Source organism: Anomaloglossus baeobatrachus, chromosome 9 (assembly GCF_048569485.1).
Source record: "Anomaloglossus baeobatrachus isolate aAnoBae1 chromosome 9, aAnoBae1.hap1, whole genome shotgun sequence".
NCBI classification, from domain to species: domain Eukaryota; kingdom Metazoa; phylum Chordata; class Amphibia; order Anura; family Aromobatidae; genus Anomaloglossus; species Anomaloglossus baeobatrachus.
In genome coordinates, this window is record NC_134361.1 from 203,893,128 (window position 1) to 204,016,067 (window position 122,940).

General features: G+C 43.4%; 2 protein-coding genes across 3 annotated transcripts; both read right to left on the minus strand.

Moving 5' to 3' along the window:
* Window positions 1-12,371: 12,371 nt before the first annotated feature.
* On the minus strand, window positions 12,372-24,914 carry DPM2 (dolichyl-phosphate mannosyltransferase subunit 2, regulatory). 2 transcript variants are annotated; one of them, XM_075322888.1, is made up of 4 exons: window positions 24,741-24,914; window positions 24,562-24,651; window positions 13,746-13,848; window positions 12,372-13,452 (listed from the first exon to the last, which is right to left on the minus strand). In XM_075322888.1, the coding sequence occupies exons 1-4, from the start codon at window positions 24,741-24,743 to the stop codon at window positions 13,394-13,396; spliced, it is 255 nt and encodes an 84-aa protein (XP_075179003.1). In that variant the 5' UTR covers window positions 24,744-24,914; the 3' UTR covers window positions 12,372-13,393. The 2 variants fall into 2 exon arrangements, with proteins under 2 accessions (XP_075179003.1, XP_075179002.1); XM_075322887.1 differs by lacking the exon at window positions 24,741-24,914 and having other exon boundaries at window positions 24,562-24,726.
* A 37,280-nt stretch (window positions 24,915-62,194) lies between these two features.
* Window positions 62,195-116,588, minus strand: EEIG1 (estrogen-induced osteoclastogenesis regulator 1). The gene is made up of 11 exons (XM_075324294.1): window positions 115,907-116,588; window positions 82,058-82,178; window positions 79,768-79,797; window positions 75,297-75,413; window positions 73,979-74,025; window positions 71,731-71,873; window positions 69,895-69,999; window positions 67,827-68,016; window positions 64,947-65,068; window positions 64,437-64,506; window positions 62,195-62,973 (listed from the first exon to the last, which is right to left on the minus strand). The coding sequence occupies exons 1-11, from the start codon at window positions 116,050-116,052 to the stop codon at window positions 62,928-62,930; spliced, it is 1,137 nt and encodes a 378-aa protein (XP_075180409.1). The 5' UTR covers window positions 116,053-116,588; the 3' UTR covers window positions 62,195-62,927.
* Between the last annotated feature and the right edge of the window lie 6,352 nt (window positions 116,589-122,940).

Genomic DNA, 122,940 nt, shown 5'->3' on the forward strand with positions numbered 1-122,940 from the left:
TCCCACGGACCACGCAGTGGTGTGGTCCGTGAAACACGTGCCAGAAAAAAACGTGCTTTTAAAATAAAAATCATTTTTACTCACCCGGCTCCAGCGATGTCCTCTGCAGCCCGTGCAGCTTGTTGCTTCTGAGCCGGCTCATTACTGTCGCGCATATTCATGATGCACGACACAGCCGACCCGGAAGCAGCTGCTGTGGCGGTCAGCGCCGGCCAGATGCTGCACCGCGGGAGCGATCAGCACCATGGAGAGCGGGAACGCGCACAGGTGAGTTAATCTCTAAGTGCAATCACGGGCCACGGAGAACGGAGCCCGGATTGCACTTAGACAACCCACGTGTGCCGTGATTCACGGCACATGGAGGGACAAGTGCGTGTTTTACACGCCAGTGAAAAACGTCAGTGTTTTTCACTGACGTGTGAAACGGGCCTAAGGCTGCCCTCATTTGTGGATGTTGCCGAATTCATCATGGAGTTAATCCCTGAAATGTATAGGGTGAAATCTATGAATATTCTGCAACAAAATCTGCGGCAAAATCCCCAATTTTTGTAGCGAACTTGTGATGATTTTTGCTTAGAAAACCCTTAACAGATTTGATTCCAATATGGCAGAAATACAGAGGTGTTTTTTTTTCAACGTTTCGAATCTTTGATAATATCTGCGGCATAAATTGACAGGTTGCAAGTTTCAAGTCTGTAGCCAAATTATGAAAGGGATTTTCTCTGCTTGAGATATTGGGAAATCTTATCCACAATGGTGCTCCGCTAAAGCCACGTGCACACGCTGAGGTATTTGGTGAGGTTTTTACCTCAGTATTTGTAAGCGAAAACCAGGAGTGGAAAATCAGAGGGAAAGTATAAGGCCATGTGCACTTGTTGAGTATTTGGTGGAGTTTTTACCTCAGTTTTTATAAGATAAAGCACGAATAGGTAAAAAAATACAGAAATAGTGCCCGTGTTTTTATAAGGCCACATGCTCACATTTAGTAGTTGGGGAGTTTTTTACCTCAGGATTTGTAAACCACAACCACGAGTGGGCAAAAAATGCAGAAGTGGTGAAGGTGTTTATACAAGGTCACGTGCACACGCTAAATATTTGGTGAGGTTTTTACCTCAGTATTGGTAGCCAAAACCACGAGTGGAAAATCAGAGGAAAAGTATAAGGCCACATGCACACGTGGTGAGGTTTTTTTTACCTCAGTATTTGTAAGCCAAAGCCAGGAATGGGAAAAAAATACAGAAGTGGTGCAAGTGTTTATATAAGGCCTCGTGCACACGTGGTGAGGTTTGTAACTCAGTATTTGTAGGCCAAAACCAGGAGTGGGCAAAAAATGAAGAAATAGTGCCTGTGTTTCTATTATACTTTTCCTCTGATTGCGCCACTTCTGGTTTTGGCTACAAATACTGAGGTAAAAAACTCATCAAATACTCAACGTGTGCACGTGACCGTATATAAACCCGTTCACCACTTCATGAGGTTCATGAGGCTCAGAGCGAGTCCTATTTATCATCCATTTTTGTGCATCAGACCGAGCGGAAACGGATGAAACGCGGACGACAAACTTTGTACATCAGTTGTTGTCCAAGTTTCATCCGTTTTTCAATGATCCATTACGGTCAATGGACAAATAAAAGTAAGAAAAAAATGAATGGGGGAAACAATGGCGGTAAAACGGATGACATCTAAGAAAATAAATGGTCTGTTTCTGACGAATGCATTTCCCACAGTTCCCGCAGGGCATAAATGCTAAACATTTTACGCAGCTGGAAAAAAAACCCAAAACACTGAAAATTTGCAGGGGTGAATACAAGTGCAGATTTCATAGCAGAAATGGCGCGGTCCCTCCGCACATTTCACCTTTCTGCATTGAAAAGATTTCATATACACAAACATCTGTAGAATAGATGGACATTGGTGGATTTTAAATCCGTATCATTTATGCTACGTGGGACCTTAAATGGTTATTTCCCTCTACAAGATTCTAGGTCCCAGTATGTAGAAGGTGTAATAACAATAATATTAGCAAATACCTCCAATTAAAAATGTAGTATACTTCTCCTCATTAGCTATGTCTCTTACCTAATGTGCAGGGCATTGCAGGACCTTAGGTATCCATGGATATGGACCACTAGCAACTTACTAACATGCATGGTCGTAACCGTGGAATCCAAAGGTCCTGCAATGCTCTGGACATGATAAAGCGACATAGCAAAAACCTCCAATTAGAAATGTAGTATAGTTCTCCTGATTAGGTATGTCACTTACCTAATGTGCAGGGCATTGCAGCTTAGGTATTTATAGGTATGACCACGAGCAACTATCTCTCACTATGAGTGGATGTAACCAAGGATACCTAAGCTGCAATGCCCTGCACATGAGGTAAGAGACAGGGTTATTTCCATCTCCAAAATCTTATTCTAATACTGTATGACATATGTAGTAGGTGTAATAATAATAGCAAATACCTTAAATTAGAAATGTAGTATAGCTTTCCTGATTAGCCATCTCTTACCTCATGTGCAGGGCATTGCAGCTAGAGATCCATGGCTACGTCCACTCATATAGTGACAGTTAGTTATTAGTGGTTGTAACTATGGGTACCTAAGCTACAATGCCCTGCACATGAGGTAAGTGACATAGCTAAGCTGAAAAACTATACTACATTGCTAATTTGAAGTATTTGCTATTATTATTATTATTATTATTATGACACCTACTACATACTTGGGCAATACCCCATTAATCTTTAAGGTTATGAGCTAAAACCCTTTACTGTGAGGGCACATTGGGATCTTACCTTCCTCGAGAGGCTGAGACGCAGCTCTAATGCAATAACAAAAAACGGATTTAGAGTCCATTGAAAACCGCCACATACAAAAATAAGAAAGATCGACCCTTAAGATCTTTACTTACAGACACTCGGCTTCCAGTCTGGGATCTGGTCTTGTTAATTTTCTCCATTGGTATTGCTGGGGGTGACAGCGATCATTCTGGAAGCTCAGGGACTCTATAGGCGGAAGATATAGAAATTCATTTGGTGGATAAGGAGCCAAAATTAAAAAATAAAGATGGAAGGAAAAGAATAGAAATGGATTAAAATCTCCGAATATTCTTTGTCGGTGGTGACGTCACAGATGAACCATCAGAACTCGGCTGACAGTGAAGCAGACTCGGAGGGCGAGGTGGTAAAAAGTGACAGAAGATGGACAGAAGGTCAAATGTCAAAATCTGGAGCACAAGTAATAGGCACCTTGCAGAAGACCTTCATGAAGCCGGTCTGAGGAGGCGAGGGTGGGGCTGCAGGTAAAGGGAGACCCAGGTGAAAACAGCATGGAGTTTCCTTCCCAGTTGCCAAGTGACGGTTTCGCTTTGTTGTGGTTCCCCTGTGTCCGACAAGCCATGACGGCTCCTCAGCCTTTATACAAGTCACCGGTAGTATCTCATACAGAATGGTGCATCATACACCCCACTCAACTATCAACAGGATTCATTATTCCCATAATTTCCAATGAGTGTGGCTCAGTGGTAAAGAGTACTACTACTATACATTGTGTTGGCTCAGTAGTTAAGAAGGCTACTACTTATGCATTACTTTCAATCCAAGATTCAACTATCAACAGGATTCATTACTCCCATCATTTCCAATGAGTGTGGCTCAGTGGTTAAAAGTGCTACTACTATGCATTAGATATAAAATATAAATCCAGCGCAATCACATGGAATATTAAAAAGTTGTCTTCTTTTTTGATAGTTTTTCATAAAATCCAAAAGGTACATGCAGCATGTACCTTTTGGATTTTATGAAAAACTATCAATAAAGAAGACAACTTTTTAATATTCCATGTGATTGCGCTGGATTTATATTTTATATCTATTTGGAGACTTCTGACCATCCGTGCACTGATCATCCACCACAGGACGATTATGGGACTGCAGCAGGCTTGGTGAGCTGATATTACCTATTTTTGACTACTATGCATTGCTTTCAATCCAAGATTAAAATATCAACAGGATTCATTACTTTCATAATTTCCAATGCACGTGGCTCAGTGGTTAAGAGCACAACTATGCTTTGCCTTCAGTCCAAGATTCAACTATCAACAGGATTCATTACTCCCATCATTTCCAATGTGTGGCTCAGTGGTTAAAAGTGCTACTATTATGCATTGTGTTGGCTCAGTAGTTGTGTGCTACTACTGTGCATTGCCTTCAGTCCAAGATTCAGATATCAACAGGATTCATTACTCTCATAATTTCTAATGAGAGTGGCTCAGTAGTTAAGAGCGCTACTACTATGCATTGCTTTCAATCCAAGATTCAACTATCAATAGGATTAATTACTCCCATCATTTCCAATGAGTGTGGCTCAGTGGTTAAAAGTGCTACTATTATGCATTGCTTTCAATCCAAGATTCAACTATCAACATAATTCATTACTCCCATCATTTCCAATAAGTGTGGCTCAGTAGTAAAGAGTGCAACTACTATACATTACTTTCAATCCAAGATTAAACTATCTACAGGATTCATTACTCCCATCATAAGTGTGGCTCAGTAGTTAAGAGTGCTACTACTATGCATTGCTTTCAATCCAAGATTGAACTATCAACAGGATTCATTACTCCCATTTCCAATGAGTGTGGCTCAGTGGTTAAGAGCACTGCTACGATGCATTGCTTTCAATCCAAGATGATACCTGCATGTATTTTGCATGATCTCTAAAGTTTCAGAACGATTTTATTTTTTTACCCAAGTGTGGGCGTCTTAATTGTAGTCCACGAGAAACTTCTAGAGGGTTTGATGCGCCAACATGTGACCAACAAAACGCCGATTGCTGCAAATCCTCTGCCCTAGTGTTATGTAGACAATCCCTTTTAAAGGGGGTGTTCCATTTCAGAAGTTTTTTTTCCTTATAAGCTCCATTAGTAATAACAAAAAAAAAAACAAACCATGCTTTATTCACCCTATCCAAGTCCAGCTCTTGAGTCTCCGCTGCTGCTCCCAGTGCCCGTTATGGTCTGCAGCGCTGATGTCACACTATCAACACTGCAGCCAATCAATGAGATCAGAAGGGTCATGTTGTCAGCGTCGTGATGTCAGCTCTGCAGACAATAACAGACATCAGGGAGCAGAGGTGGACCTGGGGAGGGTGAGTAAAGCACAGTGTTTTTTTCTTACCCCTAAAAGAATTTATCTACCCTCTCCAGGTCCAGCTCTCGAGTCTGCGCTGCTGCTCCCGGTGCCTGTTATGGTCTGCAGCTCTGACGTCACATCATCCGCAATCAATGAGATCAGAGGGTCGTGATGTCAGCGCTGGAGACAATAATAGACATCAGGGAGCAGAGGTGGACCTGGGGAGGGTGAGTAAGGCAAGGTGTTTTTTTCTTACTCTAGAGGTCCAGCTCTAGAGTCTGCGCTGCTGCTCGAAATTGTCTGCAGCGCTGAAGTCACATCATCAACACTGCAGCCAATCAATGAGGTCAGAGGGTCGTGATGTCAGTGCTGCAGGCAAAAACAGACATCGGGGAACAGAGGTGGACCTGGGGAGGGTGAGTAAAGCACAGTGTTTTTTCTTACTCTAGAGGTCCAGCTCTAGAGTCTGCACTGCTGCTCCCGATGCTCGAAATTGTCTGCAGCGCTGAAGTCACACCATCAACACTGCAGCCAATCAATGAGGTCAGAGGGTCGTGATGTCAGTGCTGCAGGCAAAAACAGACATCGGGGAACAGAGGTGGACCTGGGGAGGTTGAGTAAAGCTCAGTGTTTTTTTCTTACTCTAGAGGTCCAGCTCTTGAGTCTCCGCTGCTGCTCCCAGTGCCCGTTATGGTCTGCAGCGCTGATGTCACACTATCAACACTGCAGCCAATCAATGAGATCAGAAGGGTCATGTTGTCAGCGTCGTGATGTCAGCTCTGCAGACAATAACAGACATCAGGGAGCAGAGGTGGACCTGGGGAGGGTGAGTAAAGCACAGTGTTTTTTTCTTACCCCTAAAAGAATTTATCTACCCTCTCCAGGTCCAGCTCTCGAGTCTGCGCTGCTGCTCCCGGTGCCTGTTATGGTCTGCAGCTCTGACGTCACATCATCCGCAATCAATGAGATCAGAGGGTCGTGATGTCAGCGCTGGAGACAATAATAGACATCAGGGAGCAGAGGTGGACCTGGGGAGGGTGAGTAAGGCAAGGTGTTTTTTTCTTACTCTAGAGGTCCAGCTCTAGAGTCTGCGCTGCTGCTCGAAATTGTCTGCAGCGCTGAAGTCACATCATCAACACTGCAGCCAATCAATGAGGTCAGAGGGTCGTGATGTCAGTGCTGCAGGCAAAAACAGACATCGGGGAACAGAGGTGGACCTGGGGAGGGTGAGTAAAGCACAGTGTTTTTTCTTACTCTAGAGGTCCAGCTCTAGAGTCTGCGCTGCTGCTCCCGATGCTCGAAATTGTCTGCAGCGCTGAAGTCACACCATCAACACTGCAGCCAATCAATGAGGTCAGAGGGTCGTGATGTCAGTGCTGCAGGCAAAAACAGACATCGGGGAACAGAGGTGGACCTGGGGAGGGTGAGTAATGCACAGTGTTTTTTCTTACTCTAGAGGTCCAGCTCTAGAGTCTGCGCTGCTGCTCCCGATGCTCGAAATTGTCTGCAGCGCTGAAGTCACATCATCAACACTGCAGCCAATCAATGAGGTCAGAGGGTCGTGATGTCAGTGCTGCAGGCAAAAACAGACATCGGGGAACAGAGGTGGACCTGGGGAGGGGAAGTAAAGCCCAGTGGTTTATTTTACTAGTGAAAGCTTACAACTTTTCTGAAAGGGTACAACCCTTCCCTTTAATTGTTCCAAATATTAAAATTAGGGGTTTAATATGTGGCAATGGTCTAACAAGTATCATGTATGTAATTTGTAACACTTTATGCTTCCCCCAGAGACGGCTCATTGACGCTGGAGACCCCCGGGAGAGTCAGAATATGTTGGCACCCTATAAATAAATGCATAATGGGTAGTGTGCACGGCGCTGCGTAAATCAAGACTCCTATCTGCTGACAGTAAGACGCAGGCAGGTCCAGTAATGGTTCTTAAGTCACGGCTGCCTCCTCTGGGACCCAATAATCCTGTCTCTATTTACAGCAATCAGCGTGCAAATAGGTGCAGTGATTGTGCCCTGTAACAAGGGAGGCGCTCGGGGAGCAGGCGCTCAGATAATGGCGGTTATGAAGCACTGTACGCCACAGGGTTAACCCATTGTTCACTGCAGTATGATGCAACAGATGTCAGACCGAGCATCACTATAGACAACACCGGTCCACCACGTCATTGGAGCTCTCAAACCTGAGAACGGGAGCGTGACGAGTTATCAAAGGACCAAACATGAAATGGGCGTCTTACTGCATCAGGACCACTCTTAGCAGCAGGGGAGATCAGAGGAACAAGGGAGCAGCAGGAGAGAAGAAACAAGGGAACAGCAGAGGAAATCAGGAGAGAAGAAACAAGGGAACAGCAGAGGTGATAAGGAGAGAAGAAACAAGGGAGCAGCTGAGATCAGGGGACAAGAAACAAGGGAGCAGCGGAGATCAGGGGAGAAGAAACAAGGGAGCAACAGAGGAAATCAGGAGAGAAGAAACAAGGGAGCAGCAGAGGAGATCCGAACAGAAAGAAGGGAGCAGCAGAGAAGAACAGGGGAGCAGAAATAAGGCAGCAGAGGAGATCAGGAGAACAGAAACAAGCGAGAAGCAGAGAAGAAACAAGGGAGCAGAAACAAGCGAGCAGCAGAGAAGAAACAAAGGAGCAGCAGAGGAAATCAGGGGAGCAGAAACAACAGAGCAGCAGAGATCAGAACAGAAACAAGGGAGCAGCAGAGGAGATCAGGAGAACAGAAACAAGCGAGCAGCAGAGAAGAAACAAGGGAGCAGCAAAGGAGCTCAAGGGAGAAGAAACAAGGGAGCAGCAGAGGAGATCAGGGGAGAAGAAACAAGGGAGCAGAGGAGATCAGGAGAACAGAAACAAGCAAGCAGCAGAGAAGAAACAAAGGATCAGAAACAAGCGAGCAGCAGAGAAGAAACAAGGGAGCAGAAGAGATCAGGGGAGAAGAAACAAGAGCAGCAGAGGAGATCAGGGGAGCAGAAACAACGGAGCAGCAGAGATCAGAACAGAAACAAGAGAGCAGCAACTAGGGAGCAGCAGAAGAGATCAGGAGAACAGAAACAAGGGAGCAGGAGAGGAAATCAGAGGAGCCGAAACAACGGAGCAGCAGAGATCAGAACAGAAACAAGGGAGCAGCAACAAGGGAGCAGCAGAAGAGATCAGGAGAACAGAAACAAGGGAGCAGCAGAGGAGATCAGGTGAACAGAAACAAGGGAGCAGCAGGGGAGATCAGGTGAACAGAAACAAGGGAGCAGCAGGGGAGATCAGGGGAGAAGAAACAAGGAAGCAGAGGAGATCAGGAGAGCAGAAACAAGCGAGCAGCAGAGAACAAACAAGGGAGAAGAAGAGTAGATCAGGGGAGTAAAAACAAGGGAACAGCAGAGGAGCTCAGAAACAAGAACGATTCCCATTACTGAAGTACAGGAACTAGTAAAGGGAAAAATATATGGTGCTACTAGATTTTGGTCTAATATTTTACTTATGTGATTGGAGTTCACACAATACAAGGAAAACTGTCAATCACGAATGAGACCGCCCACTGGACTACTAAGCACAGGGATTTAAATTAATAATACACAAATTGCAATAAACCTTTTCCCATAAATCTATCTGTTCTGATTACCTGTAACAATAGGGATCAGAATAGTAAAAGTGTAATTCAGATACCAGATATGTGCTACGATGTATCATTTTGATTTTTGTGCACCTCACTAGCTTCAGTTTTATCCCCATCATTAAACACTATCAAAGGATAGAGTATACCTTGTCAATCAGTTGGGGGATCAATTACAGGGACCCCCTGATCCCAGGGCTCTAAAATGTCTACTAATCCTTTCCTTGTATAGGGGACTGCCGGAGTAAGAGTTTGGCACCCAGCAGTCCCCATCAAGAATGAAGGAGAGCGGTGCAAGTGCGGCCGAAGAATTTCTGAGATAGTTTTTTGGGAACTTTGGGCCCCCTGATCCATTAGTTATTACTTTTAGGGTTACACACACACACACACACACACACACACACACACACACACACACACACACGACAAGTGCAATTCTATTAAAAAAAAAGGGACCCATTTTATTTAATGAGGCAGTACAGTTCTGCGTTATTTTCTTAGGCTAGTTTCACACTTGCGTTGGACGGGATCCGTAGCATTGCGTTGTGTGACGCATGTAACGGATGCGTTGCATATAGTGGCACAACGCATGCTACAGATCGTACAAAATAACGCAATCCGTTGTAGTTTTTTTCCCTTGACTTTACACATCTGAGCATGCGCAGTTGTGTAAAGACAGCTGCGTTAACGGAATCCGTCAAATGACGCATTCTAACGGAATCCGCCACCATAGGCGTCCATTATAAAAACAACGGATTCCTGCAGGTTGCGTTTTTTTGACACTCCGCCAAGCGCAGAAAAACGTTACATGCTGCGTTCCATCCGCCCGACGCAGCGTCAAAATAACGACGCTGCGTCGTCCAGCGGATGCAACGCAGACACTTGCGTTACAGTGCGTCGTCCATACAAGTCTATGGAGAATACGCTGAACGCAAGTGTGAAACTAGCCTTAGCTGTATTCGGCATGAAAAAAAAAAACACAGAATGCTGAGATTTGACTCCGAAATCTGTACAATGCAAGAGAAAAAAATTAAAAAAAAATCAGATGACAAATGGACCATCGGATGTTTATGGATACATTACAGTTCTGTAAAATGGGACACTGTAAATGTTCCTGTAAAAGATTAATAGCTGCGGAGTAAAAAAAAAATCATCCACTGTTTTGGATGCGAATGGGACTGATTTTTTTTTAGATGTTCGAGTGACCCCAGGCTCCAATGAGAACCCTTTAAATGAATAGGGCCACTTCCAATTTCATCCAAATGGTAAGTAAAAATGTCATATTCCTCATCCTTTTTATGTACTCAGATATTAAAGGGGGTGTCCACTACTTTTACACTGATGGCCTATCCTTAGGATAGATCATCAATGTCTGTTAGGCCGGGGTTCGACATCCGGCACCACCACCGATCACCCGTTCTTGATACCGCCAGCAGACAGCCGGAAATGCTCAGTTCCAAAGCTGCTCCGTCTTCTGATACTGCACATCTACCTCCTATTGATTTGAATGGGAGGCGAATGTGCAGTACGCGGCCGCTATCAGGAGACAGAGCAGCTCCAGAACTGAGCAGCAGCTGCCTGCTGCCGCCGGCGGCACAGAGATCAGCTGGTCAGGGGTTCGGGGTGTCGGACCCCCGCCTATCAGACATTGATGACCTATCCTAAGAATAGGCCATCAATGTAAAATTAGTAGACAACCCCTTTAAAACTCTCTGCTACTTCATTATTAAACAGTTGAAAGGAGCTAGGCTGTAATACTGGACTAAAAAGCAGACAAGGAAAAGGACAGAAAGATTTAGTCACCTGATTAGTGGATCCCATGAATAGCCATTGGATACGATAGCCCCTTTAAATAGAGACACTTTACCTGCACTGATACACTGTCACAAACTATCTGCACAGAAGTTACACACACACACACACACACACACACTACAGACCACAATTTTGGACACACCTTCTCATTCAAAGAGTTTTCTTTATTTTTATGACTCTGAAAATTGTAGATTCACATTGAAGGAATCAAAACTATGAATTAGCACATGTAGAATGAAATACTTAACAAAAAAGTGTGAAACTGATAATCTGTCTTCTATTCTAGGTTCTTCAAAGTAGCCACCTTTTGCTTTGATGACTGCTTTGCACACTCTTGGCATTCTCTTGATGAGCTTCAGGAGGTAGTCACCGGAAATGGTTTTCCAACAGTCTTGAAGGAGTTCCCAGAGATGCTTAGCACTTGTTGGCCCTTTTGCCTTCACTCTGCGGTCCAGCTCACCCCAAACCATCTCGATTGGGTTCAGGTCTGGTGACTGTGGAGGCCAGGTCATCTGGCGTAGCACCCCATCACTCTCCTTCTTAGTCAAATAGCCCTTACACAGCCTGGAGGTGTGTTTGGGGTCATTGTCCTGTTGTAAAATAAATGATGGTCCAACTAAACGCAAACCGGATGGAATAGCACGCCGCTGCAAGATGCTGTGGTAGCCATGCTGGTTCAGTATGCCTTCAATTTTGAATAAATCCCCATCAGTGTCACCAGCAAAGCCCCCCCACACCATCACACCTCCTCCTCCATGCTTCATGGTGGGAACCAGGCATGTAGAGTCCATCCGTTCACCTTTTCTGAGTTGCACAAAAACACGGTGGTTGGATCCAAAGATCTCAAATTTAGACTCATCAGACCAAAGCACAGATTTCCACTGGTCTAATGTCCATTCGTTGTGTTCTTTAGCCCAAACAAGTCTCTTCTGATTGTTGCCTGTCCTTAGCAGTGGTTTCCTAGCAGCTATTTTACCATGAAGGCTGCTGCACAAAGTCTCCTCTTAACAGTTGTTCTAGAGATGTGTCTGCTGCTAGAACTCTGTGTGGCATTGACCTGGTCTCTAATCTGAGCTGCTGTTAACCTGCGATTTCTGAGGCTGGTGACTCGGATAAACTTATCCTCCGCAGCAGAGGTGACTCTTGGTCTTCCTTTCCTTGGGCGGTCTTCATGTGAACCAGTTTCTTTGTAGCGTTTGTTTTTGCCACTGCACTTGGGGACACTTTCAAAGTTTTCCCAATTTTTCGGACTGACTGACCTTCATTTCTTAAAGTAATGATGGCCACTCATTTTTCTTTACTTAGCTGCTTTTTTCTTGCCATAATACAAATTCTAACAGTCTATTCAGTAGGACTATCAGCTGTGTATCCACCAGACTTCTGCTCAACACAACTGATGGTCCCAACCCCATTTATAAGGCAAGAAAATCCACTTATTAAACCTGACAGGGCACACCTGTGAAGTGAAAACCATTTCCGGTGACTACTTCTTGAAGCTCATCAAGAGAATGCCAAGAGTGTGCAAAGCAGTAATCAAAGCAAAAGGTGGCTACTTTGCAGAACCTAGAATATAACACATATTTTCAGTTGTTTCACACTTTTTTGTTAAGTATTTCATTCCACATGTGATAATTCATAGTTTTGATGCCTTCAATGTGAATCTACAATTTTCAGAGTCCTGAAAATAAAGAAAACTCTTTGAATGAGAAGGTGTGTCCAAACTGTTGGTCTGTACTGTATATATTGCACACAGACACCGTATTATATATACATAATATCACAAAGAAAATTAACAAGGAGCTGTAATACAGTATAAAAAGTTTTTATTAACAAACGCATTAAGTTACATTTCCCTTCTAGCTCTTTTGGTGGTCTGCACATGGGATGGGGGGGCTACAACAACTTATATCATAGGTGGATGTTATTTATCTTAGGTTCCTCCAGTAATATCAGGTTATCACCTATCCACAGGACAACTGTTAGATCAGGGGGGCTCCCGCCAGTCCTTATTGAAATGGGGCAGCCGTCATGTATTAAGGGCCAGAAAAAATGAATAAATCCGAGCTCGGCCATGTCCGTCACTCTCATGAATTGCCATAGAGAGTCAAGTGTCCGCAGTTTCAATGCAACGCTGGTCACACATGTGCGCACTGACGCTACTTTTGTCATCTATGCGACTGACGGAGACAGATGAGTGCAGCTCTCCATTATCCCATAGAAGGCGCTCAGTTCTAATAGTGGCTCCCACACCATTATTCTGGTGATTAACGAGGGTCTCTATGGTCAGACCATCACTGATATACAGTTATATGGAAAGGTAATACCTTATTATACCCAGAATACCCCTTTAATGCATCAGTGACAATTATGTGATTAATATATTCGGCTCAGTGCTGCAGACGTTGTCCTTTTTCATGTTGTAAATGCATTTTAAACCAATATTCCTATAAACTTAAAATATATTCATGTCCAGTAACCGTATACAGACATATATCGGGGGCCACCACCATCACACATTCATGTTTTGGGGTTACAGATGAGAATTGCACCAGGGTCTTTAATTATAGAAAACCTATATATGTAATCCTGTGATCACTCAGTGCAGCCACCAGGTGGCAGTGTTTAACCACCGCATTGTACGCAGGAGGAGTATTACTAAGTGCAGAAGTCCGGGATATAGCTGTATACAATCCCTGTATATGCCGTCACATCAGCACAGAGAGGTGCGAGCCCTTATGATGGATGACATCCGTTGCTCTTGGGAATGTTGGTGAGAGTTTCATTCAATCAGTCACATATTAAAGGGTCCAGTAGCTCGGAGAGGATCTTCACTGTGACTTCTTTTTCGGACTCCGACTTTTCCACATCACGTACGTCACAAAGACACCTGATGGAAGGGAAACAGGATCACTGGTTGTATATAGAGCAATATTCCTATACACTAGTATATGGTAAAAGGAAAAGCATGATTGGGATTTAAAGGGTTAATCCCAAAATGGTACATTACGCCCCCTTATCCAAGAGCACAACTGCTGGAGAAAGAAGAGTCAAGCGCGCTGTTATTTCCAGCAGTCCCATGGCAAACTATGTATCAGATGGGGATACCCCTTTAATGGCAGCAGTGGTTAGGCAATTCTGGGAGTTGTAGTTGTAGCTGCTCCGATGCGGCACATGACTTACCCATGAGGAGAAGCAGGATGAGCCCGGCCAACAGGGGCAGCAGCACCGCGTACTCACGAGGGAGGAAGAAGGAATGGATCACATGATCGCTGCCTATAAATGGCTGCAAAGAAAGAAAAAGAGGCAGAATTACTATCAACATCACCCTAAAGGTGTCAATATACAGGATATGCTGGGCATTTTAGTTCTGCAACAGCTGGAGGTTGGAGAACACAGATACAATGTGTATGGGGGTGTTGGGATTGGACATGTTGGATGTAGACATGCCCGATCATTTGTTCCCAGAGGCATCAGCTTACTTCCCTCTCCCCATTGACGTATATAGCAGAGCATAGCTTTGTGGTCATATGTTGGTGAAATCTCATCCACACGCCCAGGACCGTACATATTCCAGGACATACGGCACTGCCCGTCCTTAGAATCAGGGCAGCGATTATTTCTCAAAAACTAAAAACGCAGCAGGTTGGCAGCAAAAGCAAAATGATGCCGCCATCATCATTACCAATAAGCGTCCATGCTGTCCTCTGCTCACAACGGGCCCCTTGTTCTGTCAGCAGGTAGAACCGTTCATAACAGGGATGAGCAGAACCTGTACATGTAGGATGCCGCTCCCTATCCATACTGAGACATTATTTGTGGGGGGTTGGGTTTTCTCCCCTTCTTCCAAAAGCCAGAATTATTTTTTCCCCCCCTCAACCCCATTCATTTCACCATGTACTGAAAAAATGGGCAGAAATCACAAGACGGGCAGAAATCACAAGACGGGCAAAATATTGAAAGAAGGAAAAAAAAAAAAAATATATATAATTTTGTTTAGTTTTTTTTTATTATTTTTTTTTCACTATTGATTTTGCACTAAGAGTGACCCAGAAACATGATATTCCAGGTCAGTGCCAGAACAACGATGAACTTGTATAAGTTTTTCAAATACATTTTAGTGGTTAAACGTGAAGGAAAAAAAAGAGACCTCTCCAGTAAATAAAAAATTATTTTTTTTACTATTTAATGAATTTATAAAACATTTATATATATATATATATATATATATATATATATATAATATGGAAGTATAAAAAAAAATTCTTTATATACAAAAGAATTGTTTTATATATATGTATATATAAATAAATATATATATCTATATATATACATATATATTATATAGAAGTATAAAAAATAAAGTATACAAAATAAATTCTTTATATACAAAAGAATTGTTTTATATATATTATATAGAAGTATAAAAAATAAAGTATAAAAAATAAATTCTTTATATACAAAAGAATTGTTATATTTGTATTTAGCCATAAAATAAATAAATAATTAAAAAAAAAAAAACGACGTGAGGTCCCCCCATCTTTTGTAGCCAGCTAGGGTAAAGCAGACGGCTGCAGCCTGCAAACCACAGCTGGCAGCTACACCTTGGCTGGTAATCCAAAACAGAGGGCACCCCACACTGTTATTTTACATTAAATAAATAATTTAAAACAAAAAACGTGGGGTCCCCCCCCAAATTGCATCACCAGCCGAGGTAAAGCAGACAGCTGTGGTCTGGTATTCTCAGACTAGGGAGGTCCACTGTTATTGGACACTCCCCAGCCTAAAAATAGCAGGCCGCAGCCGCCCCAGAAGTGGCGCATCCATTAGACGTGCCAATCCTGGCGCTTCGCCCCAACTCATCCCGTTGCCCTGGTGCGTTGGCAAATGAGGTAATATATGGGGTTGATGCCAGATGTGTAATGTCACCTGGCATCAAGCCCTGGGGTTAGTGATGTCACGCGTCTATCAGATACCTGACATCACCAACCCAGTCAGTAAGAAATAAAAAATAGACAACAAAAAAAGTTTTATTTGAAAAAACACTCCCCAAAACATTCCCTCTCTCACCAATTTATTGAAAAGAACACGTCCGGCGTAATCCAATAAGGGGGGGGGGTCCCACGGCGATCCATATCATAGACGCTGTCCCAGTCAATGAAGAACAGAATGTTCCCCATTGGCTGGAAGAGCAATGCAGTGACCTGAGCTAACATCAATAGGTCAGCCCAGCTCACTGCATAGCGCTGCTGTCAGGAGGTTAGATGAGATCATTACATGCTGTGATTATCTCCTGTACTGCTGACGTCAGCGCTGTCACTGACTTCTATGCCTGCCGCGTTGTCAGAAGTATTGCGAGAGCCTGTGACGTCACCGCCAGTGACAGTCTCGGGCCGCTCGCGAGACGGGCATAGACAGCAGTGACCGCGGTAACGTCAGGAGGCAGGAGATCGTCACAGCAAGTAATGATCTCACCTCCTGACAGCAGCGATCGTCATCCCCGCTGCTGCCAGCACTGCAGGGTGTCAGTGTCTGCCTGCGCTACCGCGTGACAAGCTGCTGACACTGCGGGCAGACACTGACACCCTGCAGTGCAGGCAGCGGCGGGGCTGGAGTGGGACACAGACTGCACGGGCACCTGGAGGTCGCACGGAAGTGCTTCTGTGCGGCGTCCAGGGAGTGTGACGTGTGTTTACTCTGCTCCGCTTCCTCTTCCTGGCATAATGACATCGCTTCCTGCAAAACCGCAGGCAGCAATGAGCATTACCGCAGGTAAATCGCGGCTATACCGGGAGTATACCGCACATCATTTGCTACCTGCGGTATACCCCCGGAATTTCGCGATTACATTACAGTGAATGGAGTGAAATACCGGGGGTATTCTGCAGGTACCTGCGGAAAATAATGGACATGCTCATTTTCTCAAGAAAGTTTCTGAAGAAATTCTTCTCAAGAAAATTTCTCAAGAAAAATCCGCAGCGTGCGCACAGATATTTTTTTTTTCACATAGGATTTGCTGGGAAATGTCTGCACAAAGATTGCAGACATTTCTCAAGAAATTTCCGCGGCAAATCCGCGGGTAAATCCGCGGGCAAAACGCACTAGTGCGCACAGGGCCTTAGGCTGCTTTCACACATCCGGTTTTAGCAGTGCGGCTAAATCCGACACTAAGGCCCTGTGCGCGCACTGCGGTTTTACCCGCGGATTTACCCGCGGTTTTGCTGCGGAAATTTCTTGAGAAATGTTTGTAATCTTCCTGCAGACATTTCCCAGCAAAACCTATGGGGAAAAAAAATATCTGTGCGCACACTGCGTTTTTTTCTCAAGAAAATTCTTTGAGCAGAATTTCTTGAGAAAATTTCTTGAGAAAATGTGCATGTCACTTCTTTTCCGCAGGTAGCTGCGGAATACCCCCGATATTTCACTCCATTCACTGTAATGTAATCGCGAAATACGGGTATACCACAGGCAGCAAATGATGTGCGGTATACCCCCGGTATAGCCGCGATTTACCTGCGGTAATGCTCATCGCTGCCTGCGGTTTCGCAGGTAGTGATGTCATTATGCCAGGAAGAGGAAGCGGAGCAGAGTAAACACAGACGTCACACTCCCTGGACACCGCACAGAAGCACTTCCGTGTGACCTCCAGGTGCCCGTGCAGTCTGTGTCCCGCTCCGGCCCCGCAGGTGCCAGCACAGCAGTATCAGTGTCTGCCCGCAGTATCAGCAGCTTGTCACCCTGCAGTGCAGGCAGACACTGACACACAGCAGTGCGTGCAGCCGCGGGGATGACGGGCGCTGCTGTCAGGAGGTGAGATGAGATCATTACCTGCTGTGACGATCTCCTGCCTTCTGACGTCACCGCTGTCACTGCCGTCTATGCCCGTCTCGCGGGTGCCCCGAGACTGTCACTAGCGGTGACGTCACAGGCTCTCGCGATACTGCTGAGAACGCGGCGGGCATAGAAGGCAGTGACCTCGCTGATGGCAGGAGATGATCACAGCAGGTAATGATCTCATCTAACCTCCTGATGGCATCGCTCTGCATCCCCTGCAGTGACCTGGGCTGACCTATTGATGTTAGCTCAGGTCACTGCATTGCTCTCCCAGCCAATGGGGAACATTCTGTTCTTCATTGACTGGGACAGTGACTATGGTATGGATCGGCATGTGACCCCCTTATTGGATTACGCCGGACCAGGATTTGATTGCTCTTTTCAATAAATTGGTGAAAGAGGGAATGTTTTTTTTCAAATAAATTTTTTTTGTTGTCTATTTTTATTTCTTACTGACTGGGTTGGTGATGTCGGGTATCTGATAAGACGCGTTACATCACTAACCCCAGGGCCTGATGCCAGGTGACATTACACATCTGGCATCAACCCCATATATTAACTCATTTGCCACCGCACCAGGGCAACGGGATGAATTGGGGCGAAGCGCCAAAATTGGCACGTCTAATGGATGCGCCACTTCTGGGGCGGCCAATAACAGTGGACCTCCCTAGTCTGAGAATATCAGACCACAGCTGTCCGCTTTACCTTGGCTGGTGATCCAATTTGGGGGGGACCCCACGTTTTTTATTTTAAATTATTTATTTAACCTCATAACGACGGCCGTACGACTTAAAGCGGCGGCAAAACAGGGTACTTATTCTGTTCCGCCGCTTTAAAGCGGCGGCCCGAAAAAACCCTGTAGCGCCCCCCAGCGACCGAAAATCTCGGGGGTTTCAGCTACCGGGGGTAGCTGAGACCCCCCAGATTATGAATCGGGGTGTTTTTTTTGGACCCCGATCATGTGATCGGCGGTATACACTGTATACCGACGAACACATGAAAAAAAAAGAAATGGCCGGTAAAACTGATTTCTTTTTCATCTGACATGATCAAACATGTCAGATGATAAAGAAATCTAAACCCCTAGTGCCCCCAAAGCCCCCGGTACCGGAGAGTCCCCCCACCCCCACCCCTACCCCCACCGGACATCCAAAATGGCGCCGAAGCGCACAGAAAACTGCAGCCGCCGTCGGCTCTGCAGTCATTTCCCTCCGATCTGAAATGATCAAACATTTCAGATCGGAGGGAAATGTCCTCCCCCTGACCCCTCCTCCGGTACACCGGAGATCTCTGGTCCCCGGAGCCCCCTCCGGTCTCCAGAGCCGCCTCCCCCCTCCCCCCTCCGTAGCGTGGAAGATGGCGGCGCCGCGCGGCCGCATTCATTCTGCTCTTTCTGCCGCATGTGACACGTCACATGCGACAGAAAGGTGTCCCCAGGTCCCGCTAGGTCACCCCCCGTCACCCCCCCCCCCCAGCCCCCGGTCATACGTTACCTGTCTGCTGGTGCTCCGGGCCCGCGATCGCCGCCTCCTTCTTCTTCTTCTTCTTCAATGCTGGCGGCGCATGCGCAGACAGCGGCTGTCAGCTGGATCCCTGCAAGCAGGGACCCTGACGTCGCTGCTGCACAGGCTCCACTGTGGACCGGGGGAGGGTGAGTGCGGTAATCTGCAGTCACACTCCTCACATGGAGAGACTGCTGTTCCAGAAAATGGGGGGTACGTTCTGTGAGCGTGCCCCTCATATTCTGGAATGAGGTTACTGCAGGTCACTCTGCCCTAGGTTGGACCGGGGCAGTGTGAGTGCAGTATTCTCAGATTACTGCACCCACACTGCTCATGGAGAGCTTGCTCTTCCAGAAAATGGGGGATACGTTCCCTGAACGTGCCCCCCATATTCTAGAAGGTCCAGAGTCGCCGAGGGACCTCCAAAATGGATTACAGCGACCGGAATTTCTTTATTTTCAATAAATTGGTAAAAGAGGAATGTTTCGGGGAGTTTTTTTTTCAAATAAATTTTTTTTTTGTCTTTTTTTTTCTATTACTTGACTGGGTTAGTAATGTCGGGTATCTGTTCAGATGCCGTGACATCACTAACCCCAGGGCTTGATGCCAGGTGACATTACAGCTGGTATCAACCCCATATATTACCCCGTCTGCCACCGCACCAGGGCGCGGGATGAGCTGGGGCGAAGCGCCAGGATTGGCGCATCTAATGGATGCGCCACTTCTGGGGCGGCTGCGGCCTGCTATTTTTAGGCTGGGAAGAGTCCAATAACCATGGCTCTTCCCACCCTGAGAATACCAGACCCCAGCTGTCCGCTTCACCTTGGCTGGTGATCAAATTTGGGGGGACCCCACGTTTTTTTTTTTTTTAAAAAAACGCCTGGGGAGGCCTCCAAATTGATCACCAGCCAAGGTGAAGCTGTCAGCTGTGGTTTGCAGGCTACAGCTGTCTGCTTTACCCTAGCTGGCTATCAAAAATAGGGGGGACCCCACGTCGTTTATTTTAATTATTAATTTTTTGGGGGGCTAAATACAAGGCTAGGCACCCTTTACTGCAACATGAAAGGCACTAAAGGGCGCCAGCTTAGAATATGCAGGGGGTGGGACGTTATATATGTTTGACATCTATCCATTCATCCATTGTAGCATTTTAGGCTGTGCGCCCACAATCGGGATTTGCAGCGTTTTGGGCGCAGAGTGTTTTCCCTGCGTCCATAGCGCTGCATTGTGCAGTAGAAGCACAGTGGAAGGATTTTTAGAAATCCCGTACCCAATGTGCTTCTTTTCTCCGCAGCAAACACTGACCTGTGGCGCAGCTTCCTGAGCCTCAGCATGTCAATTTATGCTGCGGAGACAAGAGTGTTCTCTGCAGGTAGCATAGAGCTCCACAGCGGCCTGAACCCAAATCCTGGGCATGGGCAGCTGCGTTCTCCCGTGGACAACACTCACATCTCTGCAGGAGGCTGACACTGTGTACTAGATGCCGTGTCGCTGGATCATGGCCACAGAGCCTAACAGTGAGACATTTGTTGCTACAGCAACATTTTTGTGAAGTACCTGTGGATTCAAAATGCTTACTATACTCCTGAATAAAATCCAGTTTCCAAAATGGGGTCACTTGTGGGGGGTTTCTGCTGTATAGGTACCCAAGGGGCCCTGCAAATGTGACATGGTGCCCGCAATTTATTTTAACTTTTCCAGAATTCAAATGGTGCTCCCTCCATTCCAAGCCCTCCCATTTATCCAAACAGAGGTTTTTGGCCCCATGTGGGGTATCCCTGTGCTCATAAGACATTGGATAACAACCTGTGGGGTCCACGGTTTGTTGTTGTCTCTTGAAAAAGTGAGAAATTTGATGCTAAAGCAACATTTTTGTGAAAAAAATGAAAATTTTCAATATGGCAACCTAAGCTTATCAAATTCTGTGAAGTACTCGTGGATTCAAACTGCTCAATATACACCTAGATAAAAGCCTTGAGGTGTCTTGTTTCCAGAATGGAGTCACTTGTGGGGGACGGCCACTGTTTAGGCACCTCAGGGGCTCTCCAAATGCAACCTGGCGTCCGCTATTGATTCCAGCCAATTTTGCAGTCAAATGGCACTCCTTCCCTTCCGAGCCCTGCCATGCGCCCAAACAGTTGATTTCCACCACATATAAGGTATCGCCAAACTCAGGAGAAATTTCACAATAAATGTTATGCTGAATTTTTTCCTTTTACTCTTGTAAAAAAAAAAGCTACCTGGTTGAAATAACAATTTTGTGGTAAAATTTTATTTTTTTTTTTTCATGGCTCAACGTTATAAACTTCTGTGAAGCACCTGGGGGTTCAGGGTACTCACCAAACATCTAGATAAATTCCTTGAGGGGCCTAGTTTCCAAAATGGGGTCACTTGTGCGGGGTTTCTGCTGTTTAGGTACCATAGGGGACCTCCAAATGCGACATGGTGCCTGCAATCTTTTTCAGCCAAATTTCCTTTCCAAAATTCAAATATTGCTCCTTTCGTTCCAAGCCCTCCCATTTGTCCAAACAAAGGTTTCAGACCACAAGTGAGGTATCGCCGCGCTCATAAAAAAGTGGTTAACAAACCTTGAGGTCAAATTTTTGGAATTACTTCTTGAAAAAGTGAGAAAATTGATGCTAAAGCAACATTTTTGAGAAAATTATTAAAATTTTCAATATGACAACGTAACGTTAACAAAATCTGTGAAGTACCTGTGGATCTAAAATGCTCACTATACCCCTAGATAGAAGCCTTGAGGGGTCTAGTTTCCAAAATGGTGTCACTTGTGAGGGGTTTCTTCTATTTAGGTACCTTAGCGGACCTGTAAATGCAACATGGTGCCCGCAATCTATTTCAGCCAAATTTGCTTTCCAAAATTCAAATATTGCTCCTTCTGTTCCGAGCTCTCCCATTTGTCCAAACAGAGGTTTCTGACCACATGTGGGGTATCAGCGCGCTCATAAGAAAGTGGGGAACAAGTTTTGGGGTCCATTTTGTTGTGTTATTTCTTCTAAAAGTGAATAAATTTGGGTTAGAGCAACATTTTTAGGTAAAATTTAATTTTTGCTTTTTTTCATTCCACATTGCTTTTGTTCATGTGAAGCACCTGAAGGGTTAATAAACTTCTTGAATGTGGTTTTGAGTACTTTGGGGGGTGCAGTTTTTAGAATGGTGTCACTTTTGGGTATTTTCTGTCATCTAGGCCTATTGAAGTCACTTCAAATGTGATGTGGTCCCTAAAAAAATGGTTTTGTAAATTTTGATGTAAAAATGAGAAATTGCTGATAAACTTTGAACCCCTCTAACTTCCTAACAAAAAAAAATTTTGTTTCCAAAATTGTGCTGATGTAAAGTAGACAAGTGGGAAATGTTATTTATTAACTATTTTGTGTCACAGAAATCTCTGGTTTAACGGTATAAAAATTCAAAAGTTGAAAATTGCTAAATTTTCAAAATTTTTGCCAATATTCAATTTTTTTCATAAATAAACGCAAAAAATATTGTCCTAAATTTGGTACTAACATGAAGTCCAATATGTGACGAAAAAACAATCTCAGAATCACCGGGATCCGTTGAAGCGTTCCAGAGTTATAACCTCATGAAGTGACACTGGTCAGAATTGCAAAATTTGGTCTGGTCATTAAGGTGAAAATTAGCTCCGTCACTAAAGGGTTAATGTAAAATAACAGCGTGGGGGGCCCTCAGTTTTGGATTATCAGCCAAGGTGAAGCTGTCAGCTGTGGTTTGCAGGCTGCAGCCGTCTGCTTTACCCTAGCTGGCTACAAAAGATGGGGGGAAACCACGTCATTTTTAATTATTTATTTATTTTTTGGCTAAATACAAGGCTAGGCACCCTTTAGTGCCACATGAAAGTCACTAAAGGGTGCCAGCTTAGAATATGCAGGGGGGGGGGGAACATTATATAGGTCTATCTATCTATCTATCTAGCCATCTTTCCCTCTATCCATTATCTGTCTATCTATCGAATAATCTATCTATTATCTATATTATTTATTGCAGTTCAGCATAAAAAAAACGCAGGGACCAACCTGCGGCAAAACCGCGGCAAAATTGCGGCAAAAACGCATGCGTTTTTCCCGCGGTTTTGGTGCGGTTTTTTACCGCAGGTGCGGTAATCTTCAACTCCCAGAAGTTTCTCAAGAAATTTTCTTGAGAAAAATCACTTTTCTAGTGCGCACATAGCCTAAAACCTATGCAACGGATGCGGCGAAAAAACCGCATCCTTTGCATACGTTTTTCCATGCGGCCCGTCCGTTTTTTGCCAGTTGCAGCACGCTACTGAGCATGCGCAGTGCAAAAAAACGCATGCGGCGGCCAGATGCGTTTTTTGACGCATCGCGCCACATCCGGCATGCATTGGAAAAAAGCGCCGCATCAGCCGGATGCGGCGCGATTTTTTTTGCTGGACAAAAAACCGTGCCAGGCAACGTTCCATCCGCCCACCGCATGGACTAAATATGCCGCATCCGGCAAAAACTGGACCGAACGCAAGGCCATGCGGCACAATCTGGCACTAATGAAAGTCTATGCGGAAAAAACGCAACCGGTGGCAAAAAAAAATGGTTGCGTTTTTTCTGTAAAGTACCGGATTGTGCCGCACAGCAAAAACCGGAGGTGTGAAAGCAGCCTTAGCTTTATTTTCCTATTGCTTCCGTGTGAGGGATCGTTTAGGCCGCTTTCACACATCCGGTTTTTCCTGTGCGGCACAATCCGGCGCTTTCCAGAAAAAACGCAACCGGGTTTTTTTGCCGCCGGTTGCGGGTTTTTTTTGCATAGACTTACATTAGTGCCGTATTGTGCCGCATGGGCTTGCGTTCCGTCCGTTTTTTGCCGCATGCGGCAGATTTAGCCAATGCGGCTGCCGGATGGAACGTTGCCTGGCATGTTTTTTTTGTCCGGCAAAAAAAAAAAAACGCATCGCGCCTCATCCGGCCGATGCGGCGTGATTTGCAATGCATGCCTATGGACGCCGCATGCGGTTTTTCCCACTGCGCATGCTCAGTAGCGTGCCGCATGTCAAAAACTTATGCAAAGGATGCGGTTTTGGTGCAGATAGGACATTTTGATCACTTTTAAGAGCATTTTTGATTGGAGATGCAGGAACTCTTCCTGAGATCTAATTTTGCATGTAATGGGTTAAATAAATCTAGATTTTGACAGATCGGACCTGATGATACCAGTTTATTATTATTCTTTAATATTTTCTTATTTTTTAATTGGAAAAAAAAAGTGACAATATAAAAACTTTTTTTGTTTTTATTTTTTAGTTGCCTCTCTGGACTATAATCCCTGGAAATCTGTCAGCTTAAAGGGGATGAATATTTACAGGCGGATTTAATGACAGTGAAGCCTATCGGGGCTGATGCAGAATCTCGGTGTGCTGGGACGTGTAGTGCACCGACATCTGGCTATACATAGGCTGCCTGAGCTTGATTATTCATCTGTAGCCTGACAGGGCATGCTGAGACTTGTAGTACGTGCCCAGGCAGGTAGTCACTGGTAAACCACCAAAGCATGCTGGGAGTTGTAGTGTTCACTGTCTGAGCATGCTCATATTGCCTTAGACTTGCTGAGACCTGCTGGGACTTGTAGCTCTACAGACACCAAGGCTTTTTTTTTTTTGTTTAACCATTACCTACCAGGCAGATGACCCACACTGTGTAATACAGGAACAGCACAGAGCTAAACGCCACCAGCCCAGCCCCGGCCAACCGGTCAATGCCTGTCGCCTGCAACAAAACACACACAATGACCGAGCACCGGAGAATCACACACGCACCGTATTCCATCCCTCCCCGCTCTATAATCTCCAACTCACCATGCTGCGACGTCACTCAGCCACCGTACTTCCGGATTAAAGAAGTAGCCAATCAAAAAGACGCGTTGCGCGCAAAGCATCTCGGGAGTCGTAGTTCTCGTCATCCGCGCGTCACGGGCGCCAAGATTTCATTTGGAACAGACCAAAATGAAAAGGGGTGGGATTAATGTTTGTATTCATAAAATTATAAAAACCAGGAGGCGCCATAATTATTATTATTTTTTTTACAAATTTAGTCTCATATTTATTATAACTTTAGCGATAAAATTCGATGTTTTAAGTTATATATTGATTATATGTGACATGAAATAGACGCCCCGCCCCTAATTTCCTTGTTTTTGTTTGTTTTTATTTTATTTTTTTTTGCTGTTCACACTGAGCCTTTTCTGAGGCGGTTAAAAACGGAGATTTTCAAGGAAAAATCACCAGGAAATGTGACTTCTATGTTTGTTTTTTGTTCTGAAATGTTTTTTTTGGGGGGGTGATTTTAGAATTTTTTTTAAAGGAATAAAATACTATCGCTTCATGAGGCAAAAATGCTTACTAAAAGACCCCACACACACCAATTCCCCCCCCCCATGTCAGAATTGCATTTTAGTTTTTTAATTTTTTACATTTTTTATTTCAATTTTACCTCATGGAAATTACGGTATTTTTCCTATTTTTATTTATTTTTTTATTTATTTCAATTTTACCTCATGGAAATTATTTTTCCCTTTTTTAATTTATTTTTATTTATTTCAGTTTTACCTCATGGAAATTATTTTTCCTATTTTTATTTATTTTTTTTTTTTATTTATTTCAATTTTACCTCATGGAAATATTTTTTTTCTTTTTTTATTTATTTGTATTTATTTATTTCAGTTTTACCTCATGGAAATTATTTTTCCCTTTTTTTATTTATTTTTATTTATTTATTTCAGTCTTACCTCATGGAAATTATGTTTCCCTTTTTTTATTTATTTTTATTTATTTCAGTCTTACCTCATGGAAATTATTTTTCCCTATTTTTATTTTTTTATTTATTTGTTATTTATTTATTTCAATTTCACTTCATGGAAATTATTTTTCCCTTTTTTAATTTATTTTTATTTATTTCAGTTTTACCTCATGGAAATTATTTTTCCTATTTTTATTTTTTATTTTTATTTATTTCAATTTTACCTCATGGAAATAATTTTTTTCTTTTTTTATTTATTTTTATTTATTTATTTCAGTTTTACCTCATGGAAATTATTTTTCCCTTTTTTTATTTATTTATTTCAGTCTTACCTCATGGAAATTATGTTTCCCTTTTTTTATATATTTTTATTTATTTCAGTCTTACCTCATGGAAATTATTTTTCCCTATTTTTATTTTTTTATTTATTTGTTATTTATTTATTTCAATTTCACTTCATGGAAATTATTTTTCCCTTTTTTAATTTATTTTTATTTATTTCAGTTTTACCTCATGGAAATTATTTTTCCTATTTTTATTTATTTATTTTTTTTATTTATTTCAATTTTACCTCATGGAAATAATTTGTTTCTTTTTTTATTTATTTTTATTTATTTATTTCAGTTTTACCTCATGGAAATTATTTTTCCCTTTTTTTATTTATTTTTATTTATTTATTTCAGTCTTACCTCATGGAAATTGTTTCCCTTTTTTTATTTATTTTTATTTATTTCAGTCTTACCTCATGGAAATTATTTTTCCCTATTTTTATTTTTTTATTTATTTGTTATTTATTTATTTCAATTTCACTTCATGGAAATTATTTTTCCCTTTTTGTTTATTTTTTATTTATTTATTTTTTTTTAAATAAATTATTTCTGTCAAAATTAGAATTTGGCCCTCATACATGATGATGGAAAAAAAAAATTACGGCTCCTGAAAGAGGGAAGGGAAAAATTAAATAAATAAATATATAAATAAATAAAAACAATATCAATTGGCTGCATCAGGAAAGGGTTAATAGACCCAATAATCACAGGTTCAAGTTTCCTAAGGGGAATAAAAAAAAACAACAAAAAATAAAATAAAATAAGTTAAGAAAAATATATAAAGGATAACTTTATAAAGAAAGGAAAAATAAAATAAAAAATAAGTAGAAAAAATAGAAAAAAAGGAATATAAAATAAATAAAAAATAAAATAAAAAAAGAAAATGAAAAATAGAAAAAAAACAAACATGTTTGATATCACCATGTCCATAAAAGTCTGGCCTATCAAAATATAAGATTAATTAACCCAGCAGGTAAACTGCAAAGGGAAAAATATTTTATTTTTTTTACCACACAATTAAAGCCTTAAAAATAAATCTTTCCCTAAAAAAAGAAAACAATGGTGGATTTGCTTTTTTTTTCCACCGATTCATCACATTTGTATTTTTTTTCTTGTTATTCTTACAACTCGTCCATCAAAAAACAACAAAAAAAACCCCATAAAAGTCTGGTCTATGAAATTCTTAAAAATAAACCTTGACCCCCCCCCCCAAAAAAAACCAGTGACATAATTTATTTTTTTTTCCACCAATTCATCAATTATACAATTATTATAAAATTAACCCAATAGGTAAAAACTGAGGATAAAAAAAACATTTTCTCATTTTTTATTTTTTCCCCTACATATTTAAAGCCTTACAAATAAACCTTGACCCCCCCCCTCCCGAAAAAAAAAAACAAATAACACAGTGGCAGAATTTATTTATTTATTTTTTCCATCAATTGTAAGATAATTATAAAGTTAACACTGAAGGGGAAAAAAAAAATTTTTTCCCGCACATTTAAAGCCTTAAAAATATACCTTCCCCCCCACCCAACAAAAAAAAAAACAAAAACCAAAGGCGGATTTCCATTTTTATTTTTTATTTTCACCGATTCAGAATCATCACATTTAGATTTTTTTTTTCCTGTCATTCTTACAACTCGTCCCTCAAAAAAAACAAAACAAAACATAAGTCTGGTCTATCACAATAGAAAATTAACCCAATAGGTAATCACTGGAGGGAAAAAACCCCTTTTTTTTTAAATTCTTTTACTTTTTATTTCACATTCACAGTCTTAAAAATAAACTCCACCCCCCCCAAAAAAAACAATGGTGGGCTTAAAAAAATAATTAAGTAAATAAATTTCACCCGTTCATCACATATGGAATTTTCTTTCCAGTTATTTTTACAACTCATCCCACAAAAAAACAAAAAAAAAACCAAACAAACATAAAAGTCCGGTCTATCAAAATATAAAATTAACTTAATAGGTAAATACCAAAGGGAAAAACATTTACTTTTTTACCACATATTTAAAACCTTAGAAATAACCCCCCCCCCAAAAAAAAATATGGCAAAATTTAAATTTTGATGTGATCCATGTGATATCAGTATGACACATACTGAAGAAAACACAGGTGACATAAAAAAATAATAATTTTTATACTCACCTGTCTCCGGCGCTGCTATCTCTGCCTCTGCTGTTGCTTCCAGGCCCACTCATTATGCCTCATGAATATTCACTTATTCACTGCACCAGGAAGTGACAGCAGCGCCGGAGACAGGTAAGTATACCAGCACAGATATACGTACCTTCACCACGGAACGTGCAAAATGTTAGTGTTTTGCACAGACGTGTAAAGGAGGCCTTAGGCAGTGAATACAAGCACAAAAGTAGATCAGTCATCAGCTGCTTACTGATGGTTTCCAGGTAGCAAAAAGATATATATTTTTTTTATAATTCAAAGTAAATATAAACGTAAAATAAAAATATATAGTGTACTGGAAAGATTTAATCTCTCGGCTCGGCAGCTTCACCAGACCGAGAGGACAACCATGGCCATATGTTGACTGAGGCCTTTTAAATATTAAAGGGAACAGTGTCATTTTCGCCACTCCGCCCTGACAATACTAATGCCTATTTGTGCACTTCCGAAATAAACGATAAAAATAGAAGGATTTTAGTAAACGTAAGAATCTGTTTCTAAGCAACTCGAGTGGAGATGGTGGGAGTGAGGTTACCGTATAATGAGGCATTTCCCGGATCATTGCTGAATCACTATGGGAATAAGAAGGATTATTTACTCTAGTTTTTGGCCTATTTTGGAACCAGTGCAAAGTGTAAATTGTTGCTCAAAGTGAAGTGATTTTATTATATGTTGCAATACAGAAGAATTGTAGTAAACAGAGCAGTGATCACAGGTTCAACTGCACTGGGCGCAATAATAAATAAAGTAAAAATTATTAAACAAAGTTAAAAAAATAAAATTATTATTTATATATATATATATAAAATATATATATATATATATATATATATATACATACATTATATATATATATATATATATATATATATATATATATATATATATATAATTTATTTAATTTTTAAAACACTAAATTAAATACCTCCTTTTTTCAAAAATATAGAAATAAACTAATATCTATATATATATATATATATATATATATATATTTATATATATATATATATATATATATATATATATATATATAAAAGTATATTTATTGAAGTAGAATATAATTGAAAATGTTAAACGTTAATAATAATAATAAAAAACTTTATAGATAATTAAGTGTTATTTTTTAACTTTGTCATTTTTTTACTTAAATAAACATATTTATTTATCTATATGTATAACTATATCATTTATTTCTTTATTTTTGAGAAAAGGAGGGATTTAATTTAGTATTTTAAAAATTAAATATAAATTCAAATATATTATATATATATATATATATATATATATACATATATATATATATGTATATATATATATATATATATATATATATATATATATTTATGTGTCACTTGCTGGGCTGCTTGCTGTCATTTTGGTACAATTTTTTTTTTCTCTACTGCAGATCTAGCAGAGCTCTGAATGCTGGGCCCTGTATAACTCCGCCAACACCACTGATTAGCAGCTTTCTATGTACACTTTGCATAAGGCAGAAAGCTGCTAATCAGTGGTGGGGCGGGGTTACACAGAGAAGAAGGACTAGGAGCATGAGGAAGCTAGTCTTGTAGTGATAATCTCCTGCGTGTGACACCCATGTCTTCGCTATGTGTGACACACGTGTCTCCGGTACGTGTGACACCAGTGTCTCCACTACGTGTGACGCCCGTGTCTCTGGTACGTGTGATGCCCATTTCTCCGCTATGTGTGACACCCGTGTCTCCGTTACACATGACGTCCATGTCTCTGCTACGTGTGACGCCCGTGTTTCCGCTACACGTGACGTCCGTGTCTCTGGTACGTGTGACACCAGTGTCTCCACTACGTGTGACGCCCGTGTCTCTGGTACGTGTGATGCCCAATTCTCCGCTATGTGTGACACCCGTGTCTCCGTTACACATGACGTCCATGTCTCTGCTACGTGTAACGCCCGTGTCTACGCTACACATCACGCCCGTGTCTCCGGAACATGTGACGTCCGGTTTCACGCGTACCGGAAACACGGACACATGCAAACTCATTAAAGTCAATGGCTCTGAGCTGAGCTGTATTAACCCCGCCCACACCACTGATTGGCAGCTTTCTATGATAATCTCCTGCTGATAAAATACTGATTTTATTGAAACAGCAACACAGAGCCTTGAAAGTGACGCATTGCTGGAATCAGAGTCTAGGCACTTACATCATGCTGCTCTTAGATTACAAAGCAAAAACCTGCTGACAGAATGCCATTATTACAGCTCCACTGGTGGAGACAGGGCCGGGTCCAGGTCTCATTGAACAAAAGGGGCCCAAACTCTTCCTGAGGAGTGAAGACGGATCAGACATATTTAATTACAACATGCCCAATCCTCTGTTACTGCAGTAAGTAGAGGTGTCTGACAGCTGTTTATCACTCTCTCCCCATCGGAAATGCATGAACACTTAACAGTGTTGATGGTCTTAACCAAGAGCCACTTTTTATACATCTATAGATAGTGGCAGGAGGCTCTTTACTGTCCGTGGTTTGTATGCTGTTAGCTCTAGTTTCCCCAGCCCAACCCTAATAGCTATTGATGGTCCGAATGTATTTTGAGGCCAGAAAGTGATTATTAGGGATTCTCAAGTATTGTTAGGAATTAGTGTAGCGCCCCTGAGACCATCAGGGTGCTACAAGGTTCTGCATATTTAATAGGATACTAACTGTAGAACCCTGCATTGCCCGGTATAGTGACTGTCTCTCTGTTTTTCTCCCAGTCTCTGTCCATCTCCCTCTCTGTCTGTGTCTGAATGTCTCTCTCTCGCCATCTCTTTGTCAATCTTTCTGTCAGTGTTTTTCCCTGTCTGTCTCTTTATCTCTTTATTGTCTATCTGTCTGTCTCTATCTGTCTGTCTCTTTCCCTGTTTGTCTGTCTCTTTCCCTGTTTGTCTGTCTCTTTCCCTGTTTGTCTGTTTCCCTGTCTGTCTCTGTCTCTTTCCCTGTCTGTCTGTCTCTTTTCCTGTCTGCCTATCTCTTTCCCTGTCTGTCTCTGTCTGTCTCTCTCTCTTTCCCTGTCTGCCTGTCTCTTTCCCTGTCTGTCTGTCTCTTTCCCTGTCTATATCTGTCTGTCTGTCTCTTTCCCTGTCTGTCTCTTTCCCTGTCTGTCTCTTTCCCTGTCTGTCTCTTTCCCTGTCTGTCTCTTTCCCTGTCTGTCTCTTTCCCTGTCTGTCTGTCTCTTTCCCTGTCTGTCTTTTTCCCTGTCTGCCTGTCTCTCTCTTTCCCTTTCTGCCTCTCTCTCTTTCCCTGTCTGCCTCTCTCTCTCTTTCCCTGCCTGCCTCTCTCTCTATTTCCCTGCCTGCCTCTCTCTCTCTTTCCCTGTCTGCCTCTCTCTCTTTCCCTGTCTGCCTCTCTCTCTTTCCCTGTCTGTCTCTCTTTCCCTGTCTGTCTCTTTCCCTGTCTCTCTCTCTCTTTCCCTGTCTCTCTCTCTTTCCCTGTCTCTCTCTCTCCCAGTTTTTGTCTGTCTCTCTCTCTATCTCCCTGTCTATCCCTGTCTGTCTCTCTCTTTCCCTGTCTGTATCTTTCCCTGTCTGTCTGTCTCTCTCTTCCCCTGTCTGTCTGTCTCTCTCCCAGTCTTTGTCTGTCTCCCTCTGTCTTTGTCTGCCTATCTATTTCCCTGTCTGTCTCTCTTTCCCTGTCTGTCTGTCTCTCTCTCTTTCCCTGTCTGTCTCTTTCCCTGTCTGTCTGTCTCTTTCCCTGTCTGTCTCTCTTTCCCTGTCTGTCTCTCTCTTTCCCTGTCTGTCTCTCTCTTTCCCTGTCTCTTTCCCTGTCTGTCTCTTTCCCTGTCTGTCTCTTTCCCTGTCTGTCTGTCTCTATCCCTGTCTGTCTCTATCTCTTTCCCTGTCTGCCTCTCTCTCTCTTTCCCTGTCTGTCTCTCTCTTCCCCTGTCTGTCTGTCTCTCTCCCAGTCTCTGTCTGTCTCCCTCTGTCTTTGTCTGTCTATCTATTTCCCTGTCTGTCTCTCTATCTCTTGCCCTGTCTGTGTCTATCTGTCTCTTTGCCTGTCTGTGTCTGTCTGTTTTCTGCGGAGTTTCCCTTTAATGACAATATTAGCATAACAGTATAAGATGTGTATATATATATATATATATATATATATATATATATATATATATGTACACACATACATGATATAGTGCACAGAGGGTGAAAATTACCATTTATTTTCCCATCACAGTGTTCCCGGTATTTTCTGATTCTTTCATTCCAGCCGTCTCAGAATAGCACGACGTGTCACTACAACCCGGTCATTATGTTTATTTCCAGCTGTGGACGGTATTTAAAGCAGAAGTGTCTGTTGTATGTGATTCTCGTCTGTAATCCCGTTACACTGCACCTATTCATCTCACTTCCCTGTAATTTTGCAAAATAAATATATATTTACAAGTTCCCTTTATGAAGACGTCAAAAATAAACATGAAAGCGCCTTTCTTCTTTTATCTGTCACGAGACTTTGGCTTGGAAGAGAGAAATGAAGACTGTGACACCCAGGTAGATGTATGAAGGCTCTATAATTTTGCACCATGGTGTTTTTTTGCGTCAATGACGAGCCTTCAGGTGGGGTGGAGATTAAAATATTGATGGCCTTAAAGGGATGGTCTGGCTTTGGGGTACAACTCTGCAGTCACACTATGTGAGGGCACTTGTGAATACTCACAGTGCGCATTGTGCGCGCTGTCGGGATTCTCTGGTCCCGGGAGCAGGCGGACGTGTGACTGCAACGTGTCAGCTAGGTTTGATTGGCCTAGCTGAATATAAGAGAAATGAGCGATGCTGGAAACATCTAGTTGAAATGTGGCCAGAAGTATGGAAATCGCATTCTTGCAAGCACGTGATCTAGTGCCAGCACCGGAGAATCCTAACTGTGCACGTGTCACGCTAGGTACGGGGAAGTACCAAGTGCACGGCAAAAGGGAAGGGAAGGAAGACCCTGTGTCTAGGGAGAGGGGGAGATGGTGAATCCTGACCAAATCTACTGCTGGTCCCAGCGGTCCCTCACCACCCTAGATAGGTTCTGCACCTATGCGCTGAGCCGGATACCTGGCCCTAGATATCTCTAGTGCACGTGTTACACTAGATATGGGGAAGTACCAAGCGCACGGCAAAACGGAAGGGAGACCCTGTGTCTAGGGAAAGGAAAGATGGTAACTCCTGAACAAACCTTCTGCTGGTCCCAGGGGTCCCTCACTACCCTACATAGATTCTGTACCTATGCGCTGATCCGGATACCTGACCCTAGGTATCCCTACTGCTGGGCCCTAAATAGGGCTCAGCTCTTCCTCAACCCCACTAAACAAGTAAACAAGACACAAGGGGAACACACAGGGGGGAAAGAATGAACTACTTAACTTCAGATGACTCAGGTAGACGTTCAGTAGAGTTTTCAGCAACTACATCACAGAGGAGTACAAGCCACCTGCTTGCAACCTATGCTTGAAGGAACTGAAAATATCACCAGCACTGGTCCAAGGAAGGGAGGGGTATTTAAACACAAAGGGAATACTGATGATCAGCAGTTGGGTGGAAGTTGAGCTCCTGCTGGGTCCAAATGGGAGAGAGATTAATCCAGCAGAAAAGCCTATACTAATGAATACTGACAGCAGGAACAATGGGAAGTGAGGGAGCATTCTGGGCAGCCAAACGCTGTGACCTTCTATGGCCAGAAACCACTGACACCCATGACAGTACGCTGCAGGGATTCACAAGTCAGCAGTCACATAGAGTGACTGAAAACTTGTACTCCAAGGCCATAAAATGCCTTTGAGATAAGTCATCAATATCAGATTGGTTGATTGTCCAACACCTGACACCCCATTAAAAACTTTTCAGCACCATTGGTAGCCAAATGGAAACAGTGAATGAAGTCGAAACATCACCGCCGCTGCCAGAGCTCAAAATAGCTGATCAGTCAGGGGCGGACATTGGTGCAACCGGGGCCCAAGAAGTAAGGGGGCCCATTTCTACCTGGAATTGGACATTATTATGAGCTCTTGGACTGGAAAGAGCCCGTACAGTACAGTCACGGCCAAAAAGTGTTCGATCTCTTGAAATTGTTCCAGAAAATGAAGTATTTTTCCCAGAAAATTATTGCAATTAGAGATGTTTTGTTATACACAGGTTTATTTCCTTTGTGTGTATAGGAACAACACTAAGAAAAACCAAAGACAAAAAAGCAAATTGGACATAATTTCACAAAACCCCCAAAATGGTCAAAATTGTTGGCACCTTTCCAAAATTGTGTGTAAACAACTTTGTTTCAAGCATGTGATGCTAGTTCATACTCTCCTATGGCAAGTAACAAGTTTGGGCAATATGAATATCACACCTGAAACCAGAGAAAAAGGGGAGAAGTTGACTCCATCTGTATTGTGTATCTGAGTGTGCCACACTAAGCATGGAGAACACAGAGAAGAAGAGAACTGTCTGAGGACTTGAGAACCATAAATGTTGAAAAACATCAACAATCTCAAGGTTACAAGTCCATCTCCAGAGATCTTGATGTTCCTTTGTCCACGGTGCGCAACATAAGCAAGAAGTTTACAACCCATGGCACTGTAGCTAATCTCTGTGGATGTTAACAGCAGAGAAAAATTAATGAAATGTTTCAACGCAGGATAGTCTGGATGGAGGATAATTAGCCCCAAGTTCCAAATAAATTCAAGCTGTCCTGCAGGCTCAGGGTGCATCAGTGTCAGCGTGAACTGTCCCTTCACATCTGAATGAAATTAAAGGCTATGGAGGAGACCCAGGAGGACCCCACTGCTGACACAGACATAAAAAACCTAGACTGCAGTTTGCCAAAATGTACGTAGCTAAAATCCTTCTGGGAAAGCGTCTTGTGGACAAATGAGACCAAGATAGAGCTTTTTGGTAAAGCAAATCATTCTACTGTTTACTGAACATAGAATGAGGCCTACAAAGAAAAGAGCACAGGACCTACAGTCAGACATGGTGGAGGTTAGAGATGTTTTGGGGTTGTGTTGCTGCCTCTGGCACTGGGGGCCTTGACTATGTGCAAGATATCATGAAATCTGAAGATTACCAAAGGATTTTGGGTGGCAATGTAGCACCAGAAAGCTGGGTTTATGTCCTAGGTCATGGGGCTGACCCCAAACACTTCAAGAAGCCCCCTGAAATGGATGGAAACAAAGCGCTGGAGAGTTCTGAAGTGGCTGCAATGAGTCCGGATCTAAATCCCATTGAACACCTGTGGAGAGATCTGAAAATTGTTGTTGGGAGACTAGAAGATGCCTTCAAATATGAGAGACATGGAGCAGATTATAAAGAAGAGTCCAAAATTCCAGGTGACAGGCGTAAGAAGCTGTGGACGGATATAGGATGCGACTGATTGCAGGTATTTATGCCATGACAGTTAAAGATGTCTGCAAAAATCTCTTTATGGCACTCCAGCTCTGTTCACCTGTTGGACTGGAGCAGTATATTGTACCAGCAATAATACGCAAGGGCATAACTGGAAACTCATAGGTCCCAATACAAAATCTTCAACATGGCCCTCAAATATCATAGGTTTCTTAGTATTGGTCCCATATGGACCAAAGGGACCTTTTCAACCCCCCCAAATTCCAGCCACAGATGAAAACCATCAAAACTATGCATCTAAATAGATGCAAAACTGCACCCAGCGATCCTCCCTGACAGTGAAGTGTTAAAATGTGCTGGGATCATTTGTACTATTCGCCACCTATGTGCTATATAGATTTGCACTACGTGCTGCTGCCCTGATCCTCCATTATGGACGCGGGATACATTCTGCTCTTCTTCAGCTTAGGACAAGTTATGGGGGACCCCAACGGTTGCATGAAAGTGAACCCCTGCAAGTGCCTGATGAAGGACGGCTCTGGGGTTGTGAATCTGGCAGCGTTAGCAAATTTGGAAGGTTTTATAATACAGGACAGGAAGGTGCAACTGGAAGTGGAGGGGAAGATGATGGAACAGTGGGTGACCTTCAGTCCCTGCCATCCCTTCAGTGAACCCATGGCCCTCACCAACTGCTCCTATGTGGCCGTGTGTGTGGTATCCAGGTAATATACTGCAAAGATGGGAAGGGAAACAATGTATCAATCTCTAGCATGAGTTTTTTTACAATGTATCAACCATCTAATGTCTGCTGTTTAGCATTCATTGACAGCAAGCAGAGATCTTGAAAAACAGTAATTATGCTTTTTTTCCCCCATAAGTGGAACCTTGGTTTAAGAGTTGGTTTTAGAGAGTTTTGCAAGACAAGCAAAGCTTGTTACAAATGTGTAACTTGGTTTAAGAGCAATGCTTTGAAATAAGAGCAAATCCTCACCGTGCACACGTCCGGTTCTGTCCTTTCACCGCGCTCTGATCCCCTCTGGAGGTAACTTTCTATACATATGTACTGTATACTGTGCACAGTATAGCATTGTACAGTACACTATATACTATATAGCATGTCTATCAATTTGCATTTGTGGATACAGTGTTGTATTTCTGCTAACCAGTGCAGTACATTGCTTGTATTGTATCTCCCGCACACCATCAATTCTATTGGAAGCTAAAGTGCAATTTGTTTTTTTACTGCACAGTATTCTGTATTAGTGACTGTAATAATTTTATATGACTACAGGACATTATTTTGTATAAGGCTAGGTTCACATTTCCGTTGTTTTGCATCAGTCACATGCGTTGCTTGCTTGCCCCGTAACGTTTTTTGAGCAGCGCAATCCGTAGGATTTTGCTGCGCATGCTCTCTCTGGCTCCCTGCACACGTAACCAGGATACACATCGGGTTACTAAGCAATGCGCTTTGGTTAGTTACCCAATATTTACACTGGTTGCATGTGCAGGGAGCCAGCGCTAAGTGGTGTACACTGGTAACCAAGGTAAATATCGGGTAACCAAGCAAAAAGTGCTTTGCTTTTAGTTACCCGATATTTACCCTGGATACGTGTGCAGGGAGGCCTACACTTCCCCGCTCCGGGGCTGTGGCGCTCAGGACGTCAGTGCCGCGGGGACTGCAGGGCTGGGGACAGGTGAGTGTGTGAGTGTCTGTGTGTGAGTGTCTGTGTGTGTGTACACATGCAGAGTGCGGGAGGGGGCGGAGCCGAGCGGGGAAGTGTAGGCCTCCCTGCACACGTGTCCAGGGTAAATATCGGGTAACTAAAAGCAAAGCACTGCTTGGTTACCCGATATTTACCTTGGTTACCAGCGTACACCGCTTAGCGCTGGCTCCTTACACATGTAACCAGGGTAAATATTGGGTAACTAGGCAAAGCGCATTGCTTGGTTACCCGATATTTACCTTGGTTACCAGCGTACACCGCTTAGCGCTGGCTCCCTGCACACATAACCAGTGTAAATATCGGGTAACTAACCAAAGCGCATTGCTTAGTAACCCGATGTGTATCCTGGTTACGTGTGCAGGGAGCCAGAGAGAGCATGCGCAGCGAAATCCTACGGATTGCGCTGCTCAAAAAAACGTTACAGGCTGCGTTCCTTCCGCCCCGCGGTCAGTCGTTCCAGGACTGATCAGTCGGGCGGAGGGTGCAACGCAGCATCATCAGTCACAATCCGCCGCTCATACAAGTCTATGGGAACAACGGAATCCGCCAAACGGATTCCATTGTTTACCAGAGCCGCGGATTGTGACTGATACAATTTAACGGAAGTGTGAACCTTGCCTAACTGTAATAAATACTTTCGGGCTGAGGAACCAATTGTCTGTGCTTCAATTATTTCCTATGGGAAAATTCGCTTTGATATAAGAGTAACTTGGTTTAAGAGCTCACTCCCGGAACCAATTATGCTCGTAATCCAAGGTTCCACTGTATTTATAAAACCCATAAACCTTAGTGTGATGAACTATATAACTTGATTTTTCTTTATAGAGACCCCGAGGCAAAAGGAGGCGCCCCCCAGTATACGGGATATGGAAAACATGACGACAATGAGTTCACTTATAGCAATGAGAGCAAAATATTGTCAGTCACCTATAGAGGTAAAGTCATCTAGAAAAAAAAAATATAATTAATGATGTGACTATTTCATTAATGCCAGCTATATCTTACCTATACTGGTCTGATGAGGTGTGATCCAGACTTAGGCGGGGTTTACACGTTGCGACATCGCTACCGATATATCGTCGGGGTCACGTCGTTAGTGATGCACATCCGGCGCCGGTAACGACATCGCAACGTGTAAACCCTAGGTGCGACGATAAACAAGCGCAAAAGCGGAAAAAAAAAATCGCTGATCTGTGTCACGTCGTTCATTTCCATAATGTCGCTCCTGCTGCAGGTACGATGTTGTTTGTCGTTCCTGCAGCTCCACACATCACTATGTGTGACACCGCAGGAACGACGAACATCTCCTTACCTGCGTCCACCGGCAATGCGGAAGGAAGGAGGTGGGCGGGATGTTACGTCCCGCTCATCTCCACCCCTCCGCTTCTATTGGCTGGCCGCTTAGTGACGTCGTGGTGACGCCGAACGCACCTCCCCCTTGAAGGAGGGATTGTTCGGCAGTCACAGCGACGTTGCCGACCAGGTATGTGCGTGTGAAGCTGCCGTAGCGATAATGTTCGCTACGGCAGCAAGTACCAGATATCGCATGTACGACGGGGGCGGGTACTATCGCGCTCGGCATCGCTAGCAATTGCTAGCGATGTCGCAACATGTAAAGCCCGCCTTAAGGCCACGTCTCACTAAGCGACATCACTGCTGAGTCACTGTTTTTGTGACGCAACAGCGATTTTGCTAGCGATGTTGCTGTGTGTGACATCCAGCAACGACCTGGCCCCTGCTGTGAGGTCGCCGGTCGTTGCTGAATGTCCTGGACCATTTTTTGGTTGTTGTTCTCCCGCTGTGTATGACAGCGAGAGAGCAACAACTGAATGTGCAGGGAGCAGGGAGTCGGCTTCTGCGGACGCTGGTAACCAAGGTACACATCGGGTAACCAAGCAAAGCGCTTTGCTTGGTTACCCAATATTTACCTTGGTTACCAGCGTCCGCAGCTTCTAGAAGCCGGCTCCCTGTTCCCTGCACACGTAGCTAAGGTACACATCGGGTAACTATAAGCAAAGCGCTTTGCTTAGTAACCCGATGTGTACCATGGTTACCAAGCACAGCGTCATTACACGGGTCGCTGGTGGCTGATCTCTGATTGACAGCTCACCAGCAACCATGTAGCGACGCTCCAGCGATCCCTGCCAGGTCAGATCGCCGGTGGGATTGCTGGAGCATCGCTAAGTGTGACGGTACCTTTAATGGTGGGTGTTGTGCATTATTGATGTGAGCGGTTGTTTAGATAACCCTTGTTGTATCAACAATTTATATCTTACAGTGATACCGAGGACTTGTACTTTTTTATTTAGATTTTTTGACACATTAAAGTATATTATATTTATATTATAGTATATTAAAGTATAAAAAAATGATAAAAATTATTTTATCATCTATTCATTTTTTTTATACTCTAGTAAACTTTATTTTAGATTTTTTTTTTTAGATCCACTAGGGGACTTGACCATGCATGTCAGGAGCATAGCTTACTGTAGCTATAGTTGTATGGATTGCAGTCTCACCCAAGCACTTGAAAGGTCCCTTTGGTCCATATGGGACCAATACTAAGACACCTATGATATTTGAGGATCATGTTGGCGATTTTGTATTGGACCTATGAGTTTCCAGTTATGCCCCTGCGTATTATTGCTGGTACAATATACTGCTCTGGTCCAACAGGTGAACAGACCTGGAGTGCCATAAAGAGATTTTTGCAGACATCGTCAACTGTCATGGTGGCATAAGGAAACCATGGATTCTGGAACTCTGCCTAAGTTCTCTGATGTCTGTGATCAGCGCAGGGAGATGAGGACGTCTACTCACAGACTTAGGCAGGCTAGCAACAGTTAATCAGTGCTGGGCTGCTTGTTAGTCTCTTTTATCACATGCTGTGGGGGAGCCAATCACATTCACTCCCCTCCTGTATATGCTGGGTGGACTATTTTATTAATGCCAGCTATAGCTTACCTATAAGTAGGTATAGTAGTTGGAAGGCAGCAACAAATAGACAACAAGGGTTAACACCACAACCGCTCACATCAATAATGTACAACAACCACCAGTAAGTCTGGTGAGGTGTTGTGATCCAGACTTACTGGTGGTTGTTGTACATTATTGATGTGAGCGGTTGTGGTGTTAACCTTTGTTGTCTATTTTTTGCTGCCTTCCAGCTCTTGCTTTTCTCCCTAGTCTCCTACTGTAAATTTGCAGTATGTCTGAGGTTTTTTTTTTCCCCTTTCTTCATTTGTGTTTCCATCACACTCCTGCCCCTTCCTTCCCTGTGGGGGGTAACAGATTAGATCTGGTTAGGTGAATAGTAAGGAACGGGATTCCGACATCCCCACCTTCAGGGGTAATCCGTAGGTCAGAGATAGCCTAGGGTCTCCTAACATGAGGAACAGTATGGAAGCCCCTTGTCCCTTGCTATCCTGCAATCACATCGTGAGATGAAAATCATTGTTAAAGGGAATTTATTAGCAGGTTTTTGCTATGTAATCTGTCAGCAGCATGATGTAGGGACAGAATCCCAGATTCCAGCGATTTGTCACTTAGTTTACTGGATAGAATCACAATGTTCTCTGCTACAGAGCTTGGAATTCTGAGCTGTGTATAGCCCCGCCCACACCACTGATTGGCAGCATTCTGTGTACACTGTATATTGACAGCTGCCAATCAGTGTGGAGGCGGAGCTACATAGAGCAGGAGGACTAAGACACTTAGTCCTGTAGTGATAAGCTCCTGCTGATAAAACACTGATTTTAGTGAAACAGCAACACAGGCAAATAACTGATATACCACTGGAATCAGGGTCGCTGCCTTTATATCAGGTTACATAGCAAAAACCTACAGACAAATTCCATAATGACTCAATGGCTCCCTGCGATCACATTGCAGAAAGGCGAATGGGGTGACACATGGTGTGCCATATCACGGATGGTTTTGACTGCGTCTTTTAGGGGAGGGAAGTCTCGATCTTATCTGCAATCCTTGCCATTAGATTTATGTTCCAGATTGGGGAAGAAGTTCCCAACATCACCGTACATGTATGGTGGATGTGAGGAAGGGGTTAAAGGGGGACTCCTAAATCCCCTTTTTATGTGTGGATTCACCTGACAATCTATTTCTTGCTTATAATCTATAATAATTCCGTTGTTAGTGTAGCAGAAATTATATATTATTGCACTGACTAAGGTAGAGCTGCAGTATAAAGTATGGGGGAACGGACAGAGCAACTGTCAAGAACTTAATAGACAATGCAACTAAATGAAACAAACTAAACTTCACTGGTGACACAGTAGAGGGCGCTGTGTCACTACAGGAGGGTTTACACACCTATATGGCAGCATTTTTATGAGTTCATACTGTACACAGACAGATCTTATAGGAGGGTATTATGATGGCCACTCCAAAGCAATGAATAAATGGCCAGTTCTGTGCAGATTTTCCAAAAATTTAGCGTTTTGAGTCACTTATTACACTGGACGGGGGTGTTCGATGTTCCGCCAGACAGAGCAGTAAACTCCACAGGATTTGCGTAAGTTGCAGAGATCATCCGAGACTTGTAATTCCATAATGCAGGTTAAGACATGATTACGAGGATTTTTTTTGTTAAGCATTTTTCTGTCGCAGGGTGGTAAGATAATACAATGCCCGCCTGTCTGGTATTTAAAGGAGCTTATCCTATTAGTCGTACTGGAAACAGGGGGGATATTGTGCCAATATTGTCACAAAGGTAGAAGGGAAAGTCAGCAATCAAAATGTCTAAAAAAAATGGCTCTTGTCATCATGGCTGCAACTTCTTGAAGTGTTAAGGTAAGTTCACACATACTGTATACGCTGCAGATTTTCTTGTGGAAAAAAAACAAACAAGGGGTACACCGGGGACACTTTAACAACGGTGGGCCCTAGCGCTAGTGAGAGGGGAGATGGACACTTCCTTCACTTACCTGGCACTGTACCGTGCACACCTAGCCAGTCCCTATACAGGTTCCTCACCTGTGGCCAAGCAGGAACCTGAAGCCCTGAGTGACCCTACAATAGTCCTGGCTAGTGAGTAGGAAAGTAAGGATCACTAGTCCCACTGCTGCACTAAAACAACACAGCAAGGGAAGGTAAGACGGGGGAGAAAACAACAGACTAACTGCATCAATTAGGTTGCAGTCTGGCACCTGAAATCAGAGAATAACTGGCACCCTCTGCTGGAAGCAGAGGGTATATAAAGGGACGGGAAGTGACCCTACATTAGTCCGGGCTAGTGAGTGGGAAAGTAAGGATCACTAGTCCCACCGCTGCAATAAAACAACACAGCAAGGGAAGGTAAGACAGACAGGGGGGGGGATAACAACAGACTAACTCCAACAACTAGGTTGCAGTCAGGCACTTGAGATCAGAAAATAACTGGCACCCTCTGCAGAGAGTATAAAAAGGGGCTGGGAGTGACCCTACATTAGTCCTGCTTCTGAGTGGGAAGGTAAGGATCACTAGTTCTACTGCTGCACTAAAACAACACAGCAAGGGAAGGGAAGACAGGGAGGATAACAACAGACTAACTCCAACAACTAGTTTGCAGTCAGGCACTTGAGATCAGAGAATAACCGGCACCCTCTGCGGAAGCAGAGAGTATAAAAAGGGACTGGAAGTGACCCTACATTAGTCTGTATAAAGAGAAGGAAAAAAGCTCCGCATGTAGACATGTGCACACCAGGAATTAGATATACCAATAAACCTTAAAATATGAAACTTCATTACGTGCCAAACACAAACAAAGTTAAAAACATTTAAAATGACACACAAAAAAGCCCCCTAAAGCCCCAATGTAGGACATAGTTGCCATAAGTAATAACCATAATGGAAAATACAATTATACAGTATAGACCCCTACAGCGATAAATAACAAAATGTAGTAGCAGAAAACACATGTATACATATATGTCTCACAAGGGAGATGATAATAGACTCAAATAACCACCATATAATAATGGAACATCACAATAGTTATGATCCTGGCTAGTGAGTGGGAAGGTAAGGATCACTAGTCCCACCACTGCAATAAAACAACACAGCAAGGGAAGGTAGGATAGACAGGGGGGAAAACAACAGTCTACCTCCAACAACTAGATTGCAGTCAGGCACCTGAGATCAGAGAATAACCCGCACCCTCTGCTGGATTAAGAGGGTATATAAAGGGACTGGGAGTGATTCTACATTAGTCATGGCTAGTGAGTGGGAAGGTAAGGATCACTAGTCCCACCCCTGCATTAAAACAACACAGCAAGGGAAGGGAAGACAGACAGAGGGAAACAACAACAGACTAACTCCAACAACTAGGTTGCAGTCAGGCACCTGAGATCAGAGAATAACTGGCACCCTCTGCTGGAAGCAGTCATGGCTAGTGAGTGGGCATGTAAGGGAAGTTTTCCCCACCGCTGCACTGAAACAACACACCGGGACAGGGGGAAAACACAACAGCGGACTGCTGCAGTCAGCACCAAGACTGCAGCCACCACAGCAACTTCAAGAGAGGGTTTCAGCAACTCCTTCCTCCTCCAAGACCAGAATCCTAATGAATCAAGAATTACCGGCACCCTCTGCTGGTAGCAGAGAGTATATAAAGGGACTGGGAGTGGTCCAAACAAGAAACGCCTAACCAGGTAAAGTGAGACTCAGACCCAGACCCTGTCACTAATCTCTTCCAGCAGGGAGACAACCATAATAGACGTGTGCCCCTCCCCCCTGATGCCATTAAGGGCCACATCTAAATTTGCTATTATGTTCTAGGGCAACCATTACAGAAAAAGAAGCTAACAGGATTTTAGTATGTCTGGCATCCAACTGAAAAGGACACATGAGAGGAGGAGGAGACTTATGGACTGGTAGTCCCCTGCTTTCAGCCAATCAGATTGGTTCTTAATGGTTATTGGCTGAGAGCAGAGATCACAGCACAGTGTAGTCCTTTTTAGTTGAATGCCAAGCAGCACAGTTTACAGACTCTTGCTTTGGGAGTTAAATCATGGACGTTCTTGGCACCGATCAATACATCCCATAACTGTCTATATTTTAGGTTAAAATTTTGTATATTTTTTAATTGTTATAGCTCTTTTATTTGATTGATGGCAAGTCCAGGTCTTTGAAGCAAAGGGACCGACAGATTTTCGGTTGTGCCCTAAAAACCATTGTACTCATTTTTTTCAGCCCCTTAGTTTGAGTTGTCAGTTGGGGTCTTGGAACTAAAACCACCACTGATCAACACTACTAAAAAGGGGCAGCAATTGTGAGTCACGCTCCCTTGTAAAGGACAATGAATGGAGCACAGGTGTACTTCCTTGACCTCCACTCCAGGTGGCTGTTTATCTTGAGTAGTCCCATAGACAATGAATGGAGCACAGGTGTACTTCCTTGACCTCCACTCCTGGTGGCTGTTTATCTTCAGTAGTCCCATAGACAATGAATGAAGTGGAGGTGTGCTTCCTTGATCTCGACTCCAGGTGGCTGTTTATCTTCAGTACTCCCATAGACAATGAATAAAGCAGAGATGTAAATGCTTGACTTCCACTTCAGGTGGTTGTTTATCTCCAACAGTCCCAAAGACAATGAATGGAGCAGAGATGTGCATGCTTAACCTCCACTCCAGGTGGCTGTTTATCTTCAGTAGTCCCATAGACAATGAATGAAGTGGAAGTGTGCTTCCTTGACCTCAACTCCAGGTGGCTGTTTATCTTCAGATTAGTCCCATAGACAATGAATGAAGCGGAGGTGTAAATGCTTGACCTCCACTTCAGGTGGTTGTTTATCTCCAACAGTCCCATAGACAATGAATGGAGCAGAGATGTGCATGCTTAACCCTCCACTCCAGGTGGCTGTTTATCTTCAGCAATCCCATAGACAATGAATGGAGCAGTGGTGTGCTTCCTTGACCTCCACTCCAGGTGGTTGTTTGTCTGTAGCAGTCTCATAGGTAATGAATGGAGCAGAGGTGTGCATGCTTGACCTCTAGTTCAGGCAGTTGTTTATCTCCAACAGACCAATAGACAATGAATGAAGCAGAGGTGTGCTTCCTTAACCTTCCCTCCAGGTGGCTGTTTATCTTCAGCAGTCCCATAGACAATGAATATAACAGAGGTGTGCTTCCTTGACCTTCACTCCAGGTGGCTGTTTATCTTCAGCAGTCCCATAGACAATTAATATAACAGGGGTTTGCTTCCTTGACCTCCACTTCAGGTGGCTGTTTATCTTCAGCAGTCCTATAGACCATGAATGAAGCGGAGGTGTGGTTCCTTAACCTCCACTCCACGTGGCTAATTATCTTCAGCAGTCCCATAGACAATGAATGGAACAAAGGTGTGCTTCCATGACCTCTAGTTCAGGCGGTTGTTTATCTCCAACAGATCCGTAGACAATGAATGAAGCGGAGGTGTGCTTGCTTGACCTCCACTCCAGTTGGCTGTTTATCTTCAGCAGTCCCATAGACAATGAATGAAGCGGAGGTGTGCTTCCTTGACCTCTACTCCAGGTGTCTGTTTATCTTCATAAGTTCCATAGACAATGAATGAAGTGGAGATGTGCATGCTTGACCTCCACTCCTGCTGGCTGTTTATCTTCAGCAGTCCCATAGACAATGAATGAGCCCATTGTGGAATATTATGAAAAAGTCTCCGCTTTTGCTTTGATATTAAACCTGAAATCCCGAGTCCATTTATAGCAATGTCCTGATGCTGCAGTATAAATAATAAGGCAATAAAGACCTGGTATCTGTCCCATTTACTTTTTTTTACTGCAGATTGCTTGGCGAAGCGACAGGCCTGGCAACGAGACCGGCTGGCTCGCCAGAATGTATTAACGGTCTGCTCTGTTTCTCCATTTTAATAGCTACTTAGCCCAATTTAGCGACATCACCGAGTGATGATGAAGTCTAGACACAGATTGCAGCGCGGTATTGTGCCACTAACACAATAACGAGATTCACAATGAGTAGTGAAGGTCACTCTGACCACATTATCCTGATCAGCCGCCCATAGCTCCAATAATGTGCAATACACACACGGTATATTATATATATACCAATCTGCGGCTCTCAAGCTGTTCAAGACTGTCTATATGATCTGGCAAACCATAGGATCCCACTATCAAAAAAAGTATACTGTATAATATATATAGGTGGTGGCTGATTATCTTCAGCAGTCCCAAAGACAATGAATGGAGCAGAGATGTGCATGCTTGACCGCCAGTCCATGTGGATGTTTATCTACAGCAGTCCCATAGACAATGAAAAGAGCAGGGGTGTGCTTCCTTGACCTCCACTCCAGGTGGCTGTTTATCTTCAGTAGTCCCAAAATTCTATGGAGGGGGAGGAGCTAGAGGCGGAGCCAGACATTCTGCTGCACGGTCTCCTAAGGGGGAGGAACTATAGGCAGATACAGACATTCTGCTGCAAGTTCTCCTAAGGGGGAGGGAGCTATAGGCACATAGAAACATTCTGCTGCAAGTTCTCCTAAGGGGGAGGGAGCTATAAGCAGATACAGACATTCTGCTGCAAGTTCTAAGGGGGAGGAGCTATAGGCAGATACAGACATTCTGCTGCAAGTTCTAAGGAGGAGGAGCTATAAGCAGATACAGACATTCTGCTGCAAGTTATCCTAAGGGGGAGGGAGCTATAAGCAGATACAGACATTCTGCTGCAAGTTCTAAGGGGGAGGAGCTATAGGCAGATACAGACATTCTTCTGCAAGTTCTGCTAAGGAGGAGGAGCTATAGGCAGATACAGACATTCTACTGCAAGTTCTCCTAAGGAGGAGGAGTTATAGGCAGATACAGACATTCTGCTGCAAATTCTCCTAAGGAAGAGGAGCTATAGGCAGATACAGACATTCTGCTGCAAGTTCTCCTAAGGAGGAGGACCTATAGGCAGATACAGACATTCTGCTGCAAGTTCTCCTAAGGAGGAGGACCTATAGGCAGATACAGACATTCTGCAGCAAGTTCACCTAAGGAGGAGGAGCTATAGGCAGATACAGACATTCTTCTGCAAGTTCTGCTAAGGAGGAGGAGCTATAGGCAGATACAGACATTCTACTGCAAGTTCTCCTAAGGAGGAGGAGTTATAGGCAGATACAGACATTCTGCTGCAAATTCTCCTAAGGAAGAGGAGCTATAGGCAGATACAGACATTCTGCTGCAAGTTCTCATAAGGAGGAGGAGCTATAGGCAGATACAGACATTCTGCAGCAAGTTCTCCTAAGGAGGAGGAGCTATAGGCAGATACAGACATTCTGCAGCAAGTTCTCCTAAGGAGGAGGAGCTATAGGCAGAGACAGACATTCTGCTGCAAGTTCTCCTAAGGAGGAGGAGCTATAGGCAGATACAGACATTCTGCAGCAAGTTCTCCTAAGGAGGAGGAGCTATAGGCGGATACAGACATTCTGCTGCAAGTTCTCCTAAGGAGGAGGAGCTATAGGCAGATACAGACATTCCTCTTCAAATTGTCCTGAAACAACAGTAATGCTTTAATCTTTGGTGGTAAAAAAAATTGAAGTGTAACTGTCGTTTCAGGAGAACTTGCAGCAGAATATCTGTGTCTGTCTCCACTATTGCCCCTCCCCCACCATAAAATTTTACAAGCACCAACTGTCACCTCCTATCTCAGTAATGGGAACAATCGTATTCACTGTAAACAGATTGAATTGAGACTTTTGAGAATGAAGGATCCGTCCAGGAGGAGAAAGAAGCAGATTTCTCCAATAAGACTTATTACAATACAAAGTTTTTTGCTTTCACGTGCACTAAAGGGTTACATTTTAATATACGTGGCAATGGTAAAGCCATAGCCAAAACTGGTCGACTTTTAGGCAAGTCCATCCAATCTAGAGGATGATCCCAGAAGTCATAGTATTAGTAAATAGAACCATGGACTGATACAAATGATGCGAGTGGTGATGTCACTGTGTAACATATGGCAATCCTCTTCCTCAGCCTCACAAGAGGGTCCTTTAAGGGCAGTCGTCCACTATAACTGCAGCTCGGTGTCTTTGGTCACTTTCCCCCCAGTGGAGGACATTACTGAGGTTCTGGAGATCTCTGTGCAGAGTCCATGCGCCTGTCCCAGCAGCTGCCAGGCTGAAGATGTCGGCCCGGGGAACATCATCCTCATCATGTTTGCTGTGTCACTAATATCATACTTCTTGTTTGGTGAGTATACAATGTTATTGCTCGGCTGCTAATATACGAACCCTTATAGGCTGAAGTATAGAAGGGAATAGGGATGGATAACGCATGAGCACCCTTTTGGGCTAGGTAAGGTTCATGAGTGAGAATTAAAGGGCATAACCACCTGGATTTTGCGATATGAACTAAAGGCAGTGCCATATTGGCACTGAGATGCTGAATCCAGGGATACCTGTTGTAGAAAGATCGGATGATTGGTTGCCGAAATATCTTTAATCAAAGTGGCCGAAATGCACTGCACTTTGATTGACAGGTGCAACAGGAACAGGTCTTTGTGGGTCGGTTCCTCACTGTAAAGTCCCCCTTCAGTGTCCTTTATGATTTACCCCACTTTTGAATATGGTGCCAATTTGTTTTCTTATTCTGGACAACCCCTTTAAATTGTGGGAGGAGGCATTGGAAACCTTTTCTTAAAGGGCTCCGACTGATCAAACACAGAAACGCTTGACAAGTCTGTTTCTCTCGGCAGGTGCTTCATCCCTCCGCTCCATGCAGCCACATGAAGGAAGTCAAATCACCCCTGAACCCCATATCTGGTGTGGGATTTGCTGCTGGGCTAGAAGAAATCAAGAAACCAGCTGGATGGACAGTCGTCTTGAAGACGACTCCATAGATGTATAAATAAAACTTCAAATTAAAAAAAAATATATATTTTTTTATTGCAGCTGCAATACCAAACATGGCCTGTGGAATAGGGTGGCGCTGTTTGTAATCTTCCATAGGAAATAATATATTGATTGCTGACGAATAGTCACAGCAGCTGTCAGATTCTTTGACCATCTTGGTTTCCTCTATTATGACCCCGCAGGTATCAGTTGACCTAGACAGGGCAGGTCTATATGATAATTAGGGCCCTCCAGTCTTCCTTTAAACCATTAATTTGCATATTAATGACTCCTCTTACAAATGTGACAGTGATGACCCTTAAATGACAGTAATTGGGGGGGGGGGGGGGCGCTGCTCTTGGGCTAACAGAGCAGGTTCATGGCTCGAGGAGCTGCAGTATATTATTATTGCCTAGTGTGCATTGCTGTGAGCTATTTCGGATCACTTTGTACCTGTTCTCCCATGGACAGGGTGTGATAGGTATGTTATCGCTGACGTCTTCTGCAGTTGCTAACAACATTAGGGCAGGTAGAACGAAAAGCGTCTGAGAACAGAACAAGCCAAGGTACAATATTAGCACAGCACACACGGCGGGTTTACATAGAGGGTGCTGTACTGGAAGAGAAAAGAATACACGGTGATTAAGGATGGTCACGGACCTTTGTCATAAAGCATTTTGCGCATATATACCGGTGATTATCCAGGTTTTCTTTAAAGCTACAACTCCTTGCATATCCTAACGGCTATATGTTTGCACAACGGCAGGGCTATCTTAAGAATGGGGTTCCCTGATATCCATCTCGCAGCCATTGTGAATGGAGAGGTGGCCGCGCATGCGCATCTCATCACTTTTCGCTTTGACGGGAGTAAAGAAAAGAGTCAAGCATACGCGGCCACTTATCCATCCCTGGACAGGTCATGAAACCACACTTATCTCAAAGACGAGGGAGGTTTCCTGACTTCCGTTTCACAGCCACCGTGAAAGGAGAGGTGGTCGCGCATGCGCATGTCATCACTTTTTGATTTGACGGGAGTAAAGAAAAGAGTCACGCATACGCGGCCATCTATCCATCTCTGGACAGGTAATGGAACCACACTTATCTCAAAGACGAGGGAGGTTTACTGACTTCCATTTCACAGCCACCATGAAAGAAGAGGTGGCCGCGCATGCGCAGCTCTCATCACGTTTTGATTTGACAGGAGTAAAGAAAAGAGTCACATATACGCGGCCATCTATCCATCTCTGGACAGGTCATGTAACCATACTTATCTCAAAGACTAAGGAGATTTCTTGACTTCCGTTGCACAGCCACTGTGAAAGGAGAGGTGGCCGCACATGCGCATCTCTCATCACTTTTTGCTTTGATGGGAGTCAAGAAAAAAGTCAAGCATATGCAGCCACTTATCCATCCCTGGACAGGTCATGGAACCACACTTATCTCAAAGATGAGGGAGATTTCCTGACTTCCATTTCACAGCCACTGTGAAAGGAGAGGTAGCCACGCATGCGCATCTCTCATCACTTTTTGATTTGACGGGAGTAAAGAAAAGAGTCACGCATACGCGGCCATCTATCCATCTCGGGACAGGTCATGGAACCCCACTTATCTCAAAGACGAGGGAAATTCCTGACTTCCGATTCACAGCCACTGTAAAAGGAGAGGTGGCCGCGCATGCGTGTCTCTCTCTTTTAACTGTTACTGGGGATCAAGAAAATAGCTAAGCATACGCAGCCACCTATCCACAACCAGTGCCCACTAGACTGGTCATGGATGAGGGAGATTTCCTCTTTTCCATTTCACAGCCACTGTCACAGTAGGGGTGGCCGCGCATGCGTATTTCTCATTACTCTTAGAGGACTCAATAAAATTGCCAAGCATACGCAGCCACTGTCATGGAACAACACTTATCTCAAAGATGAGAAAGGTTTCCTGTCTTCCGTTTCACAGCCACTGAATTTAGAGGTGGCCGCGCACGCGCATCTCTCACTTTCTACTTTTACGGGCGTCAAGAAAATAGCCAACCTCTACATTCATAGTGCCCACTAGACATGGTCATGGAACCACACTTATCTTTAAGAGGAGGAAGGTTTCCTGTCTTGAGTTTCACAGCCACTGTTAAGGGAGAGGTGGCTGTGCATGCGTATCTCTCATTACTTTTTGCTTTGATGGGAGTCAAGAAAAAAGTCAAGCATATGCAGCCACTTATCCATCCCGGGACAGGTCATGGAACCACACTTATCTCAAAGATGAGGGAGATTTCCTGACTTCCATTTCACAGCCACTGTGAAAGGAGAGGTAGCCACGCATGCGCATCTCTCATCACTTTTTGATTTGACGGGAATAAAGAAAAGTGTCACGCATACGCGGCCATCTATCCATCTCGGGACAGGTCATGGAACCCCACTTATCTCAAAGACGAGGGAAATTCCTGACTTCCGATTCACAGCCACTGTAAAAGGAGAGGTGGCCGCGCATGCGTGTCTCTCTCTTTTAACTGTTACTGGGGATCAAGAAAATAGCTAAGCATACGCAGCCACCTATCCACAACCAGTGCCCACTAGACTGGTCATGGATGAGGGAGATTTCCTCTTTTCCATTTCACAGCCACTGTCACAGTAGGGGTGGCCGCGCATGCGTATTTCTCATTACTCTTAGAGGACTCAATAAAATTGCCAAGCATACGCAGCCACTGTCATGGAACAACACTTATCTCAAAGATGAGAAAGGTTTCCTGTCTTCCGTTTCACAGCCACTGAATTTAGAGGTGGCCGCGCATGCGCATCTCTCACTTTCTACTTTTACGGGCGTCAAGAAAATAGCCAACCTCTACATTCATAGTGCCCACTAGACATGGTCATGGAACCACACTTATCTTTAAGAGGAGGAAGGTTTCCTGTCTTGAGTTTCACAGCCACTGTTAAGGGAGAGGTGGCTGTGCATGCGTATCTCTCATTACTTTTACGGAAATCAAGAAAATATTCAAGCATATGCAGCCAACAGTCATGGAACCATACTAATCTCAAAGACAAGGGAGGTTTCCTGTCTTCTGTATCGCAGTCATTGTCAAAGGAGAGGTGGCAGCACATCCGCATCTCTCTCTTTTGACTTTTACTGGGGGTCAAGAAAATAGCCAAGCATACGCGGCCACCTATCCATCCACAGTGCCCACTAGACAGGTCATAGAACCACACATCTCAAAGACAAGGGATTTTTTAATGCTTCCCTTTCGCAGCCACTGTCACAGGAGAGGTGGCCACGCATGCGCATCTCCCTATTTTTACTGTTATGGGAGGCAAGAAAATAGCCAAGCATATGCGGCCACGGTCATGAAACCACACTTACCTCAAAGATGAGAGAGATTTCCTGTTTTTCATTTCACAGCCACAGTTAAGGGAGAGATGGCCGCTCATGCTCATCTCTCTTTTTTAACTTTTCCTGGGGGTCAAGAAAATAGCCAAGCATATGCAGCCACCTCTCCATTCACAGTGTCCACTTGACAAGTCATTGAACTACACTTATCACAAAGATGAGGGAGGTTTCCTGTCTTCTGTTTCGCAGCCACTGTTAAAGGAGAGGTGGCCGCGCATGCGCATCTCTCTTTTTACTTTTACGGGAGTCAAGAAAATAGGCAAGCACATGCAGTTACCTATCCATTCGCAGTGCCCACTAGACAGGTCATGGAACCAGACATCTCAAATACAGGGAGGTTTCCTGCCTACTGTTTTGCAGCCACTGTCAAGAAAGAGGTGATCGCGCATGTGCATCTCTTTCTGCTTTTACTGGCTGTCAAGAAAATAGCCAAGCATACGCGTCCATCTGTCCATTCACAGTGCCCATTAGACAGGTCATAGAATCCCACTTATCTCAAAGGCGAGGCAGGTTTTTTGTCTTCCGTTTCACAGCCATTGTCAATGGAGAGGTTGCTGCGCATGCGCAGGTTTCTTCCTTCACTTCTATGGGAGTCAAGAAAATAGCAAAGCAGAAGCGATCACCTCCCCATTCACAGATGTCACCAGACGGAGGTCAGAAAATCTGTTTTTTTATGAGTGATGTAGATCAATCCTCTGGGGCCCACACCATTCTTATTTCCTGTCCTCCCTCTGGTGACCACGGTCAATGTAGAGGCGACCGCGCATGCACGTCTTTCTTTATTCACTTCTATGGGAGTCGAGTGAATAGCTGCGCATGAGAAACCAGTTTTCTGTTCATAGAGGTTGTGAGATGGAGTTGAGGGAACTTCGTTCTTGAGAAAGGTGCAGATTCCAGAGGCAACACCTTCATCGATCAGATATTTATGGTATATCCTGTGGAGATGGTAATGGAAATACACCTTCATTTCTGAACATGCAGTACGTATACAGTGGTGTACAACCAATGGGAGCACACCACAAGGCCGCTATGAGACCCGTGAGTTCGAGGATGGGGGGGGGCTGGTTGCGGAATTGCACTTTCAACTGTATCTGAAATGCAGATGCCAATACAGCTGAAAGCAATGATGAAAGTGGGAGCGCTACGCTCCCTCCTCCATCATTCTCCTGCTGAGTCTGCGCAGTTACATATCAGCGCAACGGGCACGGTGAAGTCACTACTGAGCACCCATTGTGCCAAGCAGCGGGTAAAGATGAGAGGTGAGTTTTTGAAGTCAATGTGTAAACTACTAGCCATAATACTATATGGGTGACTATAGGATATACATTATACTATTTGGAGGACTATGGGGGTGCATTATAATACATTGAGGACTATCGGGGGCGTTATAATACATGGAGGGCTATGGGGTGCATTATAATACATGGAGGACTATGGGGCGCATTATAATATATGGGGGGCATTATAATGCATGGAGGACTATGGGGCGCATTATAATATATGGGGGGCATTATAATACATGGAGGACTATGGGTTGCATTATAATATATGGGGGGCATTATAATACATGGAAAACTATGGGAGGCATTATATTATTTGGTGGACTATGGGGTGTACATTATACTATATGGAGGACTATGGGTGCATTATACTATATATAGGACTATGGGAGTGAAAAAATAATATATGGAGGACTATGGGGTGCATTATACTATATGGAGGACTATTGGGGTGCATAATACTATATAGAGGTATATGTGGGCCAATTATATGGAAGGCTATGTGGAGGTCATTATAATATTTGTAGGACTATGTGGAGGCCTTTATACTTTATTTAGGTCTATTTGAGGGCCATTATGCTGTATGGAAGCAATTACATAGTGTGAAAGTTTGTGTGGGGTCCATCATACTGTGGTTGGGTTCTGTGGGGGCTATTATACTGTCTTGAGGGCTAGTGGGGGTCACAGTGGGGTTATACTGTGTTGGGGTCAAAATACTTTGCCGGGGTAGTCGAGGGGGATACAGTAGGGTCATCATACTATGTGGAGGTACTGTGGGGGTATCATACAGAAATTACTATGGTTTTGGGTATACAGCTCCTATGCAAATCCATGTATCTCCATGGCTGCAAGGTAGGAACAGACTATGTGTAGTCTGATGCCGAGGTCTCGTTAGTCTCCTTCTACTGTCCCCGTTTTCTACAGACAGTAGAAAAGGGACTTGGGGGGCAGAAACCTATGTACTGGTTATTACAGATAGGAGATAAAATAAAAAAATCTAACCTGATCATTATATAACTGCTGGCCAAACAACTGATTGCTTCTATATCCAGCTGCTGATCGCCCTGTGGAGTACGGGAGGCCACGATTTGCTTCTATTCATGTACTGAACACACTTTGTACCCGACCTCGATTCCTGAGAACTTTACAGAGCATGCCAGGTATTTGCAAAGTGTTATATAACTCAGGCCCCGCCCCGTCCAGCGCCCCATGCCGTATACTCAGAGCATAAAATAATTATACGGTTGGCACAAACTCTATCAAGTTCTATTTGACTTGAGCCAAAATGACTGACAGGAGGAGCCTTACATAGTGTCTGCAGAACATGGGTGTCCATGGGCTGATGGCACTGCTGGTCATCTTACCATTTCGAAGGGAAGCATGTTGTATTGATAAGTCTTTCATCTGCTGCACTAAGTTTTCTTGGCCAAACACTGCTTCTAAGGCCCTTAGCGTAGCTCATTTCTTTGTGCTTCTTCCTAAGAGCTTGGAAGCCACATCTTGAAAACCCGAGTCTAGACATATTTTTCCTGGGGGAGACCTTGATGATGCAGTATAACTACCTTGTGTCTTGTTACTATGTTCATGTCACACGGAAGCCATGGCAGCATCGGGATCTGTTCAGCCTGATAACTTCCATGGTGGCATACTTGGGCATCGACCAACAGATTTGTATCTTATAGGCAGGCTAGCAACAGTTAATCTCTGCTAGTCTGCTTGTGACTCTCCTTTGATCACATGTTCTGGGGGAACCTATCACATCGGCTCCCCTCCTATATATGCTGGCTATATCCTTCCTTCTATGCCAGCTATAGGTTATCTTAGCTGGTCTAGAGAGGTGTTGTGATCCAGACAAACCAGTGGTTGTAGTACTTCTTGCTGTGTGCGGTTGTGGAGTTAACCCTTGTTGTCATCTTCCTGCTCTTACTTTTCTCCCGAGTCTCTCATTATTTGTTCAGAGTTTTGGTGTTCCCGTCTTTACCTGTTTCCATCTCACACCTGACAAGGCTTGTTATAGGGTCACTATTAGGATTGCTCCTTCCAATAGTTGGCACTAGAGTTCCTCGCCTTACTCCCTGAGGAGACAATTTGCACATCTCACACATGACACTTCTTTCCCTGGTGGGGAGCAGGAATCATATTAGTTCTGGTCGGGAGTATTGCTAGGCACATGACTCATGCACCTTCACCATTAGGGGTAACCCTAAAGGCCACTTTACACACAGCGATGTCGCTGCCGATCGCAACGCGCCCCCGTCGTTTGTGCGTCACGAGCAAATCGCTGCCCATAGCGCACAATATCGTTAGTCCCAGTCACACATACTTACCTGCCTTGCGACGTCGCTGTGGCCGGCGAACCGCCTCCTTTCTAAGGAGGCGGTTCATGCGGCGTCACACGGCAGCCGTCCAATAGAAGCTAGGGGTGGAGAGCAGCCAAAGGAAAGACACGCCCACCTCGTTGCCAGAGAACGCAGGTACGCTGTTGTTCGTTGTTCCTGGGGTGTCACACATAGCAATGTGTGCTGCCTCAGGAACGATGAACAACCTGTGTCCTGCAACAGCAACGATATTTGGGATTAGAACGACGTGTCAACGATCAACGATAAGGTGAGTATTTTTGATCGTTATCGGTCGTTCGTGCATTTCACATGCAACAACGTCGCTGACGAGGCCGGATGTGCGTCACGAATTCCGTGACCACAACGAAATCTCGGTAGCGATGTCGTTGCGTGTAACGGGGCCTTAAGGCTAAGGATAGCTTAGGGAACCCAAGCGTGAAGGACAACATAGGAGCCCCTGTCCCTCGCTTTCCTAGTCTCATCGTGACAGTTCAGTATTCACAGAGTGTATACCCTGTGACATGAACCTGTCTTCCACAACCTCACCTTTGTATGTAGCAGAGTATATCTGTTCCTCACCCAGTTTTCAGACTCCTACACAGCTGTTTCTGTTTCAGTTAATTACCTTTTTTTTTTTTTAAAACTACTAATGAAAACACTGATCACACCTGTTTGGTGTAATTGGTTTATACATACGCCTGACTATAACCCTACAAAACCCCTGAATTTGTGCAAAATAAAATATCACACTAGAGTTGCGTTAACCAAACAGAACTTTATTTTACCCAATTCTCTCCTGAATGACACTGATCACAGGGTTTTACCGCTGGATTCAGAAGAGCAGTTACAATGTAACAATCAAAACAGGCGAGATGTAAAAACAATGAAATGTGCTGAGTTTTTATCTCAAACTCTGGAGAACAAAATAATAATAATACAATAAAATAAAAAATAAAAAAAAAATAGAAGCAGAAATTATCACTTATTTCCTTTACAGAAAAACTATAGACTCTTCCCCAGACCAATAGATTCTGAATTATGTGCACCCGTGGACCTTTTCTTAGCAAAAATAGCTTGAGTCTTTGTTTTATATATCTCTGCATTATAACTTTATTATCTGAGTACAAAAAAAAAATAGTCTTGGAATTTCTCATTATTCGAATTAAATTCGAAAAAAATGTAAGAAAAATAGTGGTTATATTATTTAGTGGTAAGAAATACCGATCAGGAGTGGTTTAGGGTGAGCCAACATTCACATTGAGGTTGTGGGGGGGTGGAGGGTTCATATATATTTTTTTTTAGATATTTATGTACAAAACTAACTAATGCTCCAAAAATATGGAATTTGCACTATGGTCATTTATATAAAAAATAGATTTATTTCATTTAGAGGCTCCCTTTTTATGTGCAAGGGCGCAGTACCGATTTTAACCAGGTCAACAAGTAGCGCTGTTGTTCATCAGGATATAGATGCAACGCACTAATGGCATGTTAGATGGATGTCAGAGATTATATATATTACACCATGGGAAATAAATCACCTTTGTATATATATATATATATATACACACACACACATACATATTAATATTTATATGGGGAAAAAATAATTATCTTCTTAATAATCAACTTATTCCATGGTGTAATGCAATAAAGAAGAGAGATGGATATATATATATATATATATATATATATATATATATATATATATATATATATTAATTTTTTTATTATTTATTTATATTTCTTCTTTTTTTTTTGCATCACACCATGGAGAAAGAAGAAAGAATTATTTTTTCCCCATATAAATATAACATTTTCTTTTACTAATATATGGGGAAAAAAAATAATTAATTCTCCATGGTGTAATGCAAAAACAAAACAAAACAAAAAAACCCAAACATTTATATGGGGAAAGAAAATAATTAATTTTCTTTCTCCATGTTGTAATGCCGAAAAATAATATACAATATATATTAGTAAAAGAAAATTATATAATATATATATATTGTTTACTATTATATATATCTATATATATATATATATATATATATATATATATATATAATATATATATATATATATTATATATACATATATACATATATATATAAAAAAATATATATGATGAAAGAGAGTTAAGTAATTTAAATTATTTTTCCCCCATACAATTATTTAAAAAGAATATATATATATATATATATATATATATATATATATATATATATATTATATATACATATATATATAAAAAAATATATATGATGAAAGAGAGTTAAGTAATTTAAATTATTTTTCCCCCATACAATTATTTAAAAAGAATATATATATATATTTTATTTGGGCTTAAATTATGAAGTTCTACCCTTTCAAATAATTTGAAGTTCTTTGAGAGCTATTTTTTTTTACTTTTTATTAGGTGGCATTATCCACCTTTTAAGGACATTTTTTTTTATACATAAATAAAAAAATTATATATATATTTTTAATTTTGCCTAATCTGGCTTTTATGTGCAGTCTATTTCCCTATTTCCCTGTATGGTTCAACTTTGGTGTGCTCTATGGTGACAAATCAGCTAAGAGGAGCTCAGCTCCTGTATGACCCATAAGAATGAGCTCACTGATGGATCCTCAGTTGACTCATTCTACGGCCAGTAATAGTCATACAACATAGAGTCTACAGAAGTCATATGGTGCAAAATGTTTAATGAAACCCAATCGCAATCATGACTTTCAGCCTTAAATGCCTGCATTTAAGGGAGAGGAAAAAAAAAAAAGAATAAATGTCCCCGAAGGTGGAGATCCCTTTTTTAAACAGTCGCTGTACTTTTATAATAGCCAGATAAGTCCATTTATTTCTATAGATGTGATTGGAGCCAATATCTGTTTACTGGTGACCAATCAAACAGCAAGTAAAATTGCTCATATGTCACACGATTGGTTGACCGATTCCACAGGGTAATTAAAGGGGGACTCCGGTCAAAATGTTCCATAGTGCCAATGGGAAAATATTGCGCTAGAATGAATTATTAAATATTTTTTACATTTTCTTCTTGCTCAGAATAGCCAAAATAAGTGCAAAAAAATATTGACGAGACCATTAATGGTCGATTTTGGATTAGATGTGACCGCTAACAGGTCGATGTTGGCTCAGCCCCAAACCCCAATCCTGATGGGAAGTCCTGAGACTAATTTTGTATAGAAGAAAGCCTTATTAGTCCTATGAAGGGCTCCTCCCTCCACTGCAAACAAGGGCTGGGACCACCGGATATTGGGGCGCCCGCGGCTCAGACCGCAAATCAGAAGTACTACTTTGGCACATTAATTTTATTAAGCGTTTTTTTCCCCCAAAAAACATGTAGGGAAGTACAGATTAATAAACTCATAGCTCGGCGGGAATGAGCCACGGTCGTCCTTACCCCTGTCACTAGGAAAACTGGCGGTGAAGTAATTGCAAATCACCACACCCTGATAATTAGACTATATTTATCGCTGGAACGTTTGATAAATGACTCAGTAATCCAATACCAAATCCTTCTGCCCGTCACAAAGCAGTAGTATTAAAAAAAAAAATAAAAAAAATAATGGTGGTTAGTGATTTAACCCCTCACGTGCTAAGGATTCAATTAAAGAATAAACTGTGGTTAAATTATTAGAAAGAAAAAAAAAAGAAAAAAAAGTTACGTGCATCCGAGATTCTACAAAATTTCTGTTCCGTAAGAAAAAAAAAAAAAATGTCGATTTTTTCAATTAATACAGACATTTATATTCCCTGCACCATGCCCAAAAACAATCATTTAAAGTGCCCCAAACATTGGCGGTCGCTTGCGCAGAACGGTCACGACGCGGCGTAGCAGCGGAGGGCGCCGCTTCTGCGTAACGTTCCGTAACGACTTTTGTTTTTTAAAAGTCACAAATCAGAAAAAAAAAAAAAAAGGTACAGAACGTGGATTCTGAAGACAGATTAAGTATTCCCGATGTCCAAATTTTTTTTTTTTCCAAATAAAAAAAAAATATATAAAAAATAGAAGAAAAAAAAATCTAAGAAAAAGAATAAGAAAAAGAGAAGAAAAAGAATAAGAAAAAAAATAAGAAAAAGAATAAGAAAAAGAATAAGAAAAAGAATAAGAAAAAGAATAAGAAAAAGAATAAGAAAAAGAATAAGAAAAAGAGAAGAAAAAGAGAAGAAAAAGAAAAGAAAAAGAATAAGAAAGAAAAAGAATAAGAAAAAGAATAAGAAAAAGAATAAGAAAAAGAATAAGAATAAGAAAAAAAGAAGAAAAAAATAATAAAGAATAAAAAGAATAAAAAAATAAGAAAAAATATAAGAAAAATAAAAAATGTAAAAAAAAAAAAAAAAAAAATATATAAGAAAAAAAAACAACCCAAAACACTGCCCTGAGCACCAGATGACTCCACAGAAGAAAACAAAATTCACATTGAAAATGAAAATCTAGATAAGGAATGAAATGAAACACCAGCCTGCTGGCTCCGGGTATCATTGTGCCGTCTACACCATGCGACAGTGAGTATAGGTGAAGCGGGAAAACGACCAGGACTGGCGCTCCGGAGAGAGACGGGAGCTGCGGCCGGCGCAGCTGCCCCCCTTCTGACAACTGGGTATCTCATTTATTGGAATGTTTAGAAGAAAAGTGTCAGTGCAGAATACAGCGCCCCCCTCCACTTTTTAAGGGATTCACCATCCAGCTGTGTCTCCCCCCAAAAATACGTTTTATTTTTACAGCCCTGCTGCTTACACGTACATCTTCAAGTATTTCCACAGCTCAGCTGCGGTGGTGACTCCTACCCGAGGAGTCCTAATTACAGACCAGCTGTGTCTCGTGACCCCCTGCCAGAGGGGGTCTACAGTCCTGCTGCATTGCGTGGCCCCTTCCTGCGGGTGCCCTATTACAGCCCAGCTGTTTTGTATGCCCTAGCGCGCGTGTGTGTGTGTGTGTGTGTGTGTGTGTGTATGGAGGGGGGATAAACCTCCATTCTGCACCGACACCTTTCTCCATGGGGAGGGGGGGGGGGTAAGATGGAGAATAACCCAGGAGGAAATCGCATAGCTTTACATGACAATAATGGTACCATAATAGTAGAGGTGGAAGAGGTTAATATCTCCTGCCTGTGAGGTTGAAGTCCGGGATTTTTTTTTTGCAGCATTCTTAAGAAATTTGATGGCATCTTATGTCGTTCTTGCAACTGGTAGACACCAAAGTCCATCCCTGCTGGGATATTTAGCATTTCGTTAAAGAGAAATGCTAGAAAATAGCTTGCAGCACTTCATAGTAGAGATCCCCCTTATTTTTTAGGGTGCGATTGGCCAATCTAAACCTAAAGGGGGTAATAAAGCCAAATGCATTCATCACCGATCAGTTGGATAAATGTGGGTCTACCGTTGGGACCACCAATGGCCAGAATGGGAGACCCTGCTTCTTCATCGTAGAGGTCCCCCCTTATTTTTCAGAAAGCCAATCTAAACCTAAAGGGGGTAATGGAGGTAAATGCATTGATCTCACATATGTTGGATAAATGCAGGGCTTCCGTTGGGACCACCAATGGCCTGAAAGGGAGACCCTGCTTCTTCATCGTATAGGTCCCCCCTATGTTTCAGAAAGCCAATCTAAACCTAAAGGGGGTAATGGAGCTAAATGTATTCATCACCGATCAGTTGGGTAAACGCAAGTCTACCGTTAGGACCACCAATGGCCAGAATGGGAGACCCTGCTTCTTCATCGTAGAGATCCCCCCTTATTTTTCAGAAAGCCAATCTAAACCTAAAGGAGGTAATGGCATTGATCACCTATCTGTTGGATAAATGCAGGGCTTCCGTTGGGACCACCAATGGCCTGAAAGAGAGACCCTGCTTCTTCACCCTATTTTTCAGAAAGCCAATCTAAACCTAAAGGGGGTAGTTTTACTAAATGCATTCATCACCGATCAGTTGGATAAATACGGGGCTTCCATTGGGGTCACCAATGGCCAGAATGGAAGACCCTGCTTAGTCATCGTATAGGTCCCCCCTATTTTTCAGAAAGCCAATCTAAACCTAAAGGGGGTAATGGAGCTAAATGCGTTCATCACCGATTAGTTGGGTAAACGCGAGTCTACCGTTAGGACCACCAATGGCCAGAACGGGAGACCCTGCGTCTTCATTCTTTCCAGGACTTAGGAGGAAAAATAGGATACCAATGCCCCATTTTGGACCCCATTAGTCAGAACCCCATGATCTAGCATTTATTGATAGGTAGTAAATGCATTAAAGCTGGAATATCTTTTGGTGCCAGATCCCCTTTAAATTTCCCACCATATGCAGAATAACAGGACCACTCCACAGCTCGGATTTTGGGAATATCTCTTGGTGCCAGGTCCACGGACCACTCCACAGCTCGGATTTTGCCCAAGACCCTTTCCCCGGATTACAACCTCACAGATACGGCTCCTGAATGTTACGACCCCTTAACAGCACAGACGTGTTCAACACGGAGATTACACAGACGAGGAACATGCAAATAAGCAATATGGCTGCCGCTGGCACAGGGTTAAGAAGGATGTGGCGTCTCCTCCCCGCTGTCACATCGCTGGAATGCCGAGAGTCTGCAGCGTCCTGGTCACATTCTGAGTGATGAGAAGCAGACGAAAACACTGTCACGTGCTGGAGCGCTCAAACACGATGGGTGTGTGTACGACGACAACTGGACACGTGCCAGGATGAGTCAGGAACAAGGGGGGGGGACCAGGAGAGAAGTCTGATGAGGCCTTCCAGACCCCCGCTGTGTGTCTCCCCTCACGTGGGGAGAGGGTCTCAGCCATTGCAGCCCGGAATGGTACATTTGGCTCCTTTACTCTTGTGCAGTTAGTGGATTTCAATGATCACCGGCTCAAAAACTCCCGCAGAGACTCTGAAAAGGAGAAAAAAAAAAATAAGATTTTGGGTACTCACCATAAAATCTCTTTCTCGGAGCCTTTACTGGGGGACACGGCACCCGTGGTATCCTGTGTCCCCCAATGAAGCGATAAAAAAAAGAAGATTTTGGGTAAATCACTGTAAAATCTTTCTTTGAGCCTTCATTGGGGGACATAGCACCCATGGTTTCCTCTGTCCCCCTATGAAGTGATAGAGGAAAGAAGATTTTGGGTACTCACCGTAAAATCTCTTTCTCTGAGCCTTCATTGGGGATCACAGCATCCATAATATCCTGACCCCCCAATGAAGTGATAAAGAAAAGAAGATTTTGGGAACTCACTGTAAAATCTTTCTTTGAGCCTTCATTGGGGGACACAGCACCCATGGTTTTCTGTGTCCCCCAATGAAGCATTAAAGAAAAGAAGATTTTGGGTACTCATCGTAACATCTCTTTCTCGGAGCCTTCATTGGGGGACACAGCACTCATGGTTTCCTGTGTCCCCCAATGAAGCGACAAAGAAAAGAAGATTTTTGGGTACTCACTGTAAAATCTCTTTCTCTGAGCCTTCATTGGGGGACACAGCATCCATAGTATCCTGTCCCGCCCCCAATGAAGCGATAAAGAAAAGAAGATTTTGGGTATTCCCCGTAAAATCTCTTTCTTGGAGCCTTCATTGAGGGACACAGCACCCATGGTTCCTCTGTCCCCCAATGAAGCGATAGAGAAAAGAAGATTTTGGGTACTCACTGTAAAATCTCTCTTTCTCAGAGCCTTCATTGGGGGACACAGGAAACCATGGGTGTATGCTGCTGCCTCCTAGTGGCAGCATCATACACCCATGGTTTTCTGTGTCCCCCAATGAAGCGATAGAGAAAAACTATCATTGCACAAAACGGAGGGTGGGGTAGATACTATATGGAACAAATATTCAATGCAGCTTATAAAAAGAGCTGCTACTACCAATTACACATGTGTATAATGCACCTGGAACTGGCTATAACAGAGAACATCATGCTACACTCATCAACAGGAGAGATGTTTAGGTTTGCAGGAAGAGTTCTTGCATATATGCTCTAGATATAGGACTCAAGTTATTGTTTGGACTGGTAGATGTCTGCAAACCTACTGTAAATATGATTGAGAAGTATAGATATATGGGTCCGTGCACACGATCAGTACCCGCTGGTCCGTGCACACAATCAGTACCCGCTGCATCCTGGAAGCAGCGGGTCCTGACTTGCGAGCGAGGCCACGAGTCTCCGCCGTAGGATCCACGATCCTGGCTGGGGGAGTTGAGGAGAACATTCGAGGACATGCTGCGGATCGGGAAGTCAGTTTTCGCTGCGGGAAAAACAAGCACAGTGGCACGGGATTTCTAGAAATCCCATCCACTGTGCTTGTACTGTACAACGCAGCGTTTGTGATCCCTGATGGTGGGCACGCAGTGTAAGACATACCTGTTAGCCATCTGTATTCCGCTAAGAGTAGTTGATCCATCTCTGCTGACGAACAGCCTCAGGTGACTGTCTGCAAATAGACAGATAACATGGTTAGTTGGCGTGACGTCTGCAGGAGAACAGGGACAGAGGACGCACGCCTGGGGAACATAGAGGGGATTAGGAGAGGAAAACTTAACATATAGTCTGTCCTGAAGGAAAAATCATGGCCACGATTAATCCACCACAAACAACCGCACAATCACTACTATGGAATATGCACGCCCGCACTGACATTAGGACATGAATGCATGAATTAATATTTAATAGGAAAAAAAAACCAGATTATTTTTGTATTTGTAGGCTTTTTTTTTTTTGCATATGCACCTGGTCACGTAAGCATAGGAAAACGAGAGGTAACCGAAAACGTCGACAGCGTGCAAGTGGAAACCGGCATTCCTGGAGTTTATAGACTAGTACACACTCGTATCTCATACGTGCCCTCTCCGGGGAACATTCCTCTCCTTTTACCTTCATTGTTACTGACGTCTGTGAAGTCCTGACTCTGCATAATCTTCTCCACGATATCACCGGCGTCGATCCTGGTGTCGTCCACCCAGGTGGGGTGACTTTCCACAGAGTCTTTCTTTCTCCTGAAAGGAAAAGGGGGATAAGACATCAACATGGACGAGACGGGGACCACCCGGACATTGCGGCACAATTAGACGTAAGTGTGTATTGCATGTGTAGAGCCATATTAGTCCAAATCAGACATTGATTTGGGCAGCAAAAATCTATAGTTGTATTTCTAGATTAGGGGGCAGCAGATCTGCACAAGGATCAGATTTACCAATCCATTGCATTTTGTGCCAAAATGACTTTACATGTATCTGATTCTATAGCCTTGATGCCTACTGGAGGTGACAATTTAGGAAAGGGATAGTGATCATGGCTCGTTCATTCTGCTATTGGCAGTTCAGTTCATTTATTTATTTATTTTTAAAAAAAATAAAGATTTTTTTATTTATTTTATTTATTATTTTATTTATATTTATTTATTATTTTTATTTAATTTATTATTTTATTTATATTTATTATTTTTATTTATTTAAGTTATTTTATATATATTGATTTATTATTTTTATTTATTTTATTATTTTATTTATATTTATTTATTATTTTATTTATATTTATTTATTATTTTTATTTATTTATATTTATTTATTTTTTATTTTTATTTTTTTTATTTATTTATTTTATTTTATTTATTTTTCAGGTGATTTAGAAAAACTGATAAGGTTCTCCGTCCTTTTTTTTCCCTGTAAAATGGTAGCTACCCTTTAAGCTGGGGCTCATGAAGACTATGGCAGGGGTTGCATCAGGAACCCAAAAGGTACCGCAACAAGTACCGTATTTTTCGGTTTATAAGACGCATCTCAAATCTAAAAAATAAATTGAAAAAAAGGGGTCAGTCTTAAAATCCGGTGGTGTCTTACTGGGGGGGCATCAGCATTGGTGGAGTGGGGTCACAGGAGGTAGGGGCAGTGGTGGCGCAGGGCTGCGGATGGTGCGGGCGGTGTCCCAGTTGCTGTCCCAGAAACTGTCGGCGGTGCAGGCTTTAAAGACATGGCGCCCGGAGTCGGCGCATGCGCAGATTGAGCTATCGGCTCAATGACAAGTTGAGATCTCATCTGCGCATGCGCCACCTGCAGGCGCCATTTTTCTTAAGCCCGCTGCTGGGAGATCAACAGGCCGGATGCAGTTGAGGTCTTGAGCCGAGGTAGCTCCATCTGCGCACGCGCCGACTCCAGGCGCCATTATTTGAAGACCACCCCTGCCTCATCGCCCACAGAACAGCGCCCAACCCCAGCACAGCACAGCACTTGCAGCATTGCCCCTGCCTCCTGCTACATCTCTCCATCACCTCCCAGTAAGATACATTTGGATTATAAGACGTACCCCTCATTTTCCTCCCAATTTTTGGGAGGAAAAGTGCATCTTATAATCCAAAAATTATGGTAAATTGTAGAAAATCCAATGGGTTCCAATTTTTTTTTTTTGCTTGTTAGAGTTGCAGTACAACATGGGTTGCAATGCAACTTGACTCACCTGCTGCAATGCAGCCATGGCATTTACAGATCTTTGGCTGTGCGACCTGCAGGTAGCCTCAGCCTTTCCAATTTTTTGTGACATGCCAGGGTTGCAATGCAATCCCATTCTCCTGTGATGGGCCAGCAGCATTGAGCAATTTGTGACCTCAATTACCTGTATTAAGCTGCAGGTGAATGGGGCCTTTGGTCGTGCGACTTTTGTGGGATCTAGCCACCGGTCGCACGACCAAAGTCAGCAACTACCATCAGCCTTCCCCATGCACCTGTATTATGCTGCAAGTGAATGGGGACTTTGGTCGTGCGACTTTTGTGGGATCTAGCCAAAGGTCACACGACCAAAGTCAGCAAACAGCCTCGGCCTTCCCCGTGCACCTGCAGATGAATGGGGCCTTTGGTCGTGCGACTTTTGTGGGATCTAGCCAAAGGTTGCACGACCGAAGTCAGCAACTAGCCCCGGCCATCCCCATGCACCTGTATTATGCTGCAAGTGAATGGGGCCTTTGGTCGTGCGACTTTTGAGGGATCTAGCCAAAGGTCACACGACCAAAGTCAGCAAACAGCCTCGGCCTTCCCCGTGCACCTGCAGATGAATGGGGCCTTTGGTCGTGCGACTTTTGTGGGATCTAGCCAAAGGTTGCACGACCGAAGTCAGCAACTAGCCTCGGCCATCCCCATACACCTGTATTATGCTGCAAGTGAATGGGGCCTTTAGTCGTGCGACTTTTGTGGGATCTAGCCACAGGTCACACGACCAAAGTCAGCAAACAGCCTCAGCCTTCCCCGTGCACCTGCAGATGAATGGGGTCTTTGGTCGTTTTGTGGGATCTAGCCAAAGGTTGCAACTAGCCTCAACCTTATTGATATATCTCACTGAATGAGCCTTGCAACAGGAGGGGATAAATAGTCCAAATAGTCATAAATGGGAATCATTTCTGGATTAACAAAACAAATGTATTGGCAGAAGCCAAGTAGGAAAATCACGAGTGCAGCGTGTGTCAGAGGAGCTGGCTGTGGAATCTGGAGAGACCCGAGCCAACGCTCCAGACTGAGTCAGTCCCCGCTGAGTCACGTCACATCTTCCATCCCGACATTGGAGAGAGACACTCACAACCCTGTCACAAACTTGACATTTCAAAGACAGAAGTGTTTTTGTTTTGTCGTCTCCTCTCCGAGCTACTGAATAGGAACATCTGTACTGCGCCGGACACTCCCGAAATTAACCCGAGAAGGAGGACCCTGCTCCACGTGCCCACCTGCTCAACAGCCACTAAGTATGACTTGCGTGACACTTAATCTTTACCTGGACTGTCTTTCCAGATGAAGGGGGGGTCTGATTGGCCTCGGGGGCTTCTCTGGTTTGCTCTCCTTTTCGGCATCGGGCGTGTCTGCGGTAATGCTGATTCCCCCGGAGGCGCTGCTGCTAGTCGATGTGTTGCGTCTGTGTGTCAGATCTGACATACTTGAACATCGGGAGTGTTCGGAGCTGTGACCTGTGCAAGAAAAACACAAAACAAGTGAGAAGATGAAAGGGAGAATTTACCGCGCCATTACATTGCACACAGGTCAACTTTGATCGTGTGACATTTTGCATACCCAAAAATAAAACAGGCCACGTGCAAGAGAGGATGTGCATTTTCGTGAATATGGTGACATCGTGCGTAATGACACAAACCGCAGTCGCTCATTATTTGTGATGATGGAAGGAGACTGGGCCTAGCCACATCCAATAAAGGCCATCTCCGGAACTTTGACACTGATGACATTTCCTTATAGGATGTTTGAATTTTTATTTTATATACATACTAGCTGTAGTACACGGCGTTGCCCGAGATTTTAACTAAAGGGCGCTTTACACACAGCGACATCGCTAGCGATTGCACCCGCCCCCGTCGTTTGTGCGTCACGGGCAAATCGCTGCATGTGGCGCACAATATCGCTAGTACGCGTCACACTACTTACCTTCCTAGCGTCGTTGCTGTGGCCGGTGAACTGCCTCTTTTCTAAGGGGGGCGGTTCGTGCGGCGTCACACGGCAGGCGTCCAATAGAAGCGGAGGGGCGGAGAGTAGCCGAAGGAAAGACACGCCCACCTCGTTGCCGGAGGACGCAGGTAAGGTGTTGTTCGTCGTTCCTGTGGTGCCACACGTAGCGATGTGTGCTGCCTCAGGAACGACAAACAACCTGCGTCCTGCACCATCAACGATATTTGGGATTTGAACGACGTGTCAACGATCAACGATTAGGTGAGTATTGTTAGCGGTCGTTCGTACGTGTTACACGCAACAACGTCGCTAACGAGGCTGGATGTGCGTCACGAATTCCGTGACCACAATGACATCTCGTTAGCGATATCGTTGCGTGTAAAGCCCCCTTAAATGTCTCCCTATGATTCTCTGTCTCCCTCTCACTCTGATTCTCTGTCTGGCCGTCTGCCTGTCTGGCCGCCTCCCCCCTGGCCGTCTCCCCCCCCAAAATCATATTACCTCACACATAAGCTTCTTATACTAATAATGTCCTTCATTGCCTACAGCAACCAATCACAGCTCTTATTAATGACCTATAGCAAAACAGAAGCAGAGCTGTGTGTATGTCTCTCTTTTCTGTGTGTGTATGTCTCTCTTTTCTGTGTGTGTGTCTCTTTCTGTGTGTTTCTCTGTGTGTGTGTCTCTTTTTCTGTCTCTTTCTGTGTGTGTGTCTCTCTCTCTGTGTCTCTCTCTTTCTGTGTGTTTGTGTCTCTTTCTCTGTTGATAATAAGAGTCTGTAATAACAGATCCATTTCCCGCTCCATTGACTTTAATGTAAGCAGGTTTTTTGGAGAGTAACTGTAAAGCGTGGGGTTAAATTCTCCCCTCAGAACATACTCTATGACGTTCTCTGAGTCAAATGAGGTGTCTGTACAAAATTTCATGAATGTAAATGCAACGGTGCGGATTCCTTTAGCGGACACACACACACACACATACACACACATACACACACATACACACACACACACACACACACACATACACACACATACACACATATACACACATACACACACATACACACACATACACACACACACACATACACACACACACACACACACATACACACACACATACACACACACACACAGACTCAGCTTTATATATTAGATATAAGTATTTGGGGCTAAAACTCATTTTTGCAATTGGGTTTCATTACAAAACTTGCACCGTTTGTCCTCTGCAGCCTCTGCTTTGGACTACGGGGAATGCATTCATTGCAATTAAATAAAAAAAATGGCCTGTTTTAAAAAAAAAAAAAAAAAATCTGAATTTTCTAGAAGCGTTTTTCATGTTTTTTTTCTCTCTAAACTGTGTAGAAGTAGTGGAGGAATGCTCACCGGAGGCTTTGGACTGCTGGCTGGCTTGGCTGGAGTTCCTCGAGTGTCCTGAATGAGAAGTTTCTTCGGGGCTTGAGAGATTTTGATCCGCTTCTTCGAAGACCCCTTGAATGTTTAAGAGAATGAAAAGGCTTAGAAGAGCTTTAGGGGGGTGGGGGGGGGGACGACATGTAAATGGTTCTAGAAGGAAACCAGCTGCTAAATCTGGCTTCTGTCCCGCTGCCTCTTCCCATGAGAACCAAAACAGATAGTGGGATACTTCCCTGCCAGCTGGAAGACTATACCTCCATAGCTGAGGTGTGGAACATGGAGAGATGCTTCTTCCCTATGTATTTCTAGCAAGCTTTTACAATATCTCTTGCTACACGCCTTTGCTTTCTGGAGTAATCCTCCTATCAGGGCGTAAGCTGCTCTTTGCTGATTTTGCCACCGCTTTCAACATGAGAAATGTCACAACCACAAGTGGGTCTTGTCTAATGAGAACAGAACAGGCCGACCAAACCAAACAGCCTGCGATTAGCAAGTCAGAGGCTTTATATAACCTGCACTACTTGTACTGTACTGATCCAGAGTTACCTCCTGTATTATACTCCAGAGCTGCACTCACTATTCTGCTGGTGCAGTCACTGTGTACATACATTACATTACTGATCCTGAATTACATCCTGTATTATACTCCAGAGCTGCACTCACTATTCTGCTGGTGCAGTCACTGTGTACATACATTATAGTGGACATACATTACATTACTGATCCTGAGTTACCTCCTGTATTATACTCCAGAGCTGAACTCACTATTCTGCTGGTGCAGTCACTGTGTACATACATTATAGTGGACATACATTACATTACTGATCCGGAGTTACCTCCTGTATTATACTCCAGAGCTGAACTCACTATTCTGCTGGTGCAGTCACTGTGTACATACATTATAGTGGACATACATTACATTACTGATCCTGAGTTACCTCCTGTATTATACTCCAGAGCTGCACTCCCTATTCTGCTGGTGCAGTCACTGTGTACATACATTACATTACTGATCCTGAGTTACATCCTGTATTATACTCCAGAGCTGCACTCACTATTCTGCTGGTGCAGTCACTGTGTACATACATTACATTACTGATCCTGAGTTACATTCTGTATTATACTCCAGAGCTGCACTCACTATTCTGCTGGTGCAGTCACTGTGTACATACATTACATTACTGATCCTGAGTTACATTCTGTATTATACTCCAGAGCTGCACTCACTATTCTGCTGGTGCAGTCACTGTGTACATACATTACATTACTTATCCTGTACTGATCCTGAGTTATCGCCTGTATTATACTCCAGAGCTGCACTCACTATTCTGCTGGTGCAGTCACTGTGTACATACATTACATTACTGATCCTGAGTTACCTCCTGTATTATACTCCAGAGCTGCACTCACTATTCTGCTGGTGCAGTCACTGTACATACATTACATTACTGATCCTGAGTTATCGCCTGTATTATACTCCAGAGCTGCACTCACTATTCTGCTGGTGCAGTCACTGTGTACATACATTACATTACTTATCCTGTACTGATCCTGAGTTACCTCCTGTATTACACTCCAGAGCTGCACTCACTATTCTGCTGGTGCAGTCACTGTGTACATACATTACTAATCCTATACTGATCCTGAGTTACCTCCTGTATTATACTTCAGAGCTGAAAACACAAATCTGCTGCTATTTACTGTGATCACCGCAAAATGGTGTTCATGGACACAACAAGTTTGGGACAGAAAACCAGAATTCTTGCAATGGAGGCGACACAAGACGGTATAACGTGGTTCTGGTACCTGAACTAAGCAATGCTTGGCGGCTGCGGTTCTGGCGCAGTGCTGTGCCACTGGTGGAGCGCACTGTCCCCTCGCCCTTACAGGTCAATTGCAGAGAGGAATCCTGTCCAGGGGCTGAGACAGTCTTGGCGGTGGAGGGAGGACTGCAAGAAAAACAGCAACAAGCTCCTTACAGCGGCAGAGCACAACCAAGACGACTTAAACAACAGAAGCATTTACTGTATATATCAGGTTAGATGTACACAGTGATGACATGGAGATGACCAGGGACAAGAAGGCCCCATGCGCACGCTGCAGTTTTTGGTGCAGTTTGTGGTGACATTTCAGTGACCACAAACTGCATGCTTTTCCTTCCCCAGCAAAGCCTATGAGACTTCAGATTTGCTGTGCGCATGTTACCTCTTTTTTGGGCTGCATTTTTGTGGTGACCAGCATTGGTGATAAAAACTGCATGCAAAACACAAGGTCAAGAAACAAAAGAAAGAAAGAGAGAGGGATAGAGAGAGGGAAAGAGAGAGGGAAAGAGAAAGAAAGAAAGAGGGATAGAGAGGGATAGAGAAAGAAAGAAAGAAAGAAAGAGAGAGGGATAGAGAGAGGGAAAGAGAAAGAAAGAGAGGGATAGAGGGATAGAGACAGAAAGAGAGAGGGATAGAGAGAGGGAAAGAGAAAGAAAGAGGGATAGAGAGAGTGATAGAGAAAAAGAGAGAGCGAGAAAAAGAGAGAAAGAAAGAGGGATAGAGAGAGGGATAGAGAGAGAAAGAAAGAGAGCGAGAAAAAGAGAGAGAAAGAAAGAGGGATAGAGAGAGAAAAAGAGAGCGAGAAAAAGAGAGGGATAGAGAGAGGGATAGAGAAAGAAAGAAAGAGAGCGAGAAAAAGAGAGAGAAAGAAAGAGGGATAGAGAGAGGGATAGAGAGAGGGATAGAGAAAGAAAGAGAGGGATAGAGAGAGGGAAAGAGAGAAAGAAAGAGAGGGATAGAGAGAGGGATAGAGAAAGAAAGAGAGCGAGAAAAAGAGAGAAAGAAAGAAAGAGAGGGATAGAGAGAGGGATAGAGAGATAGAGAAAAAGAAAGAGCGAGAAAGAGAAAGAAAGAAAGACAGAGGGATAGAGAGGGATAGAGAGAGGAGAGGGAAAGAGAGAAAGAAAGAGAGAAAAAGAAAGAGAAAGAAAGACAGAGAAAGAAAGAAAGACAGAGAGAGACAGAGAGAGACAGAAAGAGACAGAAAGAGACAGAAAGAGAGAAAGGAAAATAGGAAAGAAAGTGAGAATGAATAAATGAAAGAAAAAGGAAAGAAAGAACATAAGGAAAAAAAAGGAAAGAAAGAAAAAAAGACAGAGAGACAGAGAAAGACAGAGAGAAAGACAGAGAGAAAGACGGAGAGAAAGACGGAGAGAAAGACGGAGAGAAAGACGGAGAGAAAGAGAGAGAAAGAGAGAGAAAGACAGAAAAAGAACAAGAAGATAAGAAAAAAAAAAAGCAGAGAAAGAAGGTAAGAAACGAAAGGAAAGGAAAATAGAGAAAGGAAAGAAAGAAAAAAACAAAAGCAAAAAAAAAAAAAAATTGCATAAAAGAAAAATAAGAGAAAGAAGGAAAGACAAAAAAAAGAGAAAGAAGAAAAAGAAGAGAAGACAATGAAAGAAAAAGAAAGATAGAAGGTGATCGCTGTAACACATTTAAATGCTGATAGAAACCCGATCTAGACTGTTCCCTATGATCAGCCTGTGAGCATGTGCAGTAGAGGCTCCGCTGCTGTGAGATGTGTGTGGTACAGATCATCTCCCGGTCACGCAGCGGAGCCTCTACTGCACATGCTCACAGGCTCTGGCCTAATCACAGTCTAGGGCCGGTCTCTGTCCTTGTTGTAACAAGATTTTGACTATTTTAAATACTTTACAGTGATTACCTCCCTGGGATTGTCTTAAAGACATTTAATCACTTATTCATAACAACATTTTCCCTCTCTTTTTCTAGTCCCAAGAAACCCCTTTAAGGTTCTGTTCACACCTGTTTCGATCAATGTCACTCTGCTGCTTTGTCATTAAGAGCAGAAAAATGACAGCAGCTCTGGATCACACATGACCATGAACAATTGTGCCCAGTGAACCCCTCTGACTAAAATGGGGTCTGGTATTTTACCATAAATATCACTGCATACTGCCCTATTTTTTTGATCGCATACTGCCCTATTTTCTGATAAAAATGACCCCTATAAAGTGGTAATTTCAAATAAATATATAGAAAAAACTTACGTTTTGAAGCACGGGTCACCAGAAAGGAGAGACATTCCAATGGTGACCTGCCAAGAAAAGATTGAAAATTATAATGCTGATAAAAAGACAGATATATATATATATATATTATATATATATATATATAGATATATCTATATATATATATATATATATATATATAGATATATCTATATATATATATATCTATATATATATATATATATATCTATATATATATATCTATATATATATATATAGATATATATATATATATATATATATATATATATATTATTAATTATATATTTATAATAATAATATTATATTTTTATATATTATTATATTTATTATATATATATATTATTTTTATATTTATAATATAATATATTATATTTCTATAATAATATAATTTATTATATATACACACCATATATATATATATATATATATTATATATATTTTTACCCAAATATGGAAAAAAAAAAGCTTTTAAGCCATGGCTAGTTATTGCTTTTATGTTATTCCCGCTACTCCCCTGAGTATTTCATTTTTTTCTTTTTTTAAATCCGCCATACGGTTCCAGAGATATGGGCCTTTTTATTTAGTCTCTATGGTCTCTACAGGGGATGTCACTCACTGGGTGAGCCTAAAGCCACGCCCCTAGAGAATTCCATGAGCCACGCCCCCTTAGTAAAGGCCATAAATATGGTACCAAATAAAAAAGAAGCATATCTCTGGAACCGTATGGCGGATTTAAAAAATAAAAAAAACAAGATGCTCAGGGGAGTTAGGGGAATAAAATGAAATACGTTAAGAGTGAAAACTGAACTGGAGGAAGGTCCCCCTTTAAGTTCAAAAATATTATACTTAGGCTAAAATGCCTAATCTCTTATTGAATCTGGGTTGTAGATCATAGAAAAATGGGTGATTTTAATTGTAGGAATGAAAAAACATGGGATGATAGGATATAATGGAGGGAGATACTGTGCTAATAAGCTAGCATTGAGCCTACAGGACATAAAAACATGAGGCAGATGATACCACATGCCTAAGTGATGTCAATACTTCCCGGTAACCTAATATCATAGGGACAGGAAACTATTCCGAATGTCTCCTCGGATCGAACATTATACGAGATCGTAAATGACTTTAATACTGAATTAGCAGGAAATAAACAGGAAAAGGAAAATTAGATGAATACTCAGGTAGATGTTCAATCTATTTTTATTGGAAGTTATCAGGATTACAAAAAAAAACCAACATAGAGTCATATAACAAGTTATGCAAAGAAAGCAATGAATACTCAGGTAGATCATGAGATATTGAATGCAATTACCTTCAGAATAGAATTATCCTGCCTGGTATTCCGCGTATCATATCCCTCCAGAAGACAGCAGCGCACTGTGGATCCGGAACCGGCAAACTCGGCCAGGTTCAGGTCGGCAAAGCCCAGCTGGAAAACAGATTGAAGATGTACAGAGATTAGTTAAGGGGTTGTAAATCTATTTTCTTCTTATCTAAATGTATAAATACATGTATTTGGGGGCTAAAAATAATTTTTGTAATTGGGTTTTGTTAAAAAATTTGCACCGTTTGCCTTCTATAGCCTTTGTTTTGTAGAATGAGCTAACTGAGAATAGGTCAGTGAGCTCATTCTGAAGGTTTTTTCTGTTTTAAGCTCCTCTCAGCTGATTTACTATCATAAACCACATCAAAGTTAAATAAAAAGCCTGTAAAAGCCAAAAGGGTGCAAAATGTTTAATGAACCCAATTGCAAAAATTATTTTTAGCCTCAAATACATGCATATAGGTAAAATAAAAAAAATAATTGGCCTCACAGGTGGACAGCCCATTATGTCACATGACTCTTAGCAAGGTGCAATTCACATGACACCATGGGGTGGCCACACAGACACATAGAACATAAACATCTCCCGACAGAGCATCACAAAATCATGTTTTTGATGTTTTTTGATATCTGATTCTCTACTTCCACTCATCTTGGGATATGTTAAGCAAAAGAGGAAAAGTAGGATATGTCTGTGATTATACCGCATCGTCCAGTCATGCCAGTTATTGTTTGCCAAAAAATTGGCACATATGTATGACAGGCTAGACCGGTCTGGCAGGATTCTCTCCAGTTCATGTAGTGAGACATTTAAAAAAATGGACTGTGACTTTTCAAAATATGCCTCCGTCATCTTGTGTGACATGTTGTTAATTTAAGGTCAGAGCGGCTGATGGGGTTTGGGGGTTTTGTTGCTCCTATCTCTGCTTAAAGGGGTTCTCCATTATTTGGTTCTCCATATCCAGCATTTGTCGTCCATCCTACCGCTTTCCCACTGAATCTAGTGTGCGTCACGCACTGTTATTGGCAGGGGGTCCCCACATCCCACCATCATGGCAGGAAATTCGCAGAGGAAAGGGCTCAGAACGAAAGGATGCTCGACCCAAACAGACCCCTCGCCGGCTTCCTCCTCACACTGCTGACCACGCTATTTGTCCGAACACTCCAGATCTTTGCCGTTTAGAGAAATGACAATGTGATATTAACATGATTGATGTCTCAGCTAATTGTCACGTGTTGCGTCCGTAGGAATCTGCCCAGCAATCCTCCCTGCTTGGCTTCCCTAGCAAAATCCATATGCATTGCTAATCCCCACAGTGAGACGCCTTACCTGAAAATCTATGACTAACTGTCTAATTATAAACAACATCCAGGACATAGCAGAAGCCAGCGCTGTCACATTCATGGCACTTATCACACGTACTAAACATTTTCTACAAATTGTATGTTATGGACACCTTTGTATCCTTTTTTTCCATTTCCGCAATTGTTTTCTTATTAAAATGCGTATTTATTTAGCTTCTGAAGCTTGCATGTATTGCAATACATTGCAAGCAGCTCAATGCTGTTCAGTGTCAACCCTGACTACTAAGCTCCATGAACCTAAATGTAACGTTTGTTTACTCAGCACCGATTCCCCCCAATTGTTTGGTTTTTTTTTAATTAAAAATTGTATAAATTTAGCTTCTGATGCTTGCATGTATTACAATACATTACAAGCTGCTCAATGCTGTTCAGAGTCAACCCTGATAACCAAGCTCTATGAACCTAAATGTAACGTTTGTTTACTCAGCACCTATTCCTCCCAATTGTTTTTTTATTAAAGATTGTATAAATTTAACTTCTAAAGCTTGCATGTATTACAATACATTACAATCTGCTCAATGCTGTTCAGTGTCAACCGTGATAACTAAGCTCCATGAACCTAAATGTAACGTTTGTTTACTCAGCACCTATTTTTTCTCAATTGTTTTTTTTTTTTTTTTATTAAAAATTGTATTCATTTAGCTTCTGATGCTTGCATGTATTACAATACATTGCAAGCTGCTCAATGCTGTCTAGTGTTAATACTGATATCTGGGTTCCATGTCATCTCAGTCTCTTGGGTCTTTTCTAGAACCTAAATGTAAAGTTTGTTTACTTAGCACCTTATCCTCTCAATTTTTTTTTTTTATTTTTTTTTTATTAAAGCTGCTCAATGTTGTTCAGTGACAATCCTGATAACTGGGCTTTATGTCATCTTATTCTCTTGGGTTTTTTCCCAAACCCAAATGTAACGTTTGTTTACTCAGCACCTATTCATACCAAAATGTTTTTTTGGTTTTTTTTAAATTAAAAATGGTATTTATTTAGCTTCTAATGCTTGCATATATTATAATACATTGCAAGCTGCTCAATGTTGTTCAGTGTCAATCCTGATAACCGGGCTTTATGTTATCTTATTCTCTTGGGTCTTGTCCAGAGCCCAAATGTAACGTTAGTTTACTCAGAACTTATTCCTACCAAATGTTTTTTTTTTTATTAAAAATTGTATTAATTTAGCTTCTAATGCTTGAATGTATTATAATACATTGCAAGCTGCTGAATGCTGTTCAGTGTCAATCCTGATAACCGGGCTTCAAGTAGTCTGTCTCTTGGGTATTTTCCAGAACCCAAAAGGTAATGTTTGCTTACTCAGCACCTATTCCTCCCAATTCCCATCCCCCTCCCCCCAACATGCACACTAAATTCTGCTTAGTGTGTATATTTTTAATGGGTGCAGTGGTGCAAGTACCCTCAAGATACCTCTTGTCCACCAGTCCAGCAAAACTCATCAGGTCAGGTTTGGTCAACATTAATCTAATATCCATAGGTGTAGTATTTCATGTTATTCAGTGGATACATCATTGGTGGTCTGACCACTGATCGTAGTGAACAGGAAGCTCCTATTTCAATAGAGGGGACTCGTACTTAACCCCTGCCGTGCTATTCAATTTCGATAGAATATTTATACACCGTGACCTGAGACAGCCAAGCACAACACTCGACTATCTGGAGCAGTCCCACAGAGATTGAATGGAGTTGTAAAGAATAGAAGTGACATGTCAGTGGATGTCTGACCACTGAGCCATAGATCTAGTAGCATTGATATGATCAAAACTGAGCTTAGAACGATATTTAAAAGAAGATAGTTGTGGCTGTAGACTGACCAAAGCCTATTTGTCATAATGGACAATGAACAGCATTGAGCAGCTTGCAATGTGCTGTAATACATGCAAGCAGCAGAAAAAAAAAAACAATTAAAGAATTTCAATTACAACCACTAGCAGAAAAGAACGATATTTAAAACAAGATAGTGGTGGCTGTAGACTGACCATGGCCTTTTTGTCATAATCGACAATGAACAATATTGAGCAGCTTGCAATGTGCTGTAATACATGCAAGCAGCAGAAAAAAACAACAATTAAAGAATTTCAATTACAACCACTAGCAGAAAAGAACGATATTTAAAACAAGATAGTGGTGGCTGTAGACTGACCATGGCCTTTTTGTCATAATCGACAATGAACAATATTGAGCAGCTTGCAATGTGCTGTAATACATGCAAGCAGCAGAAAAAAACAACAATTAAAGAATTTCAATTACAACCAATAAAAGAATAGAACGATACTTAAAACAAGATAGCTGTGGCTGTAGACTGACCACAGCCTATTTGTCATAATGGGCAATGAACGGCACTGAGCAGCTTGCAATGTGCTGTAATACATGCAAGCAGCAGAAAAAAACAGCAATTAAAGAATTTCAATTACAACCAATAAAAGAATAGAACGATACTTAAAACAAGATAGCTGTGGCTGTAGACTGACCACAGCCTATTTGTCATAATGGGCAATGAACGGCACTGAGCAGCTTGCAATGTGCTGTAATACATGCAAGCAGCAGAAAAAAAAAAACGATTAAAGGATTTCAATTACAACCAATAACAGACTAGAATGCTATTTAAAACAAGATAGTTGTCATAATGGGCAATAAACAGCACTGAGCAGCTTGCAATGTGCTGTAATACATGCAAGCAGCAGAAAAACAAAAAACAACAGTTAAAGAATTTCAATTGCAACCAATAGCAGAATAGAACGATATTTAAAACAAGATCGTTGTGGCTGTAGACTGACCACAGCCTATTTGTCATAATGGGCAATGAACAGCACTGAGCAGCTTGCAATGTGCTGTAATACATGCAAGCAGCAGAAAAAAAAACGATTAAAGGATTTCAATTAAAACCAATTGCAGAATAATTTTACATGATACAAGCAAAGCAAAAATGTGTAATGCATTCAATATTTTTTATTTCAGCCCTATTCTTCTAAATGTCATGTTGCCTTTTTTCAATCTGCCGCCCTTTAAATGACTGTCAGCTAAGCGGGCAGCACTGGGGTGAGGGGAATAGTGTATAGTGACTGAATTATGTCCTCCGTCTTACCTTTGAATATGTTTTTCCACCCTTTAGTTCCTGTAACAGGAAAAGACAGATTATTATTTCCAGTGTGACACTATCAACAAAACACAAAACCAGCATGAGAGAATCGACTGCACTAACGTGATAGTCACAGCCCGGATCTGCAGGAATAACATACACGAGGGTCATGATGTCAGAGAGGGTTAAGGAAAAGCTCACATCTGTCCCGCAGAGCGTCGCACACAATCTCCATTAAAAAAATAAACACATTGGGTCACTAGTAGGATGTTTAATTTCTGCACATATTTAGCTTTCTTAGAATTTAAAGCTAAAGCATGTACGCTCAGCTGGATCGAGCATGCATGTGGTTGAATGGAGCAATAGGGTGTGTGCAAAACTAGTGTTTCATTCAATCCAGTTGAAAGCACATGTACGCTCTGCTGGATCGAGCATGCATGTGGTTTAATGGAGCAGTAGGATCTGTGCAAAGCTAGGGTTTCATTCAATCCATGTGAAAACACATGTACACTCTGCTGAACTGAGCATGCATGTGGTCAAATGGAGCAGTAGGAGGAGTGCAAAACTCGCGTTTCAGTCAATCCATTCGAAAACACATGTACGCTCTGCTGGATTGAGCAAGCATGTGGTTGAATGAAGTAGTAGGGTGCGTGCAAAGCTTGCGTTTCATTCAATCCATGTGAAAACACATGTACACTCTGTTGGATCGAGCATGCATGTGGTCAAATGGAGCAGTAGGAGGAGTGCAAAACTCACGTTTCAGTCACTCCATTTGAAAACACATGTACGCTCTGTTGGATCGAGCATGCACGTGGTCAAATGGAGCAGCAGAATGTGTGCAATGCTAGTGTCTCATTCAATCCATGTGAAAACACATGTATGCTCTGCTAGATCGAGCATGCATATGGTTGAATAAAGTAGTAGGGTGCGTGCAAAGCTAGCGTTTCATTCAATCCATTTGAAAACACATGTACGCTCTGCTGGATCGAGCATGCCTGTGGTTGAATGGAGCAGTAGGATGTTTTCAATGCTAGTGTCTCATTCAATCCATTTAAAACACATGTACACTCTGCTGGATCGAGCATGCATGATGTGGTTGAATTGAGCAGTAGGATGCGTACAAAGACACATGTACGCTCTGCTGGAGTGAGCATGCATGTGGTTGAATTGAGCAGTAGGATGCGTGCAAATACACATGTACGCTCTGCTGGATTGAGCATGCATGTGGTTGAATTGAGCAGTAGGATGAATACAAAACTACTGTATCATTCAATCAATTTGAAAACACATGTACGCTCTGCTGGATTGAGCATGCATGTGGTTTAATGGAGCAGTAGGATGCATGCAAAGACACATGTACGCTCTGCTGGATTGAGCATGCATGTGGTTTAATGGAGCAGTAGGATGCATGCAAAGACACATGTACGCTCTGCTGGATCAAGCACGCATGTGGTTTAATGGAGCAGGGCATGAATGCAATGCTAGTGTCTCATTCAATCCATTTAAAACACATGTATGCTCTGCTGCATTGAGCATGCATGTGGTTGAATTGAGCAGTAGGATACATGCAAAGACACATGTACGCTCTGCTAGATTGAACATGCATGTGGTTGAGTGGAGCAGTAGGGTGCGTGCAAAGACACATGTACGCTCTGCTGGATTGAGCATGCATGTGGTTTAATGGAGCAGTAGGGTGCGTGCAAAGACACATGTACACTCTGCTGGATTGAGCATGCATGTGGTTGAATGGAGCAGTAGGGTGCGTACAAAGACACATGTACGCTCTGCTGGATTGAGCATGCATGTGGTTTAATGGAGCAGTAGGGTGCGTGCAAAGACACATGTACACTCTGCTGGATTGAGCATGCATGTGGTTGAATGGAGCAGTAGGGTGCGTACAAAGACACATGTACGCTCTGCTGGATTGAGCATACATGTGGTTGAATGGAGCAGTAGGATGACTGCAAAACTATTGTATCATTCAATCCATTTGAAAACACATGTACACTCTGCTGGATCGAGCATGCCTGTGGTTGAATGGAGCAGTAGGGTGCGTACAAAACTCTGAGTGCATGCTATCACAAATGTATATCTGCCGATGAGGTCATTTTGCCAATTTAATCCCATATCCCCTCCGTGCATAATTACACGGTCTCAGCATTGTACTAAATCCATAGGCTGCATGCTCAGATTATAAGGCTTAGCAGACATAATAGTCTCTTTAAGCAAAAGCCACGTAAACCCTCGCCCCCTCCCCTCCCCAATCCCAATTAATCTCACACATGTCATTGCTTACCTTCCGGACGGAGACTCTGCAGATACACGGGTCCAGCACGCCCGTGGCAGGGTTGGCACTCATTTTGCAGACAAAGGTCAGCTTTTTCTTCCAGCGGACACAGTTTTCTTGTACTTCCTCCCTGTGATAAGAGGCAGAAGGGGACACATTCATCTATGGATCCAGGTCACAGAAGTGCAACAGTCAACAACAAAAGAAAAGATACATAACGCACCATAGATAAACTTCATGGGACTAAAACAATAATACATTATTTTCAGATCTTCTGAATATTTATCGGTCCATCAGTCATAAAAAGGGAAACCAGGACGCAGCGCCAACCCCAAATTGTAGCTAAAAGTCCCCAAATTAGTAAATTCTGCAACTTTCCAAAATACATCATGTCTGAAAGTTGCCCCATTCTGTAGACATCTGCATCAATTTTGAGTTGTACAGGACATTTCTTGTGTCATTAGGTGTCCTCAGCTACATGTGAAGGGGGCTGGCTGCTCATTTCAGTCTAAGCCAGCCCCCTTCTGTATCTATACATCAATTGTTAAGGGGGCTGGCCGCTCATTTCAGTCTAAGCCAGCCCCCTTCTCTATGCATCAATTGTGAAGGGGGCTGGCTGCTCATTTTAGTCTAAGCCAGCCCCCTTCTCTATCTATACATCAATTGTGAAAGGGCTGGCTGCTTATTTCAGTCTAAGTCAGCCCCCTTCTCTATGCATCAATTGTGAAGGGGGCTGGCTGCTCATTTTAGTCTAAGCCAGCCCCCTTCTCTATCTATGCATCAATTGTGAAAGGGCTGACTGCTCATTTCAATGCAAAGCCAGCCCCCTTCTCTATCTATGCATCAATTGTGAAGGGGGCTGGCTGCTCATTTCAGTCTAAGCCAGCCCCCTTCTCTATTTATGCATTAATTGTGAAGGGGGCTGGCTGCTCATTTCAGTCTAAGCCAGCCCCCTTCTCTATCTATGCATCAATTGTGAAGGGGGCTGGCTGCTCATTTCAGTCTAAGCCAGCCCCCTTATGTATCTATGCATCAGTTGTGAAGGGGGTTGGCTTCTCATTTCAGTCTAAGCCAGCCCCCTTCTCTATTTATGCATCAACTGTAAAGGGGGCTGGCTGCTCATTTCAGTCTAAGTCAGCCCCCTTCTCTATGCATCAGTTGTGAAGGGGGCTAGCTGACTGCTCATTTCAGTCTAAGCCAGCCCCCTTCTCTATCTATACACCAATTGTGAAGGGGGCTGGCTGCTCATTTCAGTTTAAGCCAGCCCCCTTATGTATCTATGCATCAGTTGTGAAGGGGGCTAGCTGACTGCTCATTTCAGTCTAAGCCAGCCCCCTTCTCTATATATACACATCAATTGTGAAGGGGCCTGGCTGCTCATTTCAGTCTAAGCCAGCCCCCTTATGTATCTATGCATCAGTTGTGAAGGGGGTTGGCTTCTCATTTCAGTCTAAGCCAGCCCCCTTCTCTATTTATGCATCAACTGTAAAGGGGGCTGGCTGCTCATTTCAGTCTAAGTCAGCCCCCTTCTCTATGCATCAGTTGTGAAGGGGGCTAGCTGACTGCTCATTTCAGTCTAAGCCAGCCCCCTTCTCTATCTATACACCAATTGTGAAGGGGGCTGGCTGCTCATTTCAGTTTAAGCCAGCCCCCTTATGTATCTATGCATCAGTTGTGAAGGGGGCTAGCTGACTGCTCATTTCAGTCTAAGCCAGCCCCCTTCTCTATATATACACATCAATTGTGAAGGGGGCTGGCTGCTCATTTTAGTATAAGCCAGCCCCCTTATGTATCTATGCATCAGTTGTGAAGGGGGCTAGCTGACTGCTCATTTCAGTCTAAGCCAGCCCCCTTCTCTATATATACACATCAATTGTGAAGGGGGCTGGCTGCTCATTTCAGTATAAGCCAGCTACCTTCTTTATCTATGCATCAGTTTTGAAGGGGGCTGGATGACTGCTTACTTCAGTCTAAGCCAACCCCCTTTATCTATGCAGCAATTGTTAAGGGGACTGGAGAGCAGGGACCAGTTGTGCAACGGTGTCGGTGTTCCACTGTCTGCACCGATTTGTATGTGAGTTTTCAAAATTTTGGAGCACGCTAAGTTAATATGGCTGTCTCCAAAAGGGGTAAAAACCCCCCAAATTTCTGAATAGTAACTCTTAACACCAGATATCACTGCACAGTCAAAGATATATATATTTTTTGCTTTTTAGGGGAACGGTTCTCGCTCGTCGCTTTCGTCTGTTTCTCACTTCCGCAGCCAAAGCCACAACCGTCTGACAAGTGCGAGAAGCCTTTCATCTTGCGAGCACCTCGGTGGTTTCCATTGCAAAAACCTGCACCCACACCGCGCGGAGGCATCAGTCAGATAACCCTGCAAATGAGCCGTCACCGCACAGTGCGACACTCGGAGTTAATAATTTATAACCGCTATGGCTCCAAAAAAAAATGAAAAAATGGAATCAAGGATCCTATGAATTCCACGATCTATATCAGTGTTCATCCTGAGCTTCCTGGTGCATGCAAATAATGTCAGAAGTTTTCTTTTTTTACGGCAGAAGTCTTAAAAGGGGTGTTAGGACACAATATGGCCATACAACCACCCATGGGCCCTATTTGGTGTATTAGGGGTGTTAGGAAACAGTATGGCTATACAACCCCTCATGGGAACTATTTTGGGTGTATTGGGGGTGTTAGTACACAGTATGGCCATAAACACCCCCCCCCCCCATGGGCACTATTTGGGTGTATGAGGGGTGTTAGGACACAGTATGGCTATACAACCCCTTATGGGCACTATTTGGGTGTTAGGACACAATATGGCTATACAACCACCCATGGGCACTATTTAGGTGTATGAGGGGTGTTAGGGCACAGTATGGCCATACAACCACCCATGGGTCCTATTTGGGTGTATGAGGGGTGTCAGGACACAGTATGGTCATACAACCCCTCATGGGCACTATTTGGGTGTATGAGGTGTGTTAGGACACAGTATGGCTATACAACCACCCATGGGCACTATTTGGTTGTATGAGGGGTGTCAGGACACAGTATGGTCATATAACCCCTCATGGGCACTATTTAGGTGTATGAGGGGTGTTAGGACACAGTATGGCTATACAACCCCCCATGGGCACTATTTGGGTGTATGGGGGTGTTAGGACACAGTATGGCTATACAACCCCCCATGGGCACTATTTGGGTGTATGGGGGTGTTAGGACACAGTATGGCCATACAACCCCCCATGGGCACTATTTGGTTGTATGGGGTGTATTAGGACACAGTATGGACATACAACCACCCATGGGCACTATTTGGGTGTATGACGGGTGTTAGGACACAGTATGGCTATACAACCCCCCATGGGCACTATTTGGGTGTATTTTGTGCAGCAACCACAAGGTGCAAGGATTAATAAGAGACTCAAAAGTGAAGGCCATAATACGCTAGGAGTTATTTTGGGCCTACACTTTTTGACAAATCTGACAACCAGGCAGGTAATATTTTTGCAGCAATTATACTGATTGAAAACCCAGTGATGTGTGATTGCAGCTGATGGGCGGCCGGGCTGCCATATCTAGCAGAACTTCCTTTACTTCACAGCCGGCTGCACAGGCCGAGATACAAAAGCGATGAGACCCATTAGAATAAGCCCAGAAGCTAAGAGCAGGGGAGGGGGGAGAGGGGGGAGAGGCGGCTGCCTCCGGTCTAGGCACGGGCTCGGTAATTGCTATTCCTTTGCAGCGGATGATAACCTTCTGTCAAGGCTTCCAGTGATTTTCTATGGCAGGTGCCTGCGGTATAGCTGGAGACCTCTGCACAGAACCTGCATTGAGGGGGGGGTTTAGGTTTCTTGCAGAATCGGCACAACTAATGAATATTAATATTATTAATAAATTAGAAATATTTGCCATTAAGAGACACAGTGGAGCTTAGTTGTCCTCTAGTTAGACCCCTGACACTGGCGGCATATTCGAGCAATACGCCATCAATCACAAATAGGGGACTAAGGTCCTATAAATGTAACGTTTCCCAAACTTTCTGAACCTCTAGGTCTAGAATGTACCTCCTCAGCAGTAACAGAACCTCCTGCCCCTGGCACAACCTCCTCAGCAGTAACAGAACCTCCTGCCCCTGCCCCAACCTCCTCAGCAGTAACATTAGAACCTCCTGCCCCTGCCACAACCTCCTCAGCAGTAACAGAACCTCCTGCCCCAACCTCCTCAGCAGTAACATTACAACCTCCTGCCCCTGCCACAACCTCCTCAGCAGTAACATTAGAACCTCCTGCCCCTGTCACAACCTCCTCAGCAGTAACATTAGAACCTCCTGCCTCTGCCACAACCTCCTCAGCAGTAACATTAGAACCTCCTGCCCCTGCCACAACCTCCTCAGCAGTAACATTAGAACCTCCTGCCCCTGTCACAACCTCCTCAGCAGTAACATTAGAACCTCCTGCCTCTGCCACAACCTCCTCAGCAGTAACAGAACCTCCTGCCTCTGCCACAACCTCCTCCGCAGTAACATTAGAACCTCCTTCCCCTGCCACAACCTCCTCAGCAGTAACAGAACCTCCTGCCCCTGCCACAACTTCCTCAGCAGTAACAGAACCTCCTGCCCCTGCCACAACCTCCTCAGCAGTAACAGAACCTCCTGCCTCTGCCACAACCTCCTCAGCAGTAACAGAACCTCCTGCCCCTGCCACAACCTCCTCAGCAGTAACAGAACCTCCTGCCTCTGCCACAACCTCCTCCGCAGTAACATTAGAAACTCCTGCCCCTGTCACAACCTCCTCAGCAGTAACATTAGAAACTCCTGCCCCTGTCACAACCTCCTCAGCAGTAACATTAGAAACTCCTGCCCCTGTCACAACCTCCTCAGCAGTAACATTAGAAACTCCTGCCCCTGTCACAACCTCCTCAGCAGTAACATTAGAAACTCCTGCCCCTGTCACAACCTCCTCAGCAGTAACATTAGAACCTCCTGCCCCTGCCACAACCTCCTCAGCAGTAACATTAAAACCTCCTGCCCCTGCCACAGAGACCGGTGGGGGACACCATGCAGATTACTGGTCCGGTAGGTGGGTAGGTGAGTATCAATTTTTTTTCCACCATCCCGGGCCCATTTGGATGTCTTATAATAGTGGACAACCCTTTTAAGGTAGAAAAGCTGCCGCCAAGTATCTGGCAGCTGCTTACTTGCATTGAAAACACATGCACGCTCAATCATGCTGAGCGTGCATGTGTATAGGAAGAATAGCTGTAGAACCACTATCTTAGGGTATGGCCACTCTAAGAAGCCAAATTAAAACTTAAAATAAATTATATATATATATAAAAAAAAATATATAATATATATATATATATATATAAAATATATATATATAAAAGGTATATATATATATATATATATATATATATAAAAAATATTATATACATAAATTTTATATATATATAAGATATTACATATACACACACTAAAATTAGGAATGTTAACAGCAATCATGGTAACATGGACGGACGGCTATGGGTTATCTCCCTGCTAAGAGGCGGAACATTATAGCTCACAGTAATCATACTCTCCTATCAGACACCAGGGAGAGGGATATCTGGCGCAACTCATGATACAGAGATAACAAACTGATGCAAGCGGCGGCTGGGGACCCGGCGAAGCTGTAAACAGCAGTTAACATGACTGACACAGCCTCCTTCCACCCAGCGGGGACAGGAGATGCAAAATCATCTGTACTGTGGTAAGGTCACATTTCCTGCAAAAGTGTGCAAAACTATTGCGGTCTTAAGGTATGGCGGAAGGAAATTAGCATTTTACGAAAAAAAAAAAATGTTCTTAAAACGAGGGGTAGAGCGGAAAACGTGATAAATTAAACAGAACATGGGACCTCAATCTGTTATAACCAGTGGAATGGCACCATTACTTTTTTCAACAAGCGTTTATAATCATATTTGACAGCTTAATTACTATGGTTGTCAAGGAGAGAGTGTCCTTAGCAACCAGTCTGTCTCAAATAATATGATCTTAAAGCTGTTAATCTATTATAAGTGGAAAGTACGCATTAGTTTTCTCAAGAAGTGTCTATAATAATGTTTGATGGCTAACTTACTGGTGTTGTCAAGGACAGTGTCCCTAGCAACCAGTCTGTCTCAAACAGATAGCTTAGTTACTGGGGTTGTGAAGGACAGTGTCCTTAGCAACCAGTCTGTATCAAACAATATGTTCTTAAAGCTCTTAATCTATTATAAGTGGAAAGGTTAGATTATTATAGACAGTTGTTGAGAAAACAATCTAACCTTTCCACTTATAATAGATTAAGAGCTTTAAGAACATATTGTTTGATACAGACTGGTTGCTAAGGACACTGTCCTTGACAACCCCAGTAACTAAGCCATCTGTTTGAGACAGACTGGTTGCTAGGGACACTCTGTCCTTGACAACACCAGTAAGTTAGCCATCAAACATTATTATAGACAGTTGTTGAGAAAACAATGTTTGATGGCTAACCTAATGGTGTTGTCGAAGAGAGTGTCCTTAGCAACCAGTCTGTCTTAAACAATACGATCTTGAAGCTCTTAATCCATTATAAGGGGAAATGATGAATTTGTTTTGTCAAGAAGTGTTTATAATAATGTTTGATGGATAACTTACTGTGGTTGTTAAGGAGAGCGTCCCTAGCAACCAGTCTGTCTTAAACAATATGATCTTCAAGCTCTTAATCCATTATAAGTGGAAAGGACACATTCATTTTCTCAACAAGTGTCTATAATGTTTGATGGCCAACTTACTGGGGTTGTTAAGGAGAGCGTGTCCTTAGCAACCAGTCTGTCTCAAACATGTCTATAATAGGAGAGATAGTCCCTAGCAACCAGTCTGTCTCAAACAATATGATGAAGGTCTTAATCTATTATAAGTGGAAAGGATGCATTAGTTTTCTCAACACGTGTCCAGAATTGATGCTTGATGGCAACTTACTGGGATTGTGAAGGAGAGAGTGTCCTTAGCAATCAGTATGTTTCATATTAATGAGACCTTCATCCTCAGGCCTACATGATCATGACATTGATCATAGTAAAGGGCAAGAAAGCTTGCCAATTTTCTGATGGACATGCTATGGTACTTGCTCAGGAACGTTTAGGCCGAATTCACACAAGCGTACTTCATGGGTCCGTATACTGGGATGCCCAAGTCTGGTTCCGGGTATTCAGACCTGAACTTACAGCCTCATATGTATCTAACAGGTTGTAAATTTGGGTTGGGAGACCCGCGGTCAGTCCGGGCATTGCGTTCAGTAAACGGACTACTCTTGTGTGAACCCGGCTTTAACTGGCATAATGGACGTATTCGTTTTCTCAAGAACAGTGTCTAGAATAATGCGACAGCTAAATTATTTTGGTATTTTGTCAAGGAAAAAGTCTATAGCAACCAGTCTGTCTTACATTAATCAGGTCTTCAATTCTGAGAAGAGGCCAGGAGACTTTACTCAGTCCCTTACTACACAGTTTTCGGGTGGACATCTACGGTACTTGCTTTGTCCAAGCTCAGGGTCATACTACCATACTCCATTGGGTATCTTTGCACACCCCAATATTTAGTGAGGATTGTGTTAACTGTCCTCTGTGGAACACAAATCTAGGTCCAGTTTTATTTCGGGATACCGGTCTCCAGGTTGGGGTGAATACATTGGGACATGTCATGGAAAGAGAGGTCCTATCGACAGAGTTAGGCTTTAACATACATTTAGGACAAGCCTATGTAAAAACAAAAATACCAGGTGAACTAAACATGATCATGGAAGTTAACGGTTTGCGTAATATAATATTAATCGTAAACGCATCCAAGACCTTCACAACTAGTTGAGAAGCCAAATAAAGCCATAAAGATTACTAATACACCAAAAATGGGAACTAATTGACCTCATAACTCACAATTATGGATGACGTTACACATTTAGCTGCCAGTGTTGACACTACACAGTTCTTGGACTTCAGTCAACCTTGGCTCAAGGTTACATCAAAGTAATTTTTTTGAGTATTGGAGTAGATTAATAAGAGATACTATTTCTTCTTAAAGTAGCTCATAAAGTCCGGAAGACTTCACGCCATCACGGTCTTGAGTTAATGGCCATCAGGAGAAACTCACTCTTCTGTATTGGTTGGACTTACGGTAGAGTTTCTCCACCATAAGACTATGATTTAGAGTTGATGGGTTGATAATCGTGGTTGGATGTTCATCGGCAAACCATTCAACACTCTCTTGGATGCCTCCATTTCCGATCTTATAAATTGGTGGCCATTCACTTAGACAAGTGTGACAAAAGTAGTGCTTTTCTTCACCAGAGATAAACCTACTTTCAGAATATGAATTAGAGTTGATGGGTTGATAATGGTGGTTGGACCTCCATCGGCAAACTGTTCAACATTGCCTTGGATGCCTCCATATCTATTTACTATAAAAGGATTTCCGATTTTTATAAATTAGTGACAATTACCTTAGACAAATATGACGAGAATAGTCCTTTCGTCCACCATAGTTATGCCTAACTCTCAGAATAGGATTTAGATTTGATGGGTGGATAATAATGGTTGGACCTTCCTCAGCAAACCATTCGACACTCCCTTGGATGCCTCCATATCTTATATTTACTATAAAGGGATTTCCGATCTTGTAAATTGGTGGCAATTCACTTAGACAACTGTGACGAGAGTAGTGCTTTTCTAGTTATGCCTGCTCTCAGATTATGATTTAGAGTTGATGGGTTGGTAATGGTGGTTGGACCTTCATCGGCAAACCATTCGACACTCCCTTGGATGCCTCCTTACCTTACATTTATTATAAAGAGTTTTCTGATCTCATAAATTGGTAGTAATTCACTTAGAACAGTGTGACGAGAGAAAAATGATTAGCAGAAGACTGGTCTAGTAGCCACGGACTACTGTTGTGCCACAACACAACATAGTGATGTTGTGGAGACTACTAAACAATAGAAGCACGGAGAATGCCGTAGGTAGAAAGAGGTTTGCAGGTCCAGTGGCCATGGACCAAGGTCTTTATGAATCTTTCTGCTCAACTCTAGTTCCGACATGCCACCTTTTGGAGTTGAGATTTTGCCTTTGGGACCATAGCCATTCCTGAGGATAAAGAGGTTGATTCAGCAGTTTTCATTGCAAAGCAACGTCCCGGAGACCTGGCGGTGAAGGAAGCTACAGCTGGCTACATTTACCTCGTCAAGTGCAAAATCAGCTTTTTGTCAGGATTGGTGGGATCCCAGAAATTGGATCACTACAGATTAAAAAGTGATGGCATAACCTAGTGATAGGTTATTGCTTTACAACCCTATTAGCATGACAAATGAGGGGGTTCTCAATAGTTGGACCCCTTCCTCTGCTCTCTAATTGATATTCCATTAATGGCTACAGCAGGAAATGTCCTTCAAAGCCCAACCATTCTGAAGGCAGATAACAGGTCAACAAGAACATGCAATTTCCATGTTCTTATCTTTAGGAATACGATCTGTGATAACGGTTTCTGGAATGCATCAGGGCCCAGGATTTCACATACATTAAAAAAACCTGAATTACCAGTCTTATCTCTAGTGATAAACATAAACAACGGCAACTAGGCTGATGCATGCCATAGGTGGACCGACCGGATTCCTGGGCCTGCAGGCAGGAACAAGTTTTCCAATCAACACATTCCTAAAATTCTTCAGGGATCATGGAAGGTCAAAGTCCAACCTCACAGCATGAGGAGAAGGTAGAAATGAGACCCACCAAGAATTCGACACACACTGCACACTTTCTATGAGGAAAAAAAACCCACCACAATTGGCCTCATCCCTGATATTCGTTGTACACTATGCAATGACTTTTACCCCCAAAAAATAAAAATCGCACAATTACTTGCATCTCATGTTATTTCCAACCTCCAACCACCCTTGTATTTTATGTAATTTTCGATTACTGCCCCCTCACCCCGAAAAGCACCATGGAAGAAGGCAAGAGAACAGTGCCACTAGGGATACCTAGGGTCAGGTATCTGGCTCGGCGCATAGGTGTGGAGAACTTATCTAGGGTGGTGAGGGACCGTAGGGACCAGCACTAGGGATACCTAGGGTCAGGTATCCGGCTCGGTGCATAGGTGCGGAACCTATCTAGGGTTGTGAGGGATCTAAGGGACCAGCAGTAGGCATAACTAGGGTCAGGTATCCAGCTCGGTGCATAGGTGTGGAACCTATCTAGGGTGGTGAGGAACCCCAGGGACTAGCAGTAGGGCTACCTAGGGTCAGGTATCTAGCTCAGGGCATAGGTGTGGAACCTATCTAGGGTGGTGAGGAACCCCAGGGACTAGCACTAGGGATACCTAGGGTCAGGTATCCAGCTCGGCGCATAGTTGTGGAACCTATCTAGGGTAGTTAGGGACTCCAGGGACCAGCAGTAGGGCTACCTAGGGTCAGGTATCCAGCTCAGCGCATAGGTGCGGAACCTTATCTAGGGTAGTGAGGGACCCCAGGGACCAGCAGTAGGGCTACCTTGGGTCAGGTATCCTGCTCGGCGCATAGGTGTGGAACCTATCTAGGGTACTGAGGAACCCCAGGGACCAGTGGTAGGTTTTGTCAGGGGTCACCATCTTCCCTTTCCCTAAACACAGGGCTTCCCTACCCTTCCCTTTCGCTTGGTACTCCTCCGTACCTAGCATCACAACAGGTTATAGAGCCAGTTAATACCAAAATGTGCTCATCCCATTTCTGCAAGTTGGATTATACAATGGGTTTCTAATACTTTGCCCCGTTTATTGGTTTGGATTAATAAACCCCACACCACGACAGCCACCGATTTCAGAAGACTTAATAGATGAGCGTTCCCATGTCAGAGGGTTCACTCTCCCCCGCCGCCTGTACAGCAGCGCCTGCGCTGGGGGTTATTTCTCCGGCTTCTTTGGAAAAACAAAGACACATTATAGAGAGGCAGGGATGGAATTTCTCCAAACTCTGGCATAACAATGGCCGTGCCCTCCTCCCCCTCCACGAGAGGCACAAAAGGACAATAAGACGGATGCCACAATCCCTTCTGTGTAACGCTATAGACCTGTGGCTCAGCTGCCTGGTACTGATCCAAACTGAACAGCAAAAACATTCCTTAAAAATATTTGCTCCACTTGTACGATATCCTTATGTCCTACTGGGTACACTGGGCAACACACAACCCCAAGGAGATATGCTCTTTTGGTGCAGAAGATCCGCAAACCAGTGTGAAATCTTAAGAAAATACAAAATTTGCACAAATTTGCAGCGCACAAGATTTTGAATCAGGCCAGGTCTCTCCATCCTTGCATCATTCTTCCAAGTACCCTTGGAAAATTAGATTGTAAGCCTTGTGGGCAAATGCATTTTCTGTGCAAAATATGGGCCATGTCCAGAAGATCCGCAAAGCATAATGTGGAATCTGAAGCAAATACAAAATTTGCAGCGCACGATTTAGTTGTTACGGGTGACAGTCATGTGGTTTCTGGCCATAGAAGGTCACAGCGTTTGGCTGCGCAGAATGCTCCCTGACTTTCCAGTGTTGCTGCTGTCAGTATTCATTTATAAAAGGAGCTTTCCTGCTGGATTCATCTCTCCCCCTTTTGGACCCAGCGGGAGCTCGCCTTCCACCCAGCTGCTGATCAGTATTCTCTTGGTGCTTATATACCCTTCCTTCCTTGGACTGGTGCTGGTAATATTATTCAGTTCATTCAAGCCTTGGTTGCAAGCAGGTGGCTTGTACTCCTCTGTGGTATCGTTGAAAACTTTGCTGAACTTCTACCTGAGTCATCAGTAGATAAGTAGTTCATGTTTTCCCCCTGTGTGTTCTCCTTGTGTCTTATATAGTGTTTAATGGGGTTGACGAAAAGCTCATCCCATTTGTTCCCTATTTAGGGCCCAGCACTAGGGATACCTAGGGTCAGGTATCCAGCTCGACACATAGGTGCGGAACCTATCTAGGGTGGTGAGGGACCCCAAGGACCAGCAGTAGGTTCAGTCTTCCCCTTCCCTAGACACAGAGTTTCCCTTCCCTTTCGCCGTTCACTTGGTGCTTCCCCGCACCTTGCATGACATTACCACCCTAGACTTGATAGTGCTTTGGTTTCCAATATAAAGTTGCATGCTCTCTCCAACCTTGCATGATTTTTACACGTGCACTTGGGAAATTAGATTGTAAGCCTTATGGGCAAATGCAATATGGAGACTGTCCGGAAAATGCTTGCCAACACTGTGTGTACGTGACAGGTGCAAATGAAGATAATCTTATTGTTTTCTTGTCACCGACGCTGGTAGGAGCCTCAAGATGTAGGGAACAGCATACGTAACTGATACAGCAGCTCCTTTTGTCTTGTCACATAACTTACGTAAGAAAAAACGAGAACTGCAGAGACAACAGGAGATGATAGGTTTTAGTTCATTGCTGACAAAGGCACGGAGAGAATGACAGGTTGTGTATCAGCCAAAGGCTGGGTCAGGGTTGCAATTACTAAGAAAGAAGGGACTAATCTTCCTGGTGGCCGAAAACAGAAAAGCTTTACTGTATCACCTGAGACAGAGTAATCAGACCTTCCTGGTGGCAGAACAGACAAGCTTTACTGTATCACCTGAGACAGAGTAATCAGACCTTCCTGGAGGCAGAACAGAAAAGCTTTACTGTATCACCTGAGACAGAGTAATCAGACCTTCCTGGTGGCAGAACAGAAAAGCTTTACTGTATCACCTGAGACAGAGTAATCAGACTTTACCTCTGATGGCAGAACAGAAAAGCTTTACTGTGTCACCTGAGACAGAGTAATCAGACCTTCCTGGTGGCAGAACAGAAAAGCTTTACTGTGTCACCTGAGACAGAGTAATCAGACCTTCCTGGTGGCAGAACAGAAAAGCTTTACTGTGTCACCTGAGACAGAGTAAGCAACAAAAAAGCTTTACTGTGTCACCTGAGAGAGTAAGCAGACCTTCCTGGAGGCAGAACAGAAAAGCTTTACTGTGTCACCTGAGAGAGTAAGCAGACCTTCCTGGAGGCAGAACAGAAAAGCTTTACTGTGTCACCTGAGACAGAGTAAGCAACAAAAAAGCTTTACTGTGTCAGCTGAGAGAGTAAGCAGACCTTCCTGGAGGCAGAACAGAAAAGCTTTACTGTGTCACCTGACACAGAGTAATCAGACCTTCCTGGTGGCAGAAAACCTTTATTGTGTCACCTGAGACAGAGTAATCAGACTTTACAATGAACCATCCTAGCAGCCCTCCCGTATACCTCTAATATTAAAGTGCTCAGAAACAGAACAGCACGGACACTGTCCGTAATCAAAAAGAGGTGACAGATGGGCACAAAGGAACGCCGTGAATGCAAAAGGGATGTTCTTACATCCGAAGAATTAGAGATTACTGAGCTGTAATACAATCGCACGAGTACAGCGCTCGACCAACTTAACTCTTTAACCTTCGTTTTTCAATGTCGGAGTCCTCCTTGGTTTTCCCGGCTAGGAAGATGTTAAATAGGGGGTGGCGATCAAGATCGGATTTTCCGGTTTCCATGACAATGTAGGACGTGGTGGAACCGTGCCGTTTAGTTAACTTTTTTTTTCTTTGATTGACTGGAACCAAAATAGCTGAAAATAACAATGCACCGAGCCCACGCGATGAGAGGGGAGCGGGGGGATTGGATATCTCGCAGGAAGCAAAAAAAATTTTGGAAGGAGCGGTGGTTTACAAGGTGCAGGGCAGTCTGCCTTAATTGCATTCAGATGTTCCACCTCCAGCCTAACATTTTCCCCTACAAGACCCCCAAATGGTTAGCATTCAGATTTCAGCGGACACAATGGAAGAATTTAGCAAACACTTTACTGTTGTTGCTCGCTTTTATAGGGGGGGAGGAATATCGCTGGTCCACCCTTCCAGGCTCATGCATGTTTGTTTAGCCACTATCCTCGCTGGTATAGACCCAGACACGACATGAATGGTTATCACACTTGCTATTCACCAGCTGTACCTTTCCCATGTATGAGAACGGCACGACGCAGACAAAGGCCTCCTTTATAAGCAGGCACCAATGCCCTTTAAGTAACAAAGATCTCCTTTAGTACCTGAATATGAATAGACTTCTGCCCGTTCCTCTTAACAGACTTAATATTAGACATTATTTGCAGGTGGAAAACTTAAGCGTCCGTTCACACTTGACAGGTTGGACATTTGTGACATATTGCAGGAGCGGTAAAGTGCCGCTGCAGAAAAATATCTACAAAAAAATTGACGTGTGTCTTTACTTTATATCTAACCCAAAAAAACCTCCCAACAGAATTGTTTTAATGATATTTTCAAGGATCGGCTTCAAAATTCACTTTGAATCCTCATTGGAAATTTGTGACATATTGCAGGATCAGTAAAGTGCCGCTGCAGAAAAGTATATACAAAAAAAAATTGATGTGCGTCTTTACTTCATTCATATGTAATCCAAAAAAACTCCCAACAGAATTTTTTTAATGATATCTTCAAGGATCGGCTTCAAAATTCACTTCAAATCCCCATTGGAAATTTGTGACATATTGCAGGATCAGTAAAGTGCCGCTGCAGAAAAATATCTACAAAAATTTTGACGTGTGACTTTACTTCATTCATATCTACTTTTAATACAAGTGGTTTCCATAAAAAAAAAACAAAAACACAAAAGGATGTTTTTTTAACAATATCTTCACGGATGGGCTTCAAAAATTAACTTTTAAATCCTCTTTGGAAATTTGTGACATATTGCAGGATCGGTAAAGTGACGGTGCAGAAAAAGATCTACAAAAAAATTGACGTGCGTCTTTACTTCATTTTAATGTAACCCAAAAACTCCCAACAGATATTTTTTAACGATATCGTCACGGATCGGCTTCAAAATCCTCGTTGGAAATGTGTGACATATTGCAGGATCAGTAAAGTGCCGCTGCAGAAAAATATCTACAAAAAAACTGACATGTGACTTTACTTCATTCATATCTACTTTTAATACAAGTGGTTTCCATCCAAAAAAACCCACAAAGGATGTTTTTTTTAACAATATCTTCACAGATGGGCTTCAAAAATTCACTTTAAATCCTCTTTGGAAATTTGTGACATATTGCAGGATCAGTAAAGTGCCGCTGCAGAAAAATATCCACAAAAAACTGACGTGCGACTTTACTTCATTAATATGTACTTTTAATACAAGTGGTTTCCATCAAAATACACCCACAACAGGTTTTGTTATAACGGATAGGCTTCAAAATCCAATTAACATCCTCGTTGGGGACCTTACTGCAAGTTTTTTCCTATCAAGGTTTGGAAAATCCCACAATGTGGAAAAACAGTAAATCAGCTCCAAACTTAAAAGCTTAAAAAAAAAAAAAAAATGTGTGTGGGATTGAGGTGAGGAGAACCATCAAAAACCTGTGCAAAAAACTAATTTGACACCGTTGAGTCAAAAAAGCTACACAAAAAAACATGTGTGTAGGGGGGGGGGGGGGTGATGGGAAACATCAAAAACCTCTCCAAAAACCGCAGGAGGTCCGAAAAACTAACTTGACACCGCTGAGTCAAAAGGCTGGAAAAAAAATTGTGTGTGGTAGAGGGGTGAGGAGAAATATTAAAAACCTCTCTTAAAACCTAACTTGATACCGTCACAGACAAAAAGCTGCAAACAAACAAACAAAAAATGTGTGCATCAGGCAGGTGAGGAGAACCATCAAAAACCTCTCCAAAACCGCAGGCGATCCGAAAACCTAATTGACACCGTTGAGGAGCTGGAAAAATCTACAACACCCCCCCCCCCCCCCAAAAAGTGTGCATCGGAGTGGGGGGGGGTTAGGGGAATGTGAGAAGACACATCAAAAACCTAGTCGAAGACCTAATTTTACACCATCGAGTCAAAAGGCTGCAACAAAAAAAAAAGCATGCATTAGGGGGGAGAGAAGTGAAACATCAAAAACCTCTTCAAAAACCAGAGCAGATCCCCAAAAACATAACTTGACACTGTCAAGTCAAAAGGCTGCAAACCCCCCCCCCCAAAAAAATACGCGTGGATGAGGGGAGAGAGGAGAAACATCAAAAACCTCTCCGAAAACCTAACTTGACACCATTGAGTCAAAAAGCTGCAAAAAAACCGTGTGGTAGAGGGGTGAGGGGAAACATCAAAAACCTCTCCGAAAACCTAACTGGACACCAACGGGTCAAAAGGCTGCAAAAAAAAAAAAAAAAGCATGCATTAGGGGGAGAGGAGAAACATCAAAAACCTCTGCATAAACCAGAGGAAATCTAAAAACATAACTTGACACTGTCAAGTCAAAAGGCTGCAGAAAAAAATGTGTGGCAGAAGAGGGGAGAGGAGAAACATCAAAATCCTCTCCGAAAACCTAACTTGACACCATTGAGTCAAAAAACTGCAAAAAAACAAAACAAAAACGTGCATCAGGGGGATGAGGAGAAACATCAAAAACTCCTCCAAAAACAGCAGGAGAACTGGAAACCTCATCAAACAACTCCATGGATTCCAGACTTGGATTGCTGTTGAAAACCCATGGTGGATTTGTCCACCTCAAACAAAAAAAAAACAAACACTATGTGAACAAACCCCAAGGGCTAAATTTGCTGTTGATTTTCCGTGTGGATTTGCAAAAAAAAAAAAAAAAAAAAAAAAAATGAAAGGTAGTAATATAAAAGTGGTGAAATACATGCAGTGGAAATTGACCTGCGGTGCGGAATTTTAAATCTGCAGCACGTCAATGTAGATTGAGAATTTCTTGCAAGTTTTCTGTAGAGATTTCAGCCGACAAAGTTAACATTTGCAATGCAATATGCTGTTGTGGATTTTACTGCGATTTACCAGTGAATAAGAATCTGCAATGGTGGTTTTAAAACCCAATGACTTTTTTTTAGCTCCTTCTGAAAGGGAATCCATTGCAAGAAATCGGAACCAAAGTGCGTAGGGTTTTTCTGATCTGCCCTTTAAATGCACTTTCATCCCATTTTGTCATTATACTGGATCCGTTCCATGGACGGCCTCGTTTTACATACTCATTAGTTATATGGAACAAGAATGCTATCATTAAAAATGTCCTAGGTCAGTGATGAAATAGCTTTAAGTCACTGACTCCCAATTTCTGGTATCATCAGGTTGCAACCTGCAGCCAAATTATATAATAATAATAATAATAATCATAATAATAATAATTGTATTCATTTATATAGCGCTATTAATTCCACAGCGCTTTACATGCATTGGCAACATTATTATATTATATAATAATAATTATATTAATATAATATATTATAGAATATAATAAATATAAATAAATATATATTATATATATTATATATATATATATATATATATATATATATATATATATATACACACACACACACACACACACACACACACACACACAGTATATATAGATATATAATGCCGCCATTGCGGGCTGATCTGAAGTAAAAAAATTCAGGACAAATTAATTCACTCCGAGCGCTTGAGATGCTTTTTGACTCAGTTATGTCACAATCTTCAAGACAACGGAGGACATATAAAAGCTATTTAAAGCTCAGATGCATTAGCACAGACTCTAAACAACATCTAAAGCATCTCGAGCAGCGATCGCTCGGCTGTAATAATCATGGCAATTGTCTTTCTCCATTACCTTACGTGTCCTATATACAGTCTTCATATGGATCATGTAAGGAGTCTGTAAATCTTCAAGTATTCCTTCATTGTGAGAGCAAGAAGTCACCTCGGCTGCCATATATATGGTATTACGAGACGATGTTGGCATATAGGGTCCATAACTTGCAGGGGAATTGTCTGGATGGCATGCCGCTTGCAATGTATAATATTTAGTATTGTACCAACCAAAGGTACAAAACTGTTTGGTGCTCAATTACACCTTCGGAGAGTAGCAGAATCATTCTTACTATTGTGAAACCTCAGAGTTCTTCTCCCATTATTGGAAGTCACACTTTAACCACAGTGTAACTCCTACCCACAAGTGTTTGGGTTTTGGTCGGACTTTGGATAGATAACCTTTGGCGGAAGTTATTTGAGGGCACAAAGCTAAGGATGAGACAGAAAATATTATACCGTGCAATGGCTGATGGAGCTCCTAGAGGTCACAATCCTTAATAGAACCTACACAATGACCAGGACACAAGCCAAGCATATATCAAGACCAGGACACAAGCCAAGCCTATACCATGACGAGGTTACAAGCCAAGACTATACCATGACCAGGATACAAGCCAAGCGTATATCAAGACCAGGTTACAAGCCAAGACTATACCATGATGAGGTTACAAGCCTAGACTATATCATGACCAGGACACAAGCCAAGCCTATACCATGACAAGGTTACAAGCCAAGACTATACCATGACCAGGATACAAGCCAAGCGTATATCAAGACCAGGTTACAAGCCAAGACTATACCATGATGAGGTTACAAGCCTAGACTATATCATGACCAGGACACAAGCCAAGCCTATACCATGACGAGGTTACAAGCCAAGACTATATCATGACCAGGACACAAGCCAAGCCTATACCATGACGAGGTTACAAGCCAAGACTATACCATGACCAGGATACAAGCCAAGCTTATATCAAGACCAGGTTACAAGCCAAGACTATACCATGACGAGGTTACAAGCCAAGACTATATCATGACCAGGTTACAAGCCAAGACTATATCAAGACCAGGTTACAAGCCAAGACTATATCATGACCAGGTTACAAGTCAAACCTATAGTGTAACCTGGTCATGCTAAAGGCTTGCCTTGTAACCCAGTTATGTTATAGGCTTGGCTTGTATCTTGGTCATAGTATAGGCTTAGCATGTAACCCGTTCATAAAATAGGCTTGGCTTGTAACCTATTTATAATATAAACTTGACTTGTAACCTGTTCATAATATAGGCTTGACCTAACTCGGTGATGACATAGGCTTGGCTTGTAACCCAGGCATGGTATAAGCTTGGCTTGTGTCCCTATCATGGTATAGGCTTGGCTTATAATTGGATCATGGTATAGACTTGGTTTGTAACCCAGTCATGATACTGGTTTGGCTTGTGACCTACTCATAGTATAGGCTTGGCTTGTGACCCACGTATGGTATAGGCTTTGCTTGTAACCCAGTCATGATATTGGCTTGTGACCCAGTCATGATATAGGCTTGGCTTGTGACCCAGTCATGATATAGGCTTGGCTTGTGACCCAGTCATGGTATAGGCTTGGCTTGTGACCCAGTCATGGTATAGGCTTGGCTTGTGACCCAGTCATGATATAGGCTTGGCTTGTGACCCAGTCATGGTATAGGCTTGGATTGTGACCCAGTCATGGTATAGGTTTGGCTTGTGACCCGGTAACGGTATAGGCTTGGCTTGCGACCCGGTCATGATACAGGCTTGGCTTGTGACTCGGTCAAGGTATAGGCAGAGCTTGTGACCTAGTTATGGTATTAGCTTGGCTTGTGACCCGGTCATGATATAGGCTTGGCTTGTAAATGGTCATGGTATAGGCTTGGCTTGTGACCCAGTCATGGTATAGGCTTGGCTTATGACCCAGTCATCGTATAAGCTTGGCTTGTGACCCAGTCATGGTATAAGCTTGGCTTGTGACCCAGTCAAGGTATAAGCTTGGCTTGTGACCCAGTCATGGTATAGGCTTGGCTTGTTACTAGGTCATGGTATAGTCTTGGCTTATGACCCGGTCATGGTATAGGCTTGGCTTGTGACCCGGTCATGGTATAGGCTTTGCTTGTGACCCGGTCATGGTATAGGCTTGGCTTATGACTTTGGTTACAAGCTATGAGCTCTGTACCAGGAGTAAGGAGGGGTTCATGCTGCAATCTGAATGCTCTTTATCCTGGCATGTGGGAGACGCGTGGTTGATATATAACTTGTCAGAGTCTGGCCTGTAAGCAGTTAAAGGGTGAGTCCGCTTGATATGACCCATGAATTCCGCAGATAAGAGGCAGCTCGGCCTAGGACTCAGGGGCTGTGGAACAGGAAGGATTTTTTATGATAAACTTGTAACTTCCTAAACAACAGGATTTGAAAGAGGAAGGACAGAGATGTTATGGACACGTTCCCAGTGGATTGATACTTCTGTAATAATATAGAGGATATATGGGAGATAACATCACAGTGCAAGCCCCCATCCATACATCCGCTATATAGTGCATGTCTATTTCAGTATCCCTGTACTGTCCATTAAAAAGGTACTTGATTATATCAGACTTTTCTACATACCGCCGTCTGTAAAATGGCTATCCACTAAAGTATGCGCTCACTTGTTCACCATCCAAGGGGCAAATCACTTCCTCTATGGACCAGAAATTGCACCTCTAATCCCCCCCCCACCCATATCATCAGAATCTGAGGGAGTTTAAATGAACCAATGTAGTCTGACTAGTTAGATACAGGTCTATATTGTGTGGTGGGTGCAGGCGGCAATTTCCACATGTATGAAGAGTGATGAAGAAGAATCTCTATTGGAGTGAAGGGCGCTGGCGGCAATCTCTATTGGTATGAAGATTACTGTTGCAATTTCAATTAACGTGAAGGGCATCGGCGGCAATCTCTTTTGGTGTGAAGGGTGCCGGATGCAATCTCTATTGACATTAAGCGTGCAGGCGGCAATCCCTATTGACGTGAAGGGTGCCGGTGGCATTCTCTATTGACGTGAAGGGCGCCGGTTGCAATCGCTATTGACGTGAAAGGTGCTGCCGGCAATCTTTATTGGCATGAAAGGTGCCGGCGGCAATCTGTATTGATGTCAAGCTTTGACAGGTGGGAAACCCATTTCAGGTGAGCTGGCTACTTCTTTGTTACTTTAATTGGCATGAAGGGTATAGGTGGCAATCTCTATTGGCGTGAAAGGCGCTGGCGAAAAGCTCTATTGATGTGAAGAGCACCGGTGGCAATCTTTATTAGCAAGAAGGGTGCTGGTGGCAATTTCTATTGGCGGGAAGAGAGCTTGTGACAATTTCTATTGGCATAAAGGGTGTCACCGGCAATATCTATTGGCATGAAGGGTGCCGATGGCAATATCTATTGACGTGAAGGGTGCCGACGGCAATCTCTACCGGTGTGAAGAGCGCGGATGACCATCATTATTGGTGTGAAGCCTTGACAAATGGGAAGCCCATTTCAGGTGAGCTGACTCCTTCTTTGTTACTTCAATTGGCGTGAAGGGTGCCGGCAGCAATCTCTATTGTGAAGAGGGGTGCCAGCGGCAATCTCTATTTGTATGAAGAGAGTCGGTGGAAATCCCCTTATGTGAAGGGTGCTGGGAATATCTTAGTGTAAAGGGAACTGGGGGATTATTTCTCAACTGATGGAAAGTTTAACAGATAAACGCAGAAATAGATAGACTGTTTGATCAAGGTTGGGCTGTTATAGTATCAGAGACAACGCTCTACTTTGAACTTCAGCATTGTAGGGATGGACAGATGGGAACCCAAGGTTATTAACTTTGGTAATAAAATGAGATAACACTACTTTTAGTAGATCAGGTGGGGCGGTTATTCAGTAACACGAAGGTGCCATTAAGATATAATCAAGGTGTATATAGAACAAAGGCTGCAACGTCAGCTTTATACTAGTAAGGTGAGGATCCAGAACCACTCCGATTAGCAAAAGTAACACGGATGATGAGGATGGAAAGTTTCCCGAATATTAGGCCGATGCGTCTAGGCAGCCACTTAGCATCCCTGACCTTTTCTATTCTTGGTGGCATGCTTACCACCATTGTGCGATTCCGGATGACGCAACCCTTCACATTCACGTATACTGACAATACTAGAATCCCTGCCTGAATCATCCAGGATCAGCAGCAGAAACAAAAATTACCCCGATAATCAAACATAAAGGTGAATTTGTTTTACCTGCTAACACCCTTCCCTAAAAATGCGGGGGAGCATCTAGGCTTAAAAAAGTAAAAATAAGGCTTATCTGATGTCATTCTCCACGGAGCTGAAGACTAAAATAGTTCCAAGGGAGTGACAAACACGTCAGGAGGAACGTCAGGCCTTCAGAGCTGCAATCCGAGAGCTCAGCACCTATTGTGATTGTTCTATGCGGTTGCCAACACACCTTGTTGAGTTCAGTACACACTGGAACGTCACGGTGCCATGTACCTGCACGCCGAGCAGAGGTCACCTCTCCAGGGGAAGGTGGGGGGGGGGGGACGCGGACAATCACACCTCTGCACTGCCAAAAAATCCAGGTATTCCTGTGTTCTGCTGCCATCACTTATAGCAGAAACGATCAGTAAGGGTAATGCCACTTGCTGATGGATCCACTCTCCAGCAGAAGCTACCAAAAGCCTGAAAATTGGGGAGTTAGGGACCAATATTTGATCCCATCTCTTGCCTTGTCCTACATGCCCAAACATATTTTGGAGGTATACTGAGGCAAGGGGGTTATCACCAAAAATGTAACTTGGTGAGCAATGTGGGTCCGACCGGGCACATGCCCTTGAATTTGTTGGAGATGCACATGCTCAGCCTCTGTTTCATTCATTGTCTATGGAACTCTCGAACGCTGTGCTCAGCAGTCCCATAGACAATATAGAGTTGAGTTTGAGTATGTGCACATGAACTAAATTTAGGGCCCCTATCTCAGGACTGCTGGGGGTTCCAGTGATCAGATTATCAGCAAGTTATCTCTTAAGCTATGGATAGATGTTTTTGAGAAATTGCCACCACAACCCCAAGTGTGTACAGACACAACCCCTAATGTTCATGAAAGGAAGGATTGACCATGGTGTCCTTCTCATTAGAGATAAGTCACCCCTAAAAGGTGTTTTGCACTACCCTCTCTAAAAATTCAGGGGGCTTCAGAGACCCTATCTCAGGATTGCTGGGGTTTCCAAAGCTTGGATAATCAGCTTGTTATCGCCTAACCTAATGAAAGATTTTTTGAGATTGCCACCGTGACCCCAAGTGTGTCCAGACACAACCCTAAATGTAAAGGAAAGTAAGCATTGGACATGATGTAATTCTTACTGTAGATAAGTCACCCAAAAAGTTGTCTTGCACTCCCCGCTGCCTAAATTCAGGGGGGCTTCAGAGCTCCCATCTCAAGATTTCTGGGTGTTCCATCGATCTCCTAAGCTATGGCTAGATTTTTTGAGAAATTGCCTCTGCGACCCCAAGTGTGTCCAGACACAACCTCAAATGTTCAGGAAAGTAAGGATTGGGCATGGTGTCCTTCTTATTGGAAAGAAGTCACCCCCAAAAGGTGTCTTAAACTTCCCTCTCCCTACTGAAAACACGTGCACGCTCGGCCAAAACAAGTGTGCATGTTTATGTTCCTGTCGGTAGAAATAGCAAGTCAAACAATCAGGAAAGGAAGGGTTGGGCATGGTGTTCTTCTCACTGGAGATAAGTCACCCCCAAAAGATGTCTTACACTCCCCTCTCTCTAAATTCAGGGGGGTTTAAGAGCCTCTATCCCAGGATTGCTGAGGGTTCCAGTGGTTGGATTATCAGCATGTTAATCTCCTAAACTATGGATAGATTTTTTGAGAAATTGCCACCACAACCCCAGGTGTGTCCAGACAACCCCAAATGTTCAGGAAAGGAAGGATTGGACATGACATACTTCTTACTGCAAATAAGTCACCCTCGCCCTACTGAAAACACGGTCACGCTCAGCCAAAACAAGTGTGCATGTTAATGGGGCTGTCGGTAGAAATAACAAGTCAAATGTTCAGGAAAGGAAGAATTGGGCATGGTGTCCTTCTCACTGGAGATAAGTCACCCCCAAAAGGTGTCTTGCACTCCCCTTTCTAAAAATTCAGGGCGGCTTCAGAGACCCTATCTCAGGATTGCTGGGGGGTCCAGTGATCGGATCTTCAGCCCATTATCCCCTAAGCTAAGGATACATTTTTTGAGAAATTGCCACCGCGACCCCAGGTGTGTCCAGACACAACCTCAAATGTTCAGGAAAGTAAGAATTGGGCATGGTGTCCTTCTTATTGGAAATAAGTGACCCCTAAAAGGTGTCTTGCACTCCCCTCTCCCTACTGAAAACATGTGCACGCTTGGCCAACACAAGTGAGCATGTTTATGGGATTGTCAGTAGAAATAGCAAGTCAAATGTTCAGGAAAGGAAGAATTGGGCATGGTGTCCTTCTCACTGGAGATAAGTCACCCCTAAAAGGTGTCTTGCACTCCCCTCTGAAAACATGTGCACGCTTGGCCAAAACAAGTGTGCATGTTTATGGGGCTGTCAGTAGAAATAGCAAGTTACTTACGTCGTGAGCATCCAAAATTGCCGAAAGCAAAACATAAGGAAGAGAAGATGACTTGGCCCAAGGCTCAGCTTCATATGACGTAACATTTGGCAATATGAAAAGAACCTTTATTTCTCAAGGATTCTCAGAATCAGTGCTCGCGTTAATGAGAAATCGAAGAAGATGACCACATCGAACAATGAGATATATGACCACTTGAGTCTGGGCCGTCACGCTTCTCCTGGATGGTCTTGGCCGTCTTATCAGGAAGGTCCGTCCTGTAGATCAGCCATTCATTATTCAATACGTCGATGCAACAAGGGGACGAAGGTAAAGACTGCAAACAACGGCAGATCAAGGGGCGATAAGTTTACCCGCAATGGGGTCGATTTGTGGAAAAAAATAACAAAAAAACATATGTCCGTGGGAGTTCTGCTACGAGTGAAGCTATCCTTCCATATGGGGCCCCACGGCACAAATGTGGATCAAAACCCCATGCGATGGACGACCGGGTCTAATAGGACGATCCCCTCCGAGTGCTGGCAGCAATCAATGCCAAAGGCGGCCAGATGTCAAATTCTTTCCAATTTAGCAAGAGATACCGTATTATGGAACAAAACAAAGAAAAGATCAGAAGGGTAAAGGCGAGGACAGGAGCGGCGATAAGAATGGGGCCATCTGCAATCAGAATATTAGAGGAATCCGGGAAGGGATCCCAATGAGGCAAGAGCGATAAGGCCGTGTGCACACACTGCGTTTTTTTAGTGCCAATTAATCCTGAAGTTTTGTGTGCATGTTGCTTTTTTTCCCCCTTGCAGAATTGGTGCAGAACTAAATCTGCAGCGTGTCAATTCATTCAGCATTTTTCCACCTCAAATGCATGAAAAACGCATGTAAAAAAAAAGCGTCAAAAACGCACTAAAAAAGCGCAGCGTTTTTCCTGCCAAGAGATGCAGATTTGGTGCAGAAATTTCTGCAACCAAATACTCAACGTGCACACAATACCATAAGGTGATGTTCACAGGAGAGGTTTTTTACTCCACGATTCTCCCGGAAAAAAATCTTAAATATTATCTTACCATTTATTTCTATAGGAAATCCACTTTGCTGTTCATGGTTTTTTTTGTGGAAAAATAAGCAAAAAAAACCCAATGCATGATACTTCTCTGATGTAGATCCTGATACAAACTGGGCATTGTCCATATAAAAGGCTGCAAAAAAAAAACCCTCTTCCAAAACACTTGATATGGCTATAGCGTCTTTTTTTGTACTTTTTTGGTCATTTCCTGCACATTTTTTGGACATTTTTTAAAGGATTCGGTTTTTTAAAGGCTTTTTTAGGTTATGTGCGTTTTCATGGCGTTTTTGGGTGCAGCTTTGTCACAAAACTGCAAGCAAATCCTCATGCCAGCAAAGTCAATGAGACTTCTAAAGTATTGTGCACACATTGCTTTTTTTTTCCTTGCTGATTTGCAGCAGGAAATTAACTGCAGGGTGTCAATTCTTTCAGTATTTTTCCATTCCAAATGCATACAAAAAAAGCATCCAAGAAAAAACATGCAAAAAAAAAGCATCAAAAATGCACTGAAAAAACCCCACAGTTTTTCCTGCCAAGTGATGCAGATTTGGTGCAGACATTTCTACAACCATCGAGAGTTTGCACAGAGCCTTAAACCCTGCGCAGTTTTTGATGCAGTTTGTTGCCCAAATCTGTACATCTATCCTTATCCCAGCAAAGTCAATGAGAATTCTGAAGCGCTGTGCGCACGTTGCTTCTTTTTTCCTTGCAGTTTTTGGTGCAGAAAAAAAAGCAGCATGCCAATTGTTGGGGCGTTTTTTCCTGCATTTTTTAGCCCTTTCAGCCATTAAATTCACTAAAAAAAATGCACCCAAAAACGCACCCAAAACGCATGTATTTTGGTGCGTTTTTCAGCCATAAGGTATGCTTTTTGGTGCAGAAAAAAAATCTGCAGCATGTCAATTTTTTCAGCATTTTTAAACCCCAGATGCATGAAAAACGCATGCAAAAAAAGCATCAAAAAATGCACCTGAAATGCTGCAAAAACGCACTGAAAAAAAAAAATCAGCGTTTTTCCTGCCAAGAGATGCAGATTTGGTGCAGAAATTGGTGCAACCAAATATTCAGCATGCACACAGGGCAGTTTTTGATGCAGTTTTGGTGCAGTTTGTTGCCCAAATTTGCACGTCTACCTTATCCCAGCAAAATCTATGAGAAATCAGAAGTGCTGAGCGCACGTTGCTTCTTTTTTTCCTTGCAGTTTTTGGTGCAGAAAAAGAAAAGCAGCATGTCAATTGTTGAGGTATTTTTTTCCTGTGCTTTTTAGCCCTTCCAGCTATTGAATTCACAAAAAAAAACGCACCAAAAACGCATTTGTTTCTTGGTGCGTTTTTCAGGCACAAGGTGTGTTTTCGTTGCAGAAATAAATCTGCAGCGTGTCAATTTTTTCAGCATTTTTCCACCCCAGATGCATGAAAAACGCCTGCAAAAAAAAAAAAAGTGTCAAAAACGCACTGAAAAAAATGCAGCGTTTTTCCCGCAATAGATGCAGATTTGGTGCAGAAATTTCTCCAACCAAATACTCACATAGCCGTAGGACCTGTGCGTACGGTGCAACTTTTGATGCTTTTTTTTGGTGTGTTTTGTTGGCCACAAGGTGCTTTGTTTGGTGCAGTTAATTCCTGCAGCGTGCGCACACAGGCTTACTATCACTTTTTGGTTACGTTTTTTTCACTCCACGGCATAATGAAAAAAACGCTAGAGGTTTGTAAGTAAAAAAAGAGGGGCAAAAAACTCCAAAAACCACCTTGTCGTCTTCCGGGAATCCTTTGCGCGGAAAACACCAGAAGACTTGATTGGTCACTTCTTAAAAAAAAACGTTCAAAAAGCCTGAACATGTGAACAGCGAGTTGTTCATTCATAACTGATCCATGTTCACACGTTGCATTTTTTGCAGCTTTTTTTTTTTTAATGCAAAATTAAAAGCCGCTTTTTCACAAAACCAGCAAAAGCCATGAGATTTGAGAAATTGATGGGTAACATTTCCATCCCTGTTTTCTACATGGAAAGGGTCAATAAACTTTTGTCAATTCCCAGGAATTTCCCTTAATATTGCGGTTCAGCGTTTCCCATGCCCCTGCGCCTCTTGACGTCACCGAGTGCTTGGCTTTTCCAAACCCTGATATCACGGTTTGCAATGCAAATATAAAAGAAAAAAACTGCAGGTGTGAATAGGGGGTGAAAGGACAAATGAAAGATTAACTCCTACGGTGCCACGCCTCATCTACGGGGAACGCAGCGCCCGCAGACACGTCGATATCTTAAATAGTGCATGAAGCTCCGAGCTAAAAAGCAAGACGCTGTCTAATCCCAGAAACCTGATAAATTATACATAGTCAGAAATGGCCAAATCTGATCGTTTAGACGCCGGCGGTTCCGTGCGACTTATCTGGAATTTAAAGTGACAGGTCTATCAATCATTTAGGAAACAGCGAGATGGACAAGAGTCAGATTACGGGTGGTGTGATCCGCGGTCGGCGACTAATTTGCAGGTCAGATGTGATCTGTCTGTGCCGGGATCCAGTGACCAGATGCACATGGAGAGGTGGTTATGTATGGTAGATGAACCGACATTCATGTGTTAATGACCCCTGTGGGGGTAGGGGCTGTGGTGACACCTAGGGTCTCGGTACTCCAAAAGCCTTCATTTCCCATAAAGCGACCGTTGGCGACTAATTTGTGGGTCGAATGTGATCTCTCTGTGCTGGGATCCAGTGACCAGATGCACACGGAGAGGTGGTTATGTAGATGAACCGACATTCATGTGTTAATGACCACTGTGGGGGTAGGGGCTGTGGTGACACCTGGGGTCCTGGTCCTCCAAAAGCCTCCATGTCACATAAATAGACCATCGGCGACTAATTTGCGGGTCGAATGTGATCTCTCTGTGCTGGGATCCAGTGACCAGAAGCACATGAAGAGGTGGTTATGTAGATGAACCGACCTTCATGTGTTAATGACCACTGTGGGGGTAGGGGCTGTGGTGACACCTGGGGTCTTGGCACTCCAAAAGCCTCCATGTCACCTAAAGGGACCGTCGGCGACTAATTTGCGGGTCAGATGTGATCTGTGTCGGGATCTGGTGACCAGATGCACACGGAGATGAGAGGTGGTTATGTAGATGAACCCCTGTGGGGATAGGGGCTGTGGTGACACCTGGGGTTCTGGTCCTCCAAAAACCTCCATGTCACATAAAGAGACCGTCGACGACTAATTTGCGGGTCGAATGTGATCTCTCTGTGCTGGGATCCAGTGACCAGATGCACACGGTGAGGTGGTTATGTAGATGAACCCCTGTGGGGATAAGGGCTGTGGTGACACCTGGGGTCCTGGTCCTCCAAAAGCCTCCATGTCACATAAAAAGACAGTCGACGACTAATTTGCGGGTCGAATGTGATCTCTCTGTGCCGGGATCCGGTGACCAGATGCACATGGAGAGGTGGTTATGTAGATGAACCAACATTCATCTGTTAATGACCCCTGTGGGGGTAGGGGCTGTGGCGACACCTGGGGTCCTGGTGCTCCAAAAGCCTCCATGTCACATAAAGGGACCATGACTCTAAAAACAGCACTTGAAGGGGGTGCAGATTTTGAATTTGATTATTACGAGATGATAAAGCAGTAGTTCCCCAAGCTCCACAGGCCTCGCTGTGAGGGATTATGTAATAGGTGTAAAGGGGCAGGTTGGGACCGGCAGGTACCAGCGTCACCTGTACAAACACAGGCACGGCTCAGCCTTGTGTGCACGTGTGAGGCTTCTATCTGAAAAAAGAGCCGCGTCATGGAAAGCTACGAATACCTGCATGGAAAAAAATATGAGGGTCAGGTCACAGCTCAGGGGTACCCCCTCAAATTTACTCTCAAGGGCCTAAGGGGGCGCCCAAAGCCAAGTTCACATTTAGCAGATTTGCGGTGTGGATTCTGCACCAAAAATCCACAACTAATTATTGGGGTCTCTCTACCTAGAGATAAAAAAAAAAAAATCCCCCAGAAAAAACAGAAATCCGCGGGTCGTGCTCTTCTGTCAGGTCTTTACAATTCTATTCAGCCGTTTCTCAATGACATCTGTTTCTTCCTTTTTCCGAAAGTGACAATAGGCCATCATTACAGCTCCCTCGGGGGGTCATCGCCCCACGTTTCCCAGGCTCCTGAGCACCAGCGCTGCCTTGCTATACGGCGATGCATCCTCCATAATGCCACATGTCAGGGCAGAGCTGCCATTCAGGAGTCCGGGAAAGCTGGGAGGCCAAATGGGAAATTCAGCTCTGCTACTTAAACATATAGTGTCTTGTTGTGGCGATAGTACCAACACGAAAACAAATTTACACAGTGATTCCTCCGACGAGCACCACTGTACAGCCATAGAGAAGAGTACATCATATAATACCCCCCGTGTGGCACGTCATATTATTACCCCCCCGTGTGACACATCATTAATACCCCCTTGTATGGCACTTCATATTACCCCCCATGTGGCACATCATATAATACCCCTTGTGTGGCACGTCGTATTATTACCCCCAGTGTGGCACATCATATTAATACCCCCCTATGTGGCATGTCCTATTAATACCCCCAGTGTGGCACATCATATAGTACCCCCCATGTGGCAAATCATTAATACCCCCCCGTGTATAGCACATCATATAATACCCCCCCGTGTGGCACATCATATAATACCCCCCGTGTATAGCACATCATATAATACCCCCCCGTGTGGCAAATCATTAATACCCCCCTGTGTATAGCACATCATATAATACCCCCCCGTGTGGCACATCATATAATACCCCCCCGTGTGGCACATCATATAATACCCCCCCCCCCGTGTGGCACATCATATAATACCCCCCGTGTATAGCACATCATATAATACCCCCCCGTGTGGCACATCATATAATACCCCCCATGTGGCACATCATATAATACCCCCCTATGTGGCACGTCCTATTATTACCCCCTGTTTGGCAAGTCCTGTTATTACCACCTGTGTGCCACATCATATTATTACCCCTTTGCGTGGCACATCATATTTTCATCCCCTCGTGTGGATTGTCATATTGTTACCCCCAATACGGCATGTCATATTATCACACTCTCGTGTGGCATGTCATTATTATCCCCCTGTGTGGTACATCATATTAATACCCCCTTGTGTGGTACGTCATATTAATACCCCTTGTGTGGTACGTCATATTAATACCCCCTTGTGTGGTACGTCATATTAATACCCCCTTGTGTGGTACGTCATATTGCGCTCCAGCAATACAACTTCACCATTCGCCACAAAAGGGGCCGTGACCACGGTAACGCAGACGGGCTGTCCCGACAAGGGGAGGTCGCGGACGGGCGCACGGGGGAACACCGGAGTGTGCTGCCCCCTAGCGCCCTCAAAAGGGGGGAGGTGTGAGGTAAATCCGGAGATATGACGATAAATCATGACATTCAAGTCATGTCAGGAAGCCCTCTCCTGGTGTCACCCCCCCCCTTCCCTTCACACAACTGGTTTAGCAACAAATCCATGGCCATGTCCTGTGATATGGAAATTAGGTGGCTTTAGGACAATGGACACAGGATGACTCCCTGCCGTCACCCTGTAGTAGGAGCTGCTATCTAATTAGCAAGGCTCTGGAAATAGCCAGACAGAACGACTCCAGTAAAAAATGGTTCATATCTCGCAAGCCATATTTCCGATAAATATGGCAACCATAAAAATGGTGTCTCCGCATGTGGACGATGCCGGCACCCCCTTTTTATGGGAGCAGGACATTGGGAAATGCCCCAGGCGTGATATCAGCCAATGGGGAACTGGCAGACAGGTCATGAGTCCCCTCGTTCTGTAGCTAAATTCATAACTGTCACAATGAGAGCATTGGCGTCCGCCTACGACGCTCCCAGGCAAAGTTATGGCCAATATCCCCTTGGCTGGATAATTCTGATCCATGCAGGGGGAGTGGCAGTGCTTCCCTGTGAGGTCACTAAGGTAGGAGGGGACCTGGATCTGCCCAGGTTGATAACCCTACTTCGGCCATTTTCCAGCGTTCTTCTCGCTGGGGGCACGTGTAGGAAACATCTGTGGGAGTTCCTGGAAACCTGGTCTACAGCGCCCCCCTGTGGCCAGACGCACAAGGTAACTGATTGAACTGTGTATGCCTGTTTGTAACCCATGCTTTGATTGTAACTGTACTCTGACATAACTGTATATTCTGTAGATTCCCTATTGTATATATTGTAGTTTCTAGTGTGCTTTAGGCGATTAAATTATATAATTAATCTTGGGCTGTTCTGTTATCTCGATCTTGAATCCCACGTCTGTGTGTTCGGCTAATAGTTACCGTGAAGCGGTTGGTGGCAGCGAGTTGTGCCAAGGATTATTGTGGGGAGGCCAGTGAGATTCGGGAAGATATTATATATTCCGCCCGCGGAGGTCGGGGGAATATATACCCTACTCTCACCGGGGACCCTTCAATAATCGGCATAAGTAGTATAGCGGCCTCCTTGCTTATTGTCGGGCAATTCCATAATTGGCCTGACTATAAGAGGGGCGCTAGAGAGCGCGTCACGTGCTCTGTCTGTCGGTCGGGAGGTATAAAGGAGGGGTGACCCCCCCTTGCTACCCCCCGATTGTGACGTACTGGTAGCCAGCGCGGGGGATTTCTGAGTGACCCCCCCGGTGGTTTGTGACACCCCCCATGTGGCACATCATATAATACCCCCCTATGTGGCACGTCCTATTATTACCCCCTGTTTGGCAAGTCCTGTTATTACCACCTGTGTGCCACATCATATTATTACCCCTTTGCGTGGCACATCATATTTTCATCCCCTCGTGTGGATTGTCATATTGTTACCCCCAATACGGCATGTCATATTATCACACTCTCGTGTGGCATGTCATTATTATCCCCCTGTGTGGTACATCATATTAATACCCCCTTGTGTGGTACGTCATATTAATACCCCTTGTGTGGTACGTCATATTAATACCCCCTTGTGTGGTACGTCATATTAATACCCCCTTGTGTGGTACGTCATATTAATACCCCTTGTGTGGTACGTCATATTAATACCCCTTGTGTGGTACGTCATATTAATACCCCTTGTGTGGTACGTCATATTAATACCCCTTGTGTGGTACGTCATATTAATACCCCTTGTGTGGTACGTCATATTAATACCCCTTGTGTGGTACGTCATATTAATACCCCTTGTGTGGTATGTCATATTAATACCCCCTTGTGTGGTACATCATATTAATACCCCCTTGTGTGGTACGTCATATTAATACCCCCTTGTGTGGTACATCATATTAATACCCCCTTGTGTGGTACGTCATATTAATACCCCTTGTGTGGTACGTCATATTAATACCCCCTTGTGTGGTACATCATATTAATACCCCTTGTGTGGTACATCATATTAATACCCCTTGTGTGTGTGGTACGTCATATTAATACCCCTTGTGTGGTACATCATATTAATACCCCCTTGTGTGGTACATCATATTAATACCCCCTTGTGTGGTACATCATATTAATACCCCTTGTGTGGTATGTCATATTAATACCCCCTTGTGTGGTACGTCATATTAATACCCCCTTGTGTGGTACGTCATATTAATACCCCCTTGTGTGGTACGTCATATTAATACCCCCTTGTGTGGTACGTCATATTAATACCCCTTGTGTGGTACGTCATATTAATACCCCCTTGTGTGGTACGTCATATTAATACCCCCTTGTGTGGTACATCATATTAATACCCCTTGTGTGGTACGTCATATTAATACCCCTTGTGTGGTACATCATATTAATACCCCCTTGTGTGGTACATCATATTAATACCCCCTTGTGTGGTACATCATATTAATACCCCCGTGTGTGGTACATCATATTAATACCCCTTGTGTGGTACGTCATATTAATACCCCTTGTGTGGTACGTCATATTAATACCCCTTGTGTGGCACATCATATTAATACCCCTTGTGTGGTACGTCATATTAATACCCCTTGTGTGGTACGTCATATTAATACCCCTTGTGTGGTACGTCATATTAATACCCCTTGTGTGGTACGTCATATTAATACCCCTTGTGTGGTACGTCATATTATCAGCCCCTTGTGTGGCACATCATATTATCAGCCCCTGTGTGACATATTATATTAATACCCCCATGTGTGGCACATTTTTAATAACCCCCTGTGTGGCACATCATTTCATATCACCTTTTGTGGCACATTATATTAATACCGCCTTGCGTGGCACGTCATATTAATACCCCCCCTGCTTAACCCCTTACGTGGAGGGTCACATACCTTTACCCCTTTGTATCACAGCTAATTGTGTACACTTTACATCACAAAGGTACAATCAGGAATTCTCTCAGTAAAACCCTATAAAAATGCCAAACGTTCACCTAACAAAAGCCACTGACTAGGGCATTGAAGGATCAGTTTCTGGCCATTGTCCCAGGTCACTTTCCCAAGCACTTACCTGCTAGACAAATTGACAAAGTCCCCTCCGTCCAGCAGCCGGACCTTGCAGAACAGGACCCCATTGACGAAGGGCACGGCGGTCAGCTCCTCCAGGGTGAACAGGGTCTGGAACTTAAACTTTTTCTTCTTGGTCAGGAAAGCCATGGGTGACCCCACCGAGACCGGGAAAGCGTAAGGTTAAGAGAAAGCAGATGGAAGAATTGGGGAAGGAGGAGGATAGGGGGGATAGGAAGGATTTTTTCCCCCCCTGTTTTGCAGAAAAAAAGCAAACTCAAAGTCTATTATCGCCCGTCTACTTCTATGTATCTGCGATTGGGGTGTCCGGCCCTTCTTCGGGAATGGGTGCCCCAAGAACTGATTGAGTAGAGGATTGGTCTTTGGAGCATCTCCAGGGGTAGTAGGACTGGACCCGCAAACTCCAAACCGGCAGAGAAAGGGGGGTCCTTTATATATTTCTTCCAACGAAATCTGTACGTGGCTTGACTTGTCTCCAATAGGACGTGGACTCTGGTGGCCAGGAGAGCTCGCTGATGGTTCCTCCTGAGGCTGTGGAGGTTCAGCCAGTGATCAGCAGGAATCTGAACTCAGCACTGGGGCTGCTAAAGACTCCTCCTCTACCGGCTCGGGCGGTGGAGGGGAGGAGGACAGCCTCTGTCTCTGGATCTAGCAGCAACCTTCCTTCCTTATACTTCTTCTCATAGGAATATCATCACCCTCATCATCCGCAGCTCTGCAAAAAAAAAACAAAAAAAAACACATCACCGTCTGAGACAGAGGACAGAAAAACAGAGACGTCAGCTGAAATATATATAGGACAAGACTCAAGGACTAATATCATGACTGCTCCGTGTACAATCCCATTCATTTAAGAAAAAAAAAATCAGAAGTGACAAATGAGACGCAAAAAAAGTCAAAACAAACAAACGAGATGCAAAGAAAAAAGTCAGAAGCGACAAACGAGATGTAAAAAGTCAGAATCGACAAATGAGACACAAAAAAAGTCAGAACTAAGAAGCAAAAAAAAGTCAGAACCGACAAATTCAGAACCAACAAACGAGACACAAAAAAAGTCAAAATCGACAAGCGAGATGCAAAAGTCAGAACTGAGAAAAGACGAGCAAAAAAAGTCAGAACCGACAAATGAGATGCAAAAGTCACAACTGAGAAAAGAGAAGCGAAAAAAGGCCGCAACCAACAAACGTGATGCAAAAAAAAAGTCAGAACTGACAAACGAGACGCAAAAAACACAGAATCGACAAATGAGAAGCAAAAAAAGTCACAAATCGACAAACAAGAAGCAAAAAAGTCAGAACCGACAAACGAGATGCAAAAAGGTCAGAACCGACAAACGAGAAGCAAAAAAGTCAGAACTGACAAACGAGAAGCAAAAAAGTCAGAACCGACAAACGAGATGCAAAAAAGTCAGAACTGACAAACGAGAAGCAAAAAAAGTCAGAACCGACAAATGAGATGAAAAAAAAAAAGTCAGAACCGACAAATGAGATGAAAAAAAAAAAAGTCAAAACCGACAAATGAGATGTAAAAGTAACAACTGAGAAAAGAGAAGCGAAAAAAAGTCGCAACTGACAAACAAGATGCAAAAAAAAAAAAGTCAGAACTGACAAACAAGACACGAAAAAAGTCAGAACCAACAAACGTGCTGCAAAAAAAAAAAAGTCAGAACTGACAAACGAGACGCAAAAAACACAGAATCGACAAATGAGAAGCAAAAAAAGTCACAATTGAGAAATGAGAAGCAAAAAAAAAAAAAAAGTCACAATCGACAAACGAGATGCAAAAAGGTCAGAACCGACAAACGAGAAGCAAAAAAGTCAGAACTGACAAACGAGAAGCAAAAAAGTCAGAACCGACAAATGAGATGAAAAAAAAAAGTCAGAACCGACAAACGAGGGGCAAAAAAAAGTCAGAACCGACAAACAAGATGGAAAAAAAGTCAGAACCGACAAACGAGATGCAAAAAAGTCAATCAGTTGCTGTTTTTCCAGGCGATGTATCGGCAGCACAGAGCGATCTGCCGAGCGGCCCCAGCCGAGCCGCCATTGCTGGGAAATACGGAGGAGAGACTCCGACTAAAATGCAAACAAGATAATGCAAAGTATGTAAAAGAAAACCAGAAAACCTGGGTGAAGGCTTATACATGGCGTAGTCTGTTTCTTCTGAGTGGGTTTTTGCTACAAGCGCTCATTGTTCTATGTATAGGGTAAATCTGCCCACACAACCCAGAAACGCGCTGTCATGTGTGCCGGCATATGTGACGACAAGACGCGCAGACCGAAGTCACACGTGATCACACAGCAACCGATGAAATATACTGTATAGGTAATCGCTTAACAGGCAAATCCCGGTAAGAAGGAGGAATTGGTAATTAAGCAGGTTTCTGCAAATCTTCAGTTCCAAGAAAACAAAAAAAGTCGCTTTCTTCCAGCCCCCACATATATCCAAACGATGTGTCTCGTATTATAGCTAAGCGCTAATTAAGTAGGCAGGTTAAGCGGTAATACGACGTACAACCTGTGAACACATGGGGCGCTTTTTTTAAGGAATGAAAAAAATGTTTAAAGGGGGTATACTAACTTTTAGAGGAAAAGCACTGAGTTTTAAGTTTTTTTATCAGAAGAAATATAATGTAGAGACTAGTGATGAGCGGGCACTACCATGCTCGGGTGCTCAGTATTCGTAACTAGTGATGAGCGGGCACTACCATGCTCGGGGGCTTAGTACTCGTAACTAGTAATGAGGAGCACTACCATGCTCAGGTGCTCAGTATTCGTAACTAGTGATGAGCGGGCACTACCATGCTCGGGGGCTTAGTACTCGTAACTAGTAATGAGGAGCACTACCATGCTCAGGTGCTCAGTACTCGTAACTAGTGATGAGCGGGCACTACCATGCTCAGGGGCTTAGTACTCGTAACTAGTGATGAGCGGGCACTACCATGCTCAGGTGCTCAGTACTCGTAACTAGTGATGAGCGGGCACTACCATGCTCAGGGGCTTAGTACTCGTAACTAGTAATGAGTGGGCACTACCATGCTCAGGTGCTCAGTACTCGTAACTAGTGATGAGCGGGCACTACCATGCTCAGGTGCTCAGTACTCGTAACTAGTGATGAGCGGGCACTACCATGCTCAGGGGCTTAGTACTCGTAACTAGTGATGAGCGGGCACTACCATGCTCAGGTGCTCAGTACTCGTAACTAGTGATGAGCGGGCACTACCATGCTCAGGTGCTCAGTACTCGTAACTAGTGATGAGCGGGCACTACCATGCTCGGGTGCTCAGTACTGGTAACTAGTGATGAGCGAGCACTACCATGCTCAGGTGCTCAGTACTGGTAATTAGTGATGAGCGGGCACTACCATGCTCGGGTGCTCTGTACTGGTAACTAGTGATGAGCGGGCACTACCTTGCTCGGGTGCTCAGTACTGGTAACTAGTGATGAGCGAGCACTACCATGCTCAGGTGCTCAGTACTGGTAACTAGTGATGAGCGGGCACTACCATGCTCAGGTGCTCAGTATTAGTAACTAGTGATGAGTGGGCACTACCATGCTCAGGTGCTCAGTACTCGTAATTAGTGATGAGTGAGCACTACCATGCTCGGGTGCTCTGTACTGGTAACTAGTGATGAGTGGACACTACCATGCTCGGGTGCTGGGTACTCGTAACTAGTGATGAGCGGGCACTACCATGCTCGGGTGCTCAGTACTGGTAACTAGTGATGAGTGGACACTACCATGCTCGGGTGCTGGGTACTCGTAACTAGTGATGAGCGGGCACTACCATGCTCAGGTGCTCAGTACTGGTAACTAGTGATGAGCGGGCACTACCATGCTCGGGTGCTCAGTACTGGTAACTAGTGATGAGCGGGCACTACCATGCTCGGGTGCTCGATACTCATAACTAGTAGTTGGGCGCTCGGATGGGCGCAACTCAAGTACCAAGTATAATGGAGGTCAATGAGGAACTTGAGCATTTTTTGGGAAACCTTCTCGTTGCCTTCCATTATACTCAGGTATCCGGTATGTGTGTAATTTGCACATTTTTGTCCATTATTTTGGGTAGAGTTCAATTACTTAATATAATATACCTAGACTGGATGTGATGAGCCAGCGGCGAGGCATTGCGTCTGTGCCACAACCGCGGATACATAGGTGTGACTGATTCATAGAGAAGCGTGGTGCTTGTGCATTCAGGTGCGGACGTCAGAGCCGGACTGACGAGAAGTACAATGTGTTCCGCTTTGTGTTGTCCAGTTCTTATATCCATTCATGCGACGCAAAGGAGACAGAAGAACTGTCCGCGATCCTGTCTCGTGGGACCCTCGCAAATTACCTTGATTCGAGTCTTAAAGGGAAACTCAAAACCCCCCAAAAATGTGGACAGTGACACCTGAAGATCTCCATCATCTTGGCTGGTCTGTGGTTGCCACATTGGACAGAAGACGTGGCCATTACTGATGACCGATGACTCTTTTTGACCATTTTGGGAAAAAGTCCCACATCTGTCCATGGTGGTCAGGAACATGGACACTGCATCCCCACCGATTATAAGATAATGACATATCCCGGTGAAATGCCATCCGGCTATAAGATGCGAAAACCCTGTCATTGCACTGGGAAATTCAGCCGGAACTGGTGGAGCCGCTACGGGTCTGAGCTCGCCCAAAGTTCCTGGCGGAGTCCTTTATTTCTCGGAGCAGTCATTTATTTCTTTCCTTCTTTCTCCGAGTCAGCAGGAACTGGGCGACACATGCAAATGAGGAACAAAGGTATAGCATAAATAGGCAAATTATTTTATGATGGGGCGGCGCATAGCGTCTGAGATAGCTCCTCACATGTGCTCCACAGAGGGAGGTTCTGGTGTCCATGCTCCTTATTCCCTTCCAGGATAGGATAGTTTTCATTACCACCCCTTCGTCTTTCTCCCCCTTCTTCCAAGAGTCATGTCACCATATTTTAGACTTAACTTTTATACTTTGCGATCGATGAGCCTGTTTTTAGCTGATTTTTTATTGTAACTTTTATACTTTGCGATCGATGAGCCTGTTTTTAGCTGATTTTTTATTGTAACTTTCATACTTTGTGGTCGGTGAGCCTGTTTTTTTGCATTGATGGCTGATCTTGTAATTTTTATACTTTGTGGTCACAGTGAGCCTGTTTTTTTTAGCTTATTATTATTCTTCTTTATTATTATAGCGCCATTTATTCCATGGCGCTTTACAAGTGAAAGAGGGTATACGTACAACAATCATTAACAGTACAAAACAGACTGGTACAGGAGGAGAGAGGACCCTGCCCGCGAGGGCTCACAGTCTACAGGAGGAGAGAGGACCCTGCCTGCGAGTGCTCACAGTCTACAGGAGGAGAGAGGACCCTGCCCGCGAGTGCTCACAGTCTACAGGAGGAGAGAGGACCCTGCCCGCGAGGGCTCACAGTCTACAGGAGGAGAGAGGACCCTGCCTGCGAGTGCTCACAGTCTACAGGAGGAGAGAGGACCCTGCCCGCGAGGGCTCACAGTCTACAGGAGGAGAGAGGACCCTGCCCGCGAGGGCTCATAGTCTACAGGAGGAGAGAGGACCCTGCCCGCGAGGGCTCATAGTCTACAGGAGGAGAGAGGACCCTGCCCGCGAGGGTTCACAGTCTACAGGAGGAGAGAGGACCCTGCCTGCGAGTGCTCACAGTCTACAGGAGGAGAGAGGACCCTGCCTGCGAGTGCTCACAGTCTACAGGAGGAGAGAGGACCCTGCCTGCGAGTGCTCACAGTCTACAGGAGGAGAGAGGACCCTGCCCGCGAGGGCTCACAGTCTACAGGAGGAGGGAGGACCCTGCCCGCGAGGGCTCACAGTCTACAGGAGGAGGGAGGACCCTGCCCGCGAGGGCTCACAGTCTACAGGGAATGGGTGATGGTACAATAGGTGAGGACAGAGCTGGTTGCGCATTGGTGTACTGGACTGAGAGCTATTGTAGGTTGTAGGCTTGTTGGAAAAGCTTATCTTGTTCTCGTAACTTTTATACTTTGCGGTTGGTGAGCCTGTTTTGTTAGATGATCTTATTTTTGTAACTTTTATACTTTACGGTCGGTGAGCCTGTTTTTTTGTGCTGATGGCTGATCTTCTTGTAACTTTTATACTTTGCGGTCACAGTGAGCCTATTTTTCTTAGCTTATCTTGTTCTTGTAACTTTTATACTTTGCGGTTGGTGAGCCTGTTTTTTTGCGTTGATGGCTGATCTTCTTTTCGTAACTTTTACACTTTCCAGTCGGTGAGCCTGGGTTTTTTTTGTGTTGATGGCTGATCTTGTAACTTTTATACTTTGCGGTCGGTGAGCCTGTTTTTTTGCGTTGATGGCTGATCTTTTTCTAGTAAGTTTTTTCCTTTTAAGACGATCAACTTGTTTTTTCCATTTCTCGTAACTTATACTTTGCAGTCAATGAGTGTTTTTTGCGTTGATAGCTGATCTTTTTCTCGTAACTATTATACTTTGCGGTCGATGAGCCTGTTTTTTTGCATTGATAGCTGATGCTTTTCTTGATACCATTGTAAGGGAACAAAAGTATTGATCGCTTTTTATTGCATTTTGGATGGGAGGTACAGTGACTGAAAAACTGCAATTCTGGAGTTTCAATTTTTTTTTCCCATTTACGACGTTTAGTATATGGGTCGATTCATTATATATTAATAGATAGGGCTTTAACTGATGAGGCAATTCAAAAGAAGTTTAGATTTTTTTACGTCTATTTTTTTAACTTGCAAAAGGGGGAGGGGGCGATAAACTTTTATATAACTTTTCGAAATGTTTTTTCTTAATGGCCATCACTTTTTTTGCCCCCTTAAGGAGCTTGAGCCTGCAATAGTTTGATTGCTTATAATATATACTACAATACATCAATATTACAGTATATAGTAAAAATACTGATCTCCTATGAAGCCCGCCTGGGGTCTATTGGTGTACAAAAATGGGGGCAAACGTTGCCTTCACAAGGCCCTTGGCTTTCTTGGAAATTCACTGGTAC

What these genes read in the sequence shown, in the direction of transcription:
- DPM2 (XM_075322887.1), bottom strand. Translation starts at nt 24,711, where the DNA reads ATGGAATACGGTGCGTGTGTGATTCTCCGGTGCTCGGTCATTGTGTGT. An exon ending in CAGTGTGGGTCATCTGCCTG is followed by an intron (nt 13,849 to 24,561) that starts GTAGGTAATGGT and finishes CTTTCTTTGCAG; the next exon opens with CCATTTATAGGCAGCGATCA. An exon ending in CATCCTGCTTCTCCTCATGG is followed by an intron (nt 13,453 to 13,745) that starts GTAAGTCATGTG and finishes CCCTTCCATCAG; the next exon opens with GTGTCTTTGTGACGTACGTG.
- EEIG1 (XM_075324294.1), bottom strand. Translation starts at nt 116,052, where the DNA reads ATGGCTTTCCTGACCAAGAAGAAAAAGTTTAAGTTCCAGACCCTGTTC. An exon ending in CCAGCAGTCCAAAGCCTCCG is followed by an intron (nt 68,017 to 69,894) that starts GTGAGCATTCCT and finishes TTTCTTGCACAG; the next exon opens with GTCACAGCTCCGAACACTCC. An exon ending in AGACGTCAGTAACAATGAAG is followed by an intron (nt 64,507 to 64,946) that starts GTAAAAGGAGAG and finishes GTCTATTTGCAG; the next exon opens with ACAGTCACCTGAGGCTGTTC.